The 128,126-nt window shown below is 42.2% G+C and overlaps 2 protein-coding genes across 2 annotated transcripts; one reads left to right on the forward strand and one right to left on the reverse strand.

Annotated features, from left to right (window-relative positions):
• Positions 1–2,767: 2,767 nt before the first annotated feature.
• On the reverse strand, positions 2,768–64,178 carry cir1 (corepressor interacting with RBPJ, CIR1). The gene is made up of 10 exons (XM_041200309.1): positions 64,048–64,178; positions 54,000–54,094; positions 41,308–41,381; positions 41,126–41,136; positions 40,968–41,026; positions 37,252–37,300; positions 32,344–32,461; positions 25,105–25,211; positions 12,455–12,540; positions 2,768–3,658 (listed from the first exon to the last, which is right to left on the reverse strand). Exons 1-10 carry the CDS (start codon positions 64,117–64,119, stop codon positions 3,274–3,276), a joined length of 1,056 nt encoding a protein of 351 aa, XP_041056243.1. The 5' UTR covers positions 64,120–64,178; the 3' UTR covers positions 2,768–3,273.
• Positions 64,179–64,538: 360 nt separating this feature from the next.
• Positions 64,539–87,423, forward strand: scrn3 (secernin 3). Its single transcript, XM_041200308.1, has 8 exons — positions 64,539–64,672; positions 65,239–65,413; positions 68,677–68,858; positions 71,736–71,935; positions 73,696–73,908; positions 77,013–77,175; positions 86,006–86,186; positions 86,593–87,423. Exons 2-8 carry the CDS (start codon positions 65,240–65,242, stop codon positions 86,755–86,757), a joined length of 1,278 nt encoding a protein of 425 aa, XP_041056242.1. The 5' UTR covers positions 64,539–64,672; position 65,239; the 3' UTR covers positions 86,758–87,423.
• Positions 87,424–128,126: the final 40,703 nt, after the last annotated feature.

Here is a 128,126-nt window from a genome sequence, read left to right on the forward strand (position 1 = left end):
CAATTTTCCACATAGCCAGGTAGATCCCAGTGTTGTAGCCGTACTTGTACAGCTTGGCTAGGGGTGCGGCAAGTTCTGGAACATAAGTCTTCAGTAATGTTGCTGGAATATTGTCAGGGTCTATAGCCTTTGCACTATCCAGTGCCTTCAGTCGTTTCTTGCTATCATGTGGAGTGAATTGAATTGGCTGAAGACTGGCATCTGTGATGCTAGGGACCTCCAGAGGAGGCCGAGATGGATCATCCATTCGGCACTTCTGGCTGAAGATTGTAGCAAATGCTTTATCTTTTGCACTGGTGTGCTGGACTCTCCTATCATTGAGGGTGGGGATATTTGTGGAGCCTCTTCCTCCAGTGAGTTGTTTAATTGTCCACCACCATTCACAACTGGACGTGACAGGACTGCAGAGCTTAGATCTGATCCGTTGGCTGTGGGATTGCTTAGCTCTGTCTATCACTTGCTGCCTATGTTGTTTGGCAAGCAAGTAGTCCTGTGTTGTAGCTTCACCAGGTTGACACCTCATTTTTAGGTATGTCTGGTGCTGCTCCTGGCATGTCCTCCTGCACTTTTCATTGAACTAGGGTTGATCCCCTGGCATGGTGGCAATGGTAGAGTGTGGGATGTGCCAGGCCATGAAGTTACAGATTGTGTTCAAACACAACGCTGCTGCTGCTGGTGGCCCACAGTGCCTCATGAATGCCCAGTCATGAGTTGCTGGCTCTGTTCAAAATCTATCCCATTTAGCACGGTGGTTGTGCCACACAAGACGATGGAGGGTATCCTCAATTTGGAGATGGGACTTCGTCTCTACAATGACTGTGCGGTGGTCACTCCTACCGATACTGTCATGGACAGATGCATCTGCGGCAGGCAGGCTTGCGAGGATGAGGTCAAGTATGCTTTTCCCTCGTTGGTTCCCTCACCACCTGTCGCAGACCCAGTCTAGCAGTTATGTGCTTTAGGACCTGGCCAGCTCGATCAGTAGTGGTGCTACCGAGCCGCTCTAGGTGATGGACATTGAAGTCCCCCACTCCAGATAAATTCTGCACCCCTGCCACCCTCAGTGCTTCCTCCAAGTGGCGTTCAACATGGAGAAGCACTTATTCATCAGCTGAGGGAGGGCGCTATGTGGTAATCAGCAGGTTTCCTTGCCCATGTTTGACCTGATGCCATAAGACTTCATGGGGTCCTGAGTCGATGTTGTGGACTCCCAGGGCAACTCCCTCTCGACCGTATACCACTGTGCCTCCACTTAAGGATGGTGATGACGATTGCTGGGACATTATCTGTAAGATTTGATTTTGTGAGGATGACTGTCAGGCTGTTGTTTGACTACCCTGTGAGACACATCTCCCAATTTTGGCACTCACCCCCACCCCCCCACCCCCTCCACCCCTCCCCATTAAGCTTATGGTTCTAAGTTGGTTGCACTCCATTGCTTTAGGTTCCTTAGGTAATTTAACAAATAATGAATGTCTTAAGTCACTTGGAATATATTTGATCACAAATTTCTGTTATCACTTTTAATTCTGTTTCTTCAACAGCTTTGGGATGTTCTGTTGTTATTTTATTTAGGCCTGGAGCTTTTCCTATGTTCATCAATTTCAAAGCATTCTTTATCTTTGCTATCATAATGTTTGGCTCTTCATTTTGCCTCTACACCTTGAGGATTCCCTCAATTTGGATCACCGTACAATTCAAATATATTCTGTCCATCTTTTTGTAACTGCATCTCTTTTGAACAATATTTTACCAGGTTTGTCTTTTGTGCACCCACTTTCTACTGTCACTTTCTTTCTTTTTGTCAAAAGTCTTGCCTGCTGGTACATAACTCTCATTTTGTGATTTCTTTCCAGCTCTAATACTTCACACATCTCATTATACCATTTCTCTTTAGCCTGCCTACAAGCATTCTTTATTTTCATTTCAATTTCATCATGCTCAGTGGGATTTTCTGGCAGTGGATGCGGCGAGCAGCCAAAGTTCCATTGACTTTGGCGGCACCGGTAAATCATGCCAGCGGCCAGGGATAGAAACTCCTGTCCCTTGTATTTTTTTCCCCCAATTTGGCAATATTTCCTTTGCAGCAAACTCTTTTTCATGTTTTTCCATTTGCTTTCTATTTCTATTGTTGCATGCAGATGAAGTATTATACCACTTCAGTTAAGTTCTAAGCCTCAGGTGCAGAGAGGCTCCAAAAGAGCAAACTTATCAGGGAAGTCGATTTGGCATATTTCTTCTACAGCTGTTAGAGTGCAGCATAGATTGCCATAGAGTTTTGAATTTGCTTAAATTTATAAAGGGATGGGATAGGGTAGATAAGAACTGACTGTTTCAAATGTTTCAGAGGTATAAGTACAGAGGACTTGGATATAAAATTAAGAAATTTGAGACAGAGACCAAGTTTTCAAAATAAATATGGATTGGCTGTACGGCTATGGAATGCACTTATCAAGCACACAATTAAAGCATAGACTATGTTAACATTTAACAATGGGTCAGGTAGATTGTGGCAAGAAAGGAAATAGATCAGCACATTTCATTGGTTGAGCTAAATACTTGTTTCTGTGTTGCAATTTCTAGGTAATTCTATATTTCTCTTGTTTTTGAAATTATGGGTACTTATCAGGAGAAATTTGAAGGAGGCTTAAAAACAAAATGTAGGGAAACGTGATCAGCATAATAGGACCTAATATACAAGGAAGTTGTTCATAAATTTGGAGAATAGGAGAAAATAAAGGAAGGTTTATTGACTGAGTCATTTGTCTTTTGTTATAGACTTTATTAAGTAATCAAGGAATACATAAGTCTCAAACTGTTAGTGACTGTGTGAAATAAAGTTATAAAACAATCAGAAAATGTCATAAACCATGTCTTTACAGCATGTCTCAACTATCTGATAATAGAAAATACAAGTCCTTTGAAATGAATAGAGAACAGCCAAAGACTTCAATTTTATGTTCAATCTCTTAAAGCATGTCCCTCCCTTTTATTCTTATCCTTATTATCTCTAGTTCTTATGTAATGCACATCCCTACTATTGCTTTCCTTATGATGACTTCCCTGATTACCACAGTCTTTACTTTGCATCTGCTGGTGTACATTGATGGTTCTAATCTGGTCCTTGCTATCTGTCCTGTTTATCTAATCTTTCTCTGCACTCCGGCTTTTGCTCACATGTCTCCTATCATTATACTTTTCTCTGCTGTGACTTATACTTTGTTTGTCCTTTCTTTTTGTTTTTTCATGTGTATCTCTACTATTGCTTCTGCTTCAATCATTTTGCTTCCTGTCCCAACTGGCGCTGTGACTCAAGTCTCTTTTATTTCTGCTTCTGCTAGATTTTTTGTTAACATCTGCATTCTTGTCTTCATGCTTGAAATAACTGCTTGAATGCGTTTTGTTGGATTTTTGTTTGTAAGTCTCCATATGTTCTTTGGAACTGATATTACCATCCGATGATGTGTCCCTTTTCCGTTTCAGATGTTTGTTTTTGCTGTGTGTCTCTCTTTTTTTCTCAGTCTCAGAATCACTTTCGCTAAAAGAGCTGATGGTGGATGATCTGCTTTCTTTTTTCTTATGTTTATCTTTGTTTTTCTTCTGTTTTTGCTTTTTCTTTTTTTCTCGCTTTTTCTTTCTTTCAAGATGGTCAAGTTTCCTTTGCAAAAAAAAATTAGATCAGCACATTTTTTCAAAAACACACTCATGAAAAAATGCAATCTGTAGAACGTTTCCTCAAAAGCATCTTACTCTTGGGCACAAAAACAGAATTACCTGGAAAAACTCAGCAGGTCTGGCAGCATCGGTGGAGAAGAAAAGAGTTGACATTTCGAGTACACAGACGTCAACTCTTTTCTTATCCATCGATGCTGCCAGAGCTGCTGAGTTTTTCCAGGTAATTCTGTTTTTGTTTTGGATTTCCAGCATCCGCAGTTTTTTGTTTTTGTCCTTTTATTACTTTTGGGCACACTAAGTGAAAAACGATAATCAAAAGATACTAATATATCCGAAGAGATACTTAGGAACATCCTTGCCATCTGACAACTTGTTTGAAAAGAAACTTCATGCAACACAAAGTTATCCTCCGAATCAAAATTCTACATTTCAAAATTTGAAAAACCTAGATCATGTAGCTGCTAAGCATGCTGCCCTTTGAACTCTAACCTGTTTTTCAATCCAGCTCAGACCGATAAGATTAAAGTCTTTTTTACTGGCTCCTAGGATCCTATGAGAAATGGGAGCTCGGGTACTGGCAATCCTAGCGCTGGTGTGTCTTTGGCAAAAGAATGACTCAGAATCTGGCAGCATAGCTATAATGGTGCGATAAGACTGTTTTGAAAATTAGATTATACTGGGCCAAGGAGCATCCCTGCTGCATCTGGCTTATACTATATCTGAACTTTGAGAAATAAAATTGGTCGAAGTATTAAATTATTTAGGGCTGATGTGCCTCATCTTCATGGGCAGAGAGAGGAAAAAAAAACAAAAAAAAAACTACACCTAGTTACTAGTGTTCTAGTTCCCCAAAATGCAACAGATATGATAGATATGATTAAAAAAAAAACTGGCTGGCAGCTCTGAGACGTGACTTCCTGTTGGTGGGGACGGAAGGCAGGACTTTCTGTTGCTGAGGGGCAGAAGACCCACCTCCAGCCAATCAAGTCCCCAACAATGTAAAATCCCCTCAGAGTAACATTGTCCTCATTTTAATTATTCAATTAAACAAGTCAATTTGATCACTAGACCACTCACCCCTTCTCCTCCTTCTCAGAATCATGATAGGGATTTGTTGGATTTTAGTCCCTTAAGTTTCTCCCCTTGTCCTCACCTTCACCCTCCCACCCCCAGTCTTCACATTCAATGGATCAATATCTGCCAATTCAGGCACCTCTAGCATGATGACATCACCAAACACATCTTAATGGTTATTCTGTTCCTGGGGCTGAGTTAAGTCTTTAGTTTCAAAGCATATAAATACAAGCCTCTCAGTGCGACTTAGTACTTCAGTGTGGCTTTGCACAAGAGTGCTGGGAGTTGGGTGAGGGAGGGAGTTGGGTGGAGAGGGGAAGGAGGCGCTCCTTTGCTTCTTCTAACCTTTTCACCATGTAGGAATTGGTTCCTACTCTACTACAGAGGAAGAAGCTAGCTGTCAGTGAGTATTTGGTAAGTGGTTAAGGTCTATTCTATTCCTAATGTCTAAAATAGTATATGAACTGGTGGTAAGTTTAATAAAATATATAATATAGGAAAATAATTAATTGAATACAATAATTACTCATTAAGGATGGCAAGACAGGTGATGTGTCATGGCTGCAACATGTGTGGGTTCTTGGATGCCATTGTGATCCAGGGCAAATGCGTCTGAAGTGTTTGTGGCTTGAGGAGCTTCGGCTCAGAGTCATTGAGCTGGAGGCTGAGCTGCAGACACTGCAATGGGTCAGGGAGGAGGAAAGTTACCTGGACACTTTGTACCAGGAGGCAGACACACCACTTAGGACACTTCTGATTTGGTCAGTGGTCAGGAGGGTGTGATTGCAAGTGAGGCAGGTAAGGGGACCCAGAGAGGAGGAGTGCAAACCTTGCAATTGTCTGACAGATTTGAGGTTCTTTCAACTTGTTCGGATGAGAGTGGGGGCTGCAGGATAGATGAACTGACGAGCCATGGAACCGTGGTACAGGAAGCAATTCAAGTGTGGGGAGGAAAAAGGAATGTAGCGGGAGGAGGGGGACAGTATAGTGAGAAGGACTGACACTGTTCTCTGCAGCAAAGAGGGAGTCCAGGGGATGGTATTTCCTGCCTGGTGCCAGGATTTGGAACATCTTAGGGCTGGAGAGGAACTTGCAGTGGGAGGGGGAGGATCCAGTTGTCGTGGTCCACGTAGGTACCATAGAGAGGACAAGGAAAGAGGTTCTGCATAGTCAGTATGAGGAGCTAGGCATCAAATTAAGCAGAACCTCAAAACGTATTAATCTCTTGATTATTACCTGAGTCATGGACAAACTTGCAAATGGCAAATAAGATTAGAGAAAAGAATGCATGGCTCAAAGACTGGTGTGACAGAATTGGGTTCCGGATCCTGGGGCACAGGCACCAGTACGTGGGAGAGTGGCGTCCTTACCATTGGGACTGTCTACACCTGAACTATGCTGGGACCAGTGTTCTAGCAAGCCGCATAATTAGGGAAGTACAGAGGGTTTTAAACTAAATAGTGGGAGCAAGAGATCATATTTGGGAAGATGCAGTAAACCAAAGAGTAGAGACAAGGTAAGAAAGAAAGGTACTAATATGGGAAATGATAAACAGAACAAACTGCGAAGGGACAGAGAGCACAAATCTAAGAGTAAATCAGCAGATAAGGCCAGAGTTACAAAAATAATAAAAGAACAAAACTAAAGGCTCTGTATCTGAATGCACATAGCATTTGAAACAAAACAGCTGAACTGATAGCACAAATAGAAGTAAATAAGTACGACCTGATAGCTATCACAAAGACATGGCTGCAGGATGATGTAAATTGGGACCCGAATATTAAAGGGTACATGACATTTAGGAAGGACAGAAGCTAGGAAAAGTTGGAGGGGTAGCTCTTAATTAATGATGGTACTGGCACAATAAAGAGGGATAAGACCATAAGACATAGGAGCAGAAATTAGGCCATTTGGCCCATCGAGTCTGCTCCGCCATTCAATCATGGCTGATAAGTTTCTCAACCCCATTCTCCCGCCTTCTCCCTGTAACCTTTGATCCCCTTCCCAATCAAGAACCTATCTATCTCGGTCTTAAATACACTCAATGACCTGGCCTCCACAGCCTTCTGTGGCAATGAATTCCATAGATTCACCACTCTCTAGCTAAAGAAGTTTCTCCTCATCTCTGTTCTAAAAGGTCTTCTCTTTACTCTGAGGCTGTGCCCTCGGGTCTTAGTCTCTCCTACTAATGGAAACATCTGCCCCATGACCACTCTATCCAGGCCTTTCAGTATTCTGTAAGTTTCAATCAGATCCCCCCTCATCCTTCTAAGCTCCACCGAGTATAGACCCAGAGTCCTCAAACGTTCCTCATACGTTAAGCCTTTCATTCCTGGGATCGTTCGCGTGAACCTCCTCTGGACCCTCTCCAGGGACAGAACATCCTTCCTGAGATACGGGGCCCAAAATTGCTCACAATATTCTAAATGTGATCTGACCAGAGCCTTATAAAGCCTCAGCAGCACATCCCTGCTTTTACATTCTAGTCCTCTCGAAATAAATGCCAACATTGCATTTGCCTTCCTAACTACCAACTCAACCTGCAAGTTAACCTTAAGAGAATCCTGGACTAGGACTCCCAAGTCCCTTTGCATTCCAGATTTCTGAATCCTCTTCCCATTTAGAAAATAGTCTATGCCTCTATTCTTCCTACCAAAGTGCATGAACTCACACTTCCCCACGTTGTATATACCAGGATATAGAAGCAGTTTGGGTAGAGATGAGAAGTGATAAATGCAAGAAGTCATATGTGGGTGTGATGTACAGGCCTCCCTAATGGTAGCCACACAGTAGGCCAGAGTATTAAGGATGAAATAATGGGGGCTTGTCAGAAAGGTATGGCGATAAACATGGGTGATTTTAATCTACGTATAGGAAATCTGGAAATTAATCTGGAAAAATCACATGGACAAAGGCAGCCTAGATGAGGAGTTCATAGGATTTTTTTGGGATAGTTTCTTAGAACAGGGCGCTCTGGAGCCAGAGAACAGGCTTTACTAGACCTGGTATTAATCATTGAGGTAGGATTAATGACCTCAGAGCAATGATCATAACATGGTTGAATTTTACATTCAGTTTGAGGGAGAGAAGAATGGGTCCAAGACTAGTATTTTAAACTTAAATAGGGGCAATTATGAGGGCATGAAAGCAGGCAAATTAGGTTAAGGGATAGGTCAACAGAAATGCAGTTGCAGACATTTAAAGGGTAGGTCAATAGAAATGCAGTTGCAGACATTTAAAGGGATATTTCAGAATATTCAGGATAGATACATTCCAACAAGAAAGAAAAATTCCAAGGGGAGGACCCACCACCCGTGGTTAACTAAAAAACTTAAAGAAAGTATCAAACTTAAAGAAAAAACCTATAATTTTGTGAGAATACATGGCAGGGCAGAAGCTTGGACAGAATATAAAAAAACGCAGAGAATGACTAAAAAAATTAGAGTACGAGAGAAAGCTAGCTAGAAATATAAAAACATAGTAAGAGTTTCTATAGTTAGTTAAAAAGGAAAACAGTTAACAAAGCAAGCGTTGGTCCTATAGAAAGTGAGTCTGGGGAATTAATAATGGAAAATAAGCAAATGTCAGATGAATCATTGGTCTTCACTATAGAGGATACAAGGAACATCCCAGAAATAGCTGTAAATCAGGAAATGGAAGGGAGGGAGGAACCCAAGAAAATTACAATCGCCAGGGATGCAGTATTGAGTAAATTGTTGGAGCTGCGGGCTGACAAGTCCCCAGGTCCTAATGAACTTCATCCTAGGGTCTTAAAAGAAGTGGCTGGTGAGAAAGATGATGCGCTGGTTTTAATGTTCCAAAATTCTTAGATTCGGGGAAGGTTGAATTGGATTGGAAGCTAGCAAATGTAACTCCTTTATTCAAAAAAGGAAGAAGGCAGAAAGCAGGAAACTGCAGGTCAGTTAGCTTTAACATCTCTTACAATCATCTTTAACATAGGGAAAATGTTAGAAGCTAATTTTTATGTCTTGGGTCTATGAGTTCACGAGTTGCGTAAACTAAAATTGCACCCCTTCATATACACCTGTTAGTTGATGCTCACCATCAATAATGGAGAGAGACTGACATAAGAACAAACTGTGATTGTTTACTGCAACAGAAGCCAGAGTACGAAATCCTTGTGTGCTCCCACAACCATCTCCAGCTCTAGTCTTACAGTTAACCAGTAGCTCATGCTGTACAGTGATTGGTCAGTACTATCACATGGTTAATCCACTTGCATTCTATTAAAAGTAAATGGTATTCCACTTTACTACACAATTGTCAAAAATGTTACAGCAGAGTACTTAGATAAATTCAAGGCAGAGTCAACACAGTTTTGTGAAAGGGAAATCATGTTTAACCAATTTATTAGAGTTATTTGAAGAAGTAACGTGCTAGATGCACTGTACTTGGATTTCCAGAAGGCAATTGATAAGGTGCCATGTCAAAGGTTATTGTGGAGAATAAAATTTCATGGTCTAGGAGGTAACATATAGGCTTGGATAGAAGATTGGCTAGCTAACAGGAAAGTGAGAGTAGGCATAAATGGGTAATTTTCTGGTTGGCAAGATATAACAAGTAGTGTGCCACAGGGATCAGTGCTAGGACCTCAACTTTTTACAATTTATATAAATGGCTTGGATGAAGGGACTGAAGGTTTGGTGGCTAAATTTGCTGATGATACAAAGATAGGTAGGAAAGTAAGTTGCGAACAGGACATAAGGAGGCTACAAAGGGATATAGATAAGTGAATGGGTGCAAATCTGGCAAATGGAGTATAATGTGGAAAAATGTGAAATTGTTCACTTTGGCAGGAAGAATAAAAAAGGAGCATATTATCGAAATGGTGAGAGATTACAGAGCAGAGTTGCAGAGGGATCTAGGTGTCCTAGTGCATGAGTCACAAAAGATTAATAAGCAGGTACTAAGGAAAGCTAATAGAATGTTATCGTTTATTGGGGGGGGTAAAAATCGAATACAAAAGTTTACAAAAGATAATGTTCGGTAATGGAGGTGTGAAACCATATCTGGAGTACAGTACTGGCCTTCTTATTTAAGGAAGGATGTAAATGCATTGGAAGTAGTTCAGAGAAGGTTTATCAGACTAATACCTGGAAATGGGAGTGTTGTCTTTTGAGGAAAGGTTGGACAGGCTAGGCTTGTACCTGCTGGAGCTTAGAAGAGTAAGAGGCGACTTGATTGAAATATACAAGATCCTGAGGGGTCTTGACAGGATGTGGAAAGGATGTTTCCTCTTGTGGAAGAATCTAGAACTAGGGGTCATTGTTTAAAAATAAGGGGTCGCCCATTTAAGACAGAAATGAGGCTAAATTTTTTTTCTCCAAGGGCAGAGAGTCTTTTGAACGCTCTTCCTCAAAAGGCAGTGGGAGCAGAGTCTTTGAATATTTTTAAGGCAGAGCTAGATAGATTCTTGATGAGCAAGGGGGTGAAAGGCTATCAGGGGTAGATGGGAATGTGGAGTTAAGATTGGGAATGCGGAGTTGAGGTTACAATCAGATCAACCATGATCTTGTTGAATGGCAAAGCAGGCTCAAGGGACCAAGTGGCCTATTCCTGTTCCTAAATCGTATGTTCATATGTTCTTCTTCCTACCCTTTTCAGTGTTCCGAGAGAACAGTTTCCACTGTGACACCATGGTCCACTCCTCAAATCACTCCATCAGCCCCCTCCCCCTTCCCATACAAGTAGACCTGCCCATTTAGCTTCACCCTTCTTACTGTCCAGGACCTAAAATACTCAACACAAAAACAGAATTACCTGGAAAAACTCAGCAGGTCTGGCAGCATTGGCGGAGAAGAAGAGTTGACGTTTCGAGTCCTCATGACCCTTCAACAGAACTAAAATACTCCTTCAATGTGAACCAGCAATTTACTAGAACTTCTTTCAATTTAATATGCTGTACTGGCAGCTCATGATGTGGTCTCCACTACATTGGAGAGACAAAACGTGGATTAGGTGATGGCTTTGCAAAACACCTCTGTTCAGGCTGTAAATGTGACCTTAACTTCTGATCAACTGTCATTTTAATTCTCCCACCCACTTTGATCGTACTGTCCTCAGTCCCTTTCACTGCTCCAATGAAATTCAACGTTAGTATGAGGAGCAGCATGTCATCTTTCAATTAGACACTTTACTGCCTTTGAACTCAACTTTGAGTTCAACAATTTCAGATCATAATCTCTGTCCCCATTTTTTGGGGATCCTGCTATTTCCCAGTTATAACTCCTCTAGACTAAACTTTTGTTTCTTCACTTGTCCTGTCACCATTTCCTTTTAGCTTGCAACACCAGCACTTTTGTCTTAATCTCGCCTGCCTTTCACCTTATTGCAGACTTTTCCTTTTGTTCTTTTCTCCCCCCTCTTCCCTTTACCTGTCTCTGGACTTTGTTAAAACCTGTTATGTTTCTAATTTTTTCCAGTTCTGACGAAAGGCTATTGACTTGAAATGTTAATTGTCTTTCTCTCTCCACAGATGCTGCCTGACCAGATGATTATAACCAGCATTCTTGATTTTTTTTTAAGTTTTAGACTGCATAATTGCCCATTCTTTGGGTTTCTTAAAAAGTTGTGAAATTCCATGTAAAAGATTTATTTAATTAAACCAAAAGGCACAGGAATCCAGGCACAACATGGGAATGAAGAATTGGTGGTTAAAAATTAGGAAACAAAGTATTTATAAGTAGAATTATGTCAGACTGGATGGAAGTGCTAATTGCAGTGGTTAGCATGATTCAGTGATCACCTCTGAGTAAGAAGATTTTGTCATACTCCTGAGACTTGTGCATAAAATCTAGCGCAATACTTAGGAAGGGCTGCACTGCTGGAGGTGTTGTTTAACAGAAAATGTTAAATTAAAGCCTCATCTGCCTGAGGTAGGTGCAAAAGATCTTTGAAGAGGAGCTGGGCAGTTGTCTCCCAGTGTCCTGACAAATATATATCCATTAACTGACAGTACTAATAAAAGGATTATCTGGCTATCATCATATTGCAGTTTGTGGGGCCTTGCTGTGCGTAAATTGGCTACAGCATTTCTTACTTTACAACGTGACTAAACTTCAAAAATACTCCATTGGCTGTGAGGTACTTCAGGACATCCTGAAGTTATTAAAGGTGCTGCATAAGTGCAAGTTCCCTCTTTGGAGTGGAGTGGGAGAGTGAACTCCTGACTTGGAGTCATGTTGTTACTAATTTTAATAGCCTGTGTACCAAATCTGAGTTTTCAAATTTGCTGACAATAAATGGTAAGGACAGTGCAAGACAAATCATTTTAAAAAGGGAACACAACAAGTTTCAATTAGGTGACAGTAAATCTAAAAAGTCTAGAATAATTTGTCAAGCAGGGTAAAAACAAACAAAAAAAAAATTGTACTGAAAATGCAGTTAGATAACATGGGAGCATTTGGGAGCTGCATTTTCCAATCTTAAATTAAATCTTAACAAAACTGTCTACTACAATCAGCTAATACCATATTTCACAAAGGTAATGCTACAAACTATTGTGATTTTACTGATTTTAAACAATGGTCAATAAACCTAATCAGTTCAGCAAAAGTTTTGTTGATTGTAACTAACCTGGCAAATACAATTTTTGGGGGAATTTTGTGACATTGGAAGGGGTAAGCATCTGAAAGAAAGAATTTCACCATCAACCTAAGCACTAAAAACCTCACTAATAACATACCTCAAAAGTTTCTGTTTTTGTTTTGTGGAAAGAGATTTCAAAAATTCCACCTCAGGATCATCATCATCTTCACTTGCTATGTATTCCTAAAAATCAAGAGCAATACAAAATTGAATTGTACCCAGTGAACACACTTCTAATTTAGCTAAAACCACATACTTAACAGCACAACTTTCATTTTCTGTAACCATTTTCACAGAATGTAAACAGTTCGCATTACAATAATTTTGCAGATTAAATACACAGATCGTGGTAAGTTTCTAAATAAATCTTTAATGTTAGCAGCCAAGTTATCTACAGGCATTGGAAACTCTCTACAAATCATTTATAAATAATATCACTAACCAGGGTCAATTTCATTTTGACAAAGACTGTTCGGTGAAAATTGCAGAGGCAGGAATAGGACAACTTTATTTCCAGATTTCCAGCATCCGCAGTATTTTGCTTTTATTTATTTAAACTGAGATTTGTAAAACTCCCTTGTATAAGACAATTATTGCATTCAGTCCATCTTTCAAAAACTGCAGTTTATCACAGGGCTATGCTGGACAAATAAGCTGCACTGACAACTACAGTCTATCTGCACCCTGTTCAGCATCTCACCAGTAGTTTGTTCAAAAGCTTTTGAAACATGGACCGAATACAAGGCACATGGATGAATACCTTTGGTAGAAAGCACAATCAATACATGGTTTCACCCCACACTGTATGGGCTAGGCTTGTGCACAAGTAGTCCTATCAGATTGAGATGAGCACAGCACATGCCTCCCCTGTAGAGTTTCAAAGCAACAACAACATGAATAATGCAAGCATAAAACTGCTGGAAATCTGAAAAAAACCCAGAAAATGCTGGAAATATACAGATCTGCCAGTCCCTCTGAGGAGAGAAAAACAGTTAATTTTTCAGGTCAATAACCTGAAAGGTCACAAATGTGCATAAATTTAAGTTACGCAGCAGCCATGGCTACTTGAGTAACACTCTTGTTTCCAAGTCACAAGGTTATTGGTTCAAGAGCCATTCCAGGACTCAGGCACAACAATCTAGGCCAACACTCCAATGCAGTTCTAAGTGAACGCTGTAATGTCAGAGTTGTCAACTTTCAGATGGGAACTTAATCCGAAGCCACATCCACCCTCTCAGGCATACGTTAACGATTGCATGCACTGACTTGAAGAGCAGAGGAGTCATCCTTGGTAACTTGGCCAATATTTAGCCCTCAATTAACATTACAAAAGAAGCACATTATCTGGCCATTAACACATTGCTGTATGTAAACTAGCTGCGACATATCTTATATCAGAACAGTGACAACACTTTAAAAGTAACCACTGGTTGTAAAGCATTTTTGGGATGTCCGGTAGTCAAGAGAAGTGCTGTATAAATGCATGTTATTTTGTAACTTTGTTGCAGCAGGTACAAGGAGTGGCTCAAGAATGAGTTTTGTTTTGCTGCTTTGTTGATGTTTCCTTTCACACAGGGTTCCTTGAATGAACCATGACTATATTAAAGTGGCTCTCAATTCTTCATCAAAGCATCCGCATCATCTACAATGCAGCAGCCAAGATCCAACTGAAACTCTTGGGTCTTAAACGCAGCAGATCTTAAATCTCTATTGGAAATTTGATAGGCTTGCCCAGGTCAGAGTCACAACGGCACAGAATGAGGTCATTCGGCTCATTGAGTCCATGCCAGCTCTTTGTAGAGTAATTCTGTCAGTCCCATTTGCCTGTTCTATCCCTGTAGCCCTCCAAGTTCATGTCCCTCAAGCCCGTCCAATTTCCTTTAGAAATCATTGATCATATCCTCTTCTACCACCCTTGTAGGCAGTGTTCCAGGTCATTAGCACTCATGGCATAATAAAAGTTCTTCCTCACATCTTCCTGTATCGTCCAAAATCTTATGTTTGTGTTCCCTAGTCCTTCTACCATCAGCTAATAGGAACAGTTTATCTTTATCTACCTTAACTAAACCTGTTGTAATCTTGTACAACGATCATTTGGAGGTCTTGTGGCACAGTGTCCCTGCTCCTGGGTCAGAAGCTCTGGATTCAAGACCCACAGCAAGACTTGTTGGCCAAAGAAGGTGCATTCATGATGTGGTTCAATGGGTTGATAAGCCAGGGAATCCTTCCACCACTTCCTCACTATTCCCCAAAGGGGAGAAAGTGAGCATGAAGATAAGCTACAAAAAACACCTCTATCAGATCCCCTCAACCTCCTTTGCTCAAAGGAGAACAATCCCAGCTTCTCCAACCTAACTTTGTAGCTAAATTCCCTCATCCCTGGAACCATTCTTTTAAATCTCCTATGCACCCTTGCAAGGACCCTCACATCCTGCCTAAAAAGTGCAATGATCAGAACTGGACACAATTACCTAGCTGTGGCCTAATCAGAGCTTTTTAAAGGTTCAACATAACTTACCTGTTTTTTGTACTCAATGGGCGGAATTTCCCCATAATGAAACTTAAGTGCGGTGGTGGGCTGTTTCAGCAGCGCCTGGCTCTCTGTCTGTAATGGTGGCAACTCGTGCCCGATTCTGCCCTTGGAGCCTAACTAATTATGCAGAGGCTCATATCAGTCCAAATGGTCTGGTGGATTGGGAGCTGATTTGTCCATCCACTGTCAGCTGGGGTGTTCGAAGGCCTGGGCGCCATATTTAAAGGCCAGTCCAACACAATCTCACTCTCTCCAGCCCCCCAGAGATGTCTGGCAGCCACAAGAGGAAGGCCGAGAGCCTGAACCGGAAGGCAGCACCCAGTTTTACGCACCAGCCCTCCAGACTTTGATCAGAGGGGTGAAGGTGCACAGGCAAGTGCTGTATCCCAGAGATAGCTGCAGGAAGCACAGCAGCCTCACCTCTCCAGCCTGGGAGACCCATCGCAGAGCAGGTCAGCATGGCTGGCATCCACACCCTAAGTGCCATCCACTGCAGAATGAGGATGAATGATCTTATCAGCTCCGCCAGGGTAGGTCATCCTTCAATACCCTCCTATACCAAACTCTCATCATGGCAACAGGCACTCAAAAGGCGACTCTCTTCAGGGGTCTCTCCCAGCCATTAGCGGAGGACACATATCAACACTCATTCTCTCACTGAGACTTTCACATCACCACCATCCCATCTATCATGTTGTTCACACTCCATCCTCTGGCCTTTCTGCTAAGGGCTCACCACACACTGGGGACACGCATTTCACCCAACCTCTGCTCCCTCCCTTCGCATCACATGCCTTTCTTTCTTCTTCATACAGGCCAAGCTTGTGCACAACAGGTGCGAGAGCGCGCAACCAGGGGAGGAATGGCCAACATCAGTGCCCTCACTGAGTTTGAGGAGGCTGCAGCCAAGCTGGCTGGGGAGGCCAGGGATCGATCGCTCCTGTGGGGATGGAGAGATCGGCCTCTCCCATCAACCTAATATGGATCACAGCTCCATCACCTCATTAAATCCTGATGCTCACAGTGAGTCACGTGCAGCCTTATCTAGCTCATGCTCATCAACTGAAACTCTATTTTCTAGGCACCAGCAGATAGAGGCTCTGAAGCCAGTCCAGCACCACTGAGCCCACAGACTTCACCCAAGGAGGAAACTCCAGAAGAACCGTCACGGCGCTCACACGCACCCTCCACTAGCTCAGACACACACATCGGTGGGGCACAGATGTAGATTAGGTTTGGGCTCACTTTCTGGAGAACACCTCACTGACACATCCCCACAGCAACCGGAGACAGGGACAGCCCAAGTCTCCAGCACTCAGAGGGCTGCTGGAGACCAGCCACCTGCTCGGTTCAAGTCAGATGATGAGCCTCTGGAAGCAGCCAAAAGCAATGCTTGGAGATACAATGACAGGCGGTGGAACATCAGGCAGAGATCTGACAGTCACTCAGCAGATTAGAGTGAATGATGGGGGGGTCTGTCCGCATTCCCTCTGATATTGTGGCTCCGACATGCGAGCGCCTCGAAGTCACCGTGGGAAGGCTGGCAACCACCACGGAGACCTTGGTATGGCAGTTCTTGTTGGATTTGTGTTCAGCCCTGCATTCCACAGCCACACACCCTGATGGGAACCATCAAGATATAGGTGACATGGGGACGAGGCACCTTGACCTCCCTCTAAATGCACCATCTGTTGCAGGAGTCAGGGCGGGGCCCTCAGGCATCCAGAAAGAGGATGAGCATCAGCCAGACACCCTGGGAGCCTCTTTTCAGGGCACTCCAAGGGTGTGCAGCTACTCAGTCCCCTCTGCCTGTGGCCCCCAATCACTTGAGCTTCTCAGACTGCTGAGGGTGCTTCTGCCCCTGAGATGATCCTTATCAGGCCGAGGCCCTCCATGCCACAGCCATCAGAGGATGTCCGCCAAAGTCATCACAGACATTAGGACATAGCAGCCAGCAGACTGCCTCCACCTCTGCAGCGGATGTCGGGGCTGCACCCAGGTGTAGTGCTAGAGTTAGGAGAGTTAAGAAAAACTGATATCACTTTTGGGTCATGGATGTGCTATGTGTGTAAAGAAATTGCACTTTTCTTAATACATTTGATGGTTATGTGAATGCTCTTATCAACTGAAGGCATTGTGATCTTGTACTTTGGAATTCTCTTATTTTGAGGTTTAGCCTCCCTCCCACTCAGTGATAGTGACCCACTGTGAGATTCACATTCCTGTGATGTCAACCTCAGTTGAACTAGTATCTGTACACCAACATTGCTACTGTCCCTTTTATTCCATGAGCAATAGCTTTTCTCACAAGTCTGTTGTGTAGCACTGTATCAAATGCTTTTTGAAAGTTCACGTACAACACATCAACAGCATTACCCTCATCGACTTTTTCCGATACCTCTTCAAAAAACTCCAGCAAGTTAGTTAAACAAGATTTCCCCTTTAGAAATCCATGCTGGCTCTTCCTTATCAACCCATAATTTTCCATGCGACTACTAATTCTATCCCAACTAATCGTTTCTAGAATCTTGCCCATTACTGAAGTTAAACTGACTGGCCTGTAATTGCTGGGCTCATCCTTACAACCTTTTTTGTTCAAGGGTGCAATGTTTGCAATTCTCCAATCCTCTGGCACCTCCCTGAGTCTACAGAACACTGAAACGTGGATACAAAATTGGCTGAAAAATAGAAAGCAGAGGGTAATGGTCAATGGATATTTTTCGTGGAGGAAGGTTTGTAATGGAGTTCCCCAAGGGTCGTTATTGGGACCCTTGCTTTTCCTGATATATAGTAATGACCGAGATCTTGGTGTGCAAGGGACAATTTCTAAGTTTGCGGATGATACGAAGTGTTGTAAACTGAGAGAAGGACAGTGTAGAACTTCAAAAGGACATAGAAAAGTTTGTGGAATAGGCAGATAGGTGGCAGATGAAGTTCAATGCAGAGAAGTGTGAGGTGAAGCATTTTGGTAGTAAGAACATGGACAGACAATATAAAATATGGGGTGACATTTTGAAAGGGGTGCAGGAGCAGAAACACCTGGGTGTATATGTGCATTGATCATTGAAGATGGCAGGACAGGTGGAGAGAACAGTTAATAAAATATATAGTATCCTAGGCTTTATTAATAGGGTCATAGAGTACAAGAGCAGGGAGGTTATGCTGAATATAAGGCACTCGTTAGGCCTCAGCTGGAGTGTTGTGCACAGTTCTGGGCGCCACATTATGGGAAGGATGTGAACACATTGCAGAGAGTGCAGAAGAGATTTACAAGAATGGTTCCATGAATGAGAAACTCAGTTACAAAATAGATTGGAGAGGTTAGGACTGTTCTCATTGGAGAGAAGGCGGCTAAGAGGAAATTTGAGAGAGATGTTCAAAATCATGAGGAAGCTGGACAGAGTAGGCAGGCAGAAATTGTTTCCGCTCTTAAAAGGATCAAAATGAGAGGGCACAGATTTAAAGTGATTTGCAAAAGACGCAAGTGTGACGTGAGAAAAAATCTTTTTCGCACAACGAGTGGTTTGGGCCTGGAATGCACTGCCTGGAAGTGTGTTGGAGGCAGGTTCAATCGAAGCATTCAAGAGGTCATTAGATGATTATTTGAATAGAAACAATGTGCAGGGGTATGGGGACAAGGGAGGGCAATGACACTAGGTCATAATGCTCATTTGGAGCATCGGTGCAGACACAATGGGCCGAATGACCTCCTTCTGTGCTGTTAAAATTATGTGATTCTGTGACCAATCAATTGCTCATGGTCAATGAGTGGATGCCCTTTAGCCCATTGGGAGTGTCACATCTGTTGAACACGTGACAGGCCTTCATTGATGGAACGCCATATATGATACAGCTGGACCTCCTTCACTGGTGCCTGCATTCCAAGATTCTACATTTGTGTGTTACTCTTGAGCCGCCGCGACTGTGATGTGCAGCCACTGTGTTCTGACTAGACCTTTAACAGTGCTAATGAAGTCATTGGCTTTAAGTGGCTATTACAAGGAGGTATTCCTCCTTTCTTTCTAAGCAGAATCCTGCAACAAGAGGTTAGAGGGCAACCCCAGAAAGGCCCCCATAGTGTTTGCTCTTCCCCCTCACTGCCATTCCACAGCCTTCTCTCCCTGTTGCCCCTATCACGTTCATCAACCTGACCCTCGCCTCACAGCCCACACTCAGTCCAAGTGCTAGTCTCTGCAAGTGTAGGCCTTCATGAGTACCACAGCGCAGTGGTGTTCCTCAGGACAATGAAAGCAAAGAGAAGAACAGTCCAACCCTACAGCCCCAACAGTGTGGTGTTGATTGCAATAAGGTCAACGCAGTGCTAAAGCAGGTAGGCTATGTATGTTACACTCAACAGCGAACTGAAGTCCGACATGTGCACGCCACCCTTTTTCAAACAGATGAGGCTGATGTATTTTCCTGCTGGTGTGGCGGAAGATTGGAAGGCATGGCAAGATTCTGGTGAGCAGCCGTTTTAATGAGCATTCATGACATGCTAATGAATGCAAATAGCACTCGCGCCACTAGTCGGTGGGATAACCGACCTGCCATGAACATACTGTTGGGAGAATTGCGACTTGTTTTTACGATGGTGGATTTGTGACTTTTTGCCTGCTGCTGGGTTCTCCGCTCCTGCCCGCCACGAGCGGAATGGGAAAATGTCGGCCAATATCACTATTTATGGAGCCCAAGATTCCATGTGCTTTGCTAATTACTCCTCAATATATCCTGTCACCTTCAAAGACGTTTTGCTAATGAACCCCAAAGTCCCTCTGCATGGCACATTTTAACTTCCCATACCTGCCTTTGCCCAAAATTCTTTAATATTTCTGATTAACAAAAATCTATCAATTTTAAAGTTAATGATTTATCTAGCATCATTTTCCAATTACAGAAGAGTTCCAAACTTTAACTGCCTTTTCCTAATTCCACTTCTGAAAGGTTAGGTCCTAATTTGTTAACTATGCACTCTCATCATCCACATGAGTAACTGGAATCAATGTGTACACAACATATTTACTCAGAGATCAATGAATATTTCAAGCTAAATTCCAAGAAATATTTTGTACCATAGAAAACCAGTATATATCCCTAAAAAATAAAAGCTCCACTTGTCCAGTTAAGCAACCATATCAATGAACAAGGGGAGAGATAGTTTGCACAATGCAAGAAGTGAAAATACTGCAGATTGAGATAGCTATTAAAAAAAACAAAAAGATACAAAGTAATAAAAGGTATAGAAAGGAGAATGAAGAAAAACTTGTACAAGATAGAGATCAAAACTAATGGCAGAGGTTTTATAAATACGTTGAGAAAGAGAGAGGTAAGACATGCAAGCCCATTAAAGATAGATACAGGTGATACTACAATCATTCTTTTTTATTCGTTCATGGGATATGGGCATCACTGGCATCCCTAACGGGCACCTTGTTTGACCATTGTAGTCCATTTGGTGAAGGCACTCTGACAGTGTAGTTAGGGTGGGAGTTCCAGGATTTTGACCTAACGATAATGAAAAGTTGCCAACATCTTTCTAAGTCAGAGTGCTGTGTGACTTCCAGGGATTTTTTTTTATTGCTTTTGAGATATGGCATCACTGGCAAGGCCAGCATTTACTGCCAATTCCTAAATGCCCTTAAGAAGGCAGTGGTGAGCCAGCTTCTTGAACTACTGCAGTCCATGTGAGGGAGTGTGTTCCTGGTGATGGTGTTTCCATATACCTGCTAGTCATGTCCTTCAAGGCGGCAGAGGTCATTGATTATATTTTACATTTATTTGTTCATGGGATGTGAATGTCGCTGGCTAGGCCAGCATTTATTGCCCATCCCCAACTGCCCTTGAGAAAGTGGTGGTGAGCTGCCTTCTTCAACCGCTGCAGTCCATGTGGTGTAGGTACACCCACAGTGCCTTTAGGAAGGGAGTTCCAGGATTTTGACCCCGCGACAGCGAGGGAATGTCAATTTGGGAGGTGTTTTTGAAGTAACCTCAGTGAGCTGCTGCAGTGCATCTTGTTAGTTATACATACTGCAGCCACAGTGCACTTGTCGTGGAAGGAGTGAATGGGATGCTGGATGGGATGCTAATTAAACAGGCTGACATGTCCTGCTAGGTGCTGAGCTTCGAGTGCTGTTGGAGCTGCATTCATCCAGGCAAGTACAATGCATACCATAAAACTCTGACCCAAATCTTGATCGTGGACAGGTTCTGGGGAGTCAGAAAGTGAGTTTTTTGCCACAGATTATCCAGCTTCTGAGCTGATCTTGTAGTCGTATTTATGCGGCTGGTCCAGTTAAGTGTGGTGATCTACAGTAAAGACCCACAGGAAATTGGTGATAGGGGTTTGTGATGGTAATGCCATTGTATGTCAAGGGGAGTTGGTTAGACTTTGTTGAAGTTGGTCATTGGCACTTAAGTGGTCATCGGCCATGTCTGAAAGTTGACCAGGCCTTGTTGCATGTGGGCATAGACTGCGTCATTATCTGAGAAATTGTGATTGGAACTGAACACTGTACAATCATCAGCCGACATATCCACTTCTGACCTTATGATGGAGGGAAGGTTATTGATGAAACAGCTGAAGGTGGTTACACCTAGGACACCACCCTGAGGAACTCTTGCAGTGATATCCTGCGGCTGAGATGATTGGCTTCCAACAACCACAACCGTCTTCCTTTGTGCTAGTTACGACTCCAGCCAATGGAGAGCTTCTCTAAAATTACTATTGACTTTAATTTTATTGGGGCTCCTTGATGCTGCACTAAGTCAAATACTGCCTTGTTGTTAAGGACGATCACTCTCACTTCACCTCTGAAAATGAGCTCTTCTGTCCATGTATGGACCAAGGCTGGAATGAGATCTGGTGCCGTGTGATATTGGCAGAGTCCAAACTGAGCATCAGTGAGCATGTTATTGATGAGGAAGTACTGCTTATTAGCACCATCAACACCACCTTCATAACTTTGCTAATGATTGAGAGTAAGCTGATGGGACAGTAATTGCCAGATTGGATTTGTCCTGCTTTTTGTGGACAGGACATATTTGGGCAATTTTCCACTTTTTCATGTAGATGCCAGTGCTGTAGCTGTACTGGATCAGTTTGGCTAGAGGTGCACATAGTTCTACAGTACCAGTCTTCAGCGTTGCACCTGGGATGTTCTTGAGGCTTTTGCTGAATCCAGTGCGCTCAGCTGTTTCTTGATATCGTGTGGAGTCAAATGAATTGGCTGAAGATTGGTTTGTGATGGTGGTGACCTCATGAGGAGGCTGAGATGAATCACCCAAGTGGTACTTCTAGACTGAAGATGATTGCAAAAGCTACGCCCTGTCTTTTACACTGTTGTGCTGGATTCCGCCATCTTTAAGGATGGGATGTTTATGGAGTCTCCTCCTTTTGTAGTTGTTTAGTTGTTCAACACCATTCACAACTAGATGCAGCAGGACTGCAGAACTGTGGCCCAATTCATTGGGTTGCGAGATTACTTAGCTGTCTCCATAGGATGCTGCTTCTGCTGTGTTAGCATGCATATAGTCCTGTGTTGTACCTTCACCAGGTTGCTATCTCGATTTTAGGTACACCTTGTGCTGCTCCTGATATGCACTTTTACACTCCTCATTGAACAACAATTGGCCCCCTGGCTTGATGGTAAAGGTATAGTGAGAGACATGCCAGGGCATGAGATTACAGATTGTGGCAGTACATAATTTTGCTGCTGCTGATGACCCATTGTACCCCATGAATGCCCAATTTTGAGGTGCTCCATCTGTTCTGAATCTATCCCATTTAGCATGAAGGTCATGCCAGGCAACACAATAGACTGTCCTCAGTGAGGAGATGGGACATCATCACAAGGACCATGCCATACCAATAGATGCATCTGCAACAGCTTGGTGAAGACAAAGCCAAGTAGGTTTTTCCCTCATATTGTTTCTTTCACCACCTGTCACAGGTACAGTCTAGTAGCTCTGTCCTTCAGCACTTGGCCAGTTCAGTTGCTAGTGTGCTGCTGAGCCACTCTTGATGGACATTGAAGTCCCCCATCAGATTACATTTTTTGCCCTTGTTACCCTCAGTTCTTCTTCCAAGTGGTGCTCAACATGCAAGCAGCAGTGATGCATCAGCTGAGCGAGGGTGGTAGTTGGCGATCAGCAGTGTTTTCCTTGTCCATGTTTGACCTGGTGCCATGAGATTTCATGGGGTCGGGAGCAATGCAGTCTTTAAAGTTTCATTTGTAGTGCACAGCCAGTTCGTTTAAGTTTATGGGGCTTTTTAATTTTTTGTATTACTGTGCAAGCGTGATATCTTACAGTGTACAGCTTGTGCCTAGCCTGTGCGGGAACTTTACATACCAAGCAGCTTAGGGGACCAATCCCTCCAACTTATACCACCATGCCCACACCTCTGGTGGGGCAGTACATAGGACACCCAGGGATGATGATGCAGGGGGACAGGGGAATTGGCTGAAGGGTATGATTTTGTAATTCTGTGTAAGGCAGTTAATTTGATAAGGCTGAATTGTTAAAATTAATACTTTGTACCAATTTTCAAAATAGAAGGGGAGGACAAGATACAAGGAACCCGCCTTGAGGGAAGAACTTACTGGATTGATTTTAAAAAAATGATAATAGGTGAAAATAATGGCCCAGAATTTACTGGAGCACAGCATCTCACAGCAAGCCTGGTTTTCAAGCCTTTCTCTTACACTCTTCAGGCCAATTTTCTTTTTGCTCTGGAAGTGAGAGCTGTAATGGGAACAGGAGGGCATCTGAGATCTTGGAGAATAATGGCACGAACAGTGCAAGATCCTTAAACAATGAGATTTAAGGACTGAGAAATGAATAAACACAGGAAGGACTGAGTTCGAGAGTGAATTTGAGTGGGTGAATTAAATGCCAAATCACAGGAAAGGAAGTAAAGACAGGGAAAGAAAATTGTACTCAAAGAGAAGAAAAAGGAAAAAAGAGCAAAAGAATTAAAATTTAACTTTTTATTATATAATGTCCAAGAGCAATTCAGCACCACATGATTTCGCTTTCTGAGCCAGAGAGGTTGATTTACAATCATTAACAATTGTCACATCATTAAATGGGCTATTAATATAATTAGGCTTCACTTTGTGACAAGTTTAACAAGCAATTAACTTGCAAATGCAGCAATTTCATGAAACCCAAGGGGAGGTTAAGTGCAAGAAGCCCTTTTTACATTGCTAACAGCAGAGCAAAGCAAATCAGCTTGGAACTTGTTGCAATCGAAGGGCCAAATAGCCTACTCATTCTCTTATGTTCCAAACTAGCTGCTGGATAGTGAAATTACATTATGAACCATCATTCTTATAGTAGTCTGGTAAATAACCAAGCGATACTTTGCTTCCTCCTCTATATTGCACACATTACAGAGAGGTGCCAATCTAACACTGCAGAAATAGGTGGTGGGTACCAACAGCTGGGGCCAAATTCAACTGCAGGAATGTGTGTTTCACTGATAATCACTTTTTAAAATGGGGTCACTGGAAATAGACTGAATGGTCATTTTTCAGAATGGAGGCTCTGAGTATTGGGAACCTCAGAACATTGGCTGCAATCCTTTGGCTAGTGAGAAAAAGCATTTGATATGAATCTTTCCTTTCCTTCTCCATAGGTCAAAGTCATTTCCAGGATTCAGGGAGAAGGAAATGGGAGTGAACCAACAAATCAATTATAGCATTTATTCACAATTATAAGAAATAAGAGGATGCAGAGAACCAAAACACATGTAGTCTAAATAAATGAACACAAGGTACTCTCCCTAGAGAAATAAGAAATAGCCAAAAGAATTTTACAATGTAGAGAACTACACAAATTGCAGCTGGTTGCATAAGTGGTAAAGCAGATTTTATTATTTTTGTACTTATAAAGATCTAAAATGGAAATAGTTGAATTACAGACAATCTTGCAGTTTTGTAGTTTAAAATAGAACATGAAGCAATAGGAGGACAAAAACCTAATAGTGGTCACCACATGAACTTGAATTTTAAAATCTAAACAATGAAAAAGTTGCTTCACAAAATGACAAACCTTGAAGTAACTAGCTTCACTTACCATAATATCCATCAAACCCATTGGCACCGCAGTAAAATTGTTTAAAGTTTTAAGAACAGTAGTGCCTAATCTCATTATTCAACCTAAAACAATTTTCTGCCAAAAGTCAACCTTATGTTAGCTTCAGAAATACAGAATACCTGTGATGGGTCATTTGGAGTTGTATTCCTCCCCAATACATTTTGCTTCAGTGCAAATCCACTGTTTCTCATCTCTGCCATCAGCTCTGAAGGGTGCATTGACGGGCCTGTTTGAAAAGGATATACTTTTCAATGCTCATTAACATCTGCTTACATTTAGGTTTTATTTCACATGGAAATCTACTTGCTTCTTTGTTTTATAAAAAAGCTTAGATAAATCAATTAAATAATCTTCTGTGCAAATGATTAGATATTCTATAAAACAGCTGTTACAAAGCAAAGAATACCAACTAACTGCATTTATCTGCAACACAACAGGAACACGTATGGCAAAACTTTCAAATATCAGGGGAAGGGATGTCATTTAATTGTAGCAAATCGTAATAGATGAAACATTTCAGTATCAACATTGTTTTTTTTGTAATCTTGCAAAATTATTGAATGAACAAAAACAGGCAAGTTGAACAAAAACAGAAAATACTGGAAAAACTCAGGTCTGACAGCATCTGTGGAGGGAAAAAAACCAAGGTTAACGTTTTGAGTCCCTATGACTCTTCTTCAGTCATATGGACTCAAAACGTTAACTCCTTTGTTTTTTCCCCCCTCTACAGATGCTGTCAGACCTGCTGAGATTTTCCAGCATTTTCTGTTTTTGTTTCAGATTTCCAGCATCCACAGTATTTTACTTTTAAGCAAGTAGAACATGCAGCTGCAGTTTCCATTTATTACTTGCATTTATATAATCCCTTTAATGTAAAGCATATCCCAAGGCACTCGACAAATGAAAATATGCGATCAATGGTTATCAAACTTCACAGGGAGATATCAGGAGAGGCGACTGAAGTTTAATTAAAAACCTGCTCAACTCCCATCTTTTCAAAGAGGAAGGACAACTAGAAAGATGAAAGGAATTAGGAAGGAAATTCCACAAAGGTTAAGGCAGTTTAAAGCTGGGTTATTAACAGCCAGGGATGGGGAAGTGCAATGACGTAACTGAATCTATTTTTCAAAACATTTGCGAAAAGCCTCCAATTATGCAGATGGAAATAGGCAGTTTTTGTGATGTGTAGGATGTTGAAGATTAACTCTAAGCTACAAAAACCATTAAGGTTGCACATGGTTCTAGTTCATCCCAACTATAAGCTTATATAAAAAAAATTCATGGGATGTGGGAATCACTGGTACACCAGCATTTGTTGCCCATCCCTAATTGCTCTTGAGAAAGCGGTGGTGAGCCACCTTCTTAAACACTACAGGTCATCAGGTGCAGGTACACCCATAGTACTGCTGGGAAGAGAGTATTCCAGGAGTTTGATCCCACCACAGTGAAGGAATGGTGATATGGTTCCAAGTCAGGATGGTGCGTGGCTTGGAGGGGAACTTGCAGGCAGTGGTGTTACTTGCAACTGGTGCCCTTGTCCTTCTAGGGAGGAAAAGCTACAGGTTTGGGAAGTGCTGTCGAAGGAGCTGTGGTTGCTGCAGTGCATCTAATATATGGTACAGAATGCCGCCACTGTGCGTGGAGAGAGCTCATGTTTAAGCTGGTGGATAAGGTGCTGATCAAGTAGGCTGCTTTGTTCTGGTGTCGAATTTTGCCGCACTCATCCAGGCAAGTGGAGAGTATTCCAACACACTCCTGATTTATGTCTTGTAGATGGTGGGTAGCTTTTGAGAGTCAGGAGATGTTGCTCACCTCAGAATTCCCAGGCTCTGACCAGGTCTTGTATTTATGTAGTTGGTCCAGTTTCTGGTCAAATCCCACTATGTTGATAGTCTCAGCGATGGTAATGACCAAGGACAGACCAACGGCGAAGGAGCAATTTGTAGCAGAGGCTGAACATGAAGGTTTCTCTTTTCCTGGGGTTTATTTGGAGGTTGTGAATCATCCAGAACTTGGTGTCAGACACCACAGCAATAAATGTAAGGTCAGTAGAGAAATAAAGATGGACCTAGGTATTGTCAGCATACATATGCAAACTGAGCCTGTGTCTGTGGATAATGGCACTGAGGAACATAAGAAATAGGAGCATGAGAAGATCATACAGCCTACTGAGCCTGATCCACCATTCAATATGATCATAGCTGACGTTGGGCTTCAATTCCATTTTCCTGTCTGTTCCCCATATCCCTCAATTCCAAAAACCATCTCAGCCTTAAATACATTCATTGACGGAGCATCCACAACTCCAAAGAATTCCAAAGATTCACAACCCTTTGTGTAAAGAAATTTCTCCTCATCTCAGTTCTTAATGACCAATCCCTTACCCTGAAACTGTGCCCGTCTTCTAGATTTCCCAGCCAGAGGCAAAAACCGCCTTCAGTGTCTCCCCTGCCAAGCCCCTTCATAATCTTGAATGTTTCAATGAGATCACCAATCATTCTTCTAAACTCCAGACAATATAAACCAAATTTACTCAGCATGTAGATAAGAGCGCAGGTGCAAAGGATAGATCCTTTCTGGATTCTGCAGTAGGAATGGGAAAATAAGCTGTTCCTTGACGGGCACAATTTCACAAAACAAAACAGTAGAAACTAACTAGCAATAAGAAAAACAAACCAGATCAGAGCACTATAGGAGCTAAATTGGATAATCCGAAAATGTGAGTGGGGATCACGATGCATCATTGTCATGCTGTCAGTTGATTAGCATGATTGCTGTGTATAGCTAGCATTAACTGTGCTATTCATTGGCTGCACACAGCAGTAGGGGGCCCAAAATCTCAACGTTCTAGCACCACTTAAAGAAAACCTGTTCTGCTTAAAGCTAACCTGCACCACTTTAAAGGGAGGCACTGGAGCAGGTGCCAGGAGTTGTACAGGAAGTGAATTTGAGCTGGCAAACAGTAACATGGGAGAGAACGACCTCCAAAGTTTTTGGATGCTGCATTGGGAGTCTTGGTGGAGAAAGTGGAAAGATGTCCTGTATCCCTTAGGTATCAGGAGACCCTCCAGGCACATGGTCAAAAGACAGACAGCAGAGGGAGTCAAGGCCAGCAGCAAAGCCCCGAGAACCTGAATGTAGCGTTGCAAGAAGTTCAAAGATCTTAAATAAATGATCAAGACCAGTGAATGCATCTTCAATTGCCATACCCTAACAGCTGTACTAGTTGGCTCAGCCATTGCTCAATTCAACACATCCCATTACTCTCTTATCAATCAGAGCTTATTTCTAACATTCATATGCTCCACTTCACCCTCACACACTCAGCACTGTTGCAAGCCCCACATCCGCACTCAAAGCTTGCATACAATGCCAACTATTCAGCCGTGACAGACATTACCCAAACATATTGCATCACACTCAGATATTCTTCTTTCACTCATGTAGAAAAATGTGTACAACTGGAGGCAGCAGGAATTAACTGGAGGGGAAAAGGCATGGCTGCATTTCCTGCTCCAGCACCCCCAAGGAGGATTTGGAGCCAGTCTTTATTGGAACAGTCACTGCTGAGGCTGTTTCCAGCAGCATAGCCAAAGCCATTGAGGTGATATTTTCATACACTAAGACATTAGGAATGAATGTGCTGCAATCAGGACAGGGACAACAATAGTGCAGAAGGTAAGGTTGGCACACAAGTTCTGCTGCAAAGGACTCAGGTGATGACTTCAATGGGGCTGACTAGAGATGAATGCTGTGAACATACACAACAAAATGCACGGTGCATTGGAAAGCCTGTGTCAAGAAGCATGGAGGAGTCCAGCACAGGGCTTTGTGCACATCTTGGAGCCCATCCTTTCCAGCAAGGAAATGGTGGCCATCTTCATTTGCACATCTGTGGACCCAACCATGATACAGAGTCTGATGTCAGATGTTCCACTGCAGCTCAAACAGCTTCCACCAAAAGTGGAAGTGCTGCTGTCATGGAAGGTCAGCTTGTTGCCATACAAGCTTTGACTACTGCCATCATTGTTGCATACACCAGCTTTCAAATGGGATTGCACGGTTAAAGAGTCCAGTAAGCTGTCCATCAACATATTACTAGGATTGCTAAGGCATAGCCCGGAGCCTACCCTTGGCACTATCTTGTGCCCCTGCTGTTGCCTGTCATCCAGCCTGCCAGCCCAGAGGCTACTGCCAGGTTGAGATGGTGCAGTCTAAAGCTGGACTTTTAGGCCATAATCCAGTGCCATCTGCAGTCTCCTCCACTGAAATTCAGCAGCCTTTCATCAGTCATGCTGCAGCACCTGGGGTAGCATTGCGTAAGGGCAGTAAGACAGGGAAAGGCACACAAAACTCAGGCACAAGGGAGATCAGTTGACATTTGTATGCAATGTGGCATGGTTTGACTTATAAATTTGGATTGCAATGGCGGATTTTATTTTTGCATTGTGGTCAAGAAATTAATGTATAAAGAGAGAAGGTAAGGTTTGGGTTTATTGGTGAATGGGGAAATTGGGGTAGCAGTTATTTGTATCACACTCAAATTAAGTTCTTCACCAGCCGCATGAGCAGAAAGGGGCTGTTCGGGTTTTCACCATCCCACTTCCTTCTCCTTCTCATGTTCCTGCTCTTCAGCTGCTTGTCTGATAGCTGGTGACAATGACTGTGCCCTCATGATGGCAAGATTGCACAGTATGCAGCTGACCACCCTGAATTTTTGAGATTTTCAAAGCCAAGTATTGCAGGGCTCCCCAAAGCATTCTGAGCAGTATGATCATTGTTTCAGCACACCAGTGGTCTGCTATATCACCTTTCTTGTGGCAGTAGGGGTCTCATTATACACATGCTGCATATGGGATATGAATTGAGACATGAGCCATGTCATCAGCAGATAGCCCATGTTGTCCAGTGCTCACCCTTGGGTTTGCTATAGTGGCTGGAATGCAGCTGATACAGTGAACTGTTGCAGAATGAAGGCATAATGACTGCTGCCAGGATACCAAGCATTGATCTGTGGCCAATATACCATCTGGGGATTGAGGGAGTTGAATCCCTTTAGCTTCTGATATGGGGCAGCATTGACATATGTTGCCCACAAAGCGATGTGTCTGTTCAGTCAATGGCACCAGGGGTCAAAATATTTTTTTTCTCCAAGGGCTCTTTGTGAGATTTTCTCAAGGGTTTCATGGGCTCCTTTTTGATTCTCATTAACCCCTTTATTAGGTGATGCAGTCATGTAGTAATATTACCTTTCGCATTTGTGTTGGATGTTTTTAGGGTTTCTTCTTCAGATAGATAAGATTGCACAAATACAAAAGATTGTATACATGTTATTAAATCTGTTAACTTGAGATCTGTAAATAAGGTGTTTTTGTTAATTTATTATAAATAAATCTCCCATACTCTGTTTCCAAAATGAAAATCTAAGTAGGTAACTTATAAGAAATGAGTCTCACATCTGCAGCTCCTTTTAAAAAAATAATTGGAAGCAATTAGCACTCTCCAGCATTCTTTGCTTTTGTCTGCTAATTTCATGTTTCTTTCCACTCAATACTTCTGATTAAAGTGACTGTGATGGACACATCAGGATACTGACTCCCTAAGATCCAGCTGTGCAACAAGGGGAGTACACACAAATTAATTCTGCAGCACCAAGCTATCCATTAGATAGCAAGTGGTTTGATTGACATTTCAGTGACTTTTTTCAGGCTAATGCACATCCTCGCATGATCATCTACACTTTAATGAGATATCGATTGGACGGACCAAAGGAATATTAATTGTGGTTCATTGTACCCATATTGCAAATAAAAGACAGGTGTTTTATTCTCAAATGGAACTGGTCGAGGAGAATCAATACTTAATGAAATTGAAAACAAAACAAACTCAAATAGGATACAATTCAGAGATCATAAAGCTACCATTTGCATGTAAATATGAAAATCTGTGCTTTTCAAGTACTTGCAAAATATAATTATCTTACATACTCATGTAGGTTTCAGCCTAGCTCTCCATTATTCCCTTGTGACAGAAGATTCAGCGAAGCCCCTCTTCCCCCTCACCCCCCAACACACATTGTAATCTGCCCCTCTTCCTCCATGATACATGTATACATCCCTCTTCCCAATCCCCCTCCCCGAGTCACTCAGCAGCCACAGGCATTCTTCCCAAGAGGCCACACTGCCTATGTGCAACTCCAAAATTGAGATATTTTTGGACCAGGAGCCAATTTAGGTCAGTAATTGCAGGAGTGAATGGGAGTTGTGAGTTAGGATACAAGCAGAAGAGATTTGGATGAGTAAAAGTTTAAGAAGTCTAGAAGATGGCAGTCCAACCATTGACAGTGTCTGTTACTAATTTTTTATTTATTAACCAAAATATAATTAACCACATCTAGATTCCCAAAGGACAGCCCTGCTTTAATACCAACATGATCACTGCCTCCATTTTTAAAAGCCTTGGCTCCTCTAGTGCCAAACTATTGGTCTGTCTCACTTGCTTTTTTTCTCTACGATGTATGAGCATATTGTAGAAAAACTTAGCTTTATATACAAAAAACAAAAAACTGCGGATGCTGGAAATCCAAAACAAAAACAGAATTACCTGGAAAAACTCAGCAGGTCTGGCAGCTTCACCCCTTCCTGGGATTCGCCTAGTTCTGTCGAAGGGTCATGAGGACTCGAAACGTCAACTCTTTTCTTCTCCGCTGATGCTGCCAGACCTGCTGAGTTTTTCCAAGTAATTCTGTTTTTGTTTTAGCTTTATATACCCCTATTCAGCCAATCTTTGTTTGGGGGACTCTCATTTGATTTCTAGGCAGCACACTGCATGGAGAACATTCCGATTAAGGTCACCAATGATTACGACCATGGTGAGCTGCCTCTCTATTCTACTCGACCACTGTACCACCCATAAACCTGTTGACAACTTCATTTTCCTTTCAATGCCCCTCCAGTCCACCTGTGTGGTTGTGCTCACTTGATTTTTTATATTCCAATTTGCCCCAACATACATTTTTCCTTTACTGCGCCAATATTGTAATAGTGTCGGAAAGCTTGTTTCACTTGAAAAATTAGCACATCAAAATTCATATAAGGCACCTTAATTCAGAAAGGCTTAAATGACCATAGCTATTAGAAATTAATAGTTTAGAAACCCCAAACTCCTGAAATAGTATCCTTTTTATCATTATAACTATGCAGTGTTGGGACTGCACTTCAACATTGCTGAGATTAATTATGTATTCGGGTGACTTGGTCTCATTAGCTGTTATCCTGCTAATGGGGGTTACACTTTTTTTGGGACTGAGAATAATGTAAGATGAGATACCAATATGAAATTTGATGTGTCATACATACCTGCACCATCTGTGGTAACTGAGCTTGCATTGATTCCAGAAAGACCAAACAGTGGACATTCGCGATCTGTATTCACATGACCCCACTTATGACATTTGATGCACCTAACATTCCGTACCTAGATAGGAGGAGCACATTATTACCTAAAAGGATAAGATAATTGGGTAAAGTATTTCAGTTTCACACTAAGAAGCAAAAAGGTTTCCCAGCTTGAATGTGCATTTCTCAAGTGAAACAAGCAATTGCTTAATAGAGATAATGAAAAATCTGTTTAATAACCTTTTCTGTAGGAGGTGGAAGGTGAATTAGTATTTCACAGTAATCATTTGGTCCATGAATGCAACTTCCAATTAAGCAATGTGACTTAAACAAAACAATTCCTTACATTTCATGACACAGCAAACTGGTACATCAACAGGACGTACAGCAATCGATATCGCAGAATTAAAAACCAGCTTGGTGCTTGGTGAAAAAGGTACAACTGCATTGTACAACTGTCAGTTCTGTCTAAAGAATTCTGAACAACTTTCTTTACAATGCATTCATATTTTCTTTGCATAGATATTTTAATTTAGTTATTTTACATTTTTTTTTGCTCAAAATGAAGTACATCTTTGCTTGGAAATGGGAAACTTATTCCCAATGGTCATCAACAAGCTCTACCTGGACAGATTATATATCATGGCTTGATCCAAAGCTCTATCTATGTCACCCAACCTCAGAAAAGCACATCTAATAAATCAGTCATTTTTTCCAAGTCCTCAAAGCAGTTATTTTATAGCCTCTATGAGCAAGATGGCCAATTTAATAAACGCAAGATATTGTGGATGCTGAAGATCTGAAATAAAAACAGAAATTCCTGGAAATGTTTCAAGTTGAATCTGACTCTTCTCACTCTCTCGGAAGAAGAATCATATCTGACTTGAAAAGTTAACTTTGTTTCTCTCTCTACAGATGCTGCCAGACCCGAGTGTTTCCAGCACTTTTTTATTTGGGGTCATTCAATATCAGCTTGCCAGTTGTTGGCTATTGTGTGTCGATTCCACATATAGCCTCTATAGACAGAAAAACAGTAAAAGGAGGCTTTCACTCCTGGATCTGGACTAAATTCAAAACTAGATTCCTGAAGTGAAACCATTGTGGTATATATTATGTATATTTACATATATTTGTTGCTCACACACTCAAGCACACCTAGTATTCACGTGACATGGGCTATGCATGATCCAGTGAAAAGCAAAATACTGCGGCAGCTGGAAATCTAAATAAAAATAGATGCTGAAAATGCACAGCACTGTGGGGCGAGGGGAACAGAGTTAATGCTTCAGAGTTCCAAAGGAGAGTCATATTGACTCGAAACGTTAACCCTGTTTGTCTCTCCACAGATGCTGCCACACCTGCTGAGTTTTTCCAGGACTTGTTTTTATTTCAGATCTCCAGCATCCGCACCTCCAAATGCTCCTTCCAGGTGAAACAATATTTTACTCGTACTTTTAACTCAGTATACTGTATTCTCTGCTCCGAATGTGATTTCTCCAATTTGGAGCCGACTGAATGCACATTGGGTGGCCCCTCTGCAGAACACCTCCATTCAGTCCACAAGCATGACCCAGAGTTTCTGGTCACCTCTCATTTAATTCTCCACCTTGTTCACACACTGACCTGTTGTCCTTGGTCACCTGCGATGTTTCAATGAATCTCAGCTTGAGAGCACCCCATCTTTCAATTAGGCACTTTACAGCCTTCTAGACTGTGGCAATTATGGTTTTATGTAATGTGTAGTATACCTTTAAGATCATGTGATCTTCCTTTATAACATTCTTATGTAAACAATAAAGGAGTAGCATGGGCTTCCTCTGTAGTCAGTAGTATGGAGATATGATTTGGTGGGGAAGTGCACAAGTATAGCTGCTGAGTACCTTTGTAAATAAATAAAATGTGTTCTGCCTAAGAAGTGTCTGCTGATCAACTCTGTTTATTGTACCAACTCAGTCATCTCACAACAAACGTGCAACCAGATTCCATAAGTCCCAACAAACTGGTGATGAGGGAAAAGCAAGAAAAAAGTGAGGATAAAGTGGAGATACAATAAAGTGGCTTCAAGAACAAAACAAGTTAAGGGAAGAAATCAAGAGAAACAAAGTTGGGCTGTACCTTGCACGGCAATTGTAAGTAAAATTTCCGTCCTAATCGTTGAAGCAATCCCCTCACAGAAAGCCGCAATCTGGAAGAATTGATCCTTTCGATCCAGCCACGGGCAAATTGGAATCATTATATTGAACGCCTTGCGTTCTTTTTCCAAGCAAACGATGTTACAGGGGAAGAGATTCTTGCAGGCTGGAGTGCGTTTAAAAAAAAAAGTGCACATTCCCAGCGAGGGAGTTAATCTACTTGGATCGTCAGCTGGATTCACAGGGCCTCCACCCGGTTGAGGGAAAAGTGAGAGCCATGAGAGAGGCACCAGCGCCAAGGAAAGATCAATTATTATGGCCGGTTCTTATCCCATTTGTCTACAGAACTGGCACCCCTGCATTGTCTACTCAAGAAGAACCAGCGTTGGTCTTGGCAGGCACCACAGAAAGAAGCTTTCATAAAGGTGAAAAAATTGTTGCACTCATCCAGGACCTACTGAAAAGGATCATTTGGTGAACTTAGAAGAAGTCTTAAAATGATTCTTGCAGGCTGGAGTGCATTTAAAAAAAAGTGCACAGTCCCAGCGAGGGAGTTAATTTACTTGGGTCGTTGGGTAGATTCACAGGGCCTCCACCCTATTAGTACATTATGACCAGAGGAAGGAATTGGTGTTGACATGTGATGCATCTCCCTACAGAATGGGAGCAGTGCTCCCCCACTGAATGGACAACGGCATGCAACAGCCTTTGGGATATGTATCAAGAATGCTCACCGCAGCGGAAAATGGATACCCAAATTTAGAAAAAGAATGCCTGTCAATCATCTTTGGTGTCAAAATTTTTACCAGTATGTATACGATTGTCATTTTACTATCATTTCAGACCACAAGCCATTGCTAGGATTGTTCAGGAAGGACAAGGCTCTACTCTCATAGCATCAGCAAAAATACAACGATGGGCATTGATCCTGGCAGCTTACAAGTATACTTTCATCCATAGGCTTGGAAATCAAACTGCCAAACGCTGATGCACTGAGTCGTTTGCCCTTACAGAAGACATGAAATATCCAGCCAGGATGGTATCTTATTGTGGGGAGCATGAGTGATTGTTCCTCAAAAGGAAGAAAATTAATTGAACTATACTGCGCACACACAGGAATTTCCCAAATGAAGCACGCAGCTATCAATGGTGGCCTGGGATGGATGGAGAAAGAGTTTAATGAAGAATTGTGTGCAGTGTTAGCAATTGCAAAAGTTACCTTCAACAACTTCATTGCACTCTTGGGTGTAGACACATCTTCTGCTACAATTGAGAAGCTACATCAAAGTTTTGCTATTAATGGACTACCAGAAGTAGTCCTATCTGATAACGGCATGGCATTTACGACTGCTGAGTTTCAACAGTTTATAAGCCTCAACGGTATTACTCATGTAAAAACTTCACCATACCACTCTTCCTCAAATGGACTGGCCAAAAGAGCAGTTTAAACATTCAAATGAGGCATGCAAAAGTTAGCTGGAGGTTCCATAGGAACCAAGCTAGCACACTTTCTTTTCCATTATAGGACCACCCCTCAGACAACAACAGGTGTCACACCTGCAGAATTACTGATGAAACACCATCTCAGGACAAGATTGAGCTTAATAATGCCGAATTTAGTGGGGGAAAGCGGAAAGGAGTCAGGCAAGTTGGAAAAATAGACACAACTGGCATAGTCGTGACAAGAAGTTAACCGCAGGAGAGACGGTATATGTGAAGAACTTTGGAGAAGGACCAAAGTGGTTACTGGGTGAAATAAGTGGTGACTGGACCTCTATTTTACCACGTGAAAGTGGAAGGCCGAGTCATACGGACGCATGTGGATCATCTAAGGAAGAGAGAAACAAATCACCAAGAAATGATTCTGCCAGTGTTCATGACCATGTCACATGATCTTGTATAACCAGTAGGGGAGTAGCGCAGGCTACCTCTGTAGTCAGTGGTCTGTAGTTAGTAGTCAATAGTACGGAGTTAAGGTTTGGTGTGAAAGCACATAAGTATAGCTACTGAGTACGTTTGTGAATAAACAGAATGTATTCTGCCTAAGAAGTGTCTGTTGATCAACTGTGTCTATTGTGCCAGCTCGACCATCCCACAGCAAGCGTGCAACCAGGATCCATAACTGGTGACTAGGATCTAAGACAGACTCAATGAGTTCAACAATTTAGACCATAATCGCTAGCCATTTTGTTTCTTTTACTTTGCAAGTTTCAGTTTTAGTTTTGCCTTTTCTTGTTTCTCCTTTTGGAAGGCATCTGTTCATCATTTTGCCATGCACACCTCCTCTAGAAACATCTTTTCTTTTCTTGTTCCATTATCACTTCCATTGGCCTTGTACAAGCAACTCTTTGGTCATTTAATCTCTCCCGTCTTACTCTGCATCACAGACCTGCCTTATTGCTGCCAGGCCTGCTGATTATTTCCAGCACTTTGTTTTTATTTCCGTTTTGCTCTTTTCCCCCTCCCCCCAGTCTTGTTCACTGGTTTAAAAAAACAAGAAGAAAGTGAAAGGGACAAGTGGATAAAGGTGCAAAATAGAGAAAAACACAGCAATCCGATACTCACAAATGAAACTTATTTTCAATGATCACCTTTCATAAATAGGTAACTTCAAAGTTCCAGAAATGAGAAGTTTTTACCATCATTAAAATGATCCCAATTGAACTTCACCTATTATGCATTATTTGCAGAAATTGTATTCAAATTGTTTTTGCTGCTGAGAGTAATTCATACGTACCTGGATTCCAAAAGGCTGATCTCTAATGTTCATGTCATCCTTGGCATATCTGGTATCAATTAAAAAAGGGCACTATTTAACATACAGTTTCATAATATTTAATTATCATAATCCTCTGCATAATTTTAAAAGCTTTCCTGAAACATCCATGTAGCAGAAAAATGAAATCATATATGGGAGAGAATGTTAGAATGCAATATCAGGATCAAACAAATGATATATTAATTACAGTTTTGTTTAATCAGCCAAGGTTTCTAATTGATATGTACACCTAAAGCAACTTCTCCTTGATCAAATCCCATTTTTGGGCATTGTTGAAAGGCGATGTTGCAAGATAACTCCACCATTTAAGAAGAGAATGTTGGGGGATCAATATTTTTTTTTATTTTTGGTCCATATGTTTTTGTAAGTTAGCACCTGTGGGAATGACCTCTGGTTGACTGGAGGTCATAACATTTAAGGTACAAAACATACCCAGCTTGGATACATCAGAATTTGCCTACCCTGTTGGGAGATTTCCTAAAGTCACATATCAGTTCAAGGAGCAGAGTAAACAGCTGCTTGTGGGCAGCAAACAAAGAGAAGGATTGGCTCCTTGCGGTTGAAGGACTGCCATTAGCTCCGTGCTGCAGAGGGGGCTGCTCAGAGAAGTCCCAAGAGCCATTAGTTGCTCTGTACTGTTGAAAAGTTGGGGGCTCAGGGAAGTCCAGAAGCGGTTGCTGGTAGTGGTATGGCTGTGAAGCTGGGACTGCGACTGCGTTTTGATGCTGGAGTGCAGCCTGACCATCACAGGGGAATGCAGTCTCAGTAGTAGGTCAGCTCAGCTGGAAAAGAGACCAAGATGGCTGGACCTGGGAGCAGATTTGAGAGAGATCTGGAATCATGTGCTTTCTGGGTGAGGATTGTACCCATGGAACTCAGCTGGACTAGAGCTGCTGTTGGCTGGGATTAGGCTAACTCTTGGAAGAAGAGGAGCTGAAATCTTGCGTGAGGATGACAGTTTTTAAAGGATTTTGTGACCCACATCAATGACTGCTGTCTGGGTGGGTTGCTGAGAAATTCAGGGAACCTGCCTTGGTGGTGTCTGCCATTTAATGTGCAGTTTGCGGTGTGTTCGACCATAGTTTGCCTGTTAATCTCATGTTAATTCTGTAGAGTACTGTTTTGTTTGTTGATTTTTGTAAAGTAAAATTTATTCTGTTTAAAACTGTGGAATCATTCGATAATGAGTCACAGGAGAAGTTATTACACAAAAGTAGGATTCATAGAATTGGGGGTAATAGAGTAATACAATTTGACGATTCGTTAATGGGCAAAAAACAGAGTAGAAATAAACAGGACACTTTTGGGTTGGCATGCTGTAACTAGCGAGGGTACCACAAAGATCAGTACTTGAGCATCGGCTATTTACAATCTGTATTAATGTCTTCAATGAGGGGACTGGGTGTAACATGTCCAAATTAGCTGACAATACAAAGTTAGGTGGGAAAGTAAGTGGTGAAGAGGATGCACAGAGAAATATAGATAAGTTGGGTGAGTGAGTGGGCGAGAACATGGCAGCCAGGATATAATGTGGTGAAGTGTGTAAAAAAAAAAATGAATATTTGAGAGACTGGGAAATGTTTGAATTCAGAGCAGCCTTGTTGTGTTGTCCTTCTACACATATCAGAGAAAGTTAAACATGCAAAGTTAAACAAGCAAGCAACTAGGAAGGAAAATTGTATGTTAGCTTTTGCTGCAAAGTATTGAGTAAAGAAGGCTTATCACAATTGAACAGGGTATTGGCAAGGTCGTACCTGCAGTGCTGTGTACAATTCTGGCCTCTGTACCTAAGGAAGCACATACTTGCCCTAGAGGGTTCACTAGACTGGTTCCTGGGATGAGGGGATTGTCCTATGAGGAGCGATTGAGTAGACATGGCCTATATTCCTGGGATTTAAGAATGAGAAGGTGGTCCAATAGAAACATATAAAATTCTTAAAGATAGGTAAAGGATAAATGATTTCTGGATCATGCTCTCCAGAATGCTATCACTCAAGAGGCATAATTCAGAATATAGGGACAATATGGAAATAGGAGAAGTATGTGGCTGTCTACAGACATAGCAGAAAGAAATGGGTTCCCTGCAGCTGTGAGTTGTAAGTTATAGTGGCTGTCCAATAGATAGGAAAAATGCACATGGCTATGGGAAAGAGTAGGGGAGTAGAACCAATGAGAGTTCTTTCAAAGGCAAGATGGGTCAAATGGCCTCCTTCTGTGGTGTATGATTCTTGTGTTGTTCAAATATTAGATGGATAGTGACAGTGACACAGAGGAGGGTGGTCCCAAACATTAATGTGGCCGTGTGGAATAAAAGACTGCCCAAGTTATGTAAAAGCAGGCAGACTGAAGAATTCTATAGTCAGGGACATAACCTTTTTTCCAGTCACAATCAGAGGTCCCAAATGGTATGTTGCCTTTTAGGTCAGCATGAAAAGACATCACAAAACGGGTGGGAAATGGTAGGAAGGGGAAGGAAAATAGCAAAAAATTGTGGTTCCTATTGAAATCAATAACATTGATAGAAGTACATCTGAGGTCTTGCAGAGGAAGTTTAAGACCTCAAGGCAGAAACCTCTACCTGGTCAATGCGTGACTGCAGGACTGGTGCAGGAGTGAAGGGTTCACATTCCTGGGTTATTGGAAAAAGCTCTTGAACAAGGTAAGGTTATTTTGAAGGGATAACCTTCACCTGAGCCAAACTGGCACCAACATTCTTGTGGGAAGGATAAATAGTGCAGGGGATAAGTTTTTAAACTAGTAAAGCAGTGAGAAAGCATCCAGACTAAAGATCCATAAGGGTACAAAATAAATATATTAAAAGCAGGTGCAAAGTATGGAATTCTGTGAGTGAAATGAAATTTAAAAGACAGGCGCATGATAAAAACAAAAACACGAAAAACTCAGCAAGTCTAACAGCATCTATGGAGAGGGAAAAAAAAGTTAATGCTGCGAGTCTTTATGATCTTCTTCAGAACTAAAGAGAAACAAAAATGTAATGAAATTTACACTGTTTACAAGGGGTTGGAGCTGGTGAAGCCGGATAGAAGGCCAGCGATAGGTGGAAGCAAAGGAGAGATTGCAGAGATGTCATGGACAAAAGGGTGTTATTGATAGCGATACTGGCTAAAGGAAGTGCTGATGGTGGTATTAAGGTCAGAGAGCAGAATGTGATAATAGCAGGACAAGGGTAAGCACTCTGGAAAGAACAACATGAACAAGTGACAGATGGCCCTTGTGGGGGTGCAGTGGGAGGAGAGGACGGTGGTGGGAAAAGATTGAAAATAGGATAAAAAGTGCGAATAAAACAATGACGGGGTGGCTTGAATTCAGAAGGGGGCTTCTGATGGAGGTGCCCCCCCCCCCCCCCCCCCCTCCATATCTTTCCCTCCCAGGATGTAACTTGGATGTATTTTGGGCTTCCCCCACAGAGTTTAAATCTTCCCGCCAACTTAAAATTTAAGGCCCCCGTCCCACCAATCCAGTCTAAAAACCAGCTGGCGGGGGAGGGTAACATTGTGGACTCTAAGGCCAGAATTTAAGTTAAACTATAAGTATTTAGACATTTATGGCTTAATTTTTCAATATCTGTCTTCACAATAAACAAATGCATGGATTTCTGCCTAAATCCTTAAAATTGAGGGATGTCAGTAATTGCCATGAAATACTATACTTACTTTTCTCGTGGTGCAACCTTCTGCCATTCAAACTTGTATTCAGTTTCTCCTTCTTCTGTCTGCAACCACACATTCAGAGTTTAGCAAGAATATACCAAAGAAAAGAAAATTTTCAAATATTTAATTTAAATGGAGTACACTTATCAACATGATCTTACCTCTTTGTTCTCTTCATTGCCAGTCAATTAGAAAAAGGAAAATTATGTTAGCTTGTTCACATCAATATAAGATCTTAAAACTGAAAGAATGATGATGGAAATTAAATGCATGCAGATGGTATAGGCATATTAGACATCTTAAAAAATTCTTGAAGCAATTTAAATACTTGTTAAAATCTTACCACTCTTTACTCCTGGAGGTGCCTCATACATAAAGTTAAGCCCATTCTTTACACGCTCATCACCCATAAGTAACCTGAAAATAAATGCCAATTTCAATTGATTAAAAAGTATTTTTATTTTTAGAACACAGGATTGTTTCCAAATATCTTTTTAAACATTTGTGCTCACTTAAACTATTTGTTTAACAAGAAAACGGAAGTACAAGCAAACTTGTATAACACAGCAAGTTCGAGAAATGACTTCAAATGTTTGGCTGTGAACAATATCACAGGAAACGGACAGGTGAAATATTACATAGTATCAACAGAAAAAAGATAAAACCATTTTATTCTTTTAAAGTAAAGCAGGAAACTAAGGTTATAAATGAAAATTAATGAAAAGTAAAATCAGAGTAGTTATCAGGAGCACCATTTTTATTCAGACAAAGTAGCAAAGGTAAAAATATTGGAATTATTCGAAGTACAGTTACATGTTATAATGGGAAAGTTAAGGTACTACAAGAGTGAACTTTTAAGGGCTAGATTGGCTTTTCTTATCCCTTGACTTTTCTTTTGTGTATCTGGTTATGCTTTTGGTCAGAATGTTCCCTCAAGGTGGTTTCACATCATTTTTCAAAATGCAACGTGCTATCTGTTCAACAACTTCATTCCCAAATTATCACATGCGTATGAAAAACTACAGCTTAGCTGGGCCATTAGAATGCTACTTCAAACAAGATGTGGAAGAATTCATAATTTTATACACAGCACAATTCTGAAAATGGCAGTATCTAAGATTGTCGACATCTGCTGTTCTAATCAATGACCTGCTCTACCAAAAACGTGAAACATTAAAGCTAGGAGTACATTTACACGATGGCCCGCAACTTCTGGACTTCTGGGATGCATTAACTGGGGGATACCCCAAAAATGCGCAGGGGAACCCCTCAACCACCCCCCCCCCCCCCCCCCCCACCCCCACCCCTCCCACCCGGTAAGGATCGCACAGCAATTGCCCAGGAAGTTCAAACTTCCGTTGGGCAATTGCCCTACAGTCGGAACCATCCGAGAGTACAACATAAATCGCAAGCTTCAGATGGTTCCAACTGTGTTACCAGAAAAGTTAGAAGAATTAAAACCACTTCTAACTCCTGGGTAACCATAGTACTGACCACCCCTGAACCCCCACAGAACTCCTCCTACCCAAAGGCCCCTCCAACCACATGATCCCCCCCAAAGGACCCTCTCCCACTGACCACCCGACCCCCCAGACCCTGACCAACCAACCACCCCACATGACCACCTGACCTCCACTGCCCATGCAACCCCACCCCCCCAACAAACCGACTCCCCCACTGACCACCTGGCCCACCACTTCACCCGACCAAGGGACCTGATCCCTCCCCCACTGACCACCTGACTTTCACACAACCCACCCACCCTGAACAACCCGCCCAAACTCCAACCCCTCCGTCCCCACTGACCACCTGACCTTCCACCTCCCCAACTGGTCCAACACCCCCCATGCCATAAATAAAAGGGGGATGTGGCTTCCATACCTTCGACTCTCCAGCCTATGACCGAAGGCCTCAGGAACATGCTGCACTTCACAGTTCTCACCCACCTGAGTCGCAAGGTTGGGCAAAAATGAGCGGCTGGAATTCCAGGTAAGAAACAAGGAGCGAAGCGGCAATCCGAGTCTGATTGCCACTCCACAGAAATTCAGCTTGATGCTTAACATATCTGCAAACAGGCAGGCGGACAACAAATTTTGAAGGTAAGTTTTTCTTCCATGACTGTTTGAATGTTTGGGAATTTCTGTGCTCTACAATGCAAATAATTAGTGCAAGAAAATGGAATACTCTTCCACTTGAAACACCTCTGCTAGCATAAAAAAAACTCAAGCTACATGTCACATGGAGAGTAAAGCTCCCTTAGATCTGCTCGAAAACATGGAGAGGAAGTAGCCAACCAGAAGCAGGTCAGTGGTGACAAGTGCAGTATGGGTCGCTGCTTTGCGCAAATCAAATAAATGATTTATCATGTAGTCATCTCTGCATAGTGAATCAGGCACGCAAGCAACACAGTGTCTGCTGGTCCTTGCCAATCATCTGCATAATCAGTCTACCACTTTAAACAGCATGGAGGAAAGACTCGCCTTGGTCGTTCAATGTCTCACTGATGGTCAGCAGTGCTTTCCAGCTCTTGGTTAGCAGGAAAGCACAGGTGAGCCGTGAGGTCGAAGATGGAAAAGGGCAAATGGAAGTGTGGATTCTTCACATGGGAACACCCATTTCTCATCCTTTGCCTCTCCTGCACCCACCACTTCTCAGGCAGAGCCCAATATCAGCAGATGATAGTCTGCCTCTGCACATGCACAGGTGGGGCAGTCTTTGACAGAGTTCTCATGGGCTCCAAAATCCAGGGGGACTTTTACCTCTGTTACCCTTGAAGGACCTATGGGAGATGAAAGACATGGATTTGATAAGTCAGTTCTAAGTCTATATTGTTTAGATTTTGACAGTTTGTGGTGACAGCAATTCAACATGAGTGACTATCATGTGTCAAGTAGCAGTGTGATACCTAATTCTGTCGCCAACTATGTGGGAGACCCCCATTTCTCCATTATCTATGCCCATGGACTGTGCCACTCTGTCAATCTCTAATGCCTTCTCCACCACAGCAGTCAGGGTGGCTGTCGCTGCAGGCCAACTCCTGACTTTCCCTGTGGTTGTCTACTTTTTTCCCCGCAATGACAGAAAACAGAAATTTATGAAAGTGAGAAGTGGAATAAATATGAAGATGGAATGAGAAAATTTGTGGAGGCTGACTGTGAGGGATGGTGTGAGTGGCACCAAGATGAGGGCGAGTGTGAATGTCGGGTAACCAAATGAAGGTGTGAGAAGCTGCTGAGAAAAAGGAATGGGTGGAAGGGATAATGGGGGCTTGTCAGAAAGGTATGGTGATAATCATGGGGGATTTTAATCTACATATAGTCTGGAAAAATCAGATGGGCAAAGGTAGCCTAGAAGAGGAGTTCATAGTGTTTTTCGGGATAGTTTCTTAGAACAGCACGTTCTGGAGTCAACCAGCAAATAAGTTATATTAGACCTGATGTTGCGCAACAAGATAGGATTAATTGATGATCTCATAGTGAAGGCACCCCTAGGTAGCAGCGATCATGACATGATTGAATTTTACATTCCGTTTGAGGGAGAGGGAGTCCAAGATTAGTATTTTAAACTTAAATAAGGACAATTATGAGGTCATGAAAGCAGAGCTAGCTAAAGTGAACTGGCAAATTAGGTTAAGGGGATAGGTCAATAGAGATGCAGTGGCAAACATTTAAGGGGATATTTCAGAATAGGCAGAATAGATATATTCCAATAAGAAAGAAAAATTCCAAAGGGGAGGACCCACTGTTCATGGTTAACTAAAAAAGTTAAAGATAGTATCAAACTTAAAGAAAAAGCATATAATTGTGCAAAGATGGGTGGCAGGTCAGAAGATTGGACAGAATATAAAAAACAGCAAAGAGTGACTAAAAGATTGATAAGGAGAGAAAAAGTCAGTACGAGGGAAAGCTAGCTAGAAACTCAAAACCAGATAGTAAGAGTTTCTATAGATAATTAAAAAAATAGAAGAATTAACAAAGTGAACGTTGGCCCTATGGAAAGTGAGTCTGGGGAACTAATAAGGGAAAAAAAGGAGATGGCGGGTGAATTAAACGTGTAATTTGCATCAGTCTTCACTATAGAGGATACAAGCAAAATCTCTAAAACAACTGTAAACCAGGGCCTGAATTTCACACTTGGCGTGCACGCCAAGTCAGAGGAAGTGGAAGCGGATGCGGAATCTGCTCCCAGCCGCGATCGCATTGCAAATGCGATTTCATGCTGGATGGCCAATTAAAGGGCCGCCCAATGTGAAACATGCCTTCTCAATGGTTGGGAAGGGCCGGGTGGGGGCAGGAGCCTGTTAGGCGCCAGGCATTTTACAACCAGCAGAGGTAGCTCCCTGAAGGCTGCCTGGGAAAATCTTTATAAAAACAAAAAAACTGCGGATGCTGGAAATCCAAAACAAAAACAGAATTACCTGGAAAAACTTAGCAGGTCTGGCAGCATCGGCGGAGAAGAAAAGAGTTGACGTTTCGAGTCCTCATGACCCTTCGACAGAACTTGAGAAAATCTTTGGAGTCTGTCTAGGAAATTATTTCATTTGAACAATGGCCTCATCAGCATCTAGAGACGTCAGGCGGGAGGGCAAGCTGAGTAGGCACTAGGTTCCCCCGTTTCTCGGATGAGCGCCTCATGGTTCTTGTGGAGAAGGTTGGTGTCAGGCAGGACACTCTAGTACTCAGGGATGGCAGGAGGAGGCCACTGCACCGGACCAAAAAAGCCTGGGGGGAGATGGTAGCCAAGGTCAGCAGCCACGGCGTTGTGCAGCGTACATGGGTGCAGGGTCACAAAAGGTTCGACAATCTGCTGCGCTCAGCAAGGGTGAGTACTGAGTTGGCATGGATCAGTGTGGAGAAGTGTTAAGGGCTGGCCAACCCCCGTGGAGCTCAGGGGTGTTAAAGTCTGAGTGCCAACTATCACTGATAGCGGCACTGGCCAAGGGGTGAGCCCTGGCTGTTTGGCCTGAGTGCCTTGCGGGTTGAGGGCCACAATTTGGATGCTCCCTGCAAGGTGTATGGGGGTGGGATTGCCAGGTTGCACTGGTGCTGCAGGTTGATTGTGGACAAATCAATGTTCCTCTGTCATTTCAGGAGATTAGAAGCCATAACAACAACGTAAGAACTAAGACAGGTGGAGGCCCCCAAACCTCCTCATTCTGATGAGGTACGAGATGGATGCATTGGGGCTGGAGGGCCGCCACCCACCTCGGTCAGCTGGTCGTGGAGAGGCAGGGTCTCTGACGAAGCTAAGGGTGCAGTGCACAGAGCTGAGAGTGTCAGATTGTGGAAAGATTCTTGTGGAGGCTCACCATTAATGGGTGCCTCAAACCTGGAGTCCTCATTGATCATTGAAAGATGATGGAACCATGATGCAGATCTCCATGTTCTCACCAGGGCGCCTGGCATGCACAGTGACAGTGTGATGACTAAAACTAATGACATGTCGTTGTTCTCCAGCTCGCCCACGAACGGAGGACCCCGAAGAGCCACCCTTAAAACCAGAGGACCATTGGGCTTTAGATGCATCTACGTCACACCCTCTCTCTGCATCAAGCACCAGTGCAGATATTAGCATTTCAGTGGGCATTAGATCGTCGGCTAGAATGTCACTGCACAGCAGTGAGGGCACTTCACACTTTCTTGAGGAGCAGGTGGAGGCAGAGAGTGTCCAGAGCGCCGCCAGTCAGAGGACTGCTGGAGACCAGGATGATGCTGATTCGAAGGCAGTTGATGAGCCTCTGGAGTCGTCCATTAGGTGGTAGATGCTGGATGTCAAGTGGGAGGATCTGGCGGAGATCCATGAGTATGTGCATGCCATGGTCTCTGTTTACACTCATTGCTGAGCACACTGCCTCCTCCATTGAGAGAATGGCAACTCTCATGGAAAGGCAACCCCATGGACAGAATCAGGGGTTCCTGGGGTTGGGCTTGGACCTGCAAGCCCTCACTCAGGTAATGACCTCAGGTGCCAGTACTGGAGATGGAGGAGGAACCTAGGATCCCAGCTAGGTGCAGGTCCATCAATGGCAAGCAGGGAGGTCCAGAGCGACCTCACGTTGGCGCACAAGCTGTTTGGCGTCTCTGTGGGCTCCTCTCAGAGCGCTTTGGATGTCTGCAGCTTTTCTGCACCTCTGCCAGTGACCGTGGCATCTGATAAGGCTGCGATGACTGGGGAGAGGCCAATTGTGGCACTGACCACTCCCTCCCTGGAGGGGCTAGCACAGGCTCCACTGGCCAGAGGGCAACTGCCAAGGTCATCAAGGGCAAAAGGACAGCACAGTCAGCAGGCAGCTTCCAATGTCACTGCCAGCAGAGGGAGGAGGCGGCACAAACTTACGTTTGAGAGTGTGGGTCTTAAGGCACCGTGAGCACAAAAGGTACTGTTCAAGGGTAATCTTCTGTTCTGCCATGTTTTGTCAATATGTTTACTAGTGTGACCATCAATGCCATATATTGTTATGTTCTTTTGATGAGAGTGCCCGTTTAATATAAATTTTGCTTCTGTCTTAATGGCCTGAGTATGCTTCAATTGTTTTACAGGTGCAGGGCATGCCAGTATCTCATGCTGGACACAAGTGGCTCTAAACTTTATTGCACAGGCACTCAGTGGACTTTCGGTTCAAAGGAAGGGGTCATTTCAAACATCCTGGATGGAGGCAGCACCGCTGGCATGAGGAGGAAGCAGATCTTTGGCAGCCTAGCTAAAGGAGTGTTGGATAAAGGCGTCCCTACCTCCCCGAAGGATCTAGAGGTCTGCCTCCATGTCCTCACCAGGCTCCTCTTCTGACTCACCACTGGACTCATCATCTATGCACTGTGAAGCTGCATGATGATCTTCTCTTCCTCCAGTGGGCACCCGCTTTGCCAGAGCCAGATTGTGAAGAGTTCAGCATGCAACCACTATCAGTGACACCCGCTCTGGGGGGTATTGTGGTACTCCCCCTGAACACTCCAGGCATCAGAAGCGCATCTTCAGAAGACTTATGGTCTTCTCTATCACCGCCCTTGTGGAGGCAGACTCCTATTATCACACTGCTCTGCCTCTGCTCTTGGGTGGGGGAGAGGCATCATAAGCCACCTTTTCAGGGGATAGCCCTTATCACCCAGCAGCCATTCATCCAGTCAAGCTGGAGCACTGAACAGCTTTGGCATCTGAGTGAGGATGTAAGCGTCATGGGGGCTGCCATGTGCAAGATGCACTGCAGTAACTCACCAAGGCTCCTTCAACAGCACTCTCTAAACCCATGACCTCTACCACCTAGAAGGACAAGGGCAGCAGGTGCATGGGAACTCCACCGCCTGCAAGTCCCCCACACCAAGCCACTTACCATCCAGACTTGGAAATATATCACTATTCCTTCATTGTTACTGGGCCAAAATCCCGGAACACTCCTTCTAACAGCACTGTGGGTGTGCCTACACCACATGGACAACAATGGTTCAATTTAGCAGCTCAAAGGCAATTAAAGATGGGCAACAAAGGCTGGCCTAGCCAGCAACACCCACGTCCAGTGAATGAATAAATTAAAAAATCATGGCTCATCTGATTGTGGTCTCTAAATTCAACTTTTGTACCTGCCCCGTATAATACTCGACTCCCTTGTAGATCAAAGGTCAGTCTAACTCAGCCTTGAATATATTCAATTATACAGCCTCCACTGCTCTTGGGGTAAGAGAATTCCACAGATTAACACCCCTTTGAGAAAGTAAATTCCTCCTCATTTCCATCTTAAATGGGAAAGCCCTTATTTTGAAACTGTTCTAGATCCCCCACAAGGAGAAACATCCTCTCAGCATCCACCCTGTCAAGTCTCCTCAGAATCTATGTTTCAATAAGACCGCCTCTCATTGTTCTAAACTCCAATGAGTACAGGAGCAACCTGTTCAATCTTTCCTCATAAGGTAATGCCTTCATCCCAGGAATCTTCTCTGAACTTGCCCCAATGCAAGTATATCACTCCGCAAGTAAGGATACCAAAACTATACGCAGTACTCTAGGTGCAACTTCGCTAGTGTCTGGTACAGTACAGACTAACATTCCACTTGCCTAATTACATGCTGTACCTGCATGCTAATCTTTTACAATTCACTTACGAGGACACCCAGATTCCTTTGCACCACAAATTTCTGCAGTCTCTCTCCATTTTAATAAAATTTTGCTTTTCTGTTTTCCCTGCCAAAGCAGACAACTTCACATTTTCGCACATTATAATCCATCTGCCACATTTTTTCCCCACTTACTTAACCTATCTACATCCCTTTGCAGGCCCTGTGCCCTCTTCACGTTTTGCTTTCCTATCTTTGTATCAATAGCAAATTTGGCTAAATTACACTCAGTCCCTTCATAAGACACTAAAATAAATTGTAAATAGTTGACGCCCCAGCTCTGATCCCTGTGACACTCCACTAGTTAGTTTGCTAACCTGAAAATGACTCATTTATCCCAACTTTCTGTTTCGTGTCAGTTTGCCAATCCTCTATCCATTCTAATATAGTACCCCACCATCATGAGCTCTTATCTTGCGTAGTAACCTTTTATGTAGCACCTAATCAAATGTCTTTTGGAAATCCAAGTGCATTATATCTACTGGTTCCCCTTTTATCCACCCTATTTGTTGCATCCTCAAAGAACTCTAACAGATTTGTCAAACAAGGTTTCCCTTTCATAAAACCACATTTACTCGATTTGATTGTATTGCGACTTTCTAAATGTCCTGGCACGACTTGCTTAATGATGGATTCTAGCCTTTTCCCAATGATAGATGTTAGGCCAATTGTCCTATAGTTCCTTGCTTTCTGTCTTCCTCCTTTCTTGGATGAGGGCATTTCCAAACCCTGGGACCTTTCCAGAATCCAGGGAATTTTGCAAGACTACAACCAATATCCACCATCTCTGCAGCCACTTCCTATAAGACCCTGGGATGCAGGCCATCAGGTCCAGTGGACTTGTCAGCTTTTAGTCCCATCAGTTTTCTTCCAATCATAGTGATTTTAATTTCCTCCCTCCCTTTTGCCCTTGTTATGAAGAGATATTAATGTATATAATGTTATTGGAAATTATTTTAAATTGGACTTATAATAGGGTGTGTGTGTGTGTGTTTGAATAATATTAAAGCCAGCTAGCCTGGGTGCTTTGATGTATATTTGCATTTTGTTGAATAAATCATTCAAAGACTGGGGGTGGAATCTGACACCTAGCTAGTTCAGACCAAGCAATATGTTCATATTACTTATAAAATTGGTACTATGAAAGGGGTTTCATTGTTAGAAGAGGTGGAGTTCAAAGGGCCTGGTGATACAATGAGAATTTGCATTCAAAGGGAAGGCTAGGTATATATAGAAGATTTGTGTGTGCAACTGAGAGCATGTGATATCTAAGTGTCTGTAAGCCTACAGCTGTCTGCAAAGGAAACAAAAATTGAAAGGAACCTCATTTTGAATTTGTAAGATAAAACGTGCTTTGCCTGGTGTCTATTTAAAGTCTATGGTTTATTGTTGCCTTGGTGAAGATTTTAGGAATGATTAATTTGGGGAGTTGTTTAATAATTATTATGTAGTAATTTGTAGATGTGTATGTGTTTAATACCTTGTAAAATTAATAAATGTTTAATTTAATTTATATAAAAAACCTCTGGAGGCTTGGTGGTTTCATTTCTGAATTCAAAGTTATATCTCAAACATACCAATTGAAAATATAGGTTATGAGAGTTGTTTAAATATTTTAAATAACAGCATTTGCCAACTGGTGTGTCATAACACCCCTTGATTTTCTCCTATTATTATTGGGATGCTTTTTCTGTCTTCTACCTTAGCAACAGTGCACTTGCGGCAGACACATTATCTGAACACATTACACCACACTCATTGACATATTTCTTTCCCTCGTTAGGCAAGGTTGCCCATAATAGGTGCAGCAGCAGTTATGTGGCAGGGACAGATGGACGTGCTCACCCCCATGCAGCCAGGATAGCAGGCATTCATCAACACAATGTGCTTAATGCGGCGGCACACCAACTGCACAATGAGTACGTGGTAACCTTAGCGATTGTGGTACATCGCAGTATTGAGATGAACACCCGCAAAACCAATGTGCAGTCTCTATGGCACCCTGTACCAAAGGGAAGTCCACTAACCTGAAGAAGCCACAGGCATGCTCCACCTGCTTCTCTCTGTTCAGAGAATACACAATGAAAACCCCTCTCCTGCTATAAAGAACCTCTGTTGACTCTCTGATGCAACACTGGATGGCAAGCTGGGAGATGTTAGCTATGTCACTTGTTACAACCCGGAAGGATTGTAGCGTGTAGAGGTTGAGGGGCATGGTCCTCTTCGTCGCCAATGACATCGCCATCCTCATCCAACTCTGAGGTTGCAGGTCTGGTTCCAAGGGGCAGCTAAGCTCTTTGAGCGCCTCCTTTCTGAATTGCAGACGATGAACACACTGCTTCTAGCGTAGGTGGAGATAAGAGAAGTGCTTCCAGAAGACCCTATATGGATAAGAGCTCCTGTTAAGAGTATTTCACTTCTTCTCCTTCTGCTGCATGTGGATTGTCTTCTTATTTGCTATCTCTGCACCATCTCCTCCTCAGGATGCAACCCAAGAGGGTTTGCTATTATTACACCCATGACTGGTAGCAAGAGTTATGCCCAGAGCCCTTGCACTAACAACCAATGTCTTCCTTAGGTTCAGTACCCAGGTCTACAGCCTTCAACTGCTCACAATGTGGTCTCCTCGACATTGGGGAGGCTAAACGCAGATTGGGTGACCGCTTTGTGAAACACCTTTGCTCAGCCTGCAAGCATGACCCTGGCCTTCCTGTCACTTGCCATTTCAATTCACCATCTTGCTCTCATGCTCACATTTCTGTCCTTGGCCTTCGACAATGTTCCAGTGAAACCCAATGCAAACTGGAGGAATAGCATCTCAAATTCCAGTTAGGCATTTTAAAGCATGCTGGGCTTAACATCGAGGTCAACAACTTCAAACCATGAACTCTGACCTCCATTTTGATTTTTTCCCCCAACCCCCCCTCCCCCCACAGGACCAGTTTGTAACTTGTTCTTATATTTTGCTTTCAGTGTGCGCTAATCTTGTTCTGCTACTAACTGACCTTTATGCCGCTATTAGCATCTGGCCTTAGTCTTTAACATTATCTTTATCAATCCCTTTGTCTTGTGTCCATGACATCTTTGTCAAATCTTTCCTGAACTCCCACCTATCCCTGACCTTCTATTTTGCTCCACCCCTTCTCTTCAACAGTATAAAACTCATGAGATTTCTACCCCTCTTCAGCTCTGAAGTCATGCAGACTTGAAATGTTAACTCTGTTTCTGTCTCCACAGATGCTGCCAGACTTGCTGAGTTTTTCCAGCATTTTCTGCTTAATTTCCGGTTTCTAGCATCTGCAATTTGTCTTTTATTATACCACATTAAGTAGGTAGCCTACAGGTAGTCTGAAGTGAGATATTGATCCAGAATTAGGGGTAGTAAATAACAACAAGGCTTGCCATTATTACATGGTAAAACTGACAACTGGCATCTGCAGTTTAACATGGAAATTTTAAAGTTGATGTCAGTGATATGCTACAGGGTGCACTGTTGCAGTCTTCAAAGATAGAATCATTAGAAATACTGATTTGTCACAAATGTCAAATATTTATACATTATTCTGCCTGTATAAACCAAACCAATGAAAATGTTAAGCTTTGTTTATCAGGTGTGACTGAATTTATAGTAGTGTTTCAAGTGAAAATTTGTACTAAACAACCTCCCCAGCTCTGAAAAGATAACTCATTCCCTCAAAACATTTCAAGACTGCAGACTTTTGTTAATAAAAATTAAGTTTTTGTTCTGATATTTACGTTTCTCCTTTAACCCTATGTGTACATCCCAATCTTTATTTTGCTTTCTGTAGAATAATTTAAATGTGAATTACATTCCCTGCTTTGCCATGTGAGAATACTTCAATCTCATTGACTGCTCAGCCTTCCCTTTTGTTGGATTCTGCAGATCCCCTGGAGAACGTGCAAACTGAAACTAACTCGGAAAAAGAGAAAATCTACACTGAGCCCGTTAAATCTTTGCAAACAGCTTTTTGAGTCCCTTCACTAATGACTGCAAAATCCATGTAAATGTGAACTTATTGCCTTAACGTGTGTGCAAAATAGTAAGGAAGCCTGGCTCATCACCAGATCAATTTTTACTTCATCCAAGTGGCAAAAAAGGAGGATTTTAGATTTGTGTAAACTCTTTCATTTTAAGTACATCACTTATAACCTAATTCATTTCCAAATCTTTCCTGTGGAAAAACAGTCCAAAACAAATCCCTAAACACAAAGCATAAAGTTACATATTGATTATTTTTAACTGAAGGGAGAATGGTTTAGGCTTTTTTCCTCTTATCTCCTTGATTCAAGCACCTCTCTAGTGGGATGGGATCTGGGTGCCCTTCTGAGTCCAGTAATATTTACATTTACATATGGGAGAAAGCTACCTGAGCCACTGGGTAGGGGTAAGGGAGAAAAAGTGTCTTCTGTACTGGGAAAATTGGATAGCTGGCAAGCCGCTTTAATAAAACATTTTTGGTTTTGTTTAAAAGAATTGCAATTTCACGAATGGGGCTTGTATACAGCTGCACAGAACAGCTGTACATGTTCCTCTGATTTCAATTCCAGGTCCCCCTCTGGTAACTGGATCCTTGTGATCAGCGTTTCAAAAGTACAAATGTCAGGAATTACAGAGAGACTATGTTTTTCTTTTTGCATATACTTACCATGTGCCAAGACATATTTCCCCACAGCCAGCAGAAAACATCCACAAGATAGGGAGTAGAAAGTACATCTCAAGTTGCTTTCCACCCCCATCCATTCCAAATACTTCACAGAAAATCAGCTGAGTTGTGGTGGGAAAGGTGAGGTAGAGTGGGGTGGGGAGCAGAAAGAAAGGCAGAAAGCCTAGACTCAGGAGTTAAACCAAAATATTAATTTGCACTATTAAGAGAAACCAAGAACTTATAAAACAGATTCAATTCCATACCTGTTATCATATACTTCTTGCTCTTTTACATACTGTTGCATTAGTTCTTCTTGTTTCTTTTTTTCATATGATATTTTTTGTTCCGCCATCCACACCTCAACAAAGATACATACAAACTTAGTCACTATGCCACTTTTTGCACTTAAGATGTTAGATGTGATTTTCAGAGTAAATTATTGAATAATTTAAACACCATAATCCTCCTAGAAAGGTCAATTGTGAAGTATTTCAGGATAGCTATAAAAGCTTCAGATTAAACATAACAAGTGAGCAGACACAAATACACCCAAAGCTCCAAGTTTAAAAAATAAGCTTATATATTCAACATCCGATTATCTCTGTTCTATCAATAACATTAAAAATATTTAAGCATCGGACAATCCCAGCCAAATGTTATTTTGATGCAGATTACATTGACAACATATGTGTGAACAAACATTACTTCATGTTAAATAGTGAACTTTGTTTTTCTCTCCACATGTGCTGTCTGACCTGCTGTTTATTATCAGTATTTTCTGATTACACTTCAGATTTCCAGCATCTGGCAGTATTTTGCATTTGTATTGCTCCTTCATGGCTCTGGATCCAAGTTATTCAAGAGAAGAGCAATCTCTGCTCATGTATGAAATAAAGGGCCAAACTAAAGTGAATTTATAGCACAAAGGCCAAACTGTAGTCAGGAATGGCTTTAGCTTGCACAGTCCTGCTGTGGAACACAGCAGCAGAGAGTCAACCACATGGTGAGTAAAATACATTTGTCAAAATCCAGGTCAACTTGAACAAAGCAGTTGACTAATAAGATTAGTATGTGGCTGTTGGACCCTTATTTGATTTTGTTTTTCATTCTTAAATCACTCCTAAATCTTCCTCATACTTTGGAGACCAGTTATCCGTGCTTTGAGATTAGGATAGGTTTTTTTGATTCTGTAACTCTCAAGTGCTTTCAATACAAATTCCCTCCTTAAGCATGGAAGCCAAAACTGGAAACAGTACTCCAGATGCTGTCTCACTACCAAAGCCTTGTACAACTGTAGCAACACTTTGCTACTCTTGTTCTGCACTCCCTTTGCAATAAAGACCAACATTGCATTTGTCTTCTCATTTACTTGCTGCAGCTGCATGCTAGCATTTTGTGATTTTGTACTAGGATACCCAGATCCTTTTGTATCAAAGATTTCTGCAGAGTTATGATGCAGCAGATGATGTGTGTGAGGCGAATCAAATCCACAAGGGAAGCTTAACACATGGTCACAACTGGTTTTGCAATTCGTATTTTATTTCAAGATGTGTGCCCTGGATTCAGAAGTAATAAGACTACCATGACTTCAGAGGTTTTTTAGAAAATTAAATTAAACATTTATTAACAAAAGAAAAGGTTTCAAGCACATACATAGGTCCACAAATTACTACTATAATAACTCCTAAAACCCCTAATTAATCTGACTTCCAGTTACACTGCCGTTAAGGTAACTAGTTAAAAACAAATCAATTTAAACAGACCCAGGCAGAGCCACACAATACCCTGGACAGTCAAATTCAAAGTGAGTTTTCTCAGTTTTGTTTCCTGTAGACAGCAACTTGTTGTACAGAGGCTTTTCACACTAGTGTTCAATCTTAGAATGCCTTCTTCTCTGACACATAGCCTCATCTCCTCTATACATGTTCCTCCCTTTTAAATGCAAATTCCATTGTTCCGGTATGTCTTTGGAACTTTACTTTTCTCATAATATGAACAGTGTGAAAAGATTCATATTATCAGTAACCTTTGGGAAAAATAAACACACTGTTTGGCTTAGCATCTTCTGGCTAGGTGAAATATCTTACCACCTCTTTGAAATTCAAACAGCTACAGTTTATCTAAAAATGCTAATTTTCCTTACACCGCACATTCTAAAACTTCAGCCATGTTTACGTATTTAGCATTTCAAACCTAGCTCCTTTTTGATGACTCAAAGCCTCCAGACCAGCTGTCTCCAATTCAATTACATCCCACACATACCTACCTTTACAATAATCATAACAACATTATGTGAATTATATTTTCTTAATACCAGTCTCTTCCATTTAAATAATATTCTGATTTTCTGTTCTTCCTGCCAAAGTGGACCTCACATTTTCCCACATTATACTCCATTTGCCAAATTTTTGCTCGCTCACTTAACATGTCTTTATCCTTTTACAGGCTCTTTCCCCTCCTCGCATCTTACTTTCCTACCTGTCAGTGTATCATTAGCAAATTTAGCTATCATACATTCAGTCCCTTCATCCAAGACATTAATATAAATTATAAATAGTTAAGGCCCCAGCACAGATCCCCATGGCACTCCACTGGTTACAGTTTGCCAAGCTGAAAACAATCCATTTTTCCCCACTCTGTTTCCTTTTCATAAACCAACCCTCGATCCATGCTAAAATGTTACCCCAACATTATGAGTTCTTATATTGTGTCGTAACCTTTTATGTGGCATGTTATTGAATGCCTTTTGGAAATCCAAGCAACTGGTTCCCCATTTCCACCCTGCTTGTTGCTTCCTCAAAGAACTCCACAACTTAGTCAGACACAATTTCCCTTTCACAAAACCATGTTGATTCTGCCTGACTGTATTATGGTTTTCCAAATGTGCTGCTACTTCCTGCTTAATAATGGATTCTAGCAATTTCGCTATGACAAATGTTAGGCTAACTGGTCTATAGTTCCCTGCTTTCTATTTCCCTCCTTTCTTGAACTGAGGTGTTACATTTGTGGTTTTCCAGTCTGCTAGGACTTTTCCAGAATCCAGGAAATTTGGAAGATTACAACTAATACATCCACTATCTCTGCAGCCACTTCTTTTAAGACCCTAGGATGCAGGCCATCAGGTCCTTAGGACTTGTCAGCTTTTAGTCCCATTAGCTTTTCTGGTACTTTTCCCCCCCCCCGCCCCAGTGATTGTGATTGTTTTAAGTTCCTCCCTCTATTTTACCTCTTGATTTTTAACTATTCTTTGGTTGCTTTTAGTGTCTTCTACAGTGGAAATTGATAAAATACCTGTTCAACGCTTCCGCCCTTTCCTGGTTTCCCATTATTAATTCCCCAGTCTCACTCTTTATAGGACAAATGCTTCCTTTAATTACACTTTTCTTTTTTAAATACTTGTAAAAGCTCTATGTGTTTTTATATTTTTAGCTAGCTTTCTCGCAAACTCTAACTTCTCTCTCATTACTTTTTTAGTCATTCTTTGCTGGTTTTTAAAATTTGTTCATTCTTCTGACCAATCATGAATCTTCGCAACATTGTACACGTTTTCTTTCAATTTGAAACTATCCTTGACTTCCTTAGCTAACCACAGATTGTGCATTCTTCTGGTAGAGCTTTTCTTTCTCGTTGGAATATATCTTTGTTGAGAGTTATGAAGTATATCCTTCAAAGTCTGCCGCTGCTTTTCTACTATCTTACCTTTCAACCTATTTCCCCACTTCACTTTAGCCAATTCTTTCTTATCATTGTAATTGCCTTTATTTAAGCATAAGACACCAAGCTTAGATCCATGTTTCGCACCTCCAAACATGATAGAATTTCACATTCAGTTATGATTACTGTTGCCTAGAGGCTCCTTTACTATGAGGTCATTAATTATAATATGTCTTAATTATTATATGTCTCAATGAGATCACACTGAATCTTTAAAAGCAGGAGAACATCATATAAGATCTTGTTTTTTTTTAAATTAGGTTAAGAATATCAACTGAATTTATTAAGTAAACAATAAATTTGTTAATCTAGCCAAGGAGATAATAGACATATATTTATATTAGAAAGTCTTTTTATCTAATTCCAAAAAGAGTGAAGAGAATGGAGCGGAGTGAGTTAGGAAAGCATGGCGAAATAAAGGGAGGTGAATAGGAAAAGGGTGGCAGGAAGAAGGGAGGGGGATGAGGACAATATTGCACAGAAGATTGAAGTGGGGGAGGAAAGGTTAGCAGGAGAGATTATGATCAGCATCAGCCTCAGTGAGCGGCATGCAATACAAATGTTGCCTTATCCGGGCATGAAGGTACTGACAGAACTGAAGACAATCTAAGCACTTTGGAATGCCCTGAGGTTGTGAAAGGCAATAGAAACAGAAGTTCTTTGTGTTACCAAACAAATTCTGATCCTGAAGCCTTCAATTCTAAAGCCAGTTCAACCAATATGCAAATGTATTAAAATAAAGCTTCTTATAAATGTTAAAATGTAAATGCACATTAACTGGATTGATAGAGACAGCCACCAAATTGAATTTGACAAAACCACTTAAATTTTTGTCACAGTTGCATTGACTTAAGATATCTAGAACATTGATGTGGATAAAATATTACAAACTGTCCACAATATGTCTCTACTGAAGCTAGACAACACCAAAACCTACCTGCATTTAAATAGCGCTTTTAGTATGGAAAGATTCCCAATGCACTTCACAGGCATCAGTCAAAGAAGAAGAAATTAGGCAGGGTGACCAAAAACTTGGTCACATAGGTGAGTTTTAAGGACAACACAAAGAAGGAGAGAGCGCTAGAGTGACAGATGGGGTTAAGGGAGGAAATTCCAAAGACAGGGATCTAGGCGGCCGAAGTCAAACTCCCGATGGTGGGGTAAGCACGAGATGTCGGAGGGTTCAGAAAAAGTTTTGGGTTGTAGAAGGTTAAAGAAATGGGGAGGAGTGAGGCCATAGAAGGATCATAATTTTAAATTTGAGGTATTGTGGAAACTATCTACCGATGAGGCAATTCAGAACTGTTGGAAGACACTGAAAATCATGTTCTTATACAAAGAGTTTGTTAAACACCATTACTGGGTTGTGGCAAGTTTCTAAAACATTTTGTTTCCAAATAGTAGAGTTAAAGTTTACAAGTAGGCTATACCACCCTGCAGTTACTGGTAATGGACCCCTATGATTACGCCGAGTTTGCTACATACTATTATGGCCATCAATAGTGCCTTACCCCCCACCTCCGATTCCCATGCCTTTTCTTATGTTCATAATTTGAATACATCTTTCATTGTCGATGAAATCGCCTATGAACAAAACTGCATTGATATACCCTATCATGTAGATGGTTGGCATAAGGAAGGACCAATAATTAGCCCCAGACTGCAGAAAATAGTTCATGGGAAATAATTGGGATTCCCACTGCGTTTTCCAGTCACCACAAAAAGTGGAAAACACCACTTCATTCAGGATAAAACTACTGTTCACATTTTTAAAACAGATGAAATATTCAGAAGTAGTAAGGTCAACAAGATACTGTCCAGTACAGTAATTAGATGTGCACTGTATGCAAACTGAATTGACTACTTTAAAAAAAGTGCCCAAGTTCTTAGAAATCCATATATGTGTTAAGACTATTCTTACAAAACTCTGCTTGTTTCCTTTTGTATTGAACTTTAGTGAAAAGAAAAAAAGACTCTTAACTTAAAACAAATCCCTGGATCATAGAGATTGCTTCAATTTCAAAGCAAAAGCTATCATCACAGAACAATAAGTTGTTTTTAAAATTCTTTCATGGGATGCTTTATTGTTTATCCATAGCTGCCCTTGAGAAGTTAGTTGGTAGTGAGCCGCCTTCTTGAAGCACTGCAGCTAGGGAGAATGTTCCTGGATTTTGACCATTCAATGGTGATATAGAGTTGAACTTTATGCTGGGGATAAGTCGAGCAGTAGGCCACTCAGCCCTTTGAGACTGTACCGCCATTCAAAAAGATCATGGCTGATCTGATTGTAACCTCCCGCCTACCCCCGATAACCTTTCACCCCGTTATTACTCAAGAATCATCTAGCTCTGCTTTAAAAATATTCAAACACTCTCCTTCCACTGCCTTATGAGGAAGAGAATTCGAATTCATGACTCTCAGAAAAAATATTCTCCTCGTCTCTGGCTTAAATGAGCAGCCTTTATTTTTACACTGTGACCCCTAGTTCTAGATTTTCCCACAAGAGGAAACATCCTCTCCACATCCACCCTGTCAAGACCCCTCAGGATCTTGTACGTTTCAATCAAGCTGCCTCTCACTCTACTAAACTTTAGTGGATATAAGCCTAACCTATCCAGCCTTTCCTCATAAGACAACCCACCCATTCCTGGTATTAGCTAGCAAACCTTCTCTGAACTGCTTCTAATGCATTTACATCTTTCCTTAAATAAGACAACCAACATTGTACACAGTACTCCAGGTGTGGTCTCACCAGTGCCCTGTACAACTGAAGCATAAACTCCCTACTTTTGTATTCAACTCCATTTGCAATAAATGATAACATTCTATTTGTTTTCTTAATTACTTGCTGTACTTGCATACGAGCCTGTGATTCATGCACTAAGACACCTAGTTCCCTCTGAACCTCAGAGCTCTGCAATCTTTCACCATTTAGATAATATGCTTTTTTTATTCTTCCCGCCAAAATGGACAATTTCTCATTTTCCCTTATTATACTGCATTTGCCAGGTCTTTGCCCACACACTTAACCTATGCCACTTTGTAGCCTCCTTCTGTCCTCGTCACAACTTACTTTCCTACCTATCATTGTGTCGTCAGCAAATTTAGCAACAATACCATCTGTCCCTTCATCCAAGTCATTTATATCAATTATAAAAAGTTGAGGTCCCAGCACTGATCCCTGTGGCACACCACTCGTTAAATCCTGCCAAACAGAAAAAGACCATTCCCTCAATTTAGTCTACTTCATTCACTGCTCCCAATACGGTCTTCTCTACATAGGAGAGACCAAATTCAGACTGGGTGACCGCTTTGCGGAACACTTTCAGTCTGTCTGCAAGCATGACCCAGACCTCCCTGTTGCTTGCCATTTCAACACATCACCCTGCTCTCATGCCCACATGTCCGTCCTTGGCCTGCTGCAATGTTCCAGTGAAGCTCAACGCAAACTGTAGGAACAGCACACCATCTTCCGATTAGGCACTTTACGGCCTTCCGGGCTTAACATTGAGTTCAACAACTTCAGATCATGAACTCTCTCCTCCATCCTCACCTTTCTTCCAATAATTATTATATATTTATATATATTTTTTTCTTTTCCCACCTATATCTATTATTATTTTAAAAATTTATTTCTATTTATTATTTCCACCTTTCTGCCTATTTCGATCTCTTTCCTCCATCCCACCCCCACGAGGGCCATCTGTCACTTGTTCATCCTACTTTCTACCCTTAATGTCACCATTAGCACATCCTTTAGCTAATATCACCACCATCAACACCCGTTTGTACTTTTGTTTATGACATCTTTGGCAATCACTCCTTTGCCTCCATCTATCACTGGCCCTCTATTCAGTTCGACCTGTCCCACCCCCCTTAAACAGCTTATATTTCACCACATTTCTATTTCTCTTTACTTCTGATGAAGGGACCTATGGACTCAAAACGTTAACTCTGTCTTCCTCTCCACAGATGCTGACAGACCTGCTGCGTTTTTTCTAGCAATTTTTGTTTTTGTTTCAGATTTCCAGCATCCGCAATATTTTGCTTTTATTCTAGAAAAAGACCATTGATGGCTACCCTCTGTTTTCTGTTAGCTAGCCAATCTTGTGTAAAGTTTGGCAGCAACAGACTTTGAATGGCTGGCATCTCTCGTCTCAGCAGTGCCATGAGGAGCCAGAAGAGGATGTGCAGCAATGGAGCCAGACTTAAAGGCAAATCTGGTGTCTCGTCAAGCAGGTTGGCAGGCCACAACGGGGAGTTTGAGTGGACTGGGCTTGTCAGGACAACAGGAAGGGAAAATTTGCTTGGGGGTGGGGGTGGCCTGGCAGGTTTCACCTGGCGGGCTGGACATTTGAGACCAGCTTCCCTGCAGCAGGTAAAGTCCCAGTGAGTGCAGGAGGAGGCCTCAATTGGGCTGTAGACGAGTGGGCTGCTCAGCACTCTCCTGCCACAGGTAAAAATTGTAGTGGAGAAGGGCAGGGATGGGTAGGCAGCAAACATGGCATGATGTCATGGTACTCAATATTATGGCTCCCCCCCCACACCATGCCACCCCCAGAGGGGGGCATAAAATTCCTGCCATAGTTCTAAGCGTGACCTGGGGAGGAACTTGCAAGCAGTAGTGTTTGCATTAATAGTTGTCTTTGGTCTTCGAGATGGTAGAGGTCACAGGTATGGAAGGTGCTGTCAAAGAAGCCTTGACGAGTTTATGCAGTGAATTTTGTAGATGGTACATACTACTGCCACTGTGCGTTGGTGGTAGAGGAAATGAATGTTTAAGATGTGAATGTGGGTGGGGTGCCGATCAAGCAGGCTGGTTTGTCCTGAGCTGTGCTGAGTTTCGTTAGTGTTGTTGGATGTTTTTTCAGTCGATTGTAGAGTTTTACTTGGAGCTGGTGTACTTGGTCATCACCTTTGTCCCTTCCGACACGGTGTCCTTGGCCAGTTCCCCGGGAAGCAACAGGTGCACTGCAGTCTGGATTTCCCGGGAGCTGATGGTGCTGCACTTATTGTATTGGGCCAGACGGGAAGCCTCACCTCCGATGCACTCGAAAATATCGTTCACAAAGGAATTCATGATTCACATGGCTTTGGGGGAGATGCTGGTGTTGTTGGAGCTGCACTCATCCATGCCAGAGAAGAATATTCTATCAAAGAGATAAAAACAAAAAACTGTGGATGCTGGAAATCCAAAACAAAAACAGAATTACCTGGAAAAACTCAGCAGGTCTGGCAGCATCAGTGGAGAAGAAAAGAGTTGACGTTTCGAGTCCTCATGACCCTTCAGCAGAACTGGGTGAATCCAAGGAGAGGGGTGAAATATAAGCTGTTTTAAGTGGGGGGGGGGGGGGGGGGGGGGAAGAGAAGTGGAGGGGGGTGATGTGGTTATAGGGATAAGAAAGCAGTGATAGGAGCAGATAATCAAAAGATGTCACCGACAAAAGAACAGAGGTATTGAAGTTGGAGGTGAAGGTGTTGAAGGACTTGAAACGTCAACTCTTTTCTTCTCAGCCGATGCTGCCAGACCTGCTGAGTTTTTCCAGGTAATTCTGTTTTTGTTTTGGATTTCCAGCATCCGCAGTTTTTTGTTTTTAATCCAAGAATATTCTATCACTGTTCTGATTTGCGCTTTATAAAGTGGTTGGCAGGCTTTTGGAAGTCAGGAGACAAATTACCTGCTGAAAATTCCTATCCTCTGACCTATCGTTGTAGCCACAGTATTTATATGGCTGTTTGTTGTTTCTGAATTCAATCCTACTGTCCAAGAAACATACAAACCAACTTACAAGTGTTTATATTTGTAAAACTATTGACTGATTTGGTGAATGACACACTTGTTCACTTTTATAACAACTAGATATCTTTAGTTGATGTTTAAACGTTGTGTTCATCAAGTTCATTAAGAGTATGGAGTTTAAGAAAGACACCAGGGGAGGTCGTTCACTGTTATCCGCATTCACGACCGCCCGTCCGTCCGCCCGCCCCGAGGCCGGGGGGCCCCCACCCGCCCGCCCGCCCCGAGGCCGGGGGGCCCCCGCCCGCCCGTCCGTCCGTCCGCCCGCCCCGAGGCCGGGGGGCCCCCGCCCGCCCGTCCGTCCGTCCGCCCGCCCCGAGGCCGGGGGGCCCCCGCCCGCCCGCCCGCCCGCCCGCCCCGAGGCCGGGGGGCCCCCGCCCGCCCGTCCGTCCGCCCGCCCGCCCCGAGGCCGGGGGGCCCCCGCCCGCCCGTCCGTCCGCCCGCCCGCCCCGAGGCCGGGGGGCCCCCGCCCGCCCGTCCGTCCGCCCGCCCGCCCCGAGGCCGGGGGGCCCCCGCCCGCCCGTCCGTCCGTCCGCCCGCCCCGAGGCCGGGGGGCCCCCGCCCGCCCGTCCGTCCGTCCGCCCGCCCCGAGGCCGGGGGGCCCCCGCCCGCCCGTCCGTCCGTCCGCCCGTCCGTCCGTCCGCCCGCCCGCCCCGAGGCCGGGGGGCCCCCGCCCGCCCGCCCGTCCGCCCCGAGGCCGGGGGGGGGGGGGGGGGCGGTCGCCTCCGCCCCATCCCCGACCCCAACCACCCCCGTTCCCGACCCGAGCCCAGTGGCGAAGGCCCCGACTCGCCGCTCACCTTTTTGATGTTGGATTTGGAGGCCGGATGAAAATCCTTTTTACACATGAAGTTGGCAAATGATTTCCCCATGTCGACGGGAATCGCTTCACAACCGTCGCGCCTGAGAATCGAGTTCTCCCGGGGAACGGGATTACAAACGGAGCCGCCGGATCAGGGTGGGCCTGGCGGGGCCTGTCCAGCCCGGGGTGTTTATTTAAGGCAGTCAAGGATCTCCAGCTCTGGACAGGTTTCCACAGCGAGTGGGTGTGATTGAAGGAAGCTCTCTGCAATAATGAGTTTCGGATTCGGTGAAACTGACGGTTCCGCCAATTCCTAATCTGCAAATGGTTATTAATGTAGAACTGAAATTCCCGGAAGTGATGGAGTCTGATTAACCCACATGACACAAATAGGCAAACTAGTAAACACCGAGCGTCACTCTCCTTCCAGTTTTAAAGAGTCAACGAAATTTCACTCTTCTGGACAATTTTATAAGATTTGATCACATTGATATTTTTAAAAGTCTGACACTTCAGTGCAATTCTGAGAATATTAGAAAGCACCAGTTTGGAAATCAGACTTTAAAATCCAAGGCCCAGTCCGCCTGTTCAACAGAAGCCTCGTCTCAAGGTGCTATAAAGACGTAAGTATATTATTAGATGTCAAGATTCAGTTTACCTACTGGATTCTGTTTTGATTCTGAACGGATAGAGTGATATTGGGATTGAATCAATGCCACCTAGGTAAATCCAAGTGCTACTCTGAAAGTGTGTTCGTAGTATTAAATTATAATCTAGTCCTTATTACCACTGTGGCGCACACAGTGCAGCAGTGCTCAATTCGGAGTAATTTGGGGACAGTGTGTGATGATATGCTCCAGTGCTGCGCAGCTGCGAATCAGGGCTGCGAAAATTGCAAGCTGTTGGAGAAACTCTCTCCAGTGTTTCCACTCATCCTGGGTTTGCATATGGTGATTTAGCTTTAAAGCCTAACTTCTGTTAAGTTTTTCCCTGCAGTAAAAGTGCAGAATTTGTATTGGGAATTTATATCAGTGATTTGAATCTCACGCACTCATCACAGATAGATTAAAACCTACAGGTGACTTCATTTCGCTGGGAGGAGTTTATTGAAGTGAAACCTTTAGAAAAAAGTGTTTTTGCACTGAATGGTATACAATTATTTTAAGATTTTTGTATTTGATTTCCCTAGTATGGCTTTCAGAAACAGGTATCCTCCAAAGTCCTGTGACACGTTCGTGGCTTTGCCTCCAGCAACAGCTGATAATCACATAATTTTTGGAAAGAACTCAGACAGGCCTTCTGGTGAAGTCCAGGAAGTTGTATTCTTTCCTGCAGCAAACTATCAACCAGGAGATGAGGTTGAGGTGAGAGATTTCTATGCTTTTGATCAGGAATTCATTGTCATTATCAGAATAAATTTTGGAAATTAAACAATGACCTGAATAAAAAAGTTAGATTACAAAATTATAAATTGCATTTTCTTAATAACACGGATTTTAAAATGGTTATAAATATATGTAGATTCACTTTAAGGAATTTACATAGTTATGGAAGAATGCCACAGAATTCTGTTCAGAAAGTCATTTTACCTTTGGTTTTTCAACAGCCAGTCCTTATTTATCAGGAGTGTTCTTTCTGCTTGTTACCCCTATAACAGAGCCACAACATTGATCATATATAGCTATGTCACATAAGCAAAAAGCAGGACAAATCCAAGCCGGCCAATTACTGCTCCATCAGTCTACTCTCGATCATCAGTAAGGTAATGGAATGGGTTATCAACAGTGCTATCAAGTGGCACTTGCTTAGCAATAACCTGCTTACTGATGCTCAGTTTGTGTTCCGCAAGGGCCACTCAGCTCCTGACCTCGTTACAGCCTTGGTTCATACATGGACAAAAGAGCTGAACTCCCGAGGTGAGGCGAGAGTGACTGCCCTTGACATCAAGGCAGCATTTGACTGATTGTGGCATCAAAGGGCAAAACTGGAGTCAGTGAGAATCAGGGGGCAAACTCTCCGCTGGTTGGAGTCATACCTAGCACAAAAGGAAGATGGTTGTGATTATTGGGGGCCAATCATCTCAGTTCCAGGACATTACTGCAGGAGTTCCTCAGGGTACTGTCCTAGGCCCAACCATCTTGAGTTGCTTCATCAATGATCTTCCTTCCATCATAAGGTCAGAAATGGGGATGTTCACTGATGATTGCACAATGTTCAGCACCATTCATGACTCCTCAGATACTGAAGCAGTCCATGTCCAAATATCCAGGCTTGGGCTGACAAATGACAAATAACTTTGACGCCACACAAGTGCCAGGCAATGACAATCTCCAACAAGAGAGAATCTAACCATTGCCCCTTGACATTCAATGGCATTATCATCGCTGAATCCCCCACTATCAACATCCTAGGGGTTATCATTGACCAGAAATTGAACTGGATGAACCATATAAATACTGTGGCTACAAAAGCAGTTCAGAGGCTAGGAACCCTGTGGTGAGTAACTCACCTCTGGACTCCCTAAAGCCTGTCCACCATCTTTAGGGCACAAGTTAGGAGTGTAATGGAATACTCTCTACTGGCCTGGATGAGTGCAGCTCCAACAACACTCAAGAAACTTGACACCATCCAGGACAAAGTAGCCTGCTTCATTGGCACCCCACCCACAAACATTCTCTCCCTCCACCACCCATGCACAGTGGCAGCAATATGTACCATTTACAAGATGTACTGCAGGAACTCACCAAGCCTCCTTTCAAACTCATGACCGCTACTGTCTGGAAGGACAAGGCCAGGAGGTACATGGGAACACCACCACCTGGAGTTCCTCTCCAAGCCACCCACCATCCTGACTTGGAAATATATCGCTGTTCCTTCACTGTTGCTGGGACAAAATCCTGGAACACCCTCCCTAACAGCGTTGTGGGTGTACTTACACCACATGGATTGCAGCGGTTGAAGAAGACAGCTCACCGCCACCTCCTCAAGGGCAGTTAGGGATGGGCAATAAAGGCTGGCCTAGCTGGTGTAAAAAAAATTATATTTAGCTACATATTTTCACATTAAGTCTAGGATGATACAGGAACTGAAAATACTACATACTATATCTGGCATAACCTTTTTTTCCTTTCCAATGACCTATTTCCTAAAATATCTGTTCAGTTTTTCCAAACTCTGCCTCTGTTGCCTTCCTTGGCAGTCTATTCCACATGTTCATCACTGTGTAAACCTTCAACTTAGTTCAATTTAAACCTTCTGGGCAAATTTCCTTTTAAGCTGTCCCCTAAGTTCAAGCCAATGCCCCCAGTTCAGAGCATGTAATTATGAGGATCATAGAGCTGAATTTGACTACTTGTTCAAATGTGGTACCATATAAGATCTAGCAGCTCAAAGCTGGACACCCATGAGACGCTTTAGGGCATCAGCACCAACAGAATTGTAATTAACCACAGTCTATAACCTCCATGACCTGGTATAGCCCTCGCTCTGCCATTACCATCAAGCCAGGGGACCAACCATGTTTAATGAGGAGTGTAAGAAAGTAGCACCAGGGATACATAAAAATGCAGTGCTTACCTGGGGAAGCTACATCACAGAACTGTATGCGTGCTGAACACGAGCTAAGCTGTCCCATGATAAACATATCAGATCAAATCTCTGAAGTCCTGCCACATCCAGTCACAAATGGTAGTGGACAGTTACTAACTGGAGGTGGAGGCTCCCATCCTCAATTATGGTAGAGCCCAGCACATCAGTACCAAAGACAACGGCTGAAGTATTTGTAACCATCTTCAGCCAGAAGTGCTCAGTGGATGACCCATCTCAGTCTCCTTCTGAGGTCCCCACCATCATGGATGCCAGTCTTCAGACAATTTGATTCACTCCACATGATATCAAGAAATGGCTGAAGGCACTGGCTACTGCAAAGGCCTTGGGCCTTACAACATCCTGGCTGTAGTACTGAAGACTTGTGCTCCCAAAACTAGCCTTGCCCTTAGTCAAGCTGCTCCAGTACAGCTACAACACTGATGTCCATGCAACAATGTGGAAAATTTTCCAGGTATGTCCTGTCCAAAAAAAAAAACAGGAAAAGTCCAGTCCAACCAAATATTGTCCATCTGTCTACTCTCAGTCATCAGCTCCCTAAAATTGAGAGTCCTGTATCTCTTTGCTTATGGATAATCACCCACTTCTCCCTTTCCACATTATCCCAATGTCCTGAACAGACTGACATTTCCTCTTGAGTGACCAGATTCTGGAGAATAACTCAGAACCTTTTTATTTTCTCTAATGTGTGGAGACTAGTTTTTCAATATTTGGTGCACATGTGTTTGGATCCACTTGGCCATCCATGATGGCCTGATATCGCATTACACGAACATCATAAAGGTTCATCTACGCTGTCATTTTTGGTGCCTAACTTTAAACAGTAGATAGGACTCTCCCTAGTATAAAGCTCTCACAAGAATTAAACTCTTCTTACTCAATTTATAGAATCGTTTTAGTAAATATTAAAACAGAGCCATCCAAATTTTAAAAAATCATCAGTCAGTTATGTGGTCTAAATCATTCAGTCATGCTGTGAGGACTATGATGAATTAAGATTATTTTGTCATTTACATTCCAGTGCACGTATATAAAGATTGATCAAGTTGAAAAGACACATGCTGTTGTTCTTAGCCGTCCATCTTGGCTATGGGGTGCTGAAATGGGAGCTAATGAACATGGAGTGTGTATTGGCAATGAAGCAGTTTGGGGAAAAGAAAAGCCCAATGATAAAGAAGCCCTTCTGGGCATGGATTTAGTCAGGTTTGGCTTATTTTACTTTACTACAAGTTGACTTTTTTTTTAAGAGAGGGTGGCAGGATTAATTTCCTGCAATAATTTCCTTTTGTTACTGCCTATTATGCTTTTCTTCTATCTTCCAACATGGTTGAAGTTATTCATTGATTTTGCTTCCTCTGAGATTTCCAAGGTTTTGTGCCCAGTGTGAAAGTGATGTTGCTTACTGCAGACCTTGTTTCCCCAAGCTGGGTGGCTTTTTGGCACTATTCTCCACAGCACCACCCATCTTAGAGTCCCTGATGTTGAGCCACAAGCCCAATGTTTCCTTCCTCCTCCCTGCTCGTGATCCTATGCAACTGTAACCCTGAGAGTGTGAAAATCCATGTTTCCAACCTCCAAGCTCTTTTGATGGTAGCTCAGGGTCTTCTTGTGAGTGGGGGGAGAGACTGACTAGTCAGAGGGATGAGAAAAATTGTTCAGAGCAATGTACACTAAGGAAACCTGAAATATTTTAAATAGAATCGAGTATTGAAAATCAAGCTGATTTAGATGCACTTTTCCCATCAAGGGCAGAATAGGTCATGCTGGATAGATCAAATATCATCAGTTTCATCTGTGATCCATGCAAAGTCATTGGCTTTATATTCTTATGTCAGAAACTTGTGTTTAGGCCATAAGACGTAGGAGCAGAAGTAGACCATTCAACCCATTGATTTGAGATTTAGAGTCTAGAGATTTGACCATGGTAACTTGTGAATATATTTCTACTTCAGATAACATGAGTTCAGTATTCCTATCTCTCTCACTCATTATGCTCAAGGCAGAGAGGTAGCTTCCATAAGTTGTCCAACTCTCCTAATAAACTGAAACCTGCATCATATGTGCCATTAGTAGGTTATTATGCCTTGGGACTAATTAGTATAATGCATCAGAGATGAGTATTTCAGGTAACATGTTCTCGTATCATTTGTGAAAAGCTATACTATACTTTCAGATCATTCTGTTTTGCTGGTTCCAACTATTAAAATGGATATATTTGCAAATCATACACCGAATCAGTAAATTTCAGTGTGAGTCTGGTATAATAATTTCATTCATCCATGGACTGTGTCATTTTTAGAATTTTTTTTTTTTACATTTTCCAGTAATTTGTAAGACTTTGGATGGACTAATTTTCTGAGATGCATCTAATGTCATTGTCTTTGGTGCCCTCATTAACTGTTCCCTAGGCACTGACTCCATTGCTGGCCATGGCCAGAGCAGAACCAGACTATTTGCAACTTTGGCATCCTATTTGACCCTGAACTGAGCTTCCAATTCCGTATCCTCTCCAACACCAAGATTGCCTACTTTGACTTCTGTAATATTGTCCATCTCTGGCTCTGCCTCAGCTTATTGGTTGTTATAACCCTCATCTATGCCTTTGTTGTTTTTAGATGTGATTATTCAAATGCTCTTTTGGCTGTCCTCCCACCTTGCACCCTCCATAAACTTCAGCTCATTCAAAACTCTGCTGCCCATAACCTAACCTGCACCAAGTGCCACTAGCTCATCACTTTTGTGCTCGCTGATCTGCATTGCCTTCCAGTCCCTCAACACCTCTATTTTTGAATTCTAATCGTTGTCTTCAACTTCCACCCTGCTGTCACTCCTTCCTATCTCTGTAGTCTCATCCAGCCCCTTAACCCTCTGAGCTGCTCCATTGTTGGCTTCTTGCACATCCCTGATTTCAATTGCCCCACCATTGATGGAGTGCCATCAGATGTCTAGGTCCTAAGCTCTTGAATTCCCTTGCTAAGTCTCTCTGTCTTGCTAGCTCGCTTTCCTTTAAGGTGCTCCTTAGAATCTACTTCCCCTATCTTAATATTTTTTATATGGCTGGGTGTTGATTACACTCCAATTACCTTGGGCAGCTGGGATATTTTATTACATTAAAATCATATATATAAATGCAAGTTATTGTTTCATTATGGTTTCATTGCCATTTGTGAGCGACAATATTGCTATGTCAACCTCCAAGAGTTCAACTTCAAACATATACTAAACTGAACCAAAGATACTGAGAAAGTTTTCAGCATGTATTCCAGAGCCAAAGGCCCCTGAATAAAGAATTGTTATTTCATTAGTTTCAAAGGCACAGTGGAAGGACAAATTTGCATTCTCTGCTAATGTGAAACACTTTGTCTACATATAATTCGGCCACATATAATTTGATTAGCACCTAGAAAAGTTTGTATCTTAACTAATTTATAAACAAACAACCTGATCTTTTAGCCAAATGGGCTCCTATCTCCATTTTTAAGCTTAGTAGGGAAAGGTTGCTTCTATTTTAGCTCTCCAATTATTCAAAAATTGTTTGACATAAAATGCCAGAGGTCTTATGACACAGTGGTAACATCCCTACCTCTAAGCCAGAAGCTCTGGGTTCAAGCCCCATTTCAGGACTTGATGGCCACTGAAGGTGCACTCATAACATGGCCAAACAGGTTGATTATCAGTCTGTAAATTCTTCCAATACACCTCATGGCAAGTGGTAAGATCAGGAGAGTTTCCTGGTCAGCCATATTGCAGAAGGCAATGGCAGACCACTGCAGTACTTTGCCAAGTATAATCATGGACCAATCCAGTGGAAGTCTATGGATACCATTGCCCTCTTAGGGCATGGTACCTGAAGTAGGAGGATGATATAAAATACAGAATATTGTCAATTTAGCATAAATTCTTTGTTCACTATGTTAACCCGTATAAAATTTCAAGGCCTTTTTCAGAATATCTCTACACCATATTATTGTGTTATAGATGGATTTGAATCTTGGCTGTTAGGATTATTAGGATATATTTTTACAAGCATAATTTATCTTGTGGAACTTATTTATATTTGAATTATGTACATCTTTCTAGGCTTGGCCTTGAAAGATCTGAAACAGCTGAGGAGGCAGTTGATGTCCTTGCAGGTCTGCTAGAGAAATATGGACAAGGTGGAAATTGTATGGAAGATGAAGTTATATTTACATATCACAACAGCTTTCTGATTGCTGACAAGAAGGAAGCCTGGATTTTAGAGACTGTTGGTAAATACTGGGCTGCAGAAAAAGTTGAAGGTAAGCATAGATATATTATCAATCTGATAATAGCAGTAAGCTTTTACTTTTTAAAATGAAACTGCAACTACAGTTGCTGAATTAGGAGGTTCTGATACAACTTCATAGTCTTTGTGGTCACTTGCTTTAAAGATGACTTTAATGATGTCCATCAGAACTTTCAGAATAAAATAGTCTTATTAAATGTTATTTTAGGGGAAAACAGAAGAAATATTTAGCTAAGAACCATTAAATAAGTAATATTCATCTCTCAGTTTAAAAAAATACAAAAGCAAAATACTGTGGATGTTGAAGTCTGAAATAAAAAGAGAAAATGCTGCAAATACTCAGCAGGTCTTGCAGCATCTCATGAGCGGGAAACTTCAGGTCAATAACTTTTCATCAGAATGAAAGAAAGGTAGAAATATAATAGGTTTGAGCCAGTGGAAGGGGGAGGGGGAAGGAAGAACAAAAAGAAGGTCTGTGATAGGGTCTACGATATTTGAAAAATTAAATTTCTAGCAAACTGAAAATGTCATTAGCAGCAGAACAGAATTTACTCTTGGTGCTTGCAGCTGCCTTCATAGATGTTTTGAATCAGTATGTGAAGTTCAATATATTGGCTGCTTTTTTAGGAACCTTGTACCCATGATTTTATGCCATTGGCCCTGGGCTGCCTTCTGATTGTATTTAGCTCACTATTTCTTTGCAGTTATCCTGTTCTCATTCCATGGTTTCTCACTACCTATTTGTAGTACCATCACCATCAGTCAAAACAGCATCCTGTGGATTCTTGCTATCTTACTGTCAGCTGTATTTTCACCCTGTGGCTTGTTGCTACTGTAAAGCCTCTTGCCTAAATTGGGGTGGGGCGGAGGAGTAAAAATACTAGGTGGACAGAGGCATCTCTTTTAAGGTTGGAAGTTCAGCTGTGTCCAGAGACTATTCTTGCTATGGTGTTAGATCAGCAGAACATAAGAATGAAATTTTTGGCAATTTGGTTGTGGGAGCAAGATGCAATTCAAGTGTATTTGGTCACAGTGTGATGATGTGCAGAGTACTGTTCCAGTGACGGATGGATAGATGGGTACTTGGGAGAAGGTCTTGTCAGTAACGATCTAGCAGCTAGAATAGGAGTTTCAGTAGTAATATCTCCTCCTTGTCATCAAACTGATGGCATCAAGTGAGTTTGATACTTGTCCTGTTTCCCTCCTGCCCAAAATCACTCTCAGTTAAAAGCTCCTTCCCCAAATGCCCGTGTAATCAATTGGCCTGCAATCAATTTCAGAGTTTCTGGATTATTAAACATTAAGTCTCTCCCCCAACCATCTGTTGTTAGTAATAATTAGCAGGTGTCTATGTTAATCTGGTGTAATTTGCACTTTAATGTTATTAAAATACTTCAGATCATATAGTGGTGAGTGTATAGAAGGATGTCAATGGGAAATCCAATTGACTGGGGACGTGGCAGTGAACATCCCTCTCCAGCTTTCTGCCGCTGCCCATAAATCAATGGAAGGAAAGCAGGAAATCCCAACCTACAAAAAAAGCCTCTAAATTTGCTGATGTTGGTGGTTTTATTATGATGTAGTAATTGTAATTTATTGACTACAAGTTCTGCAGTCATAATTATAAAATATTCATTGGAAAGTAATGTTAATGATGATATTCCTTTATTGTGGGCTGTTTGTACATTATAAAATGATAACATTAATCTTTAACAGTAAAAAAAATGGATAATATGCATGATTTGTGACTTTTATTTTTGTTCATATACATAGAAGGGGTACGAAATATTTCCAACCAGCTTTCCATAACAACAAAGATTAATAAAGAGCACCCAGAAATGAGGAGTTATGCAAAGAGTCGAGGCTGGTGGGATGGAAAAGTAGAGTTCGATTTCACTGCTGTGTATTCCTATCAAGACAGTGCTGAAATGAATGAAACTGGTAACCGATACTGTACTGGCCTGCAGCTTCTTAATAAGCATAAAGGTAATTAACAAGAGAATTAACTTTGAAATAGGTCACTCACAGATTAGTTGATTGATATATTCTCTCAGAAAACACTTCTCATCTTATAAAAGAAAGCATAGCTTCTGAGTTGTCAGGCAAAAATGTTTCTAGGTAACTTCATTATTAGACTTTTTTACTTAACAAATAAAGATTTGACAAAGACACAACTTATTTTTTGTATTTTAGAGAAGAGTTTATTTTAATATTGCTTTTACATATCAGATATACCTTTTCAGCAGGTGTATTGTATAAATTTCATATAACTAGGTGTTACAGTCTGGCCATTTTGTTCACAGGAAGGACTTGGCCACAACCTATATCAAGACTCTTTTTAAGCAGAAATTTGCTTAAGAGGGATTAATTTGGCAAAACATCCCCAAGCTGATTGGTAGTAATTGGAGGAATACTAATGGCAGCTTGAGAGTGGAAATTCTGATCCAAACAATAGACAATGTCTGGTTATTCAGAAGGACACTTCACTCTTTCAATTTGGAAATTCTTTTTGATCTCCATGGGGCTGCAGGAGAGGCTTTGAAAAATTGGTCACGGACGCAGAGTTAGGTAAGCAGCTGAAAGCTGCGAAGGGTGTGAACTCCCCAACTAGGTGATTGGATGGGGTATAAAGGGGTTGTACTTTTAAGTTGAATTAGATCCCCTCTGGAGTGGGCTAGCATTTGTGTATTTCTCATTCTTGGAATAGTACATGGAAAGGGGTTGCACCAAATATATTAAGCAACTCTCACTGTTTTGTGTATTGATGGTGTGTATGAGTCACACCTTGCAGAAACAAGACAGGCTTGATGGACCTGCTGGTCTTTTCCTGTCCTTTTTTTTTGTCTGTTCTGATTCTGAGGTCGCCGTATTACATGAGAATATAACACTTAAGTATAAAATATGTCATCATTATTGAGCAATAATCAACTTCAACTAAGGTAGTTGGTGTAACAGAACAATTTTCTAAGTTTTATATGACCAAAAAATATATTTTTTAAGATGTCAGCCATGACTTAATGGTAGCTCTCTTGTCTTTCAGTCCTAAAGTTGTGGGTTTAAGTCTCATTCCAGAGATTTGATAACATATAGGTTGGCGCTTCAGTGGGGTGTTTCACTACCAGAGGTGCTGCTTTTCAGATGAGATGTTAAACTGAGATGTTAAACCAAGGCCCTGTCTGTCTTCACAGGTGGATGCAAAAGATCCCATGACATTATTTTTAATAAGAATAGAATAGTTCTCCCTGGTGTCATGGCAAATATTTATCCCTCAACCAACATTACTAAGACAAATTATTTGGTCATTATGTCATTGCTGTTTGTGAGACCTTGTTCAATTTTCTATGCGCACATTGGTGTCTGTGTTTCCCTACATTACCAAATGACTACACTGCAAAAGTACTTAATTGGCTGTAAAGCATTTCGGAACATTCTGAGGCTGTAAAAGACACTATATAAATGCAAGTTTAGTGTTCTTTCTTTACAGCTGTTCCACATTGCATGATTTAATGCAACAATTAGTGACCAACTTGTTAACTTATTCCAATGCTATTAAGTTATTTTTACAAAATGGAACAAGGAATGGAGGAATTGATGCTTTCCTGAAAGGTAGTAAATAGAAAATGGCTGTTCATTTTTCCATGATCTTGTTAAGAAGTGTTTGCCAAATAGTTAAATTCTCTGGCTTCTGTCCTTAGCTTTTATTAAGGATCTATCCATAAAATGTGAAAGTTCTGGATCAAAACAATACATTTAAAGAAAAAAGTTTCACCTCAGTTAGTGGTGAAGCTCTCGGGTTTCTACCTCTCGTTTACGTGTTCCTCCTTGGCAACATCATCCAAAAATGCAGCATTAGTTTTCACATGTATGCCTGTGACATCCATTAACAACTCTCTTGACTTCTCCATTGTTTCTAAATTATAAGACTCCTTAACTGACACCCAATACTGGATGAGCAGAAATTTCCTCCAATGAAATGTTGGGAAATTTTTTCTCGTAGGGTTGTGAGTCTTTGAAACTCTCTTCCTCAAAAGGCAGTAGAAGCAGAGTCTTTGAATATTTTTAAGGCAGAGCAAGATAGAGTCTTGATTGACAAGGGGGTGAAAGGTTATCGGGGTAGGCAGGAATGTGGGGTTGAGTTTACATTCAGATCAGCCATGATCTTATTGATTGGTGGAGCAGGCTCGAGGGGCTGAGTGCCCTACTCCTGCTCCTAATTCATATGGAAGACTGAAGCCATTGTTTTTGGTCTCTATTCCAAACTCTGTTCACTAGCTACTGACTCCATTCTTCTCCCTGTCAACAGTCTGAGAATAAACCAGACTGTTTGCAACCTTGGTGTCATATTTGACCGTGAGTTGAGCTGCTAACCTCATCCGCATCATCATGGAAGGTCACTTAGTTCCACTTCTGTAGATTTCCCAAACTCGCTCCTGTCTTAGCTCATCTGCTATTGAAACCCTCATTCATGCCTTTGCTATGTCTAGACTTAACTATTCCAATGCTCTCCTTGCTGGCCTCCCACATTCAATCCTTCATAATCTTGATGATATCCAAAACTCTGCTGCCCTTGTTCCTCGCACCAAGTCCCATTCACCTGTTACACTTGTGCTTGCAGATCCGCATTGACTCATGATTTTGAAATACTCGTCCCTGTTTTCAAATCCCTCCAAGGCCTTACCTCTCCCTATCACTTTAATCTCCTGCAGCCCAACAACACCCTGAGATATCTGTGTTCATTTGATTCTGGCCTTTTGTGGATCCCTAATTCTAATTGCTCCATTGCTCCACCATTGGTGGCCATGCCTTTAGGTGTCTAGGCCCTAAGTTCTGGAATTTTCTCCCTACACCTCTCCACTTCACTTCATCTCTTTCTTCCTTAAATATGCTCCTTAAAATCTACCTTTTTGACTAAGCTTTTTGCCTCCTGCCTAAATATCCTTGTTACTCAGTGTCTAATTTTGCTTTAGAATGTACCTGTGAAGTGCCTTGGGATGTTTTATTATGTTAAAGGCACAATGTAAGTATAAATTGTTGTTGTTTTATGATTACACCTTTACTTACAAGTATATTATCTTCATGCTTTATAATAGGAAATATTGCAATTGAAACAATGATGGATATTCTACGGGACAAAGAGAGTGGTATTAATATGGAGGGTGGTTTTATGACAACAGGGAGCATGGCCTCCGTTCTACCCATGGACAGCAACCTGCACTGCATTCATTTCTTTACAGGAACTCCTTATCCTGAGAGGTAAAGAACACCTGACATCTCCATTGTGCAAACTATTCATTTTATTTGATCTTTAGTGTTAACATGTTATCTAATAGTGATTAAGCAAAATTAAAATCATTTTAAATTGAAACCTCTTTTTTAAAAAAAGCAGAGTTGGAAAAATCAAATCTGTACAGTTTCAAAGTAGGAAAAAAAATAGTTTTTAAGAATTAAAGTGAGTCAGAAAGGAAGTAGTGGGAAAATTAGCGGAACGGAGTCACTGAGAGAGGATAAAGTGAGCCTTCGGGTAAGTCAGAGTATGAGCTGAATGTGAAACACTGAGAAAGAAATTGAAGCGTGATAGCACTGCTATGAAGAATGGATTGGTAAGTGTTAGTTTGATTCATTAAATTGTTTTTTTACTGTTGATAATTAATTTGATAGTTCACATTGTACTTTAGATTGGATTCAATTACAGAGTTTTTATTTAACTTTTTTACTGTTTTAGTATCTGCATTTATGTGGTCAGTTTCTTGGAATTTTATAGGTTAGTGTCTTAGACACCTGAGTTAAGTGGTCAGTTTCAGTGAGTTAGAGGTCAGTGGATTATCTATAATGGCAGGCCAACAGTGTCCGGATGCTTCATCTGTCTTGGATAACCATTTGTGCAAAAAGTACTGCCAGTTGATTGAGCTGTAGCTCCCGATTTCGGAGCTTGTGGATTGACTTGCAGCACTGTAGTGTATCCGAGGGTCTGGCAGTTTCAGACCATAGTTTTCAGAAGGTGGTTTTGCTGCTGTGACAAGGTGCAGAACTTGAGGAATTGATTGACCATCAGACAGGATGAGGAAGTCACATTACAGGAATCCTGATCCCTTTAAACTCATGGCTTTTAATTTTGCAAAACCAGTCCATTATGTGGTACTTTGTCAAATGCCTTTTGATGTCCACCTGCATATCAACTGCAATACCTGCATCAAAGAATTCAATCAAGTTAGTCAAATACAATTTGCCTTTAACAAATCCATGCTGACTTTAATTTATTAGCCCCTACTTTCCAAACACCAATTCAATTTTGTCCCAGGTTATTTTATCTAAAGGTTTCCTCATTTACAGCATTATACTGACTGGCCTGTAATGGCCAGGTTTATCATTTTATTTTAAACAGGGGTGTAACATTGGCAATCCCCCATTCCTCTGGTATTACCCCCATATTCAAGGAGGATTGGAAGACTGTAGCCAGAGTGCTGCAATTTCCACCCTTACTTCCCTCAGTAACTTGAAATGCCTCCCAGCCGGACTGGGTGACTTTTCTATTTTTGAGGACTGCCAACCCTCTTTAAGTAACCCTCTATCTATTTTTATCCTATTGAATTTTCTTCCTGTCTTTTCCTTTACTGTTAAATTACCAACATTCCCTTCTCCAGTGAAGATAGAAGTAAAGTACCTGAGTCATGCCTTCTGCCTCTTTTGGTCCCTAATTCCACAAAAATAATCTGGACCAACAGAAATAATCAGGGACGCTGTATTACTTCAAAAGAGTTTTCCCACAGATAAGTGTGAATGGGGATACTCCTGGCCTTTTACTGATTAAAAGCTATTTAATTTAAAAGCACATGGTTCTAGACCTGCAGACAACAAGCCAGGCCAACTGGCCAATCATCATTTTTAAAAATTCTTTCATAGGTTGGATGTCACTGGCAAGTTCAGCATTTGTTGCCCATCCCTAATTGCCCTTGAATTGAGTAGCTTGCAAGGCCATTTGAGGGCAATTAAGAGTCAAGCACATTCCTGTGGGTCTGGAATCACATGTACTCCAGACCAGGTAAGGATGGCAGATTTTCTTCCCTAACTGACGTTAGAAAACCAAATGGGTTTTTACAACAATCGATAATCTCGAGATAGCTGCTGAGAGTAGCTTTCAATTCCGGACTGTATTAATTAAATTTAAATTTCAGCAGCTACCATGGTGGAATTTGAACTCATGGGGCTGAATTTTGCCGTCGGCAAGCAGGGGGCAGGGCCCACTCGCCGATGCGTAAAATGACACAGGATGATGTCGGGGGGAACCCCATTTAAATCTTCAGGAAGGCGGGGGAGCAGCAAAGTCAGCTGCGGGCCCGTTGACCTGTCAACGGCCAATTTAGGCCACTGACAGGATCATTGAAACAATTAAAGGACCTGCATATCCAGCCTTAAGGTTGGCGGACAGGCCAGGACCCTCGGCGGGGAATAGAGAAAACATGAAACCTCGTCCACCAGCGGGATGAGGTTTCATGTAGGGATTTAAAAAGTTTAATAAAGTTTTAGTGTAATTTATGAACATGTCCCATCTCATGTGACATTGTCACACGAGGGGGACATGTTAAGGATTTTTTATTCTCTATTTTTAACATTTTTAAAACTGTTAGTGATCTCCCTGAGGCAGCACTTAGCCTCAGGGAGATGTGCGCTCTGTGCACTTTTGGGGAATTCCCCTGCCCGCACAGGAAGTGCATAGTGTTTCCTGGCAGATGTCACGCAATTAAGGCCCACCCACATAAAATGGCGGCAGCGCCCACTTCTCCGGCGGGCTCCCTGCCCGCTGGAGATTGGGTTGGGCCTGCCCGGCCGGTAGGCAGGAAATTCTGCCCATGTTCTCCCAGTGAATTAACCTGGAGCTCTGGATTACTAGTGCAGTGATGTTACCACCTCACTCGCTCTCGCTTTCACTTTCTCCCATCCCAGAGTACTGTGAACCTGCCTGGTTTGGGTCTACCACAAAAGAATGACATCGTTCAAATTTTCTATCACAAGGTCTACCATCTCAGAACCAACATAACACTAAAGAGACCTTGCTTTCCTCCTCTGCTGTTTCTCCAGAGGGAGGAAAGCATCTTGGGACATTATAGTTTGTTAAAGGTGCTATATAAATATGTTAATGGGTAAAACAGAAGAGGTCTTGTGGCGCATTAGTAGCATCTGCGTTCAAGTCCCATTCTGGGACTTGATGGCTATGGAAGGCGCTTTCATAACATGGCCAAACAGGCTGATTATCAACCTGCAAATCCTTCCAATATACTATGGCAGGTGGTAAGAATGGGAGAGTCTCCAGGTCAGCTAGAACCTGCAGAAGGCAACAGCAAACCACTGCTGTACCTTGCCAAGCATAATCATGGACCAACATGGGAAGTCCATGGTCGCCAGCACCCTCGTAGGGCATGGTACCTGAAGAGAGAATTGAGTAAAAGAACAGAAGATCAATGAGAGGTGTTCAAAAAGAATTTAACGGTATACAGACCCAATTTCTACTGTTAAGTGGCAAGAGTTCTACTCGCTAAATAAAGCAGCTATGGATGACAAAAGCAGTAAGGAACATCATGAAACTAAAAGAAAAAGCATACAAGTATGCAAAAAGTTTCTGGAGAATGAGGGATACAGCAAACACTAAATGGGGCCTAAACAAATAGAGCTAAAAAAAAGGAATATGAAAAGAAATTTGCAATGGATATCCAAATAAATTAAAAAACCTTTTACAATATTATGAAAAAGATGATGGTAACAAGAAATGTGGGCCCTTAAACCCTGATAACGGTGATATTATAAGTGAAAATAAGGAGTTGCAAACATGTTAAATAAGTACATTGTGTGAGTATTTATAGCAGAGAACATGTCAGACACCCAAGGATTTGAATCAGGAACAAGGCCCACCAAAATTAACATAAGCAAATTAACAGTAATGAAGAAAGTAATAGCATCAAAGGTTGATCAATCCCCAGAATCAGATGGTTTTCAACTCAGGGTTTTAAGGGAAGTAGGTGAGAATATTGCAGATGCCAGAATTTGATCTCCCAAAACTCTCTTAATTCAGATTCCTTTAGATTGGAAAATTGGAAAAGGGAACCAGGGAATTATAGATATTTATAAATATATATCAAATATATGGTGTCAGGATCTTATTAAGAGTTTATAATTAAGGATAGAGTGACTAAACATCCTGAAAAATTTCAATTGATCAGTGAGCCAACATGGATTTGTAAAGTATAGGTCATACCTGATGAACCTGATTGAAATTTTTGAAGAGATGACCAAAGCAGAGGGCAGGGGAATGTCTGTAAATGTTATGTATGGAGTATTCCAGAAGGCATTTGATAAAGTTCTTGATAAGAGACTGTTTGCTAAAGTTGAAGCTTATGGAATTGAGTGCAAATTATTGACCTGGTTAGGAAATCGGCTAAGCAATAGATTGAGAGTAGGGATAACTGGCAGTACAGTGAATGGTAGGATGTGATTAGTTGTGTCCCACAGGGATCTGTGTTGGGGCTGCCACTATTCACTGTATTTGTTAACGACTTAGATAACAGGATAAAGAGCCGCATATACAGGTTTGCCGATGAGTCATGAATAGGTGAAATTGGAAGCAGTATAGATGGAATCATAAACTTACAAAGCGATATTAATAGATTAAGTGAATGGCGGAAAAAAACTATGGAAAATTGCTTTCAATATAGGCAAGTGTGAGGCCATCCGCTTTGTACCTAAAAAGAATAAATCAATGTACTTTCTAAATGGTGAAAAGCTAAGGACAGTGAAAGCCCAAAGAGACTTAGGAGTTCATGTAAATAAATCATTAAAATATTATGGACAAGGTACCAAAAATAATTTTTTAAAAATCTAATTGAATGCTAGCCTTTATACCTAGAGGACTAGAATTCAAAGAATTATTAGTCATGCTACAGCTATACAAATGGCAATTGATTCTAGGTCTATTGTTAATTTAAAATCTGAGATTAATGGATTTCTGTTAATCATAAGGATTAAGGGATATGGAGAAAGGAGTTAGGTCACAGATCAAACATGATCTCATTGAATAGCAGAACATGTTCAAGGGGTTAAGTAGCTTACTTCAATTCCTATGCTGTTGAAATTGCAGATTGGCATAGAGGGAGGACCAGGAGGCAGACAATTATTTATACTTTCTACCATGGAAAGGGGTGGGGAAGAAATGAGAGAGTAAAATAATGTAAATAAATGAGATTAAAGTAAAATGCTCAAAAATCATTGAACAGGGTGAGGTACTAAATGAGCACTTGTCTTTATAAAAGAAGATTCTGCCCAAGTTATAGTGAGGGAAGAAGTAGTTGAGATACTGGATAGGCTAAAAATTGATAAAGAAGTAGTATTAGATAGGCTGGCTAAATTTATTCATAATTCACTGGGACCGGATGAGATGCACCTAAGGATACTGAGGGAAGTAAGGGTGAAAATGGCAAAGGTCTGGTCATAATCTTCTAATCTTCCTTAGATACAGGGTGCCAGAGGGCCTGGAGAATTGCAAACGTGTTACACCCTTGTTCAAGAAAGGGTGTAAGGATAAATTCGGTAACTATAGATCAAGCAGATCGGTGGTAGGAAAGCTTTTAGAAACCATAATAGAGGATAAAATTAATGGTCAGTGCAAAATGTAGATTAATTTGGAAAACTAGCTCGGATTTGTTAAGGGCAAATTGTGTTTAACTAACTTGCTTGAGTTTTTGATGAGGTAACAGGTCTGATGAAGGTAATGCGGAAGATGTGATGTAAGTAGGCTTTGAAGTGCCACATGACAAGCTTGCCAACAAAGTTAGAGCCTCGCCATAACTTTCAAACTCCAGGGCAGTATAACTGGGGGGTACCCCAAAGATGCGCTGGAGAACCCCCCTCTGGAGTTCCCAGGTAATGATTGCATGGCAATTGCCCAGAAAGTGCTTCCACTGAGCAAGTGCCCTGCACTCGAACTGTCCGAAAAGGCAATTTAAATTGCAAACTTCAGACGGTTCTAACTGTATTACATCAAAATTACCCAGAAAACATTAGAAGAATTAAAACCACTACTAGCTTCTGGGTAACAATTGTGCAGGTCCACACTGACCCCCATCCATGGGACTACATTCCACCCCCCCCCCACCACCACCCCCAACCCAACAGGACTCCCCAAACCCCAGGGGACTTTCCCTTCCCCCCCACTGTCCAACAACCCCCTCAACCATCCGACCCCCCAGTATTCTAACCACTTACTCGACAGACCTACCTTCTCCGTGGCTTGACTTTGAAGCTTACCTGATTTACAGCAGCCAGTGTCATAAGAGAGGGGAACATGGCTTCTTTTCACCCGATTGTGCAGCGCTCGACTAAAGGGCTCAGGAGAGCACTGCATTGCACATTTCTCAACTGACCTGAGTCGGAAGGTTGGGCTATACAGGATTGAGGATGTTTACAGGTAAGAAAGTAGGAGTGGAGTGGCAATCCGACTCTGATTGCCACTCCATGGAAGTTCAGGCCCATTAATGATCTAGATATGGGTGTACAGTGCCAGTGCACAATTTCAAAATTTGTAGATGACACAAAATTTTGAGATTTTGTGAACCATGAGGAGGATAGTGATAAACTTCAGGAGGATATAGACAGGTGGAATGAGCAGACAAGTGGCAGAGAAATTTAGTGCAGAGTAGTGTGAAGTGATTCATTTTGGTAGAAAAACTGAGAGGCAATGTAAAATAAAGGGCACAATTTTAAAGGGGGTGCAGGATGGGTGTGTGTACAAATTATTGAAGGTGGCAGGACAGGTTGAGAAAGCAATTCATAAAACATACTCCTGGGCTTTATAAATAGGGCCATAGAGTACAAAAGCAAGTAAGTTATGATAAACCTGTATAAAACACTAGTTTGGCCTCAACTGGAGCATTGTGTCTAGTTCTGGGCACCAGAAAGGATTTGAAGGCATTAGAGAGGGTGCAGAAAAGATTCATGTGAATTGTTCCAGGGATGAGGAACTCCAGTTACGTGGATAGATTGGAGAAGCTCATGCTGTTCCCCTTGGAGAAGAGTAGGTTGGGAGGTGATTTGACAGAAGTTCTCAAAATCATGAGGGGTCTGTACAGAGTAGATAGAAAGAAACTGTTCCCGTTGGTTGAAAGTTCGAGAACTAGAGGGCACCGATTTAAGGTGATTGGCAAAAAAAAAAGCAATGGTGGTATGAGGAAAGACTTTTATACAGCAAGTGGTTAGGATCTGGAATGCACTGCCTGAATCTGTAGTGGAGGCAGGTTCAATCATGGCTTTCAAAAGAGAATTGGATAAATAACCAAAGAGAAAAAAATGCAGGGCTATGGAGAAAAGGCTGAGGCATGGGACTAGGTTTTTTTTATTCATTTATGGGATGTGGGCGTTGCTGGCTAGGCCAGCATTTATTGCCCATCCCTAATTTCCCTTGAGAAGGTGGTGGTGAACTGCCTCCTTGAACCACTGCAATCCTTGTGGTGTAGGTACACCCACAGTGCTGTTAGGGAGGGAGTTCCAGGATTTTGACCCAGTGACAGTGAAGGAATGACGATACTTTTCCAAGTCAGGTTTGGAGGGGAACTTCCAGGAAATGGTGTTCCCATCTATCTACTGCCCTTGTCCTTCTAGATGGTCATGGTTGTTGGTTTGGAAGGTGCTGTCTAAAGAGCCTTGGTGAGTTTCTGCAAGGCATCTTGTAGATGGTACACACTGCTGCCACTGTTGTTCAGTGGTGGAGGGAGTAAATGTTTGTGGAAGGGGTGCCAATCATGCAGGCAGCTTTGTCCTGGATGGTGTCAAGCTTCTTGAGTGTTGTTGGTGCTGCACTCATCTAGGCAAGTAGAGAGTATCCCATCGCATTTCTGAGTTGTGCCTTGTAGATGGTGGATCGGCTTTGGGGAGTCAGGAGATTAATTACTTGCGGCAGGATTCGTAGCCGCTGACCTGCTGTTGCAACCATTGTATTTATATGGCTAGTCCAGTTCAGTTTCTGGTCAGTGGTAACCCCCAGGATGTTGATAGTGGGGGATTCAGCAATGGTAATGCCATTGAATGTCAAGAGGCGATGGTTAGATTCTCACTTGTTGGAGATGGTAATCGTGGTAATTGCCTGGCACTTGTGTGGCGTGAATGTTACTCACTACTTGTCAGCCCAAGCTTGGATATTGTCTAGGTCTTGCTGCATTTGGACATGGACTGTTTCACTACCTGAGGAGTCGCGAATGGTACTGAACATTGTGCAATCATCAGAGATCAGCCAACTTCTGACCTTATGGTGGAAAGAAGGTCATTGATGAAGCAGCTGAAGATGGTTGGGCCTAGGACACTATCCTGAGGAACTCCTGCAGTGATGAGCTGGCACTGAGATGATTGGTCTCCAACAACTCTCCATCTTCCTTTGTGCTAGATATGACTTCAACCAGTGGAGAGTTTTCCCCCCGATTCCCATTGACTCCAGTTTTGCTAGGGCTTCTTGGTGCCACATTCGGTCAGATACTGCCTTGATATCAAGGGCAGTCACTCTGGTAGGGAGCCAAAAAAGGAGACAACAAGCTGAATAGCCTCCTGTGTTTTGACCATTCTATAATTCCATTTCAAACAACTCTCAGTGAAATTCATAGTGTGTAAAAAATGATTTATATGTATTACATTTTGTAGTTGCTCAATTATTGTAAACTCCACTCAAGATCCAAAGATTTTAGATTAATTACATACATGATGGTGAGCTCTACTTGTTTCTTCATTTCTATGAATGATTGTGATGGGAATGTTTGCTCACGATCAGAGATAATATTTTCTTCATAACCACCAGATGTCACTGCTGTGGCATCATATTTCTGAATGCCTGTAGATTTGTGATGAAAACTCAAATTTGATTAAGCAAATCCTAAAAGAATATTTTTTTCAGTTTTTAAGCAAATCCTAAAAGAATATTTTTTTTAGTTTTGTTTATAATTATAGTCATCCTTTAGTTCCATTAGGCAATGCCCTTTTCATAATGGCGAATTGCTAATAAAGGTATACCTGCATAATTAGGGTTTACAGAACATTTTGGTTTGTCTTTTCCCAGGTCTGTTTTCAAGCCTTTTATCTTTGTACAAAACCTGAGGCAGTTTCTACAAACAAGTTCGCCTTCATTTGGTCCTGATGATCCAGTAAAGAAGGAGCCACGGTTCCAGACTAAACCCGACAGAAAGCATGCACTCTACAAAAAGCATGAAGTAGCAGCTGCATTAATGGAGATAAATCCGGTACTTGCCAATATGCAGTTAATAAAATTATGCTACGTCTGTAAATATGTAATAAAAATCTATAGATACGTGGAATTAAGCCCTCTAACTTGTCTGTGCAAGTCTCAGTAGTTCCTGATGTCCCTGTTTTGTACATTAGATTTAAAATGGTTTCAGCTGAATTAAACATCATTCATTTGATATTGTAAGCTCATTTAAGGTAATGTTTTAAAGTGAAATATTTTGATGTGTGCTAATGTTATAGAGTGGCGGTGATTTTCATAAAACTAGCTTCTTAATTCCATTGATGTTGCTTATTTATTACATTCCAAAAAGTGAGGATTTGAATAAAGAAACATTAAGGAGGAAAATGTGTTACCTATCTAATGCAGCATTAAGAGTCATTGCTTGTAATTTATTTCACCAGATGAAAGGTTCAAAGATGCTCCAAGATATAAAAGCACTGGAGAAGAAACAAATAGAAACAGCAAAGGACGTACTAAAAAATGGGATACCGGATACTACCAAAGTTGTTCACCTCTTTTCTGATTGTGTAGCTGAGGAAATAGCAATTTACAATAAATGTAATTAGCCAGTAGTTTTCCATTTTTTAGTAATATCTGGTTTTAATGCGCTTTCTTGCCTAGAAAACAAATGATTTGTAAATTTGAAATATTTATATTAAAGCCACAGTATTGGATCAAATATTAATTCCCGCAAAGCTTAAAATAAAGTTAAGTATAATATTAACCTCAAAAAGAGTGAAGTGTTACAGCGTGTCCTATTGATCTGCGCCATTAAATGTGCAGTTCCTGTAAATTGATTTTCCCGTTGTGGATCTGTTTTTAGTGGGAAGTGCTAGCTATACCCTTGATCTTTCACTAAACAGAAAGAAGAAGAATTAGTAGACGTGTCTAGACCAGACCACTTTCACATATCTGTTACTGGTTGCCTCCAGACTAGTATGGATAGAAGCCTGGTTGGGTTGTTTTGCTGCCCTCAGCCACAAAAATATTGTATTCTGCTTGAAGCCTAAACATTGTAACAACTACAGCAATATTAAGCATAAATTGATGTACCATATGCTGATGTTTAAAGATTTTTCTCAAAGTCAGATCCCAGAGTGAGATCTGTGTATGTGGATACAATTATGCTATCTTCAGATAATGAAATATCTTGTATTGAAACTGAACTGCTTAAAATTCTTTACTCTTCTGCTAGAAAAATATATTAAAATTCAGAAAATTGTAGCAACAAATGAATTTATCTTGAGTCCATATTCCCAGACATATTGTGCACTCTTCAATTTCCAAATCTGGTGGTCTCACAAAATATTAAATGACAATACACCTTGAAGAAGAGTTTATTTTTAAGCTTCCAGTAGTTAAACTACCAGCGCACATTTCACGATTTTTTTACACTTTTATTTTTGCTGGAGGACATAGATGTTTGCACAGGATTATGTAGGATATACAGCAAAGAAACAGACTGAGGTCTAGCACTGCCTTAAATAAGCTCAGCATAACCTCCCTGCTCTTGTACTTCATGCCCCTTTTAATAGGATACTGTATGCTTTATTAACTGATCTCTCCACCTGCCCTGCCACATTCAATGATCTATGCACGTATACACCCAGGTTTCTCTGCTCCTGCACCCCTTAAAAATTGTACCCCCTATTTCATATTCTCTCTCCATGTTCTTCCTACCAAAATGCATCACCTCACACTTATTCGCATTGAATTCATCTGCCACATATCTGCCCACTCCTCCAAATTGTCTATGTCCTTTTGAAGTTCTACACTGTCCTCCTCATTGTTTACAATGCTTCCAAGTTTCATAGCATCCGCAAACTTTGAAACTGTCCCCTGCACAACAAGATCTAGATCATTAATATATATCAGGAAAAGGGTCCCAATACCAACCCCTGGGGAACTCGACTACAAAACTTTCTCCAGCCCAAAAAATATCCATTGATCATTACCCTCTTTTCTATTACTCAGCCAATTTTGTATCCATGTTGCTACTGTCCCTTTTATCCATGAGCTATAACTTTTCTCACAAGTCTGTTGTGTGGCACTCGAATGAATGCCTTTTGGAAGTCCATGCACATCACATCAACATTACCCTCATCAACGCCTCTGTTAGCTCTTCAAAAAAAGTCCAGCAAGTTAGTTAAACATGAGGCAGAATTTTGTCCTTGGCATGCGGGTTCGGCAGGGGCCGATGCAGGCAGCCGGGAAGCTGACCGCTGCCTGCAATCAGCAGCACACGTTTTCATGTTGGGGGGCCGATTAAGGCCCGCCCAGCACAAAAAGCGGCTGGGGAATCTGCAGGAAGTGGTGCAAGGGCATGATGTCCACTGGGTCAAATGGTGATCTGGCGACCGATTCAAAAGCAGCCCAGGCAGCCGCTGGAAGGCTGCTACAGCAGTGAAGTCTCGATGGATCCCGTTGTGGTTGGACATGGCAGGCAGGAGGGCAGGTCAGCAGGGCAGTTGGCCCCATGTTTCTCAGATGAGTGCCTCACTGCAGCCAAGGTTGCAGGCAAGAGGGAAACCCCTGTACTCAGAGACACGAGGAGGAGGACCCCACACCTCATCAAAAAGGCCTGGGTGGAGGTGGCATCCAGGGTCTGCAGCTACAATGTGGTGAGATGTACATGGGTGCAGTGTCAGGAGCGCTTCAACGATTTGTTGCGATTGGGAAGGGTGAGTACAGTGTTGGCATAGGTCACTTTGCAGAGCTGTTAACTGCCATTTCCCCATGGACCTCAAACGCATCGGAGTGTGAGTGCCAACTGTCAATGAGGCAGGAGCTGGCCAAGAGGGTGAGCCTTGGCTGTATGGACTGAGTGCATTGCAGCTCCAGGGTCACAAATCAGCTGAGCCCTGCGAGGTGTTCCTCAGGTAGGATTGGCCAGGCTGCAATGGCGATGCAGGTAGAAAGTGGGCTAATCAATGCTCCTCTATCCTTTTAGGGGAAGACATCCCATAACAATATTGAGAGGTCACGGACTGGCGGGGACCCCCACACCTCCTAATCCTCATGTGCTATGAGCAGGAGGCCCTGGAGCTGGAGGGGCACCATGCACCTCAGTCAACAGCCTGCAGTGAGGTTGTGGTGCCAAAGGTAAGAGTGCAGTGCACTGAGGTGAGAACATCGGCTATTGCAACCATTGTAGTGTAAACTCTATATTGATGTGAACCTCAAAACTGGAGGCCCCATTGATAATGGAAAGACAAGGGCACCATGATGCAGATATTGTTGTCTCACCAGGGTGCCTGGCCTGCACAGTGACAGTGTCATGACTTAAACTAATGACATATCCTCCTTCTCCCTTTTAGGCTCACCAGCAGGTGGTCACAAGAAGGAGCCTGAAGGCCCACCCCAACCCTGGAGGACGCATCTGCGTCACAACCTCCCTGTCAAGCAGTTGCCAGGGCGGATACCAGCACCTTGGTGGGCATAAGATTGCTGTCTAGTATCTCGGTGCACATTGGTGAGGGCTTGAAGTGCAGGCGGAGGCAAAGTACCCAGGGTCCCAGCAGTTGGAGCACTGCTGGAGACCAGGACAATGATCAGCTGATGGCTGATGATGGGCCTCTGGAGTTGTCCATTAGGCAGCAGATGCTGGAGGTCCTGCGGGATGTGTGGGAGGATCTGGCGAGATACATGAGGGAATGCGTGCCATGGTATCCGTTGTGGAGGAGTCCCTGCGAATTATGACCACTGCTTTGATCCTCATGGCCAAGCGCAATGCCTCCTCCATGGAGAGAGTGGCGACTCTCATGGAAAGGCTGTTCCAGGAACTCAATCAGGGGTCCCTGGGGATGCGCTCGGACCTGCAAGCCCACACACTGGCAATGACCTCAGCTGGTCAGTGTCAGTGTGAGAAATGGATTGGGTACCCAGTATCCCAAGTCGATGCCCGTCCATCAATGTGAGCAGGGAGGCCCAAAAGCGACCTCATGTTGGTGCGTGAGTTGCCTGTCATCTCTGCGGGCTCCTCTCTGGGAGCTTTGGATGACAGCACCAGCTTCTCCGCCCCTCTGCCTGTGATCATGGGATCTGATGAGGCTGTGGTGACTGGGGAGATGCCAGCTGTGTCACTGGCCGCTCCCTCCCAGGCGGAGCCAGCACAGGCTCCATGGGCCAGAGGACGACTGCCAAGACTATCAAGGCCAACAGGGCAGCAGAGTGAGCAGGCTGTCTCCAATGTCGGTGCCAGGAAGGAGGGTGCACCTAGACATAGCATACACAAACATAAATGTGAAGCACCTCAAGCGCAAGGCAGCTTTATCACAGGTGATATTTCGTTCCCCCATTTTGCTTTAAATTTTTTCATGGTGTGATTAACAACACCGGTTATTATTTATTTCAGCTATGTTTCACATTCACAATTAAATGAGATTTTATTTTGTGCTATTGGCCTCTGTATGCCATTATGTAATGATGGACCTGTGTCTCCTGAAACTTCATTGCACAGGCACACAGCTTATGTTGGTGGCCAAGAAACTGGTCCTGTCAGGTATCACGTATGGAGCCTGCAGCCCTCACACATGGTTGTGGTTCTGATTTGGTAGGCTAGCTGAAGGAGCGTTGGATTAAAGCATCCCAGATGTCCCTGCCTCCCTGGAGGTTACCCAGGTCAGCGTCCATGCCCTCAGCTTCCTCACCGTGTTTGTCCTCGAACTCACGACTGAACTCATCATCTGTTGCCTGTGTAGCTGTGTCAAGATCTTCTTCTTTCACTGGGTCCCCCCTTTCTAGTGCCAGATTGTGTAGAGCGCAGCATGCGACCACAATCAGTGACACACGCTCTGGGGGGTATTGCAGTGTGCTGTCTGTATGGTCCAGGCATTGGATGTGCATCTTGAGAAGATCTATGGTTCTCTCTACCAATGCCCTTGTGGAGGCATGGCTCCTGTTGTACCGCTGCTCGGCCTTTGTTCTTGGGTGGTGGAGAGGCATCATGAGCCACTTTTGAAGGGAGCCCTTGTCACCCAGCAGCCATCCATCCAGTCAGGCTGGAACACTGAACAGCCTCGGCACCTGGAAGTGCCTCAGGATGTAAGCATCGTGGGAGCTGCCAGGGTACCTTGCTTACACTTACAGAATCAACATCTTGTGATCGCATGTTACCTGCACGTTCATGGAGTGGAATCCCTTCCTGTTGACAAAGGCTGTGTCAAGATCTCACCTACTGGCACCTTGATGGCCACATGGGTGCAGTCGATTGCACCATGGACATGGGGGATCCCAGCAATGGCCGCGAAGCCTCTGGCTCACTGTACTTGGCTGGCCTCGTCCGTACGGTAATGAATGAAAGTCAATGCATGCCTGAACAGAGCTTCTGTCACCAGCTTGACGTAATTGTGGACAACTGATTGTATGACTCCACAAAGATCCCCCACCAAGCCTTCGAAAGAGCTGGAGGTGTAGAAGTTGAGGCCACTGTGACCTTCAGTGCCACTGGCATGGGGTATCCACCCACACAGTCGGATCTGATCTCAGACCCCATCCTCTGACGGATGGAGGTCACTGTCTCCCTTGAGAGATGGAGCCTCTTTCGGCATTGCACTTCAGATATATTGAGGTAGGTGCATCGCCGCCTGTAAACGCTGGTAGGGGATGGTGGCATCTTCTGCGGCCTCTTCCGGCTTGGAATTCCTGTTAGCCCTGCCCCCCCCCACCCTCCCCCCCTGTGCCTGCACCTCTCTTCCCACAGGTTGTTCCCTGGAAGCTGCACTGGGACACCTGGCCTCTCCCTTCTGCCCCTCTTTTCTTCCTTAGAGGAGGTGCCACCAGCGGAGACCACAATCCCCATTACCAGGGTTATGGAAGGCTGTCTGACACCTGGAAGGGCCCACACAGTCAGAATCCTCCGGGGGCGTGGGAGACAACAATGAGTCCTGAAATGAAGTCTAGAAGTGCTCAGAATGCAGCTCTGAAGCGAGATGAAGCTGTCCAATTCACAGAAACAACCAGCAGCAAGTTATATCCAAAACTCCTCACTACTCGCATTGACAATGTCACTGACCCTTCTTATCCCACCTGTGGATGAGCTTTTGCAAATTGTGGCCTGCCCGCCTGTCTGTTTTGCCCATGCGACAGCCGAAAAATCACATGGGCTACGTAAACTTGGAGACAATGGTGTGTCAAGGACCTTAACTGTCCTCTTAATTAATGGCGGATGTGCCTCCGTCTTAATCACACCCCCGCCTAGCGAAATATTGCAAGACTCCGCGTTGTCAGCACGCTCAGCCGACGACATTGCGCGTTACTTCACACATGAGCAGGTTGTGTGCACACCCGCCCGCCGAGCAAAAAATTCTGCCCATGATTTCCCCTTTAGAAATCCATGCTGGCTCTTCCTTTCAACCCATATTTTTCCATATGACTACTAATTCTATCCCAAATAATTGTTTCTAGAAGCTTCCCCACCACTGAAGTTAAACTGTTTGATCTGTAAGTGCTGGGCTTATTCCTACAACCTTTTTGGAACAAGGGTGTAATGTTTGCAATTCTCCAGTCCCCTGGCACCTCCCCTGAGTCTAGGGAAGACTGAAAGATTATGGCCAGTGCCTCTGCAATTTACTCTCTTACTTCAATATCCTTGGATGCATCTCATCTGGTCCCCGTACCTTGTTAACTTTTAAGTACCAACAGCTTATCCAACACTTCCTCCTTATCAATTTTGAACCCTTCTAGTGATAGAGTTTCCTCATCTATTACTGTAACCTCAGTAGACATCTGCTTCCTGGTAAAGACAGATGCAAAGTTTTCATTTAACACCTCAGCCACGACCCCTGCCTCCATGTGTGAATCTCCTTTTTGCCTAATCAACCCTACTCCTCTTTTACCACCCTCTTACTATTGGTGTGCCAATAAAAGACTTTGGGATTCCCCTCTATGTTGGCTGCCAGTCTTTTCTCGTAAACCCTTATTGCTTCCCTTTTTTGACCTTGCACCTCCCCTCTGAACCTTCAGTATTCTGCTTGGTTCTCAACTGTACTTTCTACCTGACACCTATCATAAGCACACTTTTTCTTCTTTATCTTAATTTCTATCTCCTTTTTCATCCAGGGAGCACTGGATTTGTTTGCCCTACCTTTCCCTTTTGAGGGGATATACCTTGACAGTACCCAAACCATTTTTTCTTTGAAGGTAGCCCATTGTTCAGTTACAGTTTTTCCTGCCAACCTTTCGTTCCAGTCTATCTGGCCCAGCCCCGTTCTTGCCCCATTGAAGTTGGCTCTCCTCCAGTTAATTATTCTTACCCTGGATTGCACATTGTCCTTTTCTACTATTATCCTAAGCCTTATGATACAATGATCATTGTATCCTAAATGTTCCCCCAGTGACACTTGATCTACTTGGCCCAACTCATTTCCAAGAACAAGGACCAATAGTGCATCCTTTGTTGTTGGACTGGATACATACTGCTGTAGAAAATTCCTGAACACACTCTAGGAACTCTTTTCCCTCTCTGCCCTTTACAATACCACTGTCACAGTCTACATTCAAGTAATTAAAGTCCCCATCATAACTACCCTATAATGTTTGCACTTCTCTGTAATTTCCCTTCAGATTTGTTCCTCTACATCCTTCTCACTAGTTGGCAGTCTATAGACTACACCGAGCAATGTAATTGCATCTTTTTTGTTCCTTAGCTCTAGCCAAATTGATTCTATTCTTGAACCCTCTGGGACATCTTTTTTTCTCCAGCACTACAATGCTTTCTTTAACCAATACTGCCACCCCTCCTCCTTTTCTTCCTGCCCTATCTTTTCTGATCACCTTGTACCAAGGAATATTTAACACCCAGTCCTGCCCTTCCTTGAGTCAAGTCTCTTTTATCGCCACAACGTCATATTTCCACATGGCAACCTGCACTTGTAATTCCCCAATCTTATTTACTATACTCAGTGCATTCACATACATGCACATTAACCCTGATTTAGACTTCGTGACTTTCTCCCTTACTTCGACTCAGCCTATTAACTTACTATTTTCTATACTAGTGCTATCTGTCTCTCCCAGTATTTTGTGCACCCTGGTATTCCTCTCTAATATTCCCTCCTAGTTTCCACACTCCTGCCGAGTTAGTTTAAATCCCTCCCAACAGCATTAGCAAAACACCCTGCAAGGAACTCAGTCCCAGCTCTGTTCAGATGCAACACATCTGACTTGCACAGGTGCCATCTCCCCCAGAGCCAGTCCCAGTGTCCCAGGAATCTAAAGCCCTCCCTCATGCACCATTTTTCCAACCATGAATACATCTGCCTTATCCTCTCACTTCTGTAGTCACTTGCATGTGGCAAATGGGAGCAATCTGGACATTACTACATTTAAGGTCCTGCCTGATAATTTTCAACCTAGCTCCCTAAATTCTGATCGCAGGACCACATCCCCCTGCCTACCTTATTTATTGGTACATGTGGACCATGACCTCTGGCTGATCACCCTCCTCCAGAAGAATGTTCTGCAGCTGCAAAGTGACATCCTTGACCCTGGCACCAGGGAGGGTACATACCATCCTGGAGTCATGCCTATGGCTGCAGAAATGAATGTCTATTCACCCAACTAATGAATCCCCTATCATTACTGCTCTTCCTTTCTTCTTCCTCCCCTCCTGTATAGCTGAGTTGCTTGTGGTGCCACAAACTTGGCTCTGGCTGCACTTCTCTGAGCAACCAGCACCCTCACCCGCTTCCAAAATGGAAAACCAATTTGTGAGCGGGACCCCAGGAGTGTCCTGCACTACCTGCTTAGTTCTCTTGGACTGCCTTGTGGTTACCCATTCTCTTTTTGCCTCCAGGCTCCTAAGCTGTGGTGTGACCCCCTCTCAGAATGTGCTATCTATATAGCTCTCAGCATTGTGGATATGCCCAGAGTGACTCCAGCCACCACCTGAGCTCTGAAATCTGGAGGTCAAGCTTCTGCAGCTGGCAGCATTTCCTGTGCATGTGGTCGTCTAGGACACTGGTAGCGCCCATGACTTCCCACATATTACAGGACACACATTCCACTCAACTGAGCTGCCCAGCCATGTCTTAACTTTATTTTACTTTGGTTTATTTATATTACTTAATTATACTGGCCCTCATTTTACTTTATTCCTGGTGTTTCTCACTTAGATCCAAGTATAGCTACTTCCTTGAAAATAATGCGCTTTTCTAATTTACAGCAATTTAAAGGCAGTCCCTAACAGCAGTTTCTTGCCAACCAAGAACTTTTGGTTTTCCTGTGATGTCACTATTAGTTTTTTTCCTCACTCTTCTTTCGAACTCAGCACGGGCTGGTTCTGAGTCGCTGACTGGTGTGCCTCTCTGGCTCCCAGGTGGGTGTAGGTTGCAAAACTTGGTCCCAATCTATACTTTCCATGTCTGGGTTGCTGCCACCTCTCCAACTTCCAGGTAAGTCAATGGCATCACCATCATTGAATCCCCCATTATCAATATCCTAGGGTTATCATTGACCAAAAACTGAACTGGACCTGCCATCTAAATACTGTGGCTACAAAAGCAGGCCAGAGGCTGGGAATTCTCCAGAGAGTAACTCACCTCCTGATTCCCCAAAGCCTGTCCACCAACTACAAGGCACAAGTCAGGAGTATGAATGAATACTCTCCACTTGCCTGGATGAGTGCGGCTCCAAAAATACGCAAGAAACTTGACAGCATCCAGGGCAAAGTAGCTGGCTTGATCGGCATCCCATCCACCACATTAAACATAAATTCCCTCCATCACTGATGCATAGCGGCAGCAGTATGTATTATATACAAGATGCACTTCAGCAACTCACTAAGGCTCCTTCAACAGCATCTTTGAAACCCGCAACCTCTACCACCAAGAAGGACAAGGGCAGAAAATGCATGGGATCACCACCACCTGCAAATTCCCCTCAAAGCCACACACCGTCCTGACTCGAACCTATATTGCTGTTCCTTCAATGTCACCAGGTCAAGCTCCTGGAACTCCTTCCCTAACAGCACTGTAAGTGTACCTACACCAGAAGCACTGCAATGATTCAAGGAGATGGCTCAATACCACCTTCTCAAGGGCAATTAGGAATGAGCAACAAATGCTGGCCTTGCCAGCAACATTCAAATCCCATGAAAGAAGAATAAAGAAATCCTCTCCGCTTTCTGTCTTGAAGTCAGCTAGCAAACCATTGTCTTACTTGTCCCCTGACTACACATTATCTGACATTCATTAGTCTATAATGGAACACTTTATTGAAGACCTTTTGAAAATCCAGATAAATTACATCTAGTGTATTACCATTGTCTAATCTCTTTGTTACCTCCTCAAAAAATTCAATAAGGTTGGTCAAGAAAGATCTTCCCTTTTGAAAACCATGCAGTCTATTCATTATTATATTCTTTTCTGTACATGCTTCAGTTCTCTATAGTAAGGATTCCATTAATTTTTCCTATCACCAATGTTAAGCTGACTGGTCCATAATTCCCTGGACATGTTTTGTTCCTCTTCTTACTTTAACTGTTCACCAATCTTCTGGAACTACAGCCTTTTCTAAGGAATTTTAAAATATGTGTAATAATGCATTTGCTATCACTTTGTAGATTCTTTTAAGATGCGTGGATGCGATATTTAATTCCCAGTCCTGAATTTCCTGCAGCCATATTTTAATAATCCCAACTACATTTGGGGCAGAATTTTCACCTCGGTGGGCTGGCGTGTGCCTGACCCACTCGAGCGTGGAATGATGCGCGATGACATCGGGGAACATCCTGACATCAACGTGCAGTCGTGTGAAAGTTCAGTCGGTGGGTGTGCGCAGGAATCGTCAGCACACCCACTGACAATTAGATGGCCTATTAAGGCCATTAAAGTATTAATTAATTTAAATTTTTCACTGCCTGTCCAATCTTATGGTTGGTGGGCAGACGAAAAGGCCGCTTTGCACTTTTTAGGAATAAAAATAAAATAAAAAATTTTACATCTCATTCATAACATGTCCCTGCTCATGTGACAGAGTTGCACGAGGGGACATGTTTTTTAACGTTTGAAAATTCTTTATTTTTGTTTTTCAGAACTCTTCATGTGAGGCAGCTCTGTGTGGAAAGGAGCTTTTCCAGCGCGCACTCTCACGCATGTACAAAGTTCCCTGCTTGCCCCACTTACCCTCCTTCCCCCACCCCACACAAGCAGCGCTGAGCATTGCAGCACGCATTTCATGCTGGGTGGGCCTTAACTGGCTCACCAGCGTGAAATCGCGGTCCAGTCCCAATCGTGGGGGACGGTCGGGAAGCTGACCGCCCCTGCCGAGCCGCCCAACAAAGGCAAAATTCTGCCTCGGTTCCTCCCAATGCATGATTGCCTTCAGCTCACCTGTTTTATTACAGAAATTGTGTGTATTGCTATTCAGACATTTTAGCTTATTTTTAAAAGAACTTCCTCTCTCTCTTTATGTTTAACCATCTTTTTAGACTCCTGTTCTACATGTCTATAACTCGCCCTTCCGTACTTTATTCCTTCTTACAATATTTTCCCTGTTTCTTTTCTACATTAGGCTGCTTATGATTCTTGTAGATCCCGTCCCAATTTTACTAGTTGAAAGCCTTTTTCATTTCCCATTTACTTTTTCTGCTAGGACATTGGTGCCACCCCAGATCAGATGGAGCCTGTCCCATCAGTGCACCTCCCTCCTGTCCCAGAATTGGTGCCAATGTCCCGTGAAAAGGCACCTCTTTAGCATGTAGTAATTCTCCTGATCTGTCTGCTCCTATGCTAATTTGCACGTGTCTTAGGGAACAATCCAGAGGATTCCCAACATTAGAATTGATATGCAAGTCTATATAATGATGCCTGAATTTTTATAGAGGCCACATCTTACTGGTGACTACCTTACTTTTCTTCCACTGTGCAACATACTGCAACTTGTGCACATTGTCTTTTTGTAAATACCATTCTCAAGTGTATTTAATTTGTATCAAGCACTTAATTTTAAACAGGAGCTGAATCTCTTTTGAATATAATAGTATTAGCTGTTTCCATTCAAATTAAAGTGCTAAAGCCCTGTAAGTTCCTTGCCTTCTTTCCTGATGATTTCTGTTGGGATTCAGCACCTGCTGCTGATAATCTGGTACCCCTTCTCAGTTGTCATTCTTCATGGTCTATTGTCATACTATTGGCGCAGTGCAGAGTTAGCAGCAATAATCACAGAATCTTTCAGCACTGAAGAAAACCATTTGCCTGTTATCCCTGTGCTCAGTTTAGTCCCCCATTCCAGCTTTTTCTCCTGCAAATTAGTCCTCTTCAAGTACATATCCAAATGTGTTTTGAAAGTTCCCATGGAACCTGATTCCATCATTTTCTCAGATAATGCATTCCGGATAATAGCCTCATGTGGAACAAAAAAATTATTCTCACTTCCCCTCTAGGTTGTTTGCCAGTTACTTTAAATCTAGGATCCTTGGAAACCAACCCACTTGATAGAGGAAACAAGTTTCTCCCTGTTTTCTCAATCAAAACCACTCAATTTTGAACATCTTTATTAAATCTTCCCTTACCCCTCTCTGTCCTAAGAACAATCCCAATTTGTTTACAGATTTGCTTTTTAATCTCCTTCTCACTATCCAAAGTAAACACCCAGCAATATAATCGTTCATTTTTCATTTCTTAACTCTAACCAAAATAGAAGGATCAACAACAACCTGGTATATCATTCCTCTGGAGAACTGTATTATCCTCAATAAATACAGTAACCCCAGCCCCATCTTTTTCCCTTCACTATCCCTCTTGAATACATTATAGTCAGGAATGTTTAGTTTCTATTCCTGCCCGAGTTTAAGCCAGTCACCTATTATAGCCACGGGACGGATTTTAATGTAGCTGATGGGGGTCTTGCCCACTGACTGGAAAGCCAGCGAGAGTCCCATGGTGCTTCTTTTCTGGAAGATCTGCCATTTAAAATGCCAATCAGGCACTTAACTGGGCAGCGGCAGGCTGTCTCTGGGATCAGCAAGCCCTGCCCCCTGAAAGCTGCCAGTCAATCAGAGGCTCGCAGCACTTCATTGCTCGGCAGCACCACCAGGGAGGCAGTGGCTGCCTTCGGTAATGTACCCAACCCAGGCCCAGAATCACTGAGGGACCAAGGCCACAGATGACTGATGGTGGGAGGGACGGTCGCAGGGTGGGGTTTGTGGAGGGGAAGGGTGTTGGCAGTAGGTCAGGAGATGGCTTTCAGTGGATCCCCTCCTTCCCGATGTCAGGTCCTTCTATCAGGGACTGAGTGCCTTTGAATGAGGGATCATCCTCCCCCACCGCCCTTGGAAGACCGCAAGCAACCCCAAAAGGGTTTACTTTTCGAGTTTCTTGCAAGATGAGTCTCCCGCCCATTGCTGGGTGAGTACCAGCAGCACTGGGATGAGGCCCTTAAGTGGGCATTTATTGCCCAATTAAGGGCCTCAGTTGGTGGCGGGGAAGAAAGGCTGCCCAGGAGCTTTCCTGCATGGGCTTAATCGGGGCAGAGGAAGGAAGGCGGGTTCCCACCCATTATCCACCTGCTTGATTAAATCCCTGTGCCACAACTCGCCGGGGGAGGGCATTAAATTCCGTCCACTATTTCAAAACCCAGCAACTTGTGCCTGTAGCTCATCAACCTTATTTGTAACATTTCTTGCATTAACACATCTGTATTCCAACACTATGCTCGTCAGCTTTGACTTTTTCCTCCATCTAAGTTATACACTTTCTATGCTATTCTTTGTTCGGTTGGTGTGTGTGAAGATTTTGGGCATCTGTTCTATATCCCGTGTAGCTCAGGGGCAAATTTTGTTTGATAAAACCTCTGTGAAGTGCCTTGGCACTTTTTAACCATGTTAAAGGTGCTATACAAATGCACGTTGCTGTTTGTCACCCCTGGTTTTGAATGCACTTTGTCATTCCTTTCTGCTACAGCTTTCTGGTGTTCCAGCCTCTGTCAAATTACCTCTGTTAAATTCACCCCAATTGTACTGGTTAAGTTCACTAGTTCCAGCCAATGTACTATCTAATTGGGCAATTTGTTTAAGTGAGCAGCCCCTTTAAATTTTTTTGCATGGCTGAGCACATGCAGTAACTAAAAGGGGCTGACTTGTGTGCAATTGCATGACAATATTTAGGTTGTCTCAGGTCATGCAGCTTAATGAGAACATTGGTCCAGTCCCATTCTTCAGATGCAACATACAGGCCCCAATGTCCTAGTGTGAATCTTAATTGTGCTATCAAGAAACATTTCCTGATGTGGAATACAGAACGTCATGTATCTGATAAGCCTTGGATGACAGCTAGTGTCAAATCGATGATTCGCAAATGGCTGTCTGCCCATCACCACGATAACACCAGACGGTATAGACACTGGCGAAATAACATGAACCATCCATTTTGTTATGACGTGGCAGATGATGTGTGCCAGGTGAATCAAATCCACGAGGGAAACCTGATCACGCAGTCACACTATTTTGCGATTTGTATTTTATTTCGAGATGTGTGCCTTGAATTCAGTAGTAATAAGACTAACATGACTTCAGAGGTTTTCAGAAAACTAGATTAAACATTTATTAACAAAAGAAAAGATTTCAAGCACATAGAAATAAATGCATTAACAGAACAATATATATGCAAATCCTTCATATCAGCAGAAATCATTCCAGTCCAGTGTCCAGGTTTTAAATGTGCAATTTTCCCTTTAAGCTTCAAACTCTTGACAATGCATCTGCAATTAGATTTTCTCGTCCAGCCACATGTATAATCTGTAGATTAAATGGTTGCAGTAATAAGCTCCATCTGAATAGCCTTGCATTTCTGTCTCGAAATTTGTCCAGAAACTTTAAAGGATTGTGATCTGTATAAACAATTGTTTCTAATGAATTGTTTGCATTGTAAATCTCAAAATTCTGCAATGCTAACACCAGACCCAGAGTCCCCTTTTCGATCGTTGAGTATCTTCTTTGTTGTACATTCAAATTCCGTGAAAAATACCCTATGGGTTTCTCAATTCCAGTTTCATCTTCTTGTAACAGTAAAGCCCCAATGCCTATATTGCTTGTGTCAACGGCCAACTTAAATTACTTGGCATCATTGGGTACTACCAAAATTGCTGCTGTATTCAATACAGCTTTCAAACTATTAAATGCCTTCTGACATTCCTGTGTTCATTGACATTTCTTGCTCTTTTTTAATAATTCAGTCAATGATGAAATCACACTGCTAAAATTTGGTACAAATTTCCAGTAAAACTCACTCATGCCCAGAAATCTCAAAACTTCTTGTTTTGTTGTAGGCACAGGGACATTCACAATAGCCTTGACTTTCACATCTCTCAGAGCTACCTTACCATGTCCAATGGAGGCTTAGATATGTAACCTATGCTTTTGCAAATTCACTTTTAGCCAAGTTCATCACCAAATTAGCTTCTTGTAGTTGACTAAATAATTCTTCCAGATGTTGTAAATGCTCCTCCCACATTTGACTGAACTATCAAATTGTCAATATAAACAGCACAATTGCTCAGTCCTGCAATTACTTTGTTTGTCAGTCTTTGAAATGCTGCATTTTTCATACCAAATGGCATGCCTTTAAACTGACACAGTCCACCTGGTGTCACAAAAGCCGATATCTCCTTATTTTAAAGCATAAGTTCAATTTTTTTTGTATTTGTGATAACTTTGCCGGATTTGATCTATAAGGCTGCCTTATCGAAGATGAAACTTCTATACACAGACGTCATGTATTTGTCCTCATATCAAATTTGTCCTCCCCAGCTTATTCCCACAAATAGCTTCTCCAAATCACTTTGACAATTGTCAGTAAGGTACCTCAATATCACATTTAACTTTTCAAGTACCTCCTTATTACCCAACTTGATTAGATGAAAATCAATTTCGGAATCCTTCATTTCCATCTCTTTCTCCTTATCTACCACCACTAATGCCTCCTTTTGGTCACCTTCCCTGTTAAAATACTTTTTAAGCATATTTACATGACACACCCTCTACTTCTTTCTTCTATCTAGAGTATTTATTAAATAATTTATTTCACCCAGTTTCTTTTCAATTCTGTAAGGCCCACTAAACTTTGCCTTTAATGAGTCACCCAGTACTGGTAACAGAACTAGCACTTTACCTTCAGCAACAAAACTACGAGCTGTAGCTTTCCTGTCTGCCTTCACTTTCATTACTTGCAGTGAAATATTTAAATGTTCCCTCGCCAACTCACATGATCTGTCCAATCTTTCTCTGAAGTCTGATACATAATCCAGGACAGTAGTTTCTGAATTTTGACCCACCAATTTCTCATGAATCAATTTCAGTGCTCCCCTTACATCATGACCATAAATTCAAAGGACTAAACCCAGCCAATGCATTAGGAGCATCCTTAATAGCAAATAACAAGAATGGAATTCCCCTATCCTAGTCCTGTGGATTGTCCTGACTATATGTCCTCATCATAGTTTTTAAAATTTGATGCCATCTTTCCAAAGCTCCTTGTGATCCAGATGATAAGCTGTTGACTTAAACTGTTTTATCCCCAAACTGTTCATTACTTCATTAAATAGTTATGACATGAAATTTCAACCCTGATCTGATTGTATTTCTTTTGGTAAATCATAGCTTGTAAAACATTTAGCCAACTCTTCCACAATTCTCTTTGTTCTAATATTTCTCAAAGATATTGGCTTCAGGAAGCCTTGTGGACACATCCATATTTGTCAGTAAGCACTGCTGTCCACTTTTAGTCTTTGGGAGGGGTCCTATGCAATCAGTCATGACCCTAGTAAAAGGTTCTTCAAATGCTAGAATCACTGCTTGTGGTTTCCCTATCACCTGACATGTGTGACATGTCATACAGAATTTGACTACATCTCTAGGCAATCCAGGCCAATAAAAACATTTTTGTATTTTCGACTGTGTCTTTCTAATTCCTAAATGTCCTCCCATTGGAATTTCATGAGCTATTCTCAGGGTCTCATTTCTATATTCAAATGGTATAACAATCTGGTGCACCTCCCTCCAGCTTTCATCTGCTGAAACATGATATGGCTTCCATTTTCCCATTAAAACATTACCCTAAGGTAATAACATTCTGGAATACATTCTGCCTCTGTTTCTGAGTGAGCTGTTTGATATAACTGTTTTATTTGTGTAACCTTTTCCTGTAACTCTACCAACTGCCTTGAGCTAAATACCTCAGCTGCATTATCCTCCATTCTTTCTTCCTGAACAATCCTATCAAAAACAGTGTCAGTTAATTGTACTTCAACACCTTCTCCCTGTCTTTTAAATTCCTGTTCTTCCTGTTTCAACTGTGAGCTTGTGATTTTGTTATCACATGATCTGGAAACAATCCAGGATGCTCCTTCTGCAACACTTCTGTTGAAAACATCTCTACAGGCTGCTCAATTACCATAGGCATCACCCATATTTGTGACCTAACTATATCATTACCTAAAATAAATTGAACACCTGCAATGGCCAATTTTTCCACTACTCCAAAACTCACCTCACCTATTTTCCACTCACTCTTTAAATTTACCTTCCACAATGATTTAGCATCTCTATGAATCCCGCTTATTATCACCTGCTCCTGCAATACTCCCTCTGAACAACAAATATCACTATCCCACATCATTAAGGATTGACTAGCCCCTGTGTCTCTCAAAATTTTAACATATTTACCTGCTCCACCCTGTACACATGGAAAGACTTCCCCTTCACATACAAAATCTTTAAACATTTAGCATCTCTATGAATCCCGCTTATTATCACCTGCTCCTGCAATACTCCCTCTGAACAACAAATATCACTATCCCACAACATTAAGGATTGACTAGCCCCTGTGTCTCTTAAAGTTTTAACATATTTACCTGCTCCACCCTGTACACATGGAAAGACTTCCCCTTCACATACAAAATCTTTAAACATTTCTGCAACCTGTTCCTCAGAACTCCCTTGGGTAAATTGTGAACACATTCTCAATTCTTTACCTATCACTGATTCTTCCTATTTTACCTGTGCACAAACCACTGGTTTTTCCTGAGCCTGAACCTCAGAACCCACAGTACTTTTACTTCCAGAACTTTTCTGCATCCCAATAGATTTCCCTGTAATTTCCAACACACTGACTTTGTGTGTCCAACTTTATTACAATGAAAATACCTCAATTTTTGAGTGTCACTTCTACCCTAAGCACCTTCCTTTTCAGTCTGAGAAAAAAACTTCCTGGGAATTTCCACCTACTCCTTCTCTTCCCTGACTACCCACCTTCCTTTCACCTTCCCACTTTTTATCCTTCTCTGATTTAAAAGGCTGACAAAAAAAAAGTTTAGATCTATGAACTAACTCATAATTATCAGCTGTATCTGCTGCTTTTCTTACTGTTTTAACCCTCTGTTCCTCCATATGAATTTTCATGACCGAATGAATTGAAGCTTTAAACTCTTCTGGAAGAAATACTTCTCTAAGAGCTGCATATGTCGTCTCTATCCTTAATGCCCATATCCACCAGTCAAAATTACTTTGTTTTATTCTCTCAAACTCAGTATAAGTTTGCCCAAGCTGTTTTCTCATATTCCTAAATTTCTGCCTGTATGCCTCAGGAACCAACTCATATGCACTCAGAATAGGCTTTTTTTTTAACCACATCATAGTTCACTGACATTTCTTCTGACCATGAAGCATAAACCTCATACGCTCTACCTACCAACCTAGTTTGTAACAACAATGTCCAGTTTTCCTGTGGCCATTTCATCTGTTTAGCTATCTTCTCAAATGAAATAAAGAATGCTTCAATGTCCCTTTCTTCAAACTTGGAAGTGCTTGTACAAATTTAAACATCTCCCCAATGGCTTCTGATCTGGAAATAAGTCCTTCCTCAACTTCTGGTGTCTGTTTTTTAACTGCCGGCCTTTTAAGCTGGTGTTCTCTGTCTCTCTCTTTTTCTCTTTCCTACCTTCCTGCATGTTCTCTTTGAAATGCTCATTCCCTTTCCTTTTCCTCCAATTCAATCTTTTTCATTTGCAACTGAATTTGAGCCCATTCCAATGACCCACCCCTTACAACAGTCAGTCTCTCTGGTATTCCTTCCAATTGCAAATGCTGTGCTACACCTTGAATTATGTCTGATTTCTTTAGCCCTGCAGGTAATCCTAATCGTAACTTAATTACCAGTTCCATTAACTTAGCTTTAGTTACCTTTTGTAAACCAACCAAAGTTGTAATATCAACCCCCAGACAAGTCTTAGCAATTGCCAAAGCCATATTGCAGTATCACCACTTAAAAAAAACTGCACACCAACTCCTGAATTCAAAGTGCTTCTCATACTCATAACCTTAAGATTCACCAACTCCAAACCAATCAAGGAATTTAAAATATATCCAGCAAAGAACTCCCAATTAGTTATGACGTGGCAGATGACGTGTGCCAGGCGGATCAAATCCAAGAGGGAAACTTATTCATGTGATCACAATGATTTTGCAATTTGTATTTTATTTCAAAAGGCTTGCCTTGAATTCAGTAGTAATAAGACTAACATGACTTCAGAGGTTTTTAGAAAACTAGATTAAACATTTATTTACAAAAGAAAAGATGTCAAGCATATACATAGGTATACAAATTATTACTAAAATAACTCCTAAAATCCATAATTAATTTGACTCCAAGTTACAACTCCATTAAGTTAACAGTAAAAACAAATAGATTTAAACAGACCCAGGCAAAGCAACACAATACCCTGGACAGTCACATTGAAAATAACTTTTCTCAGCTTCATTTCCTGTAGACAACAGAGGCTCGAGGCTTTTCACACTTATGTTAGATCTTAGAATCCCTTTCCCTTACACATAACCTCATCTCCTTTATACATGTTTATCCCTCTTAATGCAAATTCCATTGTTCCCATATGTTTTTGCATCTTTACTTTTCTCATAATATAAATCTTTTCATAGTACTAATTTTATCAGTAACCTTTGGGAAAAATAAACACACCGTTTGGCTTAGCTACTTCTGGCTAGGTGTAATATCTTATCATCTCTTTGAAATTCAAACTACTCTGGTTTATTTAAAAATGCAAATTTTCCTCACGCCTCACATTCTAAAACTTCAGTCATGTTTACGTATTTAGCATTTCAAACCCAGCTTCCCTTTTGATAACTCAAAACTTCCAGACCAGCTGGCTCCAATTCAGTTAAATCCCGCCCCCCCACACACACACACCAGTACACACAACCAAACTAATCTAAACCTCATTATTAACCCATTTTTACAATAAATCACAATAATATTTTGAAAATCACAATATTTTCATGAGAAATTATAGATGTGAAGTGCAATTTTTACTCCAAGCAAATCCAGCACTTGCACCAGAGTGATCCAGCGGGATGTATGAGATGTCATCTGACATCGCTCATTGACTCTCGATCAACAAGCCCAGTGTTGATAATGATAATCACTTGGGTATCGTGAATTATATTAACAGACATTTCACATCTCTTCATCATGAAGTTCTGTCCCTCTCTATGGACACATTGCCAGCTTATGTGCCATCCCTAAAACCTTGCCCAATAGTGCAAGTATGGCAGATTTACTGCAAACAAAAAGCCATAAACATTTCATGAGCAGGAGGACCTGACAGCATCCTTGTGGACTTGATTAAGAGAATTCACAATCAAACTCAAGTGTATTACTGACACGTATTCTCAAAAAATCATATCAAAAATGCTGGTCTAGCCAGGGTTGCCCATGTCCTGTGAAAGAAAAAAAATTGTGCTGGAAAGGTCCCATGCTGGTGGAAATAAATAATTGTCACCCCTGTGCCAAAATGAACCTCAGCTTTTGTTCAGAATGTGAGCCCCATCTCTCTCAGTGATCAGTTTGCCAAATTAGCTGAAAACTTCTTTGTGAAGTGGATGATAAGCAATATCATAAAACCTTTAGACCATCAGCAGTTTGACAATAGAAAGGGTTATCCACTGTCCCTTGTCTCATGAATCTCCTCAATCAACTGTATCTTAATCCTGACAAACAGAAAACATCATCAACAGTAGTGCTAACTGATTTTAACAAAGCTTTTGACCATGTAGATCATAACATTGCAATCAAAAATCTCCTTCAATTAAGAGTGAGTCTGTCATGTCTACGCTGGATCTCGGATTTTCTCAACAGTTGATAACGTGTTCAATACGAATCAAGTACTACCAGTTGGATGACGCTACATCCTGGCATGCCACAAGGAACCAAATTTGGCCCTATTAATTTTTTTAGCCATCATAAACAATTCCTCTATTGATATCACCATGCCTATTCATTGCTATAAATAAGAGGATGACCTGACCCTCTTGGAGTATTGTAATCAAGATAACGTATCTCGCATTCAAAGGGCAATCATTTTGTTGAGTGAATGGGCAACAGCGAATCTCCATGATACTGACCCCCGAAAGGTGCAACGTTAAGGAGTCGTGTTTCATGCGCAACATTCCTGATCGCCCTCTCATCAATTTAGACTATGCTGAGATTGCTCAACAAGCGTGCATTAAACTATTTGGATTCTACATTCAAAGCGATTTCAAATGGGGTTACCAAAGTGCGTGAAATGTTTGAGAGCAAATGGAAGACTACACATGCTACGTTTTCTCAAGCTCCACAACGTATCTCAAACTGACTTTTTCACTGTGTTTAATAGTTACGTAAGAGCACTTGTTGAAAACGCAGTGGTGGTTTGGAATACTGAACTTACCAAACAGCTTATGAACAAGCTCAAAAATCTTCAGAAATGAGCACTGAAACTGAGCCTAGGCAATGTATCCCAAAACTACTCGGACACAATTAAACAACCGAGTACACGTTCCCTTGCTGAAAGACGGAAAAAGCTGTGTCTGGACTTCGCTAGGAAACTCTGGAATCCCGCCTCCCGTTGCCGTTATTTCTTGCCACAACCACACAAAAGTAAATTGGAAATAGAATTAAGGAGAAAATGCATCATTCTGCAAATAAGATATGGAATAAAAAGTCTATGAGACAGCCCAATCCCCTATTTTATAAAATAGCATGTAAATGACCTAGGATTTAAGGAACTCAACCTGACAACATAGGATCAATGGACTTTAATACTAAATGCAGAATGCAGTAAACCTTTCATTTTTATTCTGTAAATTAAGGAGACATGCATTTTGCATTGTATTTGTATACTGAAATGTTGATAATTGTGCAATCCTTTATTATTTTATACTTTATTTTAATGATTGTCCATGGCTATGTTATGACTTATGATTACTTGTTTATTTGTATCATCATCATCATCATAATTCAGCACCTGCCACCATGATGATTTTACAATAAACCAGTTATCCAATCTATCTAATCTAATGTCTTCTCTCCTTTACTGCTTCTCCCACTACATAGTCACCTGCACTAGTTTCCTGTCTCTGTACTCACTGGCACATGACACTGAATTTATAGATGGATGTAAAATAGTAGATAGTATGGAAAATAAAAATTCAAGAATTTACTTCAAAGTAAACAGTGTGAGTCAGATGAGGGGCATATCTTCAAATTAGTAAAACTCAAATTTAGGAGTGATGTCAGAAAGATCTTCACACAACGAATGATCAAAACAGAGTGGACTTCCAGGTAGGGTAGTGGAGCCAAAAAATCTATAATCTCTCTTGATTATATTTTAGTAGTGTCACCCTTTAAGATGAGGTACTTGAATATGTCCCTCTGGCTCTGACCACTTTAATACTTTCCTAGCCATCTCCTACCTTCTTTCATCCAGAAACTATAGCTCATCCAAAACTGCTACCAGTATCCTAATTCACACAAGTCATTTATACATCACCCTCTGCTCACTGACCTATAAAGCTCCAAGTACACCAATGCCTCGATTTTAAAATTCTCATCATTTTGTTGAAATCCCTCCATGGCCTATCTCTGTAATCTCCTCAAGCTTTCCAACCCTCTGAGAGCACATCTTTGCTCCAAATCTGACTGCTTCTGAATTCCCAACTTATTTTGCTTATTTAATTTGGTGGCCATGACTTTAGTGTCTAATGAAGATAATAAAAGTTACAAAAACTATCCAACTAATGAAATATGGAGGGATAAATGTATGGTCAACACTAAAGTTTCCTTTTTTCTTTTAACACTAGAATTTGTAATTCAATACAAATTTAAATTATAAAAGTTAATGATTATCTGAAGCACTGAGGTGTACAGCTCTCTCATTCATCACAAATCATTAAATCTTTTTAAGCTGCTTGCCTGCAGTTAAGCTTATAAATAATAATCACCACTTCTCAGACCATAAATGGTACTTATGAATTTTATTTTAACACATGTTATCTGCAACTTTACTTTCCTTTGCTTTCCTGGTTCTAAGCTTCTCTGCATCATTGGTCTTCCTAACACTTTTCTGGCCTTTGCTGTTTCCACCTCCAAACATTTACATTGTTGGCATTCCCTCAAAACCTCATCCCCACTTCCAGAATCAAACCTTTCTCAGTTTTGCTATTGTTCCCTACCCTGCTGTCTTCCTGGTTCCACTTTTGACCACAGACACTCCTTATTGCAAGTCTCAATCCCAATAGCCTTCCAAATATATTCCTTTAAACATAGAAATTTAGAAACTAGGAGCAGAAGTAGGCCATTCAGCCCTTTGAGCCTGCTCTGCCATTCAATGTGATCGTGGCTGATTCTCTAGCTCAATGCCATATTCCCGCTTTCTCTCCATACCCCTTGATGCCCCTAATATCCAAAAATGTATCAATTTCTTTCTTGAATATACTCAGTGACCTGGCCTCCACAGCCTTCTGTGGTAGAGAATTCCACAGGTTGACCATCCTCTGAGTGAAGAAATGTTTCCTTATCTCAGTCCTAAATGGCCTGCCCCATATCCTGAGACTGTGGCCCCAGTTCTAGATTCCCTACCCAGGGGAAACATCCTCCCTGCATCCAGTCTGTCTAGACAGATATACGTTTCAATCAGATCCCCTCTCATTCTTCTAAATTCTAGTGGTGAAAGGCCCAGTTGAACCAATCTCTCTTCATATAACAGTCCTGCCATCCCTGGTATCAGGCTAGTGAACCTTTGCTGCACTTCATCTATGGCAAGTATATCCTCTCTTAGGTAGGGAGACTAAAACTGCATGCAATACTCCATATGTGGTCTCACCAAGGCCCTGTATAACTGCAGTAAGAGATCCCTACTTCTGAACTCAAATCCTCTTGCAATGAAGGCCAACATACCATTTACCTTCTTAGTTGCTTGCTGCACCTGCCTATTTACTTTCATTGACTGGCGTACAAGAACACCAAGATCCCTTTGTACATCCACAGCTCCCAATATATCACCATTTAAATAATACTCTGCCTTTCTGTTTTTTTTTCACACCGAAGCATACAACTTCATATTTACCCATGTTATACTGCATCTGCCATGTGTTTACCCACACACAGCTTGTCTAAATTGCCCTGAAGCCTCCTTGCATCCTCCTCACATCTCACAACCCCATCCAGTTTTGTGTCATCAGCAAACCTGGAAATATTGCATTTTGTTCCCTCATCCAAGTCACTATATATATCGTGAATAGCTGGGGCCCAAACACTGATCCCTGCAGTACATCACTAGTCAGCGCCTGCCACCTGGAAAAAGACCCATTTATTCCCACTCTCTGTTTCCGGTCTGTCAACCAATTCTTAATCCATGCTGGTATATTACCCCCAATCCCATGTGCTTTAATTTTGCCCACTAGCCTCTTATGTGGGACCTTATCAAAAGCCTTCTTGAAATCCAAATACACCACATCCACTGGTTCTCCCTTATCTATTCTACGAGTTACATCCTCAAAAAACTCCAGTAGATTAGTTAAGCATGATTTCCCTTTCATAAACCCATGATGACTTTGTCTAATCCCGTTAATGTTTTCCAAGTGTTCTGTTACCACGTCTTTTATAATAGACGCTAACATTTTCCCCACTACTGATGTTAAGCTAACTGGTCTGTAATTCTGTTTTCCCTCTCTCTCCTTTTTTAAATAGTGGGGTTACATTTGCCACCCTCCAATCTGTAGGAATTGTTCCAGAGTCTATAGAATTTTGGAAGATGACCACCAATGCATCCAATATTTCCAGTGCCACTTCCTTTAGTACTCTGGGATGCAGATTATCAGGCCCTGGAGATTTTTAAGCCTTTAACCCCATTAATTTCTCTAGCACCATTTTTTTTACTAATACTGATTTTCTTCAATTCCTCCCTCTCATTTGGCCCTTGGATCCCTAACATTTCTGGGAAATTATTTGTGTCCTTTGAGAAGACAAAACCAAAATATGTGTTCAATTCTTCTGCCATTTCTTTGTTCCCTATTATAATTTCCCCCATTTCTGACTGTAAGGGACCTACTTTTGTCTTTGCTAATCTTTTTCTCTCCACATATTTATAGAAGATTTTACAGTCAGCTTTTATGTTCCCTGCAAGTTTACTCTCATGCTCCATTTTCCCCTTCTTCGTCAATCTTTTTGTCCACTTCTGCTGAATTCTAAACTGTTCCCAATCCTCAGGCTTGCTGCTTTTTCTGGCAATTTTGTATGTCTCCTCATTGGATGTAATATTATCCCTAATTTCTTTTGTAAGCCATGGTTGAGCCACCTTTCCTGTTTTATTTTTGCGCCATCTGTAGGCCTTCCTGGGCAGCAGAGACAGGGAAAGGTGGCAAAAAGAAAGTCAAAGGCCGGGATTTTTCAGTAGGCGTGTGGGGGCAGGCCCGACATGCCGGTGCATAAAATGACGCGTGATGACACAGTATGCGCGCCTGCCGATATTTAAAAGGCCTATTAAGGAGCTAATTAAAGTCAACTTTACGCTGACCATCCAACCTTACGGTTGGCAGGCAGGCGAAAAGACCAAGCGGCCTTTACGTTTTTTAGGAAACCTCATCCACGGGCAATAAAAAATTTCTTGAAATATAAAAACATGTCCCATCTCATGTGACACAGTCACATGAGGGGACATGTTTAACTAAATTTTTATACCATTTATTTATTTATTTCCTGCCTCAGGGAGATTGAAGCACTCTTTCGCGTCCATGCGCTGAGCGCTAATGCTCACGTCTTACGCTGGGCGGGCCTTAATTGGTCCACCTGCGTTAAATCACGGCGTGGAGCCAATCATGGGCAGCGGTCATCTCTGCGACCACCCCAGCCCGCTCCACCGGGGTTAATGGGGTTAAAGGCTTAAAAACCTCCTGCCCGACGCAGGGAAAGTTCTGGCCAAAAGGACAGCTGGTGCAGAAAGAAATGATAATGACAAACAGGAGACCTGGGTGCAACAGGACTAAAGAGGACAAATAAAGGGGTGAAACAGAAGGGATGGATTTAGAGAGAATGCGAGACATATTGTTGGCGGCTCATAGGCATGATCTCAAGCTCACAGACAGATATTGTGAAAGTTACATTAAATAGAGAGTTTGTGGCATAGAGAAATGAGGGGAACAATAATGTAGAGGAGAAAAATTGTATTGAAAAATCACAGAGGGAACACTTGGGGGGGGAAAAGAGAGAAAAATAAATCGAGAGACTGAGGGAGAAAAAAAACAAAAGGGCAGACAAATATCAGGGGACCAAAAGAAAAGACCATAAGACGTAGGAGCAGAACTAGGCCATTCAACCTATTGAGTCTGCTCCGCCATTCAATGAGATCATGGCTGATCTGATAATCCTTAACTCCACTTTCCTGCCTTTTCCCCATAACCATTGATTCCCTCACTGATTAAAAATCTGTCTATCTCAGACTTGAATATACTTAACGACCCAACCTCTACAGCCCTCTGCGGTAAAGAATTCCACAGATTGACTACCCTCTGAGAGAAGAAATTTCTCATCTTTGTTTTAAATGGGCGTCCCCTTACTCTGAGATTATGCCCTCTGCTCCTAGACTCTCCACAAGGGGAAACAACCTCTCAGCATCTACCAGGTTAAGCCCCCTAAGAATCTTATATGTTTCAATAAGGTCGCCTCTCTTTCTTCTAAATTCCAATGAGTACAGACCCAATCTACTAAACCTCTCCCATAAGAAAATCTCTCCATATCCGGGATCAACCTAGTGAACTTTCTCTGGACTGCCTCCAATGCCAGTATATCTTTCCTTAGATAAGGGTAAACTGTTCACAGTATTCTAGATGTGGTCTAACTAGTGTCTTGTATAGTTTTAGCAAGACTTCCCTATTTTTATACGCCATTCCCTTTGAAACAAAGGCCAACATTCCATTTGCCTTATCTATTACCTGCTGAAATTATATGCTAGGTTGGGTGATTCATGCATGAGGACACCCCAAATCCCTCTGTGCTGCAGTCTTCTGCAGTCTTTCTCCATTTAAATAATATTCAGCTCCTATATTCTTCCTGCCAAGGTACATAGCCTCACAATTTCCCACATTATATTCCATCTGCCATGTTTTTGCCTAATCACTTAACCTGTCCATATCCCTCTGTAGACACTTTGGCCAGAACCTTCGGGTTGGCGTGTGGAGGCGGGCCCCACTTGCCGACACGTAAAATGACGCGCAGTGACGTTGGGCGTGCGTCCTGACGTCACCACCTGTCACTCTGATTTTCAGTTCGGTGGGCGCGCACCGGAGTCGGCTGCATGCCTGCTGGAATGTCAAAGGCCTATTAAGGCCATTTAAAAACTAATTAAAACAATCAACGGAGTTGCCTGACCAACCTTAAAGTTGGCAGGCAGGCGAAGAGCCCAGGCAGCCTTCACATTTATCATGAAACTTCATCCACGGGTGGGATGAGGTTTCATGAAGGATTTATAAGTGCAATAAATTTTTAAATTAAAATTCATTGACATATCCCAACTTATGGGACACTGTCACATGAGGGGACATGTCTGAATTTTTTTTTCCTTTATTTAAATTTTGAAAAATGAGATTAAACTGAGGTGCTTCAGGGAGATTTCTGCGCTCTTTCACGTGCATGCGCGAAAGACTGCAGGCCCCGGCTTAGCCTACTCCCCCCACCCGCACAGGGAGCACTCAGCGCTTCCAGGTGCACATAATGCTGGGCGGGCCCTAATTGGACTGCCCACGTAAAATGGCAGCGGGCAGCTGATCGCAGGCAGCGATCGGCTACACGCCTGCCCACACCCGCTCCTGGCCAGCCCGCAGGACAAGGAGAAAATTCTCCCCTGTGCATCATCCCCACCACTTGCCTTCCCAGTTACTTTTGTGTCATCCGCAAACTTAGTGATAGTACATTTATTTCCCTCATCCAAGTCATTAATATATATTATAAATAATTGTGGCCCCAGCACTGACTCCTGTGGCATTTCACTAGTTCAGTTTGCCATCCTGAAAATGTCCCCCGTATCCCAACTGTCCGTCTTCTATTAGTTAGCTAGTCCTCTGTCCATGCTAATATACTAACCCCAACACCATGGGCTCTTCTCTTATTAAGTAGCCTTATGTGTGGTACTTTCTCGAATGCCTTTTGGAAATCCAAATATATTATATCTACTGGTTCCCCTTTATCTATCTTGCTTGCTACCTACACAAAAAATTCTAATAAACTTGTCAGGCATGATTTCCTCTTCATGAAGCCAAGCTGACTCTGCTTGGTTATATTACGTTTTTCTAAATGCTCTGCTATTATATCCTATATAATAGACTCTAACATTTTCCCATTGACAGATGTTAAGCTAACTGGCCTATAGTTACCTGTTTTTTGTCTCCCTCCCTTTTTGAATAAGGGTGTTACATTGGCAGTTTTCCAATCCTCTGGGACTTTTCCAGAATCTAAGGATTCTTGGAAGATTACTACTAGTGCATCCACTATCTCTGTAGCTATTTCCTTTAATATCCTAAGATGCAACCCATCAGGGCCAGATGGTTTATCGGCCTTTAGCCATATTAGTTTCCCGAGTCCCTTTTCTCTAGTGATGGTTATTGTATTTATATCCTCCCCCTCTTTTGCCCCTTGATTATTTAGTATTTTTGGAATGCTATTAGTGTCTTCTACCGTGAAGACTGATGCAAAGAATTTATTTAATTCCTCTGCCATTTCCTGGTTCCCCATATTATTTTCCCAGCCTCATTCTCTAAGGGGCCTATATTGATTTGGTCTCTCTCGTCCTTTTTATACATTTAAAGAAGCTCTTACTGTCTATTTTTATATAATTGCTAGTTTACCCTCAAAGTTTATTTCCTCCCTCTTCATTATTTTTTTGTCATCTTCTGTTGGTTTTTAAAACTTTCCCAATCCTCTGGCTTACCATTAATCTTTGCCATATTGTATGTTTCTTCTTTCAATTTGATACTATCCTTAACTTCCTTGGTTAACCATGGTTGGTTTATCCCTTTCCTACAATCCTTCCTCCTCACTGGGATATATCTTTTTTGCGAGTCATGAGCTACTTTCTTAAACATTTGCCATTGTTCATCAACCATATTTTCTGCTAAACACCTTTTCCAATCCACTCCAGCCAACTCTGCCCTCAATCTTTTGTAATTACCCTTATTTAAGTTTAGCACAGTTGTTTCCAAACTAAGTTTCTCACTGAATGCTAAGTACCACCATGTTATGGTCACTGCTTCCTGGGGGATCTTTTACCCTGAGATCATTTATTAAACCTGCCTCATTACATATTACCAGATCTAAAATAGCCTGATCCCTGGTTGGATCCACAGCACATTGGTCTAGGAAACAGTCCTGAATACACTTTATGAATTCTTGCTCATGCCAATTTGATTTTCCCAATCTACATGAAGATTAAAGTCACCCATGATTAATGTACTGCTTTTTTTACATGTCCTCATTATCTCCTGATTTATTCTCTGTCCTATAGCATAGCCCCTGTTAGGGTGCCTATAGACTACTCCCACCAGTGTCTTCTTCCCCTTGTTATTTCTTACCTCAATCCATATGGATCCACATCTTCTGATCCAAGATAATTTCTTGCTATCATACTTATTCCATCTCGAACTAACAAAGCTACCCCACCACCCTTTCCTTCCTGTCTGTCCTTTCGAAATGTCACATGCCCCTGAATATTTAGTTCTGAGCTTTGATCTCCTTGTAACCATGTCTCCGTAATGGCTATAAGATCATACCCAGAAAAGAGACAAAGATCAGAACACTAACTTACCATGAGGAATTCCATGGGATTATACGTGTGTATGTGCATAACATAGATATCAATAAAGAAATAAAATGCATTGATGGATTTAAGGAGAAGCTAGATAAGTACACAAGGGAGAAAGGAATAGAAAGATATATTAGTTGGGTTAAATGAAGTGAGATGGGAGGAGGCTTATGTGGAGCATAAATATTATTATGGACCAGTAGGGTTAAATGGCCTGTTTCTGTGCTGTGAATCCTGTTATGATCTTGATCGAGACCAGTAACTGTTCTTTTTTAAATAAATCAATCCAAAGTCCCATTTATTTACTGGAAGAATGAAGCCACAAGGTTCCGTGATTTAAAATAAAATAATTTTTACTATACGAGAGTCAAACAAAGTGAACAATAAATACTATCTTGGGTAACCAACTATCCTCTAAAACCCATAATCAGCATAGGTTAAACATGAATTAACAGGCAAACTGAGGCTGTTTATAAACTATAAATTACACTCTAATGGACAGGTACAACTAAGACAGGTCTGATGAATTGGCTCAACAGCCTACACACCAGATAGGTCATCAAACTCAGTCACAAAGTCCTTCAAAACTCTGTCTTTCTTATGAAGAATTTTAGCTCCTCCTCTTCTAGGATTTACCCTAATTCCCAGCCAACAGCAGTGCACAAGCAAGCTGGGTTCCATGGGCATGGTCTTCAACAAAAATGGCTCACATCTGCAGAACCTCCTCAACTCTGTTTACAACAGTCTGGATTGTGTAGATCCACCAATGTTATCTTCAAGTAACAGAAACAGCTGCAGGAACTGTATATTTGTCTATTCTCAGCTTCTGGATCCAGCTCCATCTTCTTCAACCTGCCTGTACTACACCACTGGGATCATTATCTGCACTCAGATGGCTCTGTATTCTTTTATGTGGTTTCAAGCAGTTTCATTCTCCCTAGACCCTTTGGTTTCCAATCTCAGTTTCAGCCTTAGTTTTCTTAGAAACTGGAAGGATCAGTTTCCTTTTCTCCGTTTTCCTTTTCAGTTAGGATCTGTCTCAAACAATACAATCTTTGAAATCATGGATTCCATCACAATTCTATGTTTTATATCTTTATCACAAAAACAAACACCCACACACATATATTAAATTTATATGTATTACATTGTGTTCTGGATGAGTTTACCCTTGATCTACCTCAAGCTGAAGTCACCAAGTCCATTGAGCAACTGGCTGTGAGTAAGTCTTTGGAAGCAGGTGGCATTCCACCTGAGGTATTCAAGTATGGAAACACTCAGCTGGAACCAGAGCATTGTGCCCTAAGATTAAGGATACTTCTGTAACTCACCTGTGCAAATGGAAGGGAAGCAAGCCCATCTGTGACAATCATTGTGGTATTTCACTTCTCTTCACAGTGGGAAAAATTCTTACAAGGGCTATTCTCAACAGGATTGTCACTCATCTTACAGACTCAGTGTACCCTTCCAGTGTGGCTTTCCTGCTGGATGAGGAGCAGTTGACATGATCTCTGTGGTGCGGAAAATAAAGAAACGATCCACAAACAGAACAAAGACCTCTAGATGGTGTTTATTGACCTGACTAAGGCATTTGACACAATATGTGGAAGATGCTGTACAAATATGGCTGCCCTGAAAAGAGGATCATCTCATTTCATGATAGCATGACGGCTAGTGTGATGCGAATGGTGCCTCGCCGAACAAGGCTGTATCATGACTCCAGTTATGTTTGTCACCTATTTTTCAGCCATGCACTTGTATGCATTCAAAGATCTCGACACAGAAGTACATATTCAATTCAGGACAGATGGAAACCTCTTCAGTTTTTAAAGGCTCAATGTTTGCACCAAGATCACAGAACCAGTACTAAATGAACTCTTGTTTACCGACGACTGTGCTCTCAAAGCACACACTCCAGAGGACATCCATCCAGATGGTTGTTAGCCGCTTTGCCCAAGCCACAGGACACTTTGGACTTACAATATGTCTGCAAAAGGGAGATTTTGTACCAACCGACCCCTGTCCACAAACTCCAAGAGCCAATACTCATAATCAACAATACATCCCTCAACTAAGTTCAGAAGTTCTGCTTTCCTGGAAGTATTCTCTCCAGCAGCACAATGGTGGACGATGAAATCAACCATCGCCAGGTAAAAGCAAGCTCAGCATTCGGCAGACTCACCTACAAGCTTTGAAGAGAGAATGAAGTTTGTCTCAAAACATAGTTCAAAGTTAACCAGGTAGTGCTTCTTACATCATTTCATGGACAACCTGCTGGCATCACATGAAGCGACAGGATGCATTGCATCTTTGCTGCTTTTGATATATCTGCAACATAAGTGACAAGATAAAATCTCTAACGTTGAAGTTTGTACAAAGTGCTACATAACTGGTATCAAGAGATGCTCATCACAGTTCAGCTTTATGGATCAGCCATATGATTCACATGGATGATTCCTACATACCAAAGATGGTATTCTACTATCACCTGAGCAAGGGAACCCTCACCATAGGCCATCCCAAACTCAGATACGAAGACATTCTGAAAGCAATATCAGGCCTTATAAGATGGACCCCATTACATGGGCACAAAACAACCCTGGCCAGATCGAAATGGTGAATTCTCTGTTAACAAGCAATCTCAACACTTGAGGAGTACTGAGTCAGGACCCTAAATGACAAGCGAGCACAGTGCAAAACCAGTGCCATCAACCATTCCTCCAACAGTGCCACCGTGCCTTCATATTGCAATCATTTAAAAAAATTCCTTTATAGGATGTGGGCTTCGCTGGCTGGGCCAGCATTTATTGCCCATCCTTGAGAAGGTGGTGGTGAGCTGCCTTCTTGAACTGCTGCAGTCCCTGTGGTGTAGGTACACCCACAGTGCTGTTAGGAATGGAGTTCCAGGATTTTGACCCAGTGACAGTGAAGGAACGGCGATATATTTCCATATCAGGGTGGTGAGTGACTTAGAGGGGAACTTCCAGGTTGTGGTGTTCCCTTATATCTGCTGCCCTTCTAGATGGTAGTGGTCGTGGGTTTGGAAGGTGCCGGCCAAGGAGCCTTGGTGAGTTTCTGCAGTGCATCTTGTAGATGGTACATACTGCTGCCACTGTGCATTGAAGGTAGAGGGATTGAGTGTTTGTGGATGTGGTGCCAATCAAGCGGGCTACTTTGTCCTGGATGGTGTCAAGCTTCTTAAGTGTTGTGGGAGCTGCACTCATCCAGGCAAGCGGAGAGTATTCCATCACACTACTGATTTGTGCCTTGTAGATGGTGGACAGACTTTGGGAAGTTGAGGAGGTGAGTTACTCACCCTTGGATTTCTAGCTGCTGATCTGGTCTTGTAGCCACAGTATTTATATGGCTAGTCCAGTTCATTTTCTGGTCAATGGTAACCCCCAGGGTGTTAATAGTTGTTAGTGACGGTAATGCCAATGAATGTCAAGGGGTTAGATTCTCTCTTGTTGGAGATGGTCATTTTCTGGCACTTGCGTGGTGCAAATGTTACTTGCCACTTGTCAGCTCAAGCCTGGATATTGTCCAGGTCTTGCTGCATTTGGACATGGGCTGCATCAGTAGCTCAGCAGTCGCAAATGGTGCTGAACATTGTGCAATCCTCCACGAATGTCCTCACTTCTGACCTTATGATGGAAGGTCATTGATGAAGCAGCTGAAAATGGTTGGGCCTAGTACACTACCTTGAGGACCTCCTGCAGTGATTTCCTGGAACTGAGATGATTGACCTCCAACAACCGCAGCCATTTTCCTTTCTGCTAGGTATGACTCCAGATAGCGTAGTTTCCCCCTGATTTCTATTGGCTCCAGTTTTGCTTGGGCTCCGTGGTGCCACGCTTGGTCAAATGCTGCCTTCATGCCAAAGGCAATCACTCTCTCCTTACCTCTGAAGTTCAGTTATTTTGCCCATTTTGAACCTAGACTGTAATGAGGTCAGGAGCTGAGTGGCCTCGGCAGAACCCAAACTGAGTGTCAGTGAGCAGGTTATTGCTAAGCAAGTGCCATTTGATAGCACTGTTGATGACCCCTTCCATCACTTTACTGGTGATGAGAGTAGACTGATGGGGCAGTAATTGGCTGGGTTGGATTTGTCCTACTTTTTGTGTACAGGATATACCTGGCCAATTTTCCACATTGCCGGGTAGATGCCAGTGTTTTAGCTGTACTGGAACAGCTTGGCTGGGGACACGGCAAGTTCTGGAGCACAAGTCTTCAGTACTATTGCTGGAATATTGTCAGGGCCCATAGCCTTTCAGTATCCAGTGCCTTCAGCCATTTCTCGATATTACATGGAGTGAATCAAACTGGTTGAAGACTGGCATCTGTGATGCTTTAGACCTCATGGGGGTGCTGAGAGCAACTCACCACTTCTGGCTGAAGATTGTTACGAATGCTTCATCCTTATCTTTTGCACTGATGTGTTGGGCTCCTCCATCATTTGAGGATGGGAATATTTGTGGATCTGCAAATTAAGATTTGGTTTATGTCACACAAGATCACAAGAAACAGGAGCAGGAGAAGGCCATTTGCCCCCTCATTCAATAAGATCATAGCTGATCTGAATTGTGGCATTAACTCCACTTTCCTACCTGCCCCCCATAACTCCTGGCTCCCTTGTTGTTCAAAAATCTGTGTAACTCAGCCTTGAGTACATTCAATTACCCAGCCTCACTGCCCTCTGGGGAAGAGAATGCTAAAGCCTAAAGACCCTCTAAGTGAAAGTAATGTCTCCTCATCTCCACCTTAAATGGGAGACCCCTTAATTTGAAACTGTGCCTCCTAATTCTAGATTCCTCACAAGGGGAAACATCCTCCCAGTATCCACCCTATCAAGTCACCTCAGGATTTTAAAGACTTCAATAGGACCATCTCTCATTCTTCTTATCTCCAGCGAGTATAAGCAAAACCTGCTCAAACTTTCCTCATAAGACAACCCCTTTATCCCAGGAACCAGCTGAATGAACCTTCTCTGAACTGCTTCCAATGCAAATATACCCCCCTTTAAGTAAGGAGTCCAAACTGTACACATTACTCCAGATGTGGTTTCACCAAGGCTCTGTACAGCAGTAGCAATACTACCCTACTTTTATACTTAATTCCCCATGCAATAAAGACCAACATTCCATTTCCCTTACCAATTACTTGCTGTATCTGCATGATAACTTTTGTGATTCATGCATACCAGGATGTGAACCTTTTTTCCTCCAAAGTGGTTCTCAATGGATCAGCTTTTTGCTACCCTGATTGGTTTGCCTTTCAGTGCCCCGATTGGCTATTCCGTCAGAATGCTCCTATTAGCTAATCAAGGATTCCATGAAGGTGCGCAGTTTGAACATGCTTTGGCATGCGGTGGTGTAATGCAGTTCTTGTTCGGAAGAATTTGCTTGGTTAAAAAGAAATCTCCTTTTACCCCACTGTATGAAAATCACTTCATGTTTGACCATGTGGGGGAAAACCCAGCTCTGAAAAAGAATCGCTCTGAATCTGAATGCAAAATGTTTGTGAAATAATTGGGGGTAATGGTGCTGATGGTAATTTTTGGAGGCACTGGGGTTTACTTTTTGGCAAGTGCTGGGTAATGAGAAAGGAGAACAAGTGAGCAGGAGAATAGGGAAGGAGAGAGAGTGGGAAAAGAGAGAGTAAATGGGAGAGTGGGAAAGCAAAGACGCAGAGTGAGTGGGTGAGTGCGAAAGGAGAGAGTGAGTGGTAGAGTTTACCTAATCACCTGATCTACCACTATACTTTGTTGTATTATGCATGTTCTTTCAATTTAATATGAAAATTATGAGATGACACCAACCAAGATGGTGAACAATAGGTCTTGTGGCTAAACACTCATTTGTCAAAGCCACAGCAGACTCCATCATATATATATATATATATATACACACACACTGTATAATCATAGAATAGCTACAGCACGGAAGATGGCAATTTGGCCCATCATGTCTATGCTGGATCTTTGAAGGAGCAATTCACCTAAAGCCACTTTCCCACCTTCTCCCCATAGCCCTGGAGATTTTTCTTTTCAGATAATAATCCAATCCCCTCTTGAATGCCTTGATTGAACCTGCCTCCACCACACTCTCAGGCAATGCATTCCAGTTTCTAAACACTCGATGCATGAAAAAGTGTTTCCTCCTGTCACCACTGACTCTTTTGCCAATTACCATAAATCTGTGACCTCTAGTCCTCGATGCTCCCTCCAATGGGAATAGTTTCTCCCAATCTATGCAGTCCAGGCCCCTCATGATTTTGAATACCTCTATCAAATCTCCTCTCAGTCTTCTCTTCGCCAAGGAGAACAGTTCCACCTTCTCCAATCCGTCTAAGTAACTGAGTTCCTCATTCATGGAACCATTCTTTGGATCTTTTTCACAACTTTTCCAATGCCTTCACATTCTTCCTAAAAATCTGGTGCCCAGAACTGAATGCAATACACCAGTTGAGGCTGAACCAGTGTTTTATACAGGTTTAACATAACTTCCTTGCTTTTGTACCGCATGCCCCTATTTATAAAGCCCAGGATCCTGTATGGTTTATTAACCACTCTCTCAACCTGTCCTGCCAACTTCAATGATTTATTCACATATATGCTCAGGTCCTCTGTTCCTACACCCCATTTAGAATTGTCCCCTTTATTTTGTATTGCCTCTCTGCTTTCTTCTTACCAAACTGAATCACTTCACATTTCTCTGTGTTAAATTTCAACCTCCCATTGTCTGCCTATTCCACCAACCTGTCTATGTTGTTTTGAAGTTCAACACAATCCTCCTCTCAGTCCACAATATTTCTAAGTTTTGCATTGCCACACATTTTGTTGTTGTTCTGTGTACCAAAGTCTTGGTCACTTATATCAGGAAGAGCGGGGGTCCGAACTTAGGGAGATTCCATGTCTACTCAAGGTATATCTAGAGACTGCTGCCATTATTCCTGCAGGATGAAGTGTCCATTTAGGGGACAGTGTAATGTGTAGCTGTAGTGGAAGATTTTCGATGGTGCTAAAAATTAAATGGGGAATCACTCCTCTGTAATTTAAAGTATAAGTTGCCTACAAAAAATAAAATAGTGTTTCACCAATACTGTTTTTGGCATTTGTTACAGTAAAGGTTTTAAATGTGAAATCTTGGCATATCATTCTTTCAGCTATTAAGTGGAAGTTAAAATTTCTCTTTAAAAATTATTGGTCTCTACCTGGATCCTAACAATGGTCATCAATTCTCTTTGTTACTTCATTAAAAAACAAGCAAGTTAGTTAACAAATCCATGCTGGCTTTCTTTAATTAACCCACATTTACCCAAGTGACTATTCATTTTTCCCCAAATTATTGTTTCTAGAAGCTTTCCCACAAGCAATGTTAAACTGACTGGCCTGTAGTTGCTGGGCTTACCTTTATACCCTTTTTGAACAAGGGTGTAGCATTTGCAATTCTCCAGTCCTCCCGCACCACCCCCGAGTCTAAGGAAGATTGGAAAAGTATGGCCAGTGCCTCCACAATTTCCACTCTTGCTTCCTTTAGTTTCCTTGGATACATCACATCCAGTCCTAATACCTAATTTACTTTAAGTACAGACAGCCTATCTCTTCCTTAAGCCCTTCAATTGTATGAACTACCTCCTCTTTCACCATGAGTGGTACAGCACCTGCTCCCTTGGTGAAGGCAGATGTGAAGTATTAATACCTCATTCATGCCCTCAGCCCCCATGTGTAAATCTCCTTTTTGGTCCCTAATTGGCCCGACTCTTCCTTTTACCACCCCTTTGATGACTTTGGGATTCCCTTTTACATTAGCTGCCAGTCTCTTCTTATACACTTCCTTTGATTTTCTTATTCACTTTTTCACTTCCCCTTTGAACCTTCTATAGTCAGCCTGGTTCTTGACTATATTATTCACCTGACATTTGTCATAAGCACGTTTTCTTCATCTTAATTTCTATCTCATTTGTCATCCAAGGAGCTCTGGATTTGTTTACCCCACCTTTCCCCTTCATGGGATTATACCTTGACTGTGCCTGAATTTTCTCTTATTTAAAGGTAGCCCATTGTTTAGTTAGTCTTGCCTGCCAACCTTTGATTTCAGTTGATTTGCGTCAGATTAATTCTTACCCTATTAAAATTGACTTTTCCCAAGTTAATTATTCCTACTGTGAATTGTTTCTTGTCCTTTTCCATAGCCAGCCTAAACATTATGATACAATGATCACTATCTTCTAAATGTTCCTCTTACTAACATTTGATCCACTTGACCCACCTCATTCCCAAGAACAAGATACAATAATGCCTCGATTCTCATTGGACTGGAAGTATACTGCTGTAGCAAATTCTCCTGAAACACACTCTAAAAATTCCTGCCCCTCCCTGCCCTCTACAATGCCGCTATCCCAGGTTATATTCAGATAACTAAAGTTTCCCTATTGTAACTCTATAATTCTTGCACATCTCTGTAATTTCCTTGCAAATTTGTTCTTCCACATCTTTCACACTATTTGGTGGCCTATAGATGACACAGAACAATGTCATTGCACCTTTTTAGTTCTTCAGCTCTAGCCAAATTCTGTCCTTGATCCCTCTGGGACATCCTCTTCCTTCAGCACTGCAATATTCTCCTTAATCAATTCTGCCTCCTCTCCCCCTTAATCATCTTCCCGGACTGCCTTGTATCCAAGAATATTTAATACCCAGTCCTGCCCTTCTTTGAGCACGTCTCTGTTATCACCACAAAGTCATATTCCCATGTGGCTATCTTATTCACCACACTTGCCCATTAATATCATGCATTGTAGCCCTAATTTGGACTTTATTACTTTCCCCTTTACGTTAAACTCACCCATTACCTTACTATTTCCTACTCTGGTGCTATCTGTCTCGTCCAGTTCGTTGTGCACCTTAGTATCCCTCTTTAGTAATACCTCTTCGTTCCCACATGCTTGCCAAGTTTGTTTAAACCCTCCCCAATAGCACTAGTAAATTGCCGCACAACAAAATTGGTCCTGGTTCTGCTTGGGTGTAACCCATCTGGCCTGTATAGGTTCCATCTCTCCTAGAACTGGTCCCAATTTCTCATGAATCTGAAACTCTCTCTCCAGTGCCATCTTTCCAGCCACACCTCCATCTGCTTTATCCTCTTATTTCTATACTCACTTGCATGTGGTACCAGGAATAATCTGGAGAGTTCTACTTTTGGGGTTCCGCTTGCTAATTTCGTACAATGTTCTGACTGCAGGACTATGACCCTCTTTCTAACTATGTCATTGGTACCAATGTGGACCTTGACTACAGGCTGTTCAGCCTTCCCTCTCAGGATGCTCTGCAGCCGTTCAGTGATATTCTTGACCCTGGCACCAGGGAGGCAATATACCATCCTGAATTCACGTCTACAACCACAGAAACACCTGTCTGTCCCCTTTCATATTTCCTATACTATTGCTCTTCCATGCTCCCTGTATAGCTGAGCCAGTTGTTGTGCCATGGACTTGACTCTAACTGCATTCCCCAGATGAGCCATCACTCTCATCAGTCTTCAGAATAGAATACTGGTTTGAGAATGGGATGCACTCAGAGAAGTCCTGCACTACCTTCCTGTTATCTTCTTGACTGTCTGGTGGTCATCCATTCCCTCTCTCCCTGCATACTCACTGTGGGGCGACCAAATCTTTAACCACACCATCCACGAAACTCTCAATCTCACGGATGCACGGCAGTGATGCCAGCTGCTGCTCAAGTTCCGAAATCCAGAGCTCGAACTGCTGCAGCTGATGACACTTCCTACATATGGTTATCAAGGACACAGGAAGCACCCTTGAGTTCCCTCATGGAACAGGATGTGCACTTGAGAGGTCTGAGCTGCCCTGCCATTCCTCTGTCCATTAGATGATAAACCATTCTACATAAAAAAACTCACCAGCTACTCACATCCCTTCTGCTGACTCACTTAAATGTTTTACTCAACCTTATTATCTTAAACAAATGAAAATTTTAATTTCCCTTATCCCCAGACTAATTCCCTAACTTTGGAGATAGGGACACCAGGATACAATACACGCCAGCCAATCAATTATGGTCGTCCTGTGATATCACAGCTTGATTTTTTTTTCTATCACTTGTTTAACCTCAAGTGCACCTGATCTTCTACAGCTGCTGTCTTCAATCAGGTTTGCATTCAAACAGCAGGTTAAGATTGAACACCCACCATTCCTCACTAAAGATAAAAGGTCACAGGAATGGAAGAACAGAATGCTTCATGGTGCCAGTCAGAATTGAGGCCCTGAGAATCCAAAAGGTGAGCATAGAGCAGACTTACTTGTTTGGAGCACATTCCATATACTTAAATTATTTAGTTTCTTTATTACTATAGACCTGTCCTTTCAATCCTAACAGCATGTCATCTCCTACAATAATTTTCTTCTGAGTTGGGCAGCACCTATTCTGATGAAGTGAGGACCCATATGATACTCATACTGGTGGCACCCAAAGCAACTAAAGGGAGACTAAATGGGAATGCAAATCTCTTATTGCCTATCAGCGGTTTGTCCACTTCTGATTGAGTTTAATAATATATTAATCTTTTTGAGGGGCGCCAACTCAGTTGACATGCCTTATTATTGCAGGCAAACCAATACCCCAAATTAGGGCAGATCTGACACTTGAGTCAGGTATCTCAGTTGAGGGTCTATGGAAGCTACTCAATGCAAAATGATTTCAGCCAATGTCAAAGTCTATCTTTATCCATTGGCAGGAGTAAGCCAATGCAGCACCACTGAAAATGGGTCCAATGGCTGATATGTTATTAATTTATTAAAAACATCCCGTTAGTAAACAAATACATTAGACTCAATCGTCCCAGATTTGCGCTAAATGCGGTAGTGGGTGGGGAAAAGGATGTTTTACCCGCTGGCCACAATGGCAAGTTTTTGCACTGTATTGTCCCATTCCCGCCTTCTTAATTATGCAGCCAAAGGAAACACAATGTGTCGCTGGTGGGCGACCTCTGAATTGCCTGCCATGCTGTTATCTTGCCACTTCCTCACACAGGGCTCCATTTTTAAACTGCATTTGTGCTCACACTTCTCAATGCTGGCAGTCCAAAAGGACACTGGTGAAGACATGGCCCCAAAAACCAAGAAGTGTGCAGCGCCCTGATTCTGTGATGCATCCCTGGGACACCTCAGGACACCGTGGAGGGCCACCGCGATGTCCTCTACCCCTACACTGGCCGCAGAAGGCCCATCAGTCTCACCACTCATGGTTGGGATACTGTGGCAGAGGTGGTCAGTGCCAATGCTTGATAGGAGGTCGACCACCCAGTGCAGAAAACAGATAAAATGATCTCACCTGTGCTGCCAGGGTAAGGCTACCATCTCATCACTCTAAACTCTCACACACACAAAGCAATCACACATTCACTGGCATACCATGGTACATCACCACGCACTCACAGCACCATCTGGCTTCATTTCCTCTGGAGGCTGCCTCCTCAACCCTCACCATCTTGAGGCCACTTGCACGATCAACACACATCCCCTGGGATACCCCCTATCCCCAGTACAGCCCTAGCCTTGCAGCCTCTTCCCTTGTCTGAGGCCACTTCTCCCCCTTCCACAAACAAGCCCAAGCCCTGCAGCTGTTGAAAAGCCACCTCCACCTTACAGCTGGTCTGGCAGGTAGAGACCTGCCCATGAGCCCCCTTAAAAGTGATGTGGTGATGCCTGTGAAGCCTGGCATTAATAACTGTGAATGCTGCCCGAAGAAAGGTAGGCAAACAAACCTCCAAGTCCCGAGTGAAGTGCAGCTCGGCAGGTGCAT

This window comes from Carcharodon carcharias, chromosome 12 (genome assembly GCF_017639515.1).
Source record: "Carcharodon carcharias isolate sCarCar2 chromosome 12, sCarCar2.pri, whole genome shotgun sequence".
Classification (NCBI taxonomy): Eukaryota; Metazoa; Chordata; class Chondrichthyes; order Lamniformes; family Lamnidae; genus Carcharodon; species Carcharodon carcharias.

What these genes read in the sequence shown, in the direction of transcription:
- scrn3 (XM_041200308.1), top strand. Translation starts at nt 65,240, where the DNA reads ATGGCTTTCAGAAACAGGTATCCTCCAAAGTCCTGTGACACGTTCGTG. An exon ending in GGAACTCCTTATCCTGAGAG is followed by an intron (nt 77,176 to 86,005) that starts GTAAAGAACACC and finishes GTCTTTTCCCAG; the next exon opens with GTCTGTTTTCAAGCCTTTTA. An exon ending in CATTAATGGAGATAAATCCG is followed by an intron (nt 86,187 to 86,592) that starts GTACTTGCCAAT and finishes TTATTTCACCAG; the next exon opens with ATGAAAGGTTCAAAGATGCT.
- cir1 (XM_041200309.1), bottom strand. Translation starts at nt 64,119, where the DNA reads ATGGGGAAATCATTTGCCAACTTCATGTGTAAAAAGGATTTTCATCCG. An exon ending in CAAGAAGTATATGATAACAG is followed by an intron (nt 41,382 to 53,999) that starts GTATGGAATTGA and finishes ATTTATTTTCAG; the next exon opens with GTTACTTATGGGTGATGAGC. An exon ending in AAGGTTGCACCACGAGAAAA is followed by an intron (nt 37,301 to 40,967) that starts GTAAGTATAGTA and finishes AATTGATACCAG; the next exon opens with ATATGCCAAGGATGACATGA.